At 36.2% G+C, this 117851-nt stretch overlaps 1 protein-coding gene across 5 annotated transcripts; it reads right to left on the bottom strand.

Moving 5' to 3' along the window:
• Positions 1–41536: 41536 nt before the first annotated feature.
• LOC145668055 (uncharacterized) lies at positions 41537–101044 on the bottom strand. Of its 5 annotated transcripts, none has more exons than XM_081735543.1 (5): positions 100769–101041; positions 85840–85970; positions 71403–71540; positions 62560–63170; positions 41537–52538 (listed from the first exon to the last, which is right to left on the bottom strand). In XM_081735543.1, exons 4-5 carry the CDS (start codon positions 63099–63101, stop codon positions 51527–51529), a joined length of 1554 nt encoding a protein of 517 aa, XP_081591669.1. In that variant the 5' UTR covers positions 63102–63170; positions 71403–71540; positions 85840–85970; positions 100769–101041; the 3' UTR covers positions 41537–51526. The 5 variants fall into 5 exon arrangements, with proteins under 5 accessions (XP_081591669.1, XP_081591670.1, XP_081591672.1 ...); XM_081735544.1 differs by lacking the exon at positions 71403–71540 and adding an exon at positions 66948–67027; XM_081735546.1 differs by lacking the exon at positions 71403–71540 and having other exon boundaries at positions 41537–47467; positions 100769–101044.
• Between the last annotated feature and the right edge of the window lie 16807 nt (positions 101045–117851).

The following is a 117851-nucleotide window of genomic DNA, read 5'->3' as shown; positions in this document are numbered from 1 at the left end:
ATTCGTGGTGACAGCAGATAAGCAAGTAAAGAACAATTTTAAATTTCTTTCATTGTGTGCAATGTAACTATCAGATGTGGATCAACGAAATCAGGTATTGAAATTTGTATGAAAACCCTCAGGTCTAAGAAGGCACTGTGCAAAATTACTCCAGTTGAAGATACAGCACCTCATGAATGAGCTATGATTGTGCCAATAAATTATTGTAAACAGTTTGAACGACAGCTGCTGCACTTCTGGTCGAAACACCATATGAAACTACCTTTCAGTTGTATTGAAAGCGAGGAAACTCCTTAATAGAGATGCAAGGGCTCGGAAAAAACCGGCTTTTTTGGAAAAAAAAAACTCGGTTTTTTCTGCTTCGCTTTTTTGCTTGGGAAATTTTGATCTTTTTTCAAAATTCTGCTTTAAATTGATAAAGCATACTTTGTTTCGCTTCTCTATAACACAAAAAGTCATTTAATTAGTGGTTGATGCCGATAATAATATAAAACCTCGAAAATAAACCATGAATTTCGGAAAGATATTTTAAACAATTTTACTTCAACATTTTTACATTATGAATTCCAAAGGATTAACCAATGTATATAATAAAAAAAAAAATAACCTCCTATATACAAAAGTAAGCAGAGTCAGGCACGTAGCCAGGATTTCGTGAAGGGGGGGGGATCCGTGACATGAAATACTGTGGTCATCATACCAGGGGCTCGACCATTCTAAACTATTTTACTGGAACATATATTGGTTCGTTTAACCAGGAATTCCTAACGAGGGGGGGGGGGGGCGTGACATGAAATTCTAAAGACTCAGGAGCTCGATCAATCTAAGCTACTTTACTATCGACATATGTTGGTTTGTTAGGACAATAATATGAGGATATGTTGGTAAGCATTTTAATAAAATATGAAGAAATCTCGAGTAAAATAATAAAAAACGTATTGAAAAAGATTTTACAATATTTACGTCCTTCCACTGTTCATTCAAATATAACAATTATTCTTTCATTATGACCTCAATATTATAAAAAGTACGTATTCACTATTACAAAAAAAAAAAAAAAAAAAAAAAAATCAATAATGTCTTGTAAAATATTTTACAATATCTGCGTTTCTTTCTCTGTCGAATCAAATGCTAATAGAACTTTCTTACCACATATTTTTTTATTATTATTATTATTCCGTCTCCCGTCTGTTCCAAATGACAGGTTAAAGGAGTAGTAGAAAATTGTTTTTGAAATAACATGTTGGATACTGCAATTATGCGATAACGAAAAATTATGATAAAAAACATCTAGCTCTTACACAACGGCACTATGCTTTCCGAAGTTTGAAATTTCCCTGACTAGTAGCAGAAATTCAGAGAATTCCGTAACTTTTCTAGAAATTTCAAATTCCCTGACTCTTCCAGGATTCTCGCTCACCTCGCCACCATGTATTGCAAGTAATACAAATCTCCTCGTAAGAAAGAGTAATCAAAAGCTTCCTGTAGTTTCTTTTTTTTATTTTAACGCTGATCCTTATTTTTCTCATTTCGTTTCATCCTTCCTTTTTTTTTTCATTTCTGGTCTCGAAGGGGAGGGGGTCCGCCCCCCCTTCCCCTTGGCTACGTGCCTGGCAGAGTTGGCAAGAACCATGGTTGTTTCTAAAATTGCCAAAAACCCGTTTTTTGGCGGCAATTTAAACCAGGCTTTTTTGGGGTTTAAACCAGGTTTTTTGATTTAGATATTTTGCTTTATGTATTTATATTACATATTCACAAAAATAAGTTTGTTTCGCCTTGGTGTTATTATGCAACAACGGGGTTATGCTGGAAGAGGTCCCATAAGCTTAAAGAAGTCCGGTCAGTAAATTTCTTAAGTTGAGAAACTCCCGCCCTAGCCATCGGGAAAATCCCGTCATTATTTTAAATGTAAAATAATAACAGGAAAATCCTGTTATTGCTCTCCATGTAAAATTTAAAGGTCAACGTATTATAATCAGTACGCAAAAACTGAGGTATTAAATTACAAATTTAGTATGTAGATATCATTGAAAGTCCAATCCAAGCTAATGTTGGAAGCTACGTAGGCAATCGATAAATTTTACCAATTTCAATCAATATATTTAAGCAACCTTGGCTTCTTTATAAAACAATAGGCATGCAGAAATATATAATTTGGTTTCGTTTCGTATGTTTAGCTTAACATCCTTACGTAATACCGAGGTTATCAAGAAGACATCCGAACCGCTACTTGGTTTACACCTGAGAGAAGGGTTGTGGTTCGACCGAGAATTGAACATGGAACACCTTGATTAAAAGGTGAAAAGGAAATAAGACTAATGCAGATGGTTTGACATGTGGAAACGTCACCATGAAGTTCACACGATTCGCATTTTTGTTCTTTATATATATATATATATATATATATATATATATATATATATATATATATATATATATATATTTGTTTAAACAAGTTATTAAAAAAAAAACAGCTGGTGTAAACGAGCCAACCCTAAAAGCAAAAACTTCTTTTAAAAAAATATACAAATAACTAGCAAAATTGTATGTAGTAATTTTACTTCAAAATATTCCATACCTCTTTTTGAAACACAATAAAATAAAACATAAGAGAAATACTTAGATTTATATGACACAATGGAACTTTTGGTTCTGTATATTCTTGAAATTCTACAGTTGTTTTTATAACCACCATCAAGGGCGTCCATCAGGGGGGCAAGGGGGCACTCGCCCCTCCTAGAGGAAAATGTACTTCAGAATATCGAAAATCCAATAGAATTTTTACATTAGTTACAGCAAAGTTTGAAACTATTTTTGAAACGTTGCTTATACTTGTCCCCCCCCCCTTGGAAACCACAACATGGGCGTCCTTGACCACCATCATGGTTTACCCAGTCCTCAAGTTTTCTGAATTTTTAACAAGAGGGATTCAACATATCATTACGGAACTCCTCCCCCCCCCCAAAAAAAGGACTACGGAATATATTTAAGTTAAGCTAAATACAACTGCACAACAGACATGACTAAGTGGTTGGCTTTTGCGCTTCTATCGGGAGGTCCGGGATTCAACCCAGCATTCGACCATTCTGACAAAGCTTTCCTTCATTCCATCCGTGAATGTAGAAATAGTGCGTGTACTGGCCGACTATGAGTGTAGGAGTTGGCCGACTTCCTTTCTTATTGTTTTTAAATCGTTATTATTACTAATTACCAGCAGTGACGGTTTTGCGAAGGTTAGGGGGTCGGTCTTTCGGACTGAAGCCTGTTCCCCAAAGTTGCGGAATGTCTAAAACGAACGAAATATCTATTAGTTATGGATTTACTCATAAACTTTAAGCTCCCGTCAAATAAAAATTACGAATGTTTAGAAAAACTAAACATTAGTAGTAAGAAAACCCCTCCCAAAATACTTTTCTAAATTCGCCACTGATTCTCAGTATAAAATGATCTTCAAGGTTGTATCCGGAAGATTATTGCTAAACATATAAACGAAACGAAATATTAGTTATGCCTGTACTCATAAACTTCAAGCACCTCCCAAATAAAATTAGGACTTTTTAGAAAACGAAACAATCAGAGAAACCCCTCTCAAAGTACTTTTCTAAATCCGCTACTGATTATTTGTATAAATTGATATTCAAGGTTGTATCTGGAAAATTATTGCTAAATCATTGCACAACTACAGTACAACAGAAATGTGAAAGTACGGTTTGATGCACATATTGAAAAAACGTACGCTTTGACGGATATATAGAAAAACGTAAGTTTAACTTTTGTGCTAGAAGCTAGAGTACTAAGCTTTTAGAAATGAAATACGGATGACAAACTAAAATGATCTAGAAGAAACAAAATGTCGATAACTCAAAAGTTAAAATAAAGTTAAATAGCGTCTAAAATTGACCTCAAATTATACATTCTTCATATTAGCTTTACTTCGTAAAACATGTGCTCCATTCATTTTGATGGTGAATTTCAGAGCGAAATATGGCATTTAGGTCATGGAATTCTTATCTAACTATAGAATATACTATAAGAAAGCTATTTAGATAGAAAAATCATGAAAATAAAAAAGCCAAAATTCTCGTTTCTTTCCCTAAAAAACGTTTTTATGTGAAAAAACCATCGATTAAAAAAAGCCGGCTTTTTTGCATCTCTAGATGTCAGAAATCAGATTCGGTCCCAAGCATTTGGGTTGTGATGTAAACTTTGCTGTGGTTCAATCTCAGTATTTTATTACGCGAGATGAAACCATCCATACAGCTATAAATGCGCAACCAGGTATTGATATTGAGCCAATTCGGAACCTCATTTCTGGCCCTTTGAGGCCAGGAACCGATTTCGGACATTACGCTGTCCTCAAACGCCTAGGATCTTTCCAATGTTACCATCCGCGTCCAACAACCCCATGTTTAAAAGGGGAATAGAGGGGACCCGTGTCTAAAACTTCCGGACCCAGTTTCTTGAGGTTCAAGGCTAAGGATCGATTTCTGACATCACAATTGTGCTCAACGAATCAAAACCTTTCCAATGCCGCCAACGCCGTCCAACAACATCATCTTTAATAGGTGAAAAAAATGACCCAATCCATAACGTCAGAACCCGATTCCGTGAGCTTCGTGGCCTGGGCCAGACTTCTGACATTACTACTGAACTGACGGGACCCCGACCTTTCCAACGCTACCACTCGCGTCGAGCAACTCCATGCCTAACATGGCCGTCCTGACGTACGAGAATCGACTCCATGCTTTTTTCATAATTATTCTCCAAATGGATTTGTATACAAGGTAGTTTGGCAAGTTTAGCAGCAGGTCTAAAATAAGCCTCTTGAGAGCGGCTCTTATTTGTTAAAGAATACATAACGATCGCTTTGGCTGTTGCAATGGTCTGCCCAAGCGGCTTGGTAAAAAAAAAAAAAAAAAAAATCAGCGTAGCATAACAACAAAAAGGTGTTTCTCTTATATGTTAAAAATAGAAGCACAGAAAGGAAAAGTCAAAGTTTGGTAAGGTGAGTGTCGGGGGACGCCGAGTTTTAATTCGCCCCGGGACGAATTTTCTAGCTAAGGTTCTGAGCTCCAACACTTATCGGTCTTTCAGAGTCTCATCCCTTACCTACAACAACGTAGTTTGATTAACCTGTTATACCAAAACGTTTGAAAAGAACCTGTGAGTGTGACTTATTGATAGCTGTGCAATATGTTGACAGAGTGCTAGTCTTCAGTTTAGCAACGAAGGTGCCCTCAAGCGAAATACCACGTTGCTCTCTGCTTTTGTCTGTGCCTTGTAAATCGTAACATTGTGTTTAAAGGCAAACAGAAACAACGTGTTATTTAGTAGTTCTTTGTAGAACAACTGATAAGGCATTTGTGTCTTTTAAACAAATACTTTTTGCCAGATTGCTGTTTGAAGCCTTTTTGCATTATACACTATAAAACAACGTATCGAGATTCAGAGAAGCCCAAAGAAATTTTAAAGAAGGGTGAAAAATATTATTCAGATGCTTTATTATTATTATTATTATTATTATTATTATTATTTTCTTGAGTACAGAGATACAAAGAACAAGAACTCCGTCACCATTAACATGGAAGCGAAAATGACTTCGAATTGGAAATAATAGATCAATGCTTTTAATTTCGGGGAGAGGCTATAGGGCAGGGACAGATCCAGGGAGCGATCGGGGCAATCGCCCCCCTCCCACGGAAGAAGCTTTCTTATTGTATATATAAATGAAACCCATCCCAGAATTTGGAACTCTTAAAACTACCTAGTAGCAGTATTACAATCCACGCCCTCCCAGAAGTCCGTTCTGGATCCGCCCCTGCTACAGGGGTACTTTAGGGTTCACTGCTTTTCCTTGCAATCCACGTTCATTGTTGGATAAGTATTATATTTTATTATATTATTTGTCAAATTGAGCGAAATAGTTTTACCACAGCGGCAAATTCAACAATTAGGTTTAGGAAAAACAACGCACTGGTTCAAACACACACAGAAAGAGAAAGTCCATTTGTTCGGGATGTTTTTTGAGGTTCGCGGCGTCTCCCAAGAAGAAATCTTGCTAAAACATATGTTGGTTTTAACAAGGAACGTAAATGGGCATCCGGTATATCAGTACTTCAAATGAAAAGCAAAAACAAAAGAGAGACAATGATGAGTGTATTCTCCTATACTGTATTTTCGGCATTGAAGAGTACCGTTACTGTTTTACTGATCTACTGTACGCACTTCTGCGTTTTACTAACCAATCCCCAATCATGCTATATATACCATATATCGGCTAGGTCCAATCTGCTGCCAATGCGCCTTTTCTTCAAGGAACTTTTTTTTTTATTACTACACGCTCAGAAACAAGGATAATGACCCGAAACCTTAGAAGATTTGGAGAATGACCCAGTAACAATAAACTGACAAAGGGAAGGAAAGACAAAAGTGGAAAACTATTGTAATCCAAAGTCGAGGCATTTTTTGCAATAACCGACCCTTCAAGTCGGGGGAAGTTTCTTGAAATAATAGTATTATTTTGATCTCCTCCGGGGGGCACTCTCAGAGCTCCGGGGGGCAGTGCCCCCCAAAAACATATCTGGAAGAAATACTGTTCCTGACACCAAGATAAGACAAAATGTAATAACCAACCTGGGTGCACAAATGCTTAATTTCGGAGTTATAGGCTGCCAAAAACATGAAGAAATGAACTTTAAACGTCCATAGCTTCAAAACTAGGCGACCTACCGTAGTAGGGTCAAGAATTTATTTAGAAACTAGTACGTGCGCTATCCAAATATCCATATTTCAGAATTCTGCCATACTTCTGCAACAATTTTTATACAGGTATTTGGTGAGTACTTCAAATTATATGCACAAAGCCAAAGTTTCTCTCTAAAAATTGTCGGGTATGTACTTTAGATTCTGAAACATTGTATTTTTGGATACCGCACATATTAGTTTCTAAGCGAAGTCTTAACCCGACTACGATAGGTAGGGATGCGCACGAGACAAGATTTGAGGCCGTCTCGTTTCGAAAATGTGCTGTAAAAGTGATGCCTCGACTCGAAAAATGTATTCTTTTCTATTGGAAGAGCTGTGTTTCGACTCGAAACTTGTCAGGAAAATTCTGTCTCGATTCGTCTCGAGCGCATCCCTAACGATAGGTCCCATAGTTTTACAGCTATGGACCCTTAAAGCCGCGGATCCAGGATATGATCAAGGGAGCGACTAAATCACGGTTTGCCGCTTTATCCAATGTAAAGCAGGATTCAAGCGTATTTTATCCAGTGTATACCTGAGTGCCAAGAGGGCTGTAGCTCCTCTTGGATCCGCTCCTGTATAATTATATATATATATATATATATATATATATATATATAACTGTTTCTGAGTGATTAGTTTCTTCAAAATTATTTTTAAAAATATGTGAAGAGTTTTGAGACATCAGAGTTTTGAGTCGAATCAAGATTTTTACGAGCAGTCTCGATTCGACTCGAATTTTACAAATTGTGTCTCGAATCGTGCGCATCCCTACTTCTCGGTTCGGTTTAATATTGAATAAACTGTGAGCCAAGCCGCACAAGTCGTTGACAACCGTAGACCTAGGCAGAACAGTTTTAAACATGTTTGGCTGGCACGCTATAACTTTTAACAAATTTTGGCCCAAGCACGAATACTTGCTCCTCCGGAACTCAAACCCAGGACCTAGTGAACGATGTCCTTATGTCCTAGATTTCGCGACTACCGAAATCGGCAGTCAACTAGTTTTAGTATTCAGACTCATACCGCCTATCTTTCAAGTTTAATTACAGAATTTAATAATAATAATAATAATAATAATAATAACAATAAGTTGTAGTGGAAGTAGCAACATTGAAAATAATTATATTGCTTATGTACAATAAGTGAAAAGGGAACTTGAAACTACACACAAGATTTGCTCGATTTGGCTCGACTCGACTCGAAACTTGATCCAAATTCGAGTCTAGTTTCGAGTCGAGTTGGAAGAAATTTTTCGAGTCGAGCTAAAAAATGTCGGTTTCGAGTCGAATCGAGATTCAAAAAAATCTCGCTCGAACTTGTTCGTCCCCATACCTAACCACTGCCCCTGAGTGCAGTAGTAATGTCAGAAATCAGGTCCAGGCAACGAAGCTAAAGGAATGGAGTCCTGACGTTATGGATTCGGGTCCCTTCTATTCACCTATTAAACATGAAGTTGTTTGACGGCGTTGGCGACATTTGAAAGGTTTTGATTCGTTGAGCACAATTGTGATGTCAGAAATCGATCCTTAGCCTTGAACCTCAAGAAACTGGGTCCGGAAGTTTTAGACATGGGTCTCCTCTATTCCCCTTTTAAACATGGGGTTGTTGGACGCGGATGGTAACATTGGAAAGATCCTAGTCGTTCGAGGACAGCGTAATGTCCGAAATCGGTTTCTGGCCTCAAAGCGCCCGAAATGAGGTTCCGAATTGGCTCAACATCAATACCTGGTTGCGCAAGATAGAACAACATTTATAGCTGTATGGTTGGTTTTATCTCGCGTAATAAAATACTGAGATTGAACCACAGCAAAGGTTTACATCACAACCCAAATGCTTGGGAACGAATCTGATTTCTGACATCACCCCAATGCTCAAGGGACCAAGACCTCTCCAACGATTAAAGCAAGTCAATGATGATAGAAGAGTTGGTTGAATGAAATGTGGGAGGAAGCGGGAGTACCCTGGGGAAACCCGCGGATACGACAATGTCCACCACAACCTTACTAGGCCGGGAATCGAAATAATAAGGTCCCCATGCATCAGAGAAAGGGCTCAACCACGGAGCTACCGCGCCCAACGATTACAGCGTTAATGATAATAGAGAAATTGGTGGAATGAAAAGTGGGAAGAAGCGGGAGTACCCTAAGAAAAACCACGAAGACGATCTTGTTCACAACAAACTTACTTGATCGAGATTCGAAACAATAAGGACCCCACGCACCAGAGGAAGCGCTGTACCACTGAGCCACCGCTCACAATGATTAAAGCAAGTAAATGATAATAGAGGAATTGATGGAATGGAAAGTGGGAAGAAGCAGAACCCTGAGAAAATCCACGGATACAATCTTGTCCACCACAAACTTACCTGATCCACCAGAGGAAGCGCGCTACCACTGAGCCACCGCTACCAATGATTAAAGCAAGTAAATGATAATAGAGGAATTGGTGGCGTGAAAAGTGGGAAGAAGCGGGAGTACCCTGAGAAAACCCACGAATACAATCTTGTCCACAACAAACGTACTTCACCGGGGATCAAAACAATAAGGACCCCACACAAGAGGAAGCGCTCTACCACAGAGCCACCCCGCCCGATGATTAAGGTAGGTCAATGATAATAGAGGAATTGGTGGAATGAAAAGTGGGAAGAATTTGGAGTAACATGACAAAACTCACGGATACGATCTTGACCATTACAAACATACTTGGTACACCAGACGAAACGCTCTACCACTGAGCCACAGCGTCCAATGATTAAAGTAAGTCAATGATAATAGAAGAATTGGTGCAATGAAATGTGGGAGGAAGCAAGAGTACCCTGACAAAACCCACGGATACTATCTTGTAAACCACAAACTTACTTGGCCCATCAGAGGAAGCGCTCTACCACTGAGCCACCGCGCCCAATTATTAAACCAAGTCAATGATAATAGAGGAATTGGTGGAATGAAAAGTGAGAAGAAACGGGAGTACCCTGAGTAAACCCACGGATACGATCCTGTCCACTACATACTTGGCCCACCAGAGGAAGCGCTCTACCACTGAAGCACTGCGCCAAGTCAATGATAATAGAAGAATCGATGGAATGAAATATGGGAGGAAGCGTGAGTACTCTGAAAAAACCCACGGATAAGATCTTGTCCACCACAAATTTACTAGCCCGGGGATCGAAACAGTAAGGACCCCACGCACCACATGAAGCGTTCTACCACTGAGCCACCGCGCCCAATGATTGAAGCAAGTCAATGATAATAGAGGAATTGGTGGAACGAAAAGTGGGAAGAAGCGGGAGTACCGTAAGCAAACCCACGGATGCGATCTTGTCCACCACAAACTTACTTGGCCCACCAGAGGAAGCACTCTACCGCTGAGCCACTGAACCAAATGATTGAAGAGAGTCAACGATAATAAAAGAATAGGTGGAATAAAATGCGGGAGGAAGCGGGAGTACTCTGAAAAAACCCAAGGGTAGGATCTTTTACACTTCAAACTTACTTCGTCCATCAGAGGAAGCGCTCTACCACTAAGCCACCGCGCCCAATGATTAAGGTAGGTCAATGATAATAGAGGAATTGGTGGAATGAAAAGTGGGAAAAATCTGGAGTAATGATGACAAAACTCACGGATACGATCTTGTCCATTACAAACATACTTGGTACACCAGACGAAGCGCTCTACCACGGAGCCACCGCGCCCAATGATTAAACCAAGTCAATAATAATAGAGTAATTGGAGGAATGAAAAGTGGAAAAAAACGGGAGTACCCTGAGTAAACCCACGGATACGTTCCTGTCCACTACAAACTTACTTGGCCCACCAGAGGAAGCGCTCTACCACTGAACTACTGCGCCCAGTGATTGAACCAAGTCAATGATATTAGAAGAATTGGTGGAATGAAATGTGGGAGGAAGCGGGAGTACCGTAAGCAAACCCACGGATGCGATCTTGTCCACCACAAACTTACTTGGCCCACCAGAGGAAACGCTCTACCGCTGAGCCACTGAACCAAATGATTGAAGAGAGTCAACGATAATAAAAGAATAGGTGGAATAAAATTCGGGAGGAAGCGGGAGTACTCTGAAAAAACCCAAGGGTAGGATCTTTTACACTTCAAACTTACTTCGTCCACCAAAGGAAGCGCTCTACCACTGAGCCACCGCGCCCAATGATTAAAGTAATCAATGATAATAGATGAATTGGTAGAATGAAAAGTGGGAAGAAGCGGGAGTACCCTGACAAAACCCATGGGTACGATCTTGTCCATTTCAAACTTACTTGGGCCACCAGAGGAAACGCTCTACCACTGAGCCACTGCGCCCAATGATTCAAGCAAGTCAATGGTAATAGAATAATTAATGGAATGAAAATGTGGGAGAAAGCGGGAGTACCCTGAGAAAATCCACGGATAAGATCTTGTCAACCACAAACGTAGTTGGCCCACCAGAGGAAGCGCTCTACCACAGACTCACCCCGCCCAATGATTAAGGTAGGTCAATGATAATAGAGGAATTGGTGGAATGAAAAGTGGGAAGAATCTGGAGTAACATGACAAAACTCACGGATACGATCTTGTCCATTACAAACATACTTGGTACACCAGACGAAGCGCTCTACCACTGAGCCACCGCGCCCAATAATTAAACCAAGTCAATGATAATAGAGGAATTGGTGGAATGAAAAGTGAGAAGAAACGGGAGTACCCTGAGTAAACCCACGGATACGTTCCTGTCCACTACAAACTTACTTGGCCCAACATAGGAAGCGCTCTACCACTGAACCACTGCGCCCAGTGATTGAACCAAGTCAATGATATTAGAAGAATTGGTGGAATGAAATATGGGAGGCTGCGGGAGTACTCTGAAAAAACCCACGGATAAGATCTTGTCTACCACAAATTTACTAGTCCGGGGATCGAAACAGTAAGGACCCCACGCAATAGATGAAGCGTTCTACCACTGAGCCACCGCGCCCAATGATTGAAGGAAGTCAATGATAATAGAGGAATTGGTGGAACGAAAAGTGGGAAAAAGCGGGAGTACCGTAAGCAAACCTACGGATACGATCTTGTCCTCCACAAACTTTCTTGGCCAACCAGAGAAAGCGCTCTACCACTGAGCCATTGCGCCCAATGATTGAAGCAAGTCAATGAGTATAGATGAATTGGTGGAATGAAATGTGGTAGGAAGCATGAGTATCCTGACAAAAACCATGGATACGATCTTGTCCACCACAAAGTTACTTGGCCCACCAGAGGAAGCGCTCTACCACTGAGCCACCGCGCGCAACGATTAGAGTCAGTCAATAATAAAGGAATTTGTGGAATGAAAAGTGGGAAGAAGCGGAAGTACCATGAGAAAGACCACGGATATGATCTTGTCCACTACAAATTTCCTTGGGTGGGGTCGAAACAATAAGGACCACACGCAAAGAGGAAGGGCTCTACCACTGAGCTGAAGCGCCGAATGATTAAAGCAAATCAATGATAAAAGAGTAATTGGTGGAATGAAAAGTGGCAAGAAGGGGGAGTACCCTGAGAGAAGCTATGGATACAATCTTGCCCACCGCAAACTTACTTGGCCGGGGATCGACCCCACGCGCCAAAGTAAGCGGTCTACCATTGAGCCACCGCGCTTAAAAAGAACAAGAAAATTGGAAGTTACTAGGAAACATTTTAAGAAGCAATATCTTTCAATGGTAAAGACCACTGCCCGATAATCGTCTTTTAATAACTCCATGATAAAAAAAGACTGATACGTCCCTCTCCTATATTGTCTTTTTTCAAACCACATACGTCATCCGGATATTAAACTTTATTCGTCATCTGGATGTAATCAGTTATCCGAATGTTCTATTATCCAGATATTATCCGGTATCTTAATTTTACAAATTATCCCCATAAGTCCATTATCCGACATCCGGATATTATTCCTCATCCGGATATAATCCGTTATCCGGATCTTATCCGTCATCCGTTATCCATCATGCGGATAGTATCCGTTATCTGGATATCCGTCATTCGTTATCCGGATATTATCCGTCATCCGTTTTGTTATCCGTTAACCGGATATTGCGAATCCGGATAAGTTTCTATCCCATTTCAGTATAAAAAATTATCCAGATGTGGCAATCCCTAATCAGCATATACGAGCTAAATATCTTCAGTCTGCTACACAAGATCGGGGGCAGATCCAGGGGACGATCATGGTGATTGCCCCGCAGAAAAGGGATATTTCTTTTTTATATATAAATAAAACCCATTCTAGAGTTAGGAGCTCTTAAAAGTAGCTCGAAATAGGATTATTACCAACCACCGAGCCCCCAGAAGTCCATCGTAGATCCGTCTCTGGACAAGAGAATGCGAAACACTTATTATTCACATTCAGTTTGCACATCTCTACAAATAAACAATATTTTCGTCCACTTCTGCATTCTACTGAACTGTAAAGACTTTTTATGTTTAAAAATAATTATTCATTTTTCAATAATTGTAAATGTTTATAAGTTCAGTAATTCACCATGAATAGAGTCAACTAGAAGTGTTTTTGTAACGAAGAAATAACAACATGAACTGTGAAATATCTTCTCACAAACTGTCGGGAGTTGAGAGTCGAAAAAATTTGCTCTTTCGTTTACCGATTACCTCGAAACCGCGGTAGCCAGAATTAGCCCAGGATAGGGGACTTATATCAAGAAAATGAAAATCTCAGGAAAATGCAGAAGTCTTTTAGTCTGAGAGAAAAAAAGGAATGAAATATCTAATTTCTAGTTCTGTTAGTCTTGTAGCTCTTAGTCCGTACCAAAGTGCTGATAGAAATATGGCCAATGAATTATGACTATTTTGTAGAACATTCCACTTTAATATCACAGGAAATTCATCTTCCGGCTTGCTTGGTTGTGAAAAGTTATAGAGTGCTTTGGTATACTATGTAAAGTATATGTACTGTTGCTGATTTGTGATAACAATCAGAAACAGAAGTAAAAGATAAATTACAGTAATTGTTTTCTGTTAATTTTTGTATTCAAGGGGAGACGGAAAACCTACTTTTATCTTAACATTTATTTTTCTTAAAATTTCTATTCGGGTTCACACCCTTCCTCCTCAACATTGAATACGGAAATGGAGAACTTATTTAGAATTTGATTGTTGATTCCAGTATATTTCAAGCATCACTTCTTGGACCTGGGCCTGTGATATGTCAATACATTGCTATCGTCGTTATCTATATTATCATATATCAACATTCGATATCGCGAATATATGGACATGAATATATCATTCTAAATTTTCGATATCGATATTCGGGGAGCGACGAGGTATAAGGGGCCCCTAAGACTTGCGATGGATGAAGAAATTAAACTTACTTTTTACAATATTGTTTTCTAATCATCATATCTTTATTACCACAAATTGCAATGTAAATACATCCACTTGCAAATTTGCATATTATATGGTATAATTTCTTAGGCGCTAGAACTTTTCTGTTCCCTGAAAAAAGAAACAAAAAATCATGTGCAAAAGCAAGTGTTTCGAACTTTGAAATAGAATTTACCATAAAAAACTTTTTATTTCTCTCTCTTGGAGATTTCCACCCGTTTTGGCCTTTGGGACCGCTCATTGACAAAACGTGCACACATGATCGCTATATGCATTCATGCTCTTAGGCAGAGTCAGAGATTTGAAGAAGGAAACGACTTTTTGATAATAATAATAATAATAACTAACTAACTAACTAACTCTATGGCCTATGGAACCCGGAGGTTCAGTGCCGCGTTCACAAAAGCTCTCCACTGACTTCTATCCTTAGCTAATTGGATCCAGTTTCTACTTTGTATTCCTATCTCTGCGAGATCCATCTTAATATTATCCTCCCATCTGCGCCTAGGTCTTCCTAATGGTCGTTTTCCTATGGGTCTACCAGTCAAGACTTTGAAAGCGTTTCTACTTTCTTCCATTCTAGCTACATGACCTGCCCACCTAAGCCTCCTAGACTTGACGACCCTAACAATGTTGGTTAAACCGTATAAACTATGTAGTTCCTCGTTATGAAGCTTCCGCCATTCCCCATTCTCGTTCCTCTTGGGTCCGAATATTCTTCTCAGGATCCTGTTCTCAAATACTTTCAGTCTATGTTCTTCCCTCAGAGTGAGCGACCATGTTTCGCAACCATACAGAACAACAGGCATGATTATCGTTTTATATATTTTAAGCTTCAAATTCCTCGACAGAATTCGCGACGACAAGAGATTTTGAACCGAATAGTAACACGAATTCCCTGCTTTTAGTCGACATTTAATTTCTTCGTGAATATGATTTTCGTCTGTTAATATTGATCCTAAATATTTGAAAGTATCCACTTTATCAAAAGTATTATTTAATATTTTAACGCCTCCACAATTTGCCGTATTACGGTCCCGACGCACTTCCATGTATTTAGTTTTCTCTGCATTTACTTCTAAACCCATGTCCCTGCAAGCGTTTAATAAGATCTCTGCATTTATTTCTACTGTTCTCCTATCATCCCCTATTAAATTTACATCATCAGCACATGCCATAACCTGGTGAATGCCGTTCAACTCTAGGCCCTGGTTGCTATCTTTGATTTTCCTTATGGCGTATTCCAGCACAAAGTTAAATAATAATGGCGACAACGCATCTCCTTGTTTGAGGCCATTTTCGACGTGGAAGCTCGTGGACAAAAATTTTCCTACCCGGACTTTACTTTGGGATTCACTTAAACATATCTTAATTAATCTAATTAGCTTTCTCGGTATTCCAAGCTCTGTAAGAACGTTGTATAATGTTTCTCTCCTAACCGAGTCGTAAGCCTTTCTGAAATCAATAAATAGTTGATGTACCGGGGTATTGTATTCCCACTTCTTTTCGAGTATTTGGCGAATGGTAAATATTTGGTCGATAGTTGATCGATTTCGTCTAAATCCGCACTGATAATCTCCAATAATTTCATCTGCGTATGGGGTCAATCTTGCTAACAGAATATTTGAAAGGATTTTATAGGATGTTGACAGAAGAGAAATGCATCGATAATTATTACAGTCAGTTTTGTCGCCTTTCTTGTGAATTGGATCAATGATTGACTCTTTCCACTCTTGTGGCAATTCTTCCTTGTTCCAGATAAGGAGAATGAGTTTGTGTATCTTGTTCCACAATTTTTCGCCTCCAGCTAAAATTAATGCAGCCGGAATTTCATCAACACCCGGAGATTTGTGTTTCTTTAATTTCTTTATAGCGGCTTCCACTTCTATTCGATTGGGTTCTGGAATATACGGTTCTGCGGTGTGTATCTCCTTTTCTCCACGCACATTAGTTTTTGGCTGCGTGTTCAGCAAATCGTTAAAGAAATCTTTCCATCTATTTAAGAGACTATCCGTATCAGTGAGAACTGTTCCGTCAGATTTCTTTAATATATAAGCACGAGGTTGATAGCCTTTCTTAAATTCGCTGATTCCCTTATACATGTCCCGAATATTTTTATTTTTACTATTATCTTCAAGTTCCTTAATTTTAGCTTTCAAAAAATCCCGTTTCTTTGTTCTAAAAGTTTTGGAAGTTTCCCGCCTGATATCTGCGAAATTTTGTGTAGTTATTTCATTCGGATTTTGTAGCCACCGTAATTTTGCCTGTTTTCTCTTCTCTGCTAGTTTAATGCATTCTTGGTCGAACCATGGTTTGTTCCTACGTATTTCCGCGTGTCCCAATTTTTCTATTGCTGAACTTTTAATGTTATCTCTAATTTCAATCCAAGTATCCTCAACACTAGTGCACTCCGAGTCTTCTAAAACCGAGAATCTATTCGAAACTTCAATCTGGTATTCCTCTCTTACCTGGCTCTCTTCTAATTTCTTTAAATTAAATCTCTCCGTTTTCGGACATTGAGTATTACCTTTATTCAACGATAATCTCTCCCGTATTATCGCTGCTACCAGGTAGTGATCAGTGTTACAATCAGCCCCTCTAAACGACCGGACGTCAATTATGCTAGATTGTCTTCTTCTATCTACTAAAACGTGATCAATCTGATTATGTGTTTTTCCGTCTGGTGATGTCCAAGTGTATTTATGAACGTCGCGATGTGGGAATTTTGTACTCTTCACGATTAGGTTTTTGGATGTTGCAAAGTTCACGAGTCTAACACCGTTGTCATTACTTTCCTTATGCAAACTTTCGTTCCCTATAATCGGTTTGAAAATATCCTCTCGTCCTACCTTCGCATTGAAATCCCCTGATAGAATCTTCATATGGTATCGCGGGAGTTGGTCAAATATCCGTTCCACTTCTTCGTAAAAACTGTCTTTTATATCGTCATCCTTATCTTCAGTTGGAGCATGTACATTTAAAACAATAATATCACACCACCGTCCCTTAAGAGTAATAAAAGAAAGTCTGTCAGTAACAAATTCAACCCGTTTAATTGCTGGTAATATTCGTTTGTGAACGAAAAACCCTGTTCCTAACTGGTGATTTTTATTTCCTTCCCCGTAAAAGAACGTAAAATTTCCGGAATTCCCAGATCCATTTCCTTCCCACCTAACTTCCTGAACTCCTACTAAGTCCATCCTGTATTTCTCTAACTCACTCGTTACAGATTTTAACGCGCCTGCCCTATAAAGACTTCTAATATTCCATGTTCCAAATCTCATGTCCATTTTCTTTTGCTGATGTCGTGCCAAGTTATCAGTCCTTGTCCGAGGCTTTTGTGAATGTTTCTGAACAAGTACCTTTTTTTACAGGATGAGGGTGTTAGCCTTACCCAAACCCCCAAGCTGGAGGACCACTCCTAGTCGTCTGTCCGCGACTGCTTATTCAGTATATTCGCAGCTAACCTCTATATCTAGAGGCCTTCTCCTCGATCCGCAACCTGAGGACGCGCCATGCCGTGGTGACAGGAACCCACGTTACACGGAAATAATAATAATAATAATAATAATAATAATAATAATAATAATAATAATAATAATAATAATTATTATTATTATTATTATTATTATTATTATTATTATTATTATTATTATAAAAATGGGGTTTAAAACTAGGGTCCCATTTCTTTATCTTGCATGGGAGGGCCGCAAGTCTGCTACGCCCCTGGTGTCCCCTATTCTGTGTTTGTCTCTTTTTCGTTTCGTTTATCTATTTGTTTTTGTGCTGTTAGGCTTTTATATGAAACCTTTATAATACGTAACTTTTTCTTTTTATGAGTTTCTTTTTTTTTTTTTTGTGGAATGGGGGAAGATAGAAACGCTTTCTTCTTATATCTGTTTCTTACCATTCATCTTGTTTGAACTGCTTAAGTAAGTCATTTTGTAACTTTTGATGTCATCCAACTCCGTCATAATAATAAAATTTTCATTCTTAACAATTTGTTTTATTCTCTTATTTGAAGTTTGCCACACTAATATATTTGTGACAAAATTGAGGTTTAGTCCAACGCCTTTCAAATTTGCAACAAACCTAACCGCCAAGCTTTTTGGATTGCCTGCTATTGCAGGAAAAGGAGAATTGCAGGTGGTAATGCACTTTTGGAGTTGTGTATACATTAAGTGCTAATATTTTTCAAAGAACGTCCTGACATCATTGATTTCCCACGCTTTACTTTAAATATTTCTAAAATTTTAATTCTGCACACCTATATCAGTTACAATTTTAATAACGGTTACCTTTAATATATTTTTAGTAGTAAGAAACAATCGTGACTTATTTCAGACCGAAAGCTCTTACAACAGTCTCCACAAACCGTGTCTCCTTAGTGTTCCAAATAATGAAGCATAGGTAAATACACAAAGTACTAACCTCTTTTTCCCGACAAGTATACCCATATGCATCATGGAATGATGATGATAGCATGTACTTCCTTAATTTTTTTCTTCTTTCGAATATCTTCTTTCTTGCTACCGGTGTCGCATGATCTTTTTCTTCCTTGTGTAAAGGATTAAGTTTATTTTTGCAAATGCTATCCATGCTAATACACTTTATGAACAATTTATAAATCCTGCCCATTGATGATAAGTTTTGTGTGTATTTTCAATATTTTATGCAGAACTATTTATACAAATTTAGGAATAGCCTTAGGGAAGTAATCCTCTTTTCCTTTTATGGAATTATGTCATGTATTCTAAATAAGTATGGTACATGAAAGAAAAAAATTCTCTCCCTCCCTCCTGCATATATAACTATTATGCGTTTATCTATGAAAAAAGGTTCAATTCGGGATAAAGGTACACTTCTCCAAAATATAATTGCATGCCCGAATTTTTCTAAGTCCCTTAAAAGTGTAGGTTTGGCAACATCGCAGTCGACATAATGGTAAAGGAAGTGAAAAGAAAAAATAAGAGACTTCCCAACACAGCTCACAGTTTGCTGTTTGAAATACTCGGTTATCTTTTTATAACCTAACGTAATGATACATTTAGAACATCATAGTACTTTGTAAATGCAGAAAACTTGGTTGTAAAGCACACACGTTTTTCGACCACAATATTCGTTTAAAAAAAGGGAGGGGAGTTGTTAAGAAATTCGTTCTCTATTCATAAAATAGGAATGGAACTTCATAGTTGTTTCGATAGCCATGCGAGCTAAGTTGTTGCTTTCTGTGCGGATTTCGTACTTTTGAACCTGGTTCGAGTCCCACTCGATGCTCTTACTTTTTTCCATTTTGTAATTTTTCATTTATTTTTGCCGTACACTTTTATAGTATATGTATTACACGCAGGTGATGGACATCTTTCTAATTTATCCAAAAATAAGAAGGTGTACAAGTGTAAAACCTTTTCTATATATCCCATTGTGATTCCTTCTTAGTGCAAATTACTTCTTGCATCGATCCGTAAGATTTTCGTAAACCTCAAAATAAATCCGGAGTTCTAGTGTCCAGAAGATCACTATCAGCCCTAATACCTCCTTCATCACTACCAGAACGCAGTTCATATTATTATTATTATTATTATTATTATTATTATTATTATTATTATTATTATTATTATTATTATTATTATTATTATTATTATACGCTTCTTTAACGTGGGAAACCCAGATCGATTCCCGGCGGGAGCTCATATGGTTCGGGGCTTACGTTAAGCTGTAGGTTCACTTCTCATATAGCCTCGCTGCTGAAAGGGGCGCTAAAATCAAATATATTATTATTATTATTATTATTATTATTATTATTATTTGGCCTATTATTATTATAAGTAAAAAATAGAAAAAAGGTTTTAGGGTACTTAAATTTGGTGAGACATTTTATTTCCTCCCAGTTTGTTGTCACACCCTGGGTCATAACTTGTGGGTTGGCATCGGGCAACTGCCCCTTCCAGAGAAGCTCCCCGCCGTTCGATGGGGGCCTATGTTAAAAAAAAAAAAATTACTCCATATACGATACGAAGATGAAATTATAAATGAAGCATCAAACAGATTCACTACATTATATAAACAGCAAACAAAAGGAAATAAAACAAAAATGAGTCTGGGGCTCATTTCAGTAAAAGATGTCTACTATTAGATGCCCTAGAAATAATATGTATTAGTATGGCTTTGAGATTTGTCAATATTGTCCCCTTAATTAATTTGTCATGTATGAAACGGGCTCAGGGGCGCAACTAATGGAACCGTAGACCTTGCCGTGCGGGAGGGCCCACAGGCTACGGGGTCCATAAAGAGTAAGGGAAAGATGGAAAGAGGGGGCCCAAGAATTAGAAAAACAACTTTTCTATGTGACCTAATACGCGTGTTAATGCTTGTGCCCCCCTCCAGAAAAAAATCTTAAGTTACGGAGCTCGTTACACCTATAGACTGTATGTTGTTATCTTGGCGTATCAGAACCATAGGTTTTCACGACGATCTCACATTTTTTACTTAAACGTCTTAATAGCTCTTAATAATATCACCGTTTCCTAGAGTCTATCTCACAAGAATGCCCTCAGTTTCATGAAACATTGGTCATCATCTTACCCTGAACAATCTCTCATGAGTATTTTGCGAGTTGAGATGAGGTGTTTTCTATATTGCTTTCAAATCAGTAGTAGTGTTCCAAGTAGTAGTGTTGTCAACGGCAGCTCGGCTCCCGGCTCAGTCACCACCGAGCCAACAGCTAATCCAACCGTGCCGGCTCGAGCCGTTGGTTCATTCCAACTGAGAAGGCTCGAGCCAATGGCTTACCTGAGCTGAGCCGAACCAAGCTGATGGCTCACACCAACCGAGCAGGCTCGAGCCGGTAGCTCATCTCAACCGACCCGGTTCTAGCCAATGACTCATCTGAGACGAGCCGAACTGAGCTAATGGCTCATTCCAATCTTCCCGACTCGAGCTGTTGGCTCAGTTGAATCGAACCGGAGTTCAAGCTGCACCGGTGGCTCAGGGCTCGAGCCGAGCCGGTTGACATTACTATTTCCAACTCGATAAAGTTTTTGCAAAGCTATCGTAAAGAATTAATTGATTTAAGCAGTGTTTAGTAGTTTTCATCGATTCAGGTGAGTAGGGCTATTGTTTTCATACCTCTTCTTTGGTTATGACCCGAGTACTTTAAATCATATCTTTAACAGTTTTCTGAGCATACAGAAAACCAACTGAGAAAGGTGATAAATTTTCTTCTATCGCTTGTTGAAATCGAGAAAAGCAAGATCGCCTAGAGTAGATCCGAGAGGCACACGTAGAAGGCAAGTATACAGTATATTCACCATTTGTCAACATTATTTTAGTATGAGCAGTGATCGGAAGGTTATTTTTCAAAAGTAGCTGCTCTACAGCTATATGATAAAAATTATAGCTCGCTTCAACTATTAGCCAGTTTTCCAGAAACGTATTCGCTAGTTAAGCTCTTGTCGCAAATACAGTTTACTTGGCATAATGCATTATAATATATGTCATGGCATCTACATGCGTGACTGAACTTAAAAGTTTGTTAAAATATTACATAAAAGCTTTGTCTGTCAATTTGCATTTCACAGTAAAGTATGCAGTTTGTCTCTGCTCTTTTTAAAGTGTATATATGAATCTTCACGCTTACGCTGTGGAGCATGAGAGAACATCAGCGTATCGTTGTTGCCCAAATTGATACTCATTGATATCTCCAACAGAACATCAGAGTGCATAAACAGTAACGAAAATGTGAGCTAATTGTCACTTGAATATCTTTTCTTCAATGAAAATCCTGCGATGCAAAACATGGTGTTGTAAACAAAACCTGTGAAGTTTTATTTTCAATAATAAAAAAAAACATCGTTCTTTTTAGTGTTTGTTTTTCAAATGTCCAATAAAAACTATGGACCAACTCACCTAAATTGACAAAAGCTACTGAACACTGTGTAAATCCTTTAATTCTTCAAGATAGCTATACAAGAAATTTATCGAATAGGAAATTTACACCCGACTTTACAGAACTTTGTTTTGTAACAATTCTCTTCACAGACGAACCAAAGATTTCTTTAAGGAGAGATCAGATACAGGAAGGCTCACTAAGCCGGACATACAGTCACTTCCATAAAAGCGACAACCAATCTAACCTCTAGCGACGAAACTCGGTCCATTTGAATGCGTTGAATGAAACGTGCCGACTCTAATTATGCAATTGGTTTAAATTGGTCGGCTCGCGGCTTGTTCACCACAGAGCCGAGCTCAGAAACACCGCTCATATATCACGTCTACCGAGATGTGGCGGACCTCAACCGAGCCGAATCGAGAGGATGGTTCATCTGAGCCGAGTCGAACAGAGCGGATACCTCATCGCAACCTAACCGGCTCTGTGGTGCGCATTACCAAGCTTTAAATTGGTACCTCTACTCGAAGGATATGACCCCAAAAGTCCAACTAGACATGTGTCAATTGTTGAGGAGCCGTGCAACTTGTAATGCTACTGTGAGAATTTGCGTTCCAGTTTTCTAAAAGGTCAAATGTATTTTTTAATTAACTTCGCTACAGTGCATCTTCAATAATACTGACCCAGAAAACATTGATGTTACCCATGACAGTATTGCAAAATCAAAACTTTTAGAAATTGTAGGCATTTTTTATCAGAACTTACAACATCCTCTGATGAAGTCTTGAAGATACAAATGTGGCAGAGCATGAGGAAAATATTGACGAGGAAGGTTCCCAAATCTGAATGCTAAACACAGTTCGCAGCGAGTTCAGTGTTTTTTCTAGGTGTACGTTCTCCCTCGAAGTTGAAACATGGCCCTGGGCAGGATCTAAGATACACTAAATAGTGTCCCACTATGGCCTCAACTCACTTTCATTTCTCTCCAGCACTAGCGGATCCAGAAGTATCGTTTGGAGGGGGCGGTTCGCTTCCTGGAAGATTAGCGTAGCCTCAAGGTGACCAGAATTTTACTTTACAAAATTCCGGGACACACATGAATCCGGGGCTGGAGGGGGGGGTTGTAAACCTGATTACCAGAGTATATTTTGTGACACGAATTATTATTATTATTATTATTATTATTATTATTATTATTATTATTATTATTATTATTATTATTATTATTATTATTATTATTAAGTATGTTCTTTCTCTAGATTTAAATTAAATACGTAATTCCGTTTCGGAGGCCTGGTGGTGTCATGATTCACTTCACACTTAGTCACCGCGATTTTATATCAGATTCGCTGTCTTGCACAGTACTTGCACAAAAGAAAGTACTATATTGACAATTGTATTTATCTATCATCTGTTGTCTGCCACGAAGCCTCTTCCATTTCTCCTCTGTATGTATAAATACAGTGGGTCAAAAAAGTTTCCGTACAGATGTTTTCAGGTTATGTATTGTAATATACCTTACAAAGTACAGAAAGAAAACGACAATTTCTACAAGCTTTCTTTAAAGTACTCCATAACAAACATATTCATAAGAAAATAAAACATTTGAAGTATATAATTCAGATGAAAATCAAATACACACGAAATATTGACCATATTACGAACAGAAAAATTTTCCGTACACATAAAGAAATACACATAAATATGAGCACCACGTTGCGTTTCGACCGCAGTTAGTGATCAGTTGGTCCTCCTTTGGCCTTAAGTACTTCTCGCATTCGTTTCTGCATTATAGTGACCAATTTTGATGTAGTTGCAGAAGAGATGTTCCTCCATTCTTCACATCATGCATTTTTCAATTGGTCCTTGTTTGTAATATTGTGTTTCCTAATGCTTCTCCCTAATTAATTCCACAGATGCAGAATAGGATTACAGTCAGGAGATTGTGTAGGAGTATGAAGTTGTTTGGACACATTATACGACAACCAATCTTTCACTTTTCGTGCAGTATGTTTAGGGTCGTTATCTTGCTGGCATATAAAGGAGGCTCCCATATTCAGTTTCTTTGCACTGCCGTAGAGATTTTGTTTCAGAATGTTCAGGTAAACATGTTGGTCCATTGTACCTTCGATAAAATGCCAGTTTCCTACTCCAGATACACTCATGCACCCCTAAACGAGTACGCAACTCCTCTATCCTTCACAGTAAGACACAGATGCTTCGGTTCCATATGCGCATTTGAGTTCCTCCGCACAATAACTCTTCCATTGGATCCATGAATGTTGAACTTGCTCTCATCACTAAATAAAACAGAGTTCCACAAGCTTATTGACTTCTGTACGTGAGCTTTTGCGAACTCTACATGTTTCTTGTATTTACTTTACTGACATATAGTTTCTTTCTGCCTACGCGAACGTTGTAGCTCGCTTTTCTGATGACAGTACGAACTGTTTTAGAAACCACTTGTACACCATTGTCAATTTGCAGCATACTAGCTAGTTTTGGAGCATTTGTTTTGGGTTAATTTCGGATAGTTCATAAAATAACACGTATATGATTATCCTTCAGCTTTGTTGGATGGCTACTACGCGGTCGAACTTCACAACGATTTGTTTCAATATGCCTATTCAGAATGTATTGTGCTGTAGAATGTGATTTATTTACTGTCTCTGCTATGTTTCTAAGAGGCTTGCCTTCTTGTCTTAATTTTACTATTAGGTCACGTATTGGAATTGGCATTTCCGTTTTGACGCGTCGTTTTACTACCTCTATAGATCTCTCTTGCACAAAATTAACTGCAGTAGTACCTTATCACTAGTAGAGCACGCTACTGCCATTTGTAACCACTACAAATGCTGTTTAATGTGTTTTGCTTCTTTCATTTGTATATTTGTGCCGTGTACGGAAACTTTTTTGACCTCAATTTTCAGCAACTTAACTTAAATCATCAGTTATAGTATATGTATAATCAATACCATCACTATAATGTATGCACATTACAAGTAGATACGAACAAATTCAACTAATGTAATTGCGTTTTATTATTTATTTATTTTAAGATATTATAACATTTTGAAATTACTAATCTCTTGTGTACGGAAACTTATTTGGCCCACTGTATAGCTTCCCTTTGTTTCAATAAAGTGATAGCAAGAAAACATGAATCTTGACCTAAATCTATCAATTTCATTATGCAATAGAATGCGAGGGTATATTGCGATCGTCGACCCCTATCCATGACATTTTTTAGTCTCTCTCTGAGAGCGACATTATCTTTGATCTCTGGCGCTATGCGAAGAACATTTCCTGAGGGCAAGATGTTGGATTTCCGTTACGTTTCGTTTTGCAAAACTCAATATTTCACCATGATTTCAGTTTCTTAACATTGTTGACATTTTCTTAAGTGCGCGTTAAGATTGCGGCTACATAAATCGTACGAAAATCTTCTGATGTATCAAAGGTGAAGAAAAAATTTCTATGATTGGTATAGAACCTAGGATTCACGAGGAGTTGGGGAGTCACTGATAAACCTTGACGTTAAGTGTCCATGGAATTGTTTATTTCTCAAGAAAAGCCCCCAACTGTACTCAATTGATGCATTTAAAGATGAATGTGTAAGGAATTCGGTTTCTGGGATTTTCAGGAATTTTTCACTTAAACAGGAGAGAACAAAAAGATAAACATAGGACACTATTACAAAAGTGTAGACCTCTATACACAGGTTCTTTTGATTTGTTGCTTGAGCTTAATGTTCCACGGTAATGACATGACCGCTTAAGGAGACGTACACTTATTGATTATAGTGGAATCGGAACCACCTTTTTCGTTCAAACGTGCCTTCACCAGGAATCGAACCTGGGACCATGAGCACCGTATAGGTTATTTTGTCCTGATATTCCACTTTTGCAGTGGTATAATTGAGTATGTAAAGAAAAAATGCATTAGATCAGATTAGGAACAGGGGGTTGGAAATTGGCTCTATTAGGTAATTTCTTAAAAGCAGCATTTAGAAACATGTATAATTATAGTTATGCTTACAACAACAATAAAATTATATTATAGTAGCCTTCGCCTAGGTGGGATTTCGCTCCCAGACCCAAAATTTGTTCGGAATACGGCTTCGCAGAATATAGCAAATGCTTCTAAGTGCTACTGTGGCACAATATTTCGCGTTCTCCCTTCTGTGTCTTTCATATAGAACTGGATTGAGCTAAAACGCTGTCACGAAATTCAAACGCCTCGCAAGGCATTTTAGTGAACCTTCCACCTCTTGTTTTGCCCTTCTACGTAAAGTGGCAAAAAATGGTCAAATGCATGTTTCATAGTTTTAAATGAATAATCAAACTAGCAACTTTCATGTTTCTAGCCGTAAGGGATCCCGAGATATTGGCATCTTATAATAATAATAATAATAATAATAATAATAATAATAATAATAATAATAATAATAATAATAATAATAATAATAATAATAATAATACAAAAACGCTTTTATATATCATGTTTCTAACCTTCAAAGATTCTTAGATAATTTATTATAATGATTGCAATCTCCGCCCTCTTTTCTTTCCACCTCTTTTCCCCATTTTACTAAAGTATAAAAAAATGTTGAAACGCGTGTCAAATTATTTTAAATGAGAAATCCAAATCCAAATTTCAAGTCTCTAATCTTAAGGGATTGGAGAGATGACCATCTTATTAAAATAATTTTCACCCTATTCCCCGTTCCTTTCTTTGAATTTCCCCAAAAATCCTTCCTTAGTGATACCCTAGATCACAAATCTTACCTACTTTCCGAATTTCAAGTTTCTAGCTTAAGCGGTTTCACCTGTGCCAAGATCAGGACGACTTCTTTTATATATGATTACAATAACAGCTTGTATTATTTCCCAAGAAAAGATGAAATGCCATTAAAAGTCACAATGAAAGTTTCCGTGTTGAACCCCAAAAGTCACAGTTCTTTGTTGATGTATTAGCTAGCGAACGTACCTTTGACTTTTGATGCATGACGTTCTGTGGTTTGATACCCAGTGAGTGAACATCGAACGCACTACAGTGGTTCAGATCCAACTTTAAACTCTAGTTCTCGTTCTGTAAAGCACGGCTTTTGACAAACGACGTAAATACATACCAATCAATAAACCAACCGAAAAGTCTCATCTCAGATTCAGAGACCTTTACGGTAAGGAGCGCTGAATATTCTATATTTCTCTTTATTCAAGGTAAAGGTAATTGAGCTTCAGGTTTTGAACTCCATCCCCACATCTTTTTCTTTTTCTAGGACACAATTTTAAAATATACATTTTTTGTTCAAAAAGTGAGCCGTATTTACTTCTTCCTACAGCTGTTCGTTCAACGAACGAATCATTCTTGCTCGTTTGCGGCTTATGGTGACCGTCTCAAGGAACTAGGGACAGAAGTATTCACATGATTCGACTCTGCTAGTCTTGTCACACTGATTGCATTGACCGGGAAAAGACAATATTTGTATTTCTGAACGATAAAAGCTGGAATGAAAAGACCTTTGGAGGGTGCGGTCGCCCCCTCCGCCCCCCACGTGGATCCGCCAGTGCTCTCCAGACAAGCTTTTCTATGTGAAAGATGTCTCACTTTTGAGCACATCATTTATCTTTAAAAAGAGGATACAACCAGTTTTTTTAAATATCATAATTCAATGTATGGCTTACATCCACTACTTTGAACTTGAGACAAAACCGATTTGAAAGCAGTAGAGAACACACCTCTTCTCCTTGCGTAAAATACTAAGTGAGAATGTTCGGAGTAAGGTGATGACCAAGGTATTATGTAACTGAGTGCATTCTTGTGAGATGCAATTGACTCTAGCAAGCGGTGATACTATTGAGAGCTATGAAGACTTATAAGTAAAAAAATTTTAGATCGTGAAAATCTATCTAAAATGTTTCTGATACACCAAGACAACATTAAAGGCCATACTGGGAAGAAATAAAATGTATCACCAAATTTAATACCCAAAAATCGTTTTTTCATATTTTTACGTTTACTAATAAATTAATACAGAATTTCATAAACATTCAATAAGTATACATTTACATGGGTCAATTCATATACGAAATTGCATAATAGTAATGTACTAGTACAGTGTTGGGTAAGTTACTTGTAAAAATGTAACGCGTTACAAGTTACTTTACTTTCTCTTAAAATGTAACGCGTTAGTAACGCGTTACTTGCCCCCCAAAAGTAACTGTTACTTTACTTCGAAAGTAACGCGTTACTACCGCGTTACTTTTAGGTCCGAAACTTTAAAAATGTGAAAAAATTATGACTTCAATTTTCCGTACTACTACTATTACTACCGCTATTATTATTATTATTATTATTATTATTATTATTATTATTATTATTATTATTATTATTATTATTATTATTATTATTATTATTATTATTATTGCACGTTCTGAATTGCTTTATGTAAATGCAAATTTTCACTTGATATATGAACATTTCCATGTAATGTAACATTGATAAAACGCCATACTGCGTTACTCGTAGGGATGGACCCGAGCGAGTTCGAGTGAGTTTTCTTTGACACTCGATTCGATTAGAATCAGACATCTTTGAGCTCGACCCGAGCATTCGACTCGAAAAATTTCCTCCAACTCGACTCGAATTGGGCTCGAGTTCCGAATCGACTCGAGCCAAATCTGGTGTGTAGTTTCGAGTGTATTTTTCAAGTACATTACATAGACAGTATAATTATTATCAATGACACTACTACTACTACAACTTTTATTATTATTATTATTATTATTATTAATTATAACAACACTGTATATAAAAAGAAAGATAGGCGGTTTGTATTTGAACACTAAAAAACTAGTTGATTGCCAACCTCGGTAGTCGTGAAGTCTAGGAGTCAAGGACATTGTTCACGAGCTTCTGAATTTGGGTTGAGAGTCTAGGTTGAGTATTCGGGCTCGAGCCAAACACTGTTAAAAGTTATAGGGCACTGGCCAAATATCTTCAAAACTGCTCGGCCCGGGTTTAGAATTGTCAACGACTCGAGCAGCTCGACTCGTGCATTCACTATCGACCCGAACCGAGAAGTGCGCCGAGCCAACAGCTCACCCAACCGACTCGGCTAGAGCTCTCGGCTCAGTTGAGCCGAACCGAGCAAATGGCTCATCCCTACCAAGCCAGCTCCAGCCGATGGTTCACCCCAAGTGAGCCGGCTCGAGCCATCTTCTCAGTTGAACCAAGCCGAGCTGAGCCTTCTATAAAAATCTCTTGTGGTCTCGTTATCGAGACGAGACGAGATGCGAGCAGTGTCCCCTCTCGTGAGCAACACTAAAAGTATTCCATGGCTTTCGTTTTCCAGTATAATCAGGCCATGAAAACGAACGAGCAATTTATCAAACTCGACTGGACTCTAAACTCGACGCGAAAAACTGAATAGGCTCGGAACTCGACTCGAGGATATTACCCTTGACTTGACTTGAAACTCGACTTGAATTCGAGTCGAGTCGAGTTTTAGCTTGACTCGTGTTCATCCCTATGCGTTAGAAAAAATGGTTGCTTATTATTATTCTGCTAAACTAATTATATAATAATAACAATGTTGTTATCTAAAATTAAAAATAAAGAATATAGAGAAACATTACACTACTCTATAATCAACGGAACTCTAGGATAAGCAAACTGATCTGAAAGAACTCCAATATTACGTACCATCAGCAAACTATTTTCTAGTAATAAAGTAGGCCTGCTCATCAAAACACAGTTTATTCATATTAACACCTTACTGTAAATCGTTAATTATGGCACCCTAGTTGTTGATAAATATTTTCTGCCGGGGCACTTCAGACACTTTACTTTTAAATTCTGTCCACCATCATCCTAAGCTCTTAAAAAAAAGTATTCTTTCAAATGTTCGAAAGGTAAAATATTTTCGTTCTCCATCTTTATAAAAACAACACCAATCAAAGTAAAATAGACTACCGGTATCATTGCACTCATAGTTCACTCACTGAATGTATTGATTTGGAGCTGTCAAAATCTACGACACAATCTTCCAGGTGCTTGCAATCAGTACACGTGATTTCCCTAAGGGTGTCCTCATCTTCAAAAAAACAGCAAGTGGCACTACGAACTTATCTGTTTCTCTGTGTGTCTGTGACTGTCGGTCACTGACATACGTAGTTCATGCTCGATTGTTTCATTCTGAGAAATTCATTTACAGGAAGGAAACATTTGTTTCTGAAAAACAAAAATATACATATATTATAGTTACTCATCCGAAAAGTAACGCGAAAAAAGTAACGCAAACTAGGTATGTTACTTAAAAATTTGTAACGCGTTACCGTTACAGTTACTTTGGAAAAAATGTAACGCGTTACTAGGAAACGTTACTTAAAAAGTAACGCGTTACAAGTAACGCGTTACTTGCGTTACGTTACTTCCCAACACTGTACTAGTATATACACCTATATTTCTACACCGTTTTTTTCTATTTCCTACTTATAATAATAATAATAATAATAATAATAATAATAATAATAATAATAATACGAATTGCGTTCTGGTAATGATGAAGGATGTATTAGATCTGATACTAATTTCCTGAACACTAGATCTCCGGATTTATTTACAGGTTTACGAAAATCTTATGGATCCATGCAAGAAGTGATTTACACTAGGGGGGACTCACATTGGGATATATAGAAAATGTTCTTCGCTTGTACACCTTATTTTTGGATAAATTAGAAAGTTGTCCATCACCTCCATGTAATACATATACTATAAAATGTACGGTGAGAATGACTGAAAAATTACAAAATAAATATAATAAATGCATCGAGTGGGATTCGAACCAGGTTAAAAAGTATTGCATGCATACAAAAATAGACTGCTTAACACGCATGGCTATCGGAACAACTAGAGAACGCATCTTCAGTTGCATTAATAGATAACGAACTCCTTAACTACCCTTGTTTTTATGACGATCCTTGTTTTTCATTGAGAAGTGTGTGTTTTCTTTTTTAAAAAAGAAAAAAGTTTGCTGTATTAATGCTAAGGCACTGTTTTGTACTAGAAGTAACAAAAGAAGAATTGAGAATTTCAAATAGTAAACTGTGAGCTGTGTTCATAATTCTTGTTTCTTTCTTCATTCCTTCCCCTCCTCTCAGTTAGAATGCGTTGTTGCCAAACTCAGAATTTTAAGAGACTTAGAAAAACTCGGGCATGCAATTATATTTTGGAGAAGTGTACATATAAAATGAAATATTCCGTTTTCTCTTCAAATGTAATTAAAACATATACTTTTATTCATATTCTAATGACCTTGGTAGAGTCAATAATGGACCGAGATTTTATCCCCTTCGCCAATTTATTGAAATTTGATAAATACAAAACGTCTTTGATTTACAAAGAGCAAAATAGTGTATGTCCAAGTAAGAGGAGAATAGGTGTTTTGCACGGCGCCTTTTCTGTCAAGGCAGCTTCGCGATGCTTGGTTGTAGAAAGGACCCCTAGTCCAGTGCGACCTCGAAAATGGATAGGTGTACCCCTAGTCCAGTGCGACTTCAGGGCGGTGTAGGTTATTTGATCAGTTGGACGACTGATGCCAGGTCCCTCGGTGGTCCTCCTTTCATTCGTCCTCTTCGGGTCCTTCCGTGAGGTCCGTCTTCTTTCGGCGTTCCTCGGTGTCTTTCGTGTCGGCTTCTTGTCTGCTAGGTTGTTTATAATCAATAGCACGTGATGAATTGATACATGCGTCTGTCGTGGTGTAGGGATCCTTACACCCCCCACTTCCAGATTATTTTGAGAAAATACACAATTGTTATGAGAGATATTTGTCGGCACTACAACATTGACACCTGTGGGGATATCGTATACACTAGAAAAACTATAAACACTATGATACACCAAAATCACTATAAAAACACTTGTGAATTATACACATAATGGTAATAACACTGTAGTTCCGTCCCAACTAAGCAGGATCAAAAATAGTTTATCATTTCCCTCAAAGTGGGCAGAAGTGTCATCACTGTTATTAATAAATTTATCAGTTTATTAAGAATCGGTCACATCCGGTATGAGTAGTCTATATCGGTGTATTCTCTTTCGTTGTATTAGTAGGCGCCAGTGAATTGAGTTTTCCTAATGGTAAAGATATTTTAGCCAATTGGTTAAGTTTTGTTTTGTAACGGGACTTATGAAGGATGAGGCACAATTTAATTGTTATGAGAACGAATGAAAGGAGAAGAATCGGTTTTGGAATTGGTAAACTTTTCTTTTTTAGAAAAAAGAAAAAATAGAAAATGTGAATTTCTGGTCACTGTATAATGTTATCAAGAGTCTGATTTTATGAACATGCTGTATAAGGAGAAAAAAATGACGTATTAAGCATTCATGTATTCATATTAAAGAGACGATGCTAGAAACAAGAAAGCATTGTATTTTGACCTTGCAAGGATTAATGACTTTTGAGACTGAAAAGAAAGAGAAAAAATGTTCATCTTGCATTTTGCGAGAACGGAAACACAAATGTAACGAAGTTGAATAATAGAATGAGATACAGCTTATAATTGATATAAAGAAGTGCAGATTTCTGTCGGCACATCTTTTTTCGTTCATTTGTTGTTGGTTCCTCTTCTTTTCCTGGTAAGTACTAGGAATTTCGTTAAATTCTTCTTGGATTTGTATCTTTCTCCTTAATTTTGTCTTCCCTTTGTTGGTCCTTGTAAAACGGTTTTAAGCGGTCGATCGCAATTTCTTGAATTCTGTCCTTGAATTTAGATGGTGACTCTACTCGATATAAATTTGAATTAATCTTCTCCAGGACGCGTGCCGGACCGTCGTAGTGAACTGTGAAGTGTTCGGGTAAACCTACTTTCCTTGTAAGATAATATACCAAAACAAGGTCCCCTGGATTATAAGTTGTCTGTCTATGGCTCTTATCGTAAAACTGCTTGTCTGTTACACGCATGTTCCAGGTTGTTTCGTACTTTCTTCCTTATGGCCGCTAGTTTATCTCTGTCAATTTGTATGTGTTGTTTTGATTCGAGTGTACATTCTGGCGGAGTGCTGGGTTGGTAACCAAATAATAAAAAGCTTGCAGAATATTTGGTCCTCCTTGTACATACGTATTGATGCCAAAAATAACATGCGGTAATCATCTTTCCCAGTCCGTACTGTGTTCTTATACGAAAAACTTAAGACAATTCTGTATGATTTTATTAGTTTGTTCTACTAACCCTATAGAAGCATGATTATATGCGGGTGAGTACTTATAGACGAAATCGTACTTCTGCGCCAAATTTTGTAAACGAGTTCCTCCATGTACTGGATGTCGGTCCCAATATAATGTTGTAAAAGCTCCAAATTCGAGGATAATATCGTGTTCCAAGAGTTTCTCTATATTTTCCGCGTTTATGGCGTCTACTGTCTTTGCAATCACATATCGTGTGGCTAGTTCCGTGGCTACTAGTATGTACGTATTTCTTCCTTCTCTGCTTGGGAACGGCCCTAGCTCGTCATATATCCATGTTGTTGCTATCTCTCCCACCGGGTGATGCAATAGTTCGACTTGTTTCTTTTGTGGTAGTTTCTTTAGTCGTTGGCAATTTCCACACGTGCGTATCTTGTGAGCAAGATAGTTTTTCAGATATGGCATACAAAATTTCTTGCTAGTGGTTTTGTATGATTTTGTAAACCCAAAATGTTGACTGGCCGCCTGGCGGTGGAAGGTTGTAAACCACAAATTGGCTAGGGACTTTGGTATGCATAAGAGATGTAGTAATCCATAATTAGGCTGGTGTTGTTTTCGATATGATGCCGTTTATAAGACAAAAAATCTTGATCTGATTGTGGAGATCTTGTCCAGCTTCCTTCCCTCTAAAACGGAAATGATGTCTTTGTAATTGTCATCCTTGCGCTGTTCCCTTCCGATATTCAGTAAAAGCTCGTTATCTCCTGCTTCTACAGTATTAACTTGAAGGCTATTTGATTTAAAAGCATTGTAGTCTTCCCCCTTTTCTTCATTTTCTTTTTTCCCTTTTTTTCTTAATATCTTGGGTTTTTTCGAGCCTACTAATTATATCTGCTGGATGTTTGGATCCAGGCAAATACTGTATATCAAAATCATAATCAGCTAAAAATAGTTTATATCTTGTATACTTTCCGAATTTGTCCGGCTTTGTGTTCATCGTCGCTATACACTTTGCGTCTACGTACAGATTAATTTTTCTATTTAGTAGAAAGTAGCGAAATTCGCGCAACGTGTATATGAGAGCGTAGAACTTTGTTTGCCATATGCTAGCTTTCTCTTCAGTTTTGTGTCTTCGAGAACAATAAGCCACAACCTTTTCAGTGTCGGTTTTTGGGTCATAGCAGGCCAATATTCCAGCCACTTGCATAAAACTACTATCGCTATAGACGCGGATTTCTAGCGAGTCGTCAAAATGTGCGAGTGATGGAGCGTTTAGTATGTCTTCTTTCAATTGGTCAAAGAGAACATCGTGATTCTCTGTCCATTTAAATTTAGATGTTACTAATTGCTGGAAAGGCTCAATTTTAATCGTAAAGTCTTTGATGTGGGCTCTAAGGTATGAACATAGGCCGATAAAGCTTTTGAGAATCCGCTTTGTAGTAGGTCTCTTAAAATTTCATATCTTCTTAGCTATTTTTGGAGATATTTTAATGGACTCCACACTAACAAGGTGTCCTTATACGTTAAGTTCCTGGTAGCCTATGTGTGTCTTCGGTGATGCCCGAAAATCGTTTCCTAAGCTTCTGAAATAATAATTCTAAATCCTGCAAGTGCTGTGGAAAATTATATGAACTGGTGACAAGGTCATCAGCAAAATTTGTAATTCTGTCTGATAGTCCTTCCATAATCATCCTCGTGGCCACTCGAAGACTTTGGAATCTTGTTTTATGGCCCATTGTGCATCTTAAAAATTCATATGATTTTCTGGTATGATTGAGCTCGAAAGTCATGTATTTACGGCTCTTAGGATGCAAGAAAATTTGGAAGTTGGAATTCGAAAGATCGACAGTTATGAAAGTTTTCCCCTTTATATGGTTTAGAACGTCCTCTGTTGATTGAAATGGCACTGATAAATACTTGGTGTAACTGTTATACTTCTGCAGATTGAGAGCTATTCGGAATTCTTGTGTGTTGGGCTACTTGAGCACCAGACGTGGAGAGGCGAATTCGTTATTCTTTGTGGGCCTGATTATGTTTGCCTTGATAGTCTTGAATCTCTTTATCTACCTGACTTCTGATATTTAATGGAATAGGTGTGGAGCGGTCGTGGAATACGGCAGACTTAGAAATTCTAATTTTATGAACGTATCCCCTAAAATAACCGATGTCATCAGGAGCATACGTAAAAACGTCTTTACATTTAAATAAGTCATAAACTGCTTACTTTTGCTTTCTGTCCAGGTCGCGGTTAACGTCAAAAAGGTCTTTATTGAAAAGTGTTTTTGTGTTTTTAGAAGTTCTTCCGTTTCCTCTTTTGTCTTAAATTGATATGCTTTTTTAAAAAAGCTGGCTCTTCTAGGGCGTTAAGAGATTTCGTGCCCTTCCTCAAGAGCCGCCACTGGCGTATTCCTTTTTAGTTACGCTTTTGCCATTTGGATTTGAAATTAAAATTATCATTTTGTTTGTTTCTATCTTTTGATCGAGGGCATTTAACCTATACTTCTCGCGTAATCCAGGAAGCAGTGATGCATATAAATATTCTGTCAGCTATTTTTTTCTTTCCTGCTACTTGTATAAATGTATGAGAATGAGGAGGTAAAGTTATTTGCTTCGTCACGTATAAACAATTCTTGTCTGTCTGCGATACTGAGTCGTAAAAGCTGACAATGTATTTTCTCTGCTTTGCGCTGGTAGCTGTAGCTTCCTCGGGCGTTTAAAGAATGAGATTGTATTGTTATTTAAGTAGATGGTGGAATGTGAATGTTGAGAAAATCAATTTCTATAATTATTGGCATAATCTTGTGGATTCCTCTAAAGTAATGAGTGAATGTTGTCTGGCCTATTTTAAATTTTATTAATGCTATTTGCTTTAAATGAATGTTATTGCCTGAAATTCTTTATTATTGTCTGAAATGGAATTAGACTTGTCCCAGGTGGAACGGCCTCAGCTGGCCAGAGGGAAACCGTACTCCCTGTCAATTATCGCATTCTGAAGGCCTAATTTGGTTTAAATTGTTAAATGCGATCTGTTATTTTCGTCTTCTAATGCAATGTTTTCCCGTCTTTCTGCCAATTGTCCTGATTGTTCTTTTATTACAGGAATTTCGTAATTTTTGCGTTTCTCTTAGGTCTCCTCGTTCCGTGTGATGGTGACTGTCGGCCCCCTTGTCAAGGGGCTGCCTTATGCGTTTTTCTGACGCTTGTAGCAAACAGATGTACCATGCCCCCGCTTCCGGCATATTGCACACATCAAAATTTGATCTTCCGTCGGAGAAGCTTTTTGATTGTTCTTCCCGTTACTCTTGTTATTTCTCCTTCTGTTTCCCTGGTTCCTATTCCTCGGATGACTTTTGTAATTCGTCTGGGCTATCACCAGCGACAATCCCGCCATTTTATTGGCCAAAGTAGAGAGGTAACTTTGTGGAGGATTTTGTTCTTGGTGGGGAAGGTTTTAGGTTCTTGACTTGGGGTTTGAAATTCTTGATGGTTTGGTTGAGACATCGCCATAGGAGGATTTTGTTGTTGATATGAAGGTAGATAGGTGTTCATTGATTGTATAACAGGTTGCGTTTGTGCAGGATAGGTAAACACGGCGCACAACTCTGCACTTCAGTGACGTAATGCTGTTCGCGATTTGACTCCCATCTGACCGTGATTTAGGAGGCAGAAAAGTGAACTTATCAGCGTTCCCAACTGAAATAAATATTCGCCATGAATCTAGAAATGCTATTATTCATAATTCATAATTCATAAATGGTATTATTCATAATTCGTACGTTGTACCTTTTCATCTATGTATATCATTACTATTAATAATAGACGTTGCATTCCACAAATAAAAATGAAAAGTCAAATATTTTTTATCTATGTGTATGCGTACATAAAGGAAACATTCACCTACATTTCTTCTATTCCGGATAAGTCACCCTCAGTATCCTCTTCTGAATCACTGTTGCTATCACTATCGACACCACCGAGACTGATAACGACCCTCTGAGTAATTTCATCTATAATTCCTTCTGCTTCCCAATACTGAGTTTTAATTTGCTTCACGTGATTACAAACAGATATCCATTCGTTCCTCCCGATTTGCCCGAACCTAATTTCAGTTTTTGAACATAATTAATTTTGAAAGTTGTGTTTCATGACGCAACCCATCCTTGGGATCTTTTTGTGCTTTACTTTGGGGTTTATAACATTCATAGTCACGTTAATTCACTACAACACACAGCGAGACACCTACAAACTATTACACTAGCCTATCCACATTACACTGGACCGGAATGTGATAATAATACCCTCGTAACAACAAACATCTTATTTTCAATCTACCAGCACACTACACGAAATCCAGCCAAAGAACAAACCTCGATAACCAATGGAAATATCTGATTTCGAGGGGTGAGTGAGTCATGTATCTTGTTTTAGACCCTAAACGATTGACTAACAGATGTGTGGGAGGCTTCCTTTTTCTTTCCTTTTTTTTTTTTTTTTTTTTTTTTGTAACCCAAAGGTCAAAATAAGAAGGGTGAAAGAATGTTTTTTTCCACTCAGTATTACTTAGCATTGTGTTATAGTGGAGTATAAAAATCTGAATTTTTGTGTTTTGTAGAACTAAAATACTGTGTATCTATTCTTTTGTGTGTTAATATCTGGGATTGTGTTGATATATTTGTGCGAGTTCTTTGCCCTTTTTTTAATGCGGGCACGTTCAGGTGTTTGATACATTCAGTTAATCTTAATTTTAATAATTGATTTCAAATTCTCTTATACTTTGGTTAATTAACGCTATGATATGGAAGATAAAAGTTGTTTTTTTTTTTTTAATTCGGGAGCAGCACTACGATCAGAAGTCTAAGTAGGGAAATGATATATAATGTCAGAGCTTGCTTTAAGAAAGAAAGAGCAAACTATGGTCTATCATTAACAATTGTACCAATTGCAAAAATAGTGGAGAGGATGTGTGATGTCTTGCAAAGAGGCAAACATTCAGTAGTAAACAAACTAGTTTTTTTTTTTTTTTTTTTTTTTTTTAAATAAACGATTTAGGATCTACTACTGAGAAGTTTGGATAATCGCGGTTGGCAACATATCTTGCGCATGCGTAGTATCAACCATTTCCTCTCATTTTCATGTCACTCGTTCGGGAAGTAACGGTTTCAAAGTGCAAAGTTAGCTTGCGCTGTGTCTATGATGATAGAACTTTTGTCCAGGATATATTGACTTTGGCTCGGTTGGTAAACCATAGGATATATTCTGCGGGTTAGGTATATTATTCTGGCAGTATAACATATGTAATTTTTGATAGCTCTGCGTGTTCTCTTTTCCTCAAAAGGTCATTAGCGGCTTCCCGAGTGTTTAATTTAGTCTGTAGGGCGTCTACCGTGGCAGACCTTTCCAATGCTATTTTATGAAGGAAATCCTTCTGCAAACCCAAAGATAAATGGTGGATCTTTTGTTCTTCATTCGCTCCCGGCAATAACTGCCTTATTGCTCGAAGTTTACGTAAAAAGTATGAGTCTATTAGCTCGTCCATTCCCTGTTGTACCTCGAACAATTCCTGTTCTGCTTTATACGATGATACCTTTGGTCTACATAAAGCTACTAACTTAGATTTTAGATTGTCATAGATTATCGTATCAAATTGATTTTGATTTTTAAGCTGTAATACGAGATTTAGTGCCGTGTCTTATAAATATAATTGCAGAATTTCCTTTTTCTTAGCCGATGACCATGCCTGCATTGCTGCCATATGGTCGAATAGCATGAAAAACCTGTCCGGGTCCTCGTGCACGTGTCCCGCATACTTCGATAAGTTTGGCATATTAAAGGATAAATTAGATGCACCTTCTGTCATATTCGTGTTATTCTCTCCTGATCTATGTGTCTGTTTACCCGATGTAGTTTCCGGCACAAATCACACATAAGGAAAGTAAGAGAGAGAAAAAAGTAGAGGGAAAGAATTTATATATTTTAGCTGAATTTTGATAAAATAGATTCTGATACTGACCTTGGGTCTGTTAAAAAGTTAATAAAAAGAGCGTCCCGTACAAAACTCTGGTGCCTATCATCATGTAATGACTTTGGTAGAGTCAATAATGGACCGAGATTTTATCCCCTCCGCCAATTTATTAAAATTTGATAAACACAAAACGTCTTTGATTTACAAAGAGCAAAATAGTGTTTCTCTTGTTAGTGTCCAAGTAAGAGAAGAATAGGTGTTTTGCACGGTGCCCCTTCTCTCAAGGTAGTCTCCAAAGCACCTGCCGGTTCCGGTGAGTCTTGAAGGATAGCCCCCTCAGCTCAAGGCAGCTTCGCGAGGCTTGGTTGTAGAAAGGACCCCTAGTCCAGTGCGACCTCAGGGCGGTGTAGGTGATTTGATCAGTTGGACGACTGAAGCTGGGTCCCTCAGTGATCCTCCTTTTATTTGTCCTCTTCGGGTCCTTCCGTGAGGTCCGTCTTCTTTCCGCGTTCCTCGGTGTCTTTCGTATCGGCTTCTTGTCTGCTAGGTTGTTTATAATCAATAGCACGTGTTGAATTGACACGTGCGTCTGTCGTGATGTGGGGATCCTTACAATATTGTTCTTATTTCAATGTAATTTTATCCTATGTAAGTTTAATCTTGGGTATGTACGCATTTCTTATCTAAACTACCCGTATCTTAATTCTACATTGGATTTGTATTTGAAGTGAATGGTACATTCTTAAATATTGTCCCATTTCTTACGTGAACTTCCATTTTCTAAATTAACAATTGGATTCCTGCGTAGTCTGTGAATCCCCATGGAACGTTTTCCGTATCTGAATTTAATATTCTTATATGTTACCTTGATCTTTATGAAAATCCTCCATATGTACTATGACATTCCCTATGCAGTGTCTTTCGTATTTATAGTAATTCTTGTTTTTTTTATTGTTATATTAATCTATTAAACGTTTTACGTATGTGAAGTTAATGGTAGATTCTCAAATCTTGTCTCATTTCTTATGTAAGCTTCTCGTGCCTTAATTTACCATTGGATTTCTATTTCAGGTTAATGGCAGATCCTCAAGTGTTGTCCCATTTCGAATTTAATCTTCTCGTATTTTAATTGAAAATGCTGATGAATAAGTACCTTATATTGAAAGAAAATAGAAGAATGCTGAACCTTAAAAACATATTGCTGTATGCTTTGCTCAGTGCCAAACTTGTCTTTATTATGTTATTTGATTTCTACTTAAATCCTTCTACAAAAAATTCGCTAAGCAGGTACATCATCGTTTAAGGACTACAAATCGACATACTTCACACTACGCGAAAGAAATTGCGTTGAGGCTATAAAATAAAAGTATATTCCCTTGTAAACTGCACGGTTTTAAGTTTAATTTGCAATTCACTAAGTGTATAGCCTATGAAAACCTCAGATTTAATGCAGTGTTCACACAAACTGTTCACTTACTTTTGTTCTTAGCTCAGTGAATGCACTTCTACTTTGTATTCCTATTTCTGCGAGATTCTACCATCTCAGCCAAAGTCTTCCTATTGCTTTTTTTCTTTCATTAATAGTGGCACAAACTTTAATTTTCCTATCATACGTACGCTGCATGATTTCCCATTACTTATGTGTATTCTCTTTATGAAGATTTAGTACTCTTATGATCTTTAAATGTTATTCAAAGTACTCTATCTTCCAATAGTGAATTTACTAGTATAAATTCTCGATTAGAAATCTACAATGTGCTCTAATACTATTATTATAAATCAATGTTCTAACTGAATAAAATAATAAGAAAAAGAACACTTTTATATTAATCTACTCAACAGTACGTGCCCCTTTTTTGCAAGAAGCAAGTTCAATTATAACGGAAGTGTATTCGTAATTTCAATATAAAATACTTTTGACCCATATAGAGGTCATACACTCTTTAAAAAGAAGGCTTTTAAAATAAAAACGATTTCTAACTTACCTCATAGCTCAATGGTACAGCATCCGCCTCTTGTTTCGCTGGTCTGAATTGAATTCCGTAAGTGATGTGTGGCTGTGTTTCCTAAGGGACTTATTATATTCTTTATTCATTCTCGTCTCCTTTATGCAAGTAAATGTAACTACGAGACGTAAAAGTCAAAGATTTTATTTTACTATTATTTTGCTCACATGATTTCTGAAGTCATTTACTATCTCTTCGTGAAGTCTGAGATGACAAGTAAATTTGTCAGGTAGACATTTTAATATACAAACGCTATGCAGATTTTTAAAATAGTTTTCCCGTTTATTATACATCAAAGTTTCAGAAGAAGATTTTTTCTTAAAGTACACTCAACTATACTAAGGAAGGTATTTTTAAATGAAACATGACATTACATTTAACAAATATTTATTTACAATATTTACATAAAATTATACCTAGGTATATACAAAAGTAACTGTTCCAACACTAATTCCCTCTCTCAATTCCCAACACTTTTTCCTTACATACCATTACCTTTCCTTCTTTTTTAGAACATTTCTTCCTCGATCAATCGCTTTTATACCTTACTTTCCTCATTAGCTCTATTAGTTCCCATCACACCACATATCTTCAAAATTGTTCATCATTACACATAGTTCGTTTCCATACATATCATCCCACAATACATCTTCAGCATTATTACTTTTTACTATTGTATGTTCTTCTTTATTTCATCTATTTATGAGGTACATCACACTCGACACTCCGCACCCTACACGTCCTTTCTCTTTTTTCGTGACCATATGATTTTCATTCGCCACTAGATACCAGTATTAAAATGTGCCGACTTACTCTCTTACTATCCTTTTCCTAAGTATAGTGTTTAAAAATAAGTGTTCTAGTAAACCTGTGCCTATCATTCGTATAGTCTTGCTTTTCCTATCTATTTTGATACAGTACAAGTCATGTTTATTCTGGTATGCTGTTACGTAAAGAAATTGAAATATTTCACATAATTATTAAATATACACGTAATTATACATATCATTCAGAAAGTGAACGTATGAATTGGACACGTCAGAAACATTGTATGTGTATAGCATTATAATTTAATATCTGTTATAGTATATTGTAAATTTTGTGGCTGTAAACATTCGAAAACAAACAATACAACTACAAACAATTTTCATAATACAGTGTCAAACAATTCAGTCAAAAAAAAAAAAAAAAAAAAAAAAGTGAAAATTTAATTGAACTTAAAAATTTTATTATTTCTATGTAGTTATTTCAAAATAGGGCAAAGACTGTAATAATATTAAGAGTTGAGCATTAATATTTGTATATTTTTACTGTAATAAATTATATATATAGTATATAAAATATTAATAATATTCATGTCATTGGCACTTACGCTTGCATTACTTTATAGTCACCGTTTACACGTATGTAAACTCAGGAGCATGTTTTGTTTGTATCGTTCTTATGGAAGAATGTAGATATTGTACTTTCGTACACAGTCTTCCTAGCTTCGAGAAGTTTCTTAAAGTAGAATTTAATACGGGCGCAGGCAATAATAATAATAATTGTAAGAAATGAATTTGTATGGTTTATTGAAACAACGGTAATATTGTTTTTGTCACACTAACTGTTAATATTAGTTCAACAGTAGGGGCTTCATCACAGCTTTCTCCCATTCTTGCTGCTCAGTGTACAAAGTGTTACTTGATTACATTAGTTATGTCATTCCACAGAAACAGGAACTGTCGTACGGCTACCTACGTTTGGGAAGTTTGTCCTGGGGATTGTAACTTTCATAATTCAAGTCAGAATTGTTGTATGTAAGCCGGTATGTAAGAAGTCATTTTCTTATGTAACTTCTGTTGCGTATACAATTGGGCTCCATATAATTTATCTGCCCGAGTTAAAGTGAAAATTATCCAATAAATGCTTATCATTGGCACGTTGCCAAATATTTCAGTGCTACGTTTTATAAAAGTCATAAGTGTTTACTAAATTAATGCATTTCAATTTCTTCGGAGTGAGTGATTACATTTAGAACTGAAACCTTCGACAGTAACTACATTATCTATTCTATTCTGCGCTATTAGAATCTGGAACGCTCAATTAAATTGTTTACAATCAAGCTAAATTATGTTTAATCACCTACATTGTTTTCAAGATAATCAGTCACATTTGTATAACTTCAGAAAATTATACAATATCAGGCAGGCTCATAGTGGTCTAGCAGGGTGTCTACTGAGTTTCATTTTCAAAATTCCAGTATATTTCCAGTACATTCAGTATAACTATCTCCAAATTCCTGTACCTAATACAATGATTTTTTAAAGTTTTTTTTAGGAATTGTCACACACTTGATGATTTCAGGTTTGTAATTGTTTTACCATCAAAAGAATATTTTATTTTTAATAAATTTAGTTAACCTTGATTTTTTAAATGCAATGATTTTTTAATATTTTTTAAAGGACCTATCAACTCTCCCTCTCAGCCCTCCACTCCAACCATTGTTTTAAATATCTAATTACAAAATGTACACAACTCTTGTTTTGGAAAAATTTACAATCTCAATGGATACAAAATTGTTTCTAAGACTATTAAAACAATTACAAAAAAGTATTGTTGACAAATTACCAGTTTCATGATTTTTCCAGTATGTGGATCAAAATTCCAGTATATTTCCAGTATTAAAATTAAATTCCAGTATAATTCAAGTATTTCCACTATTTCCAGTATCAGTAGACACCCTGTCTCTTGTAAATAGTTGAAAAGTGACCAAAAGCACACGAAAAAGTGACCAAAATCTCATCATGACCTTTTTTTCCTTTGTCAATTTCTCCATTGCCTCTCCCTTTGTTTGTTGTTTTTTTTCATCTTTTCTTCTTTACTTCTTGTTTTTGAGCTTCCTTCTTTCTTGTTTTCTAAGTATGCTTTGTAGTTACGGTAAGCAGACTTAGCATGTAAGAAGCTTCTTAGTAAGTGGAACCAGTTCTGGCCTATTTCCGAATTTCTTCATCCAAGACATTATAGCATTGACCTATAACTTAGCATTGAGAGTTCTCAAAGTCATGAAATATTCAAATTCATCTACTCTTAAGAACATACAAGAAGCACAACACAAAACCAACATGATGAACCACACAAACACAACGTTGAGCGGAGCGTTAACTATTACGAGAGAAAACTAAAAGACTATTATGATAGAAGAAAGAATAGACACAGAAGGGTTCTCAACCCCATCTTGAGAACTTAAGCATCGACCAACCATCTACTGTACTTTAGAAGGAATAAAAGCTGAAGTGAGAATAAAGCTGACTGTATCATATGTGGCAGCAAGTACTAAAGCTTTCAGAAGAGTAATGAGTAACAGGTTTCTGCCTTTTTCCATTTATTTTTATATTTTTCTTAGAAAACTGCCAATGCAAAAGACAAATCACACAAAAAAAGTAACTTTACCTCCCAAAAACGTAACTTTTACTGACAATTTTTTTTTTAAATTAACTTTTAGTGACCAACTTGAAAAAAGTAACTTTTAATTACCAACTTGAAAAAAGTAACTTTTAGTTTAAAAACTGATCCGCTATGAGCCCTATACAATATGCGTTTAATATGTATGCTCTATGCACTTAATAGAAGAGTAAAGATAAGATGGCCACTACACTAGAAATGTTAATGTGCTTTCATAATTTTGTGTTAGGATTGAACTAAGCAATATTGTAGATGATGTAATGTTATGTACGTACATCTACATATAAGCAGAGGCAATATTATGTAATCTCTTAAAAATATTTCTCTTATTTAATAAAATTATCCGATTTAAAGTAATTAATACGTGAACTTGGTTAAGTAGTAAGTACGTTATCATTCGGCAAGTGAGCTGTGACTAAATTTTTGGAAAGAACTTTGAAAATATTCTTTAAAAAGTTATTTTCTTTCTTATTTTCCCTTTCTTGCGTTCTTCATTCATTCATTCCCCTCCAAACTCTTCCGTGACCAAGTTGGGATAATTCATTTTTCCCTTTGCAGTTTATTGCAATCTAAACCATACTGACGGGATATTTATTGGTTATTTAATACCAAAAATTTACCTCTGGTGCGTGAAGTCCCTGGTTCAATCCCCGGCCAAGTAAGTTTGTTGTGGACAACATCATGTCCGTAGATTTTCTTGCGATATGCCTGTTTCCTCCCACAATTTCATTCTACCATTTCTTCCATCCTCACTCACTTGCCTTAATCACCCGTCTCCCTCGTGGGGGAGTTAAAGTGAGATATCATTTCAATTGGAAACCTCAGTAGTTATTGTTCTTTTATCATACCAATCGTCCACGTTCTTTCAAGCTCGGCCATTTCTTTGATAAGGTGTCTACTAAAATTTGAAAATGAATTTTCGTGACATTTTCTTTCCCAAATCATAAAATTTAGTAACATTCTCAAGAGCGAATTTGGGTGCAAATTGGGCCGAATCTTCATTCGTGCGACAGAAGCGTGCTTTGCTTGCGATTTATAGCGTCTAAAGCTGACCATAGATATTTTTGGTGGTGAATTTTGTCGTTTTGTATTACAAAATTTTACTTATTATACTTATATTTGTACAGATAAAAAAATCGTGACCCAAAAGCTAACTTCCGTGACTTTTTCTTGACTTTCATGATTGTTTTCTGATTTCGTGACTTTTTCATGACTTCTGTGACCGATAGACACCCTGTCTGAGAATTAAGAGTAGGCAGTTACAAAGTACGCAACAAAAGTTTCACACTTTAATTTATTATCGATAGTTTTTCCGTCGTTAAACTCAAAGGATTGATTGATTCCTATTCAAGTTTGATCATCAACTGGTATCTACATAGCTCTAGAATTTCTTGGGTTCTTTAATGATGCTCCCTTCTATCTTATAATTATAATTTTGTAAAGGCAGTTCAATACTACACGTATTCCTAATATCAATACAACTCATATAATTCAAGTAACGATTAGATTTTTTAAAACTTACATCTAAATAGTCGTTTTCCCAGATCCTTTTACTAGCTGTACGCTAAAGATTAAAATTCTACTTAATTAAAAGTTAGAATTGTTTGAACTTTTTTTTTAAAACATAGTTTAAGCACCTACTAATTTGCGCTTACACGAATATTAATGCTCAAGTCTAACTATGGTTACAGCCTGTTAATGATAGTATGCTTCGTATGTGTTGGCGATAAAGATTGTTAATTATTGCACCATCCTAAAGATAAACGGTAACAACTTTCTGTAGTTAATATTCTGTTTTCATATTGCTCACTTACTAAATTACATTGTACCTGACATGGAATGCATATTGTGTATTTTATAAAAGTAATTAAAATTTTCTTTACACTCAATAGGCTTTTGTTTTAACAATAAGCAGCAAACGAAGTTAATATTCAGCATCAACACTATTTGCAAATAAAGCCGTCAGATACAACCTGCCCACATAGCGGAGCAGCGATTGTTAATAATTAGGAATTAAAGAGTTACTCACTCACTGGGATGTTTCTATATTATTAGTAGATACGATCTTACTTCTTCAAATTTTGATTATGTTAACACGGAACAAAAGCATATATGAATGTTTACTTATCAGTTTCTTCGGTATATTCATCAACTACCTTATATAATTCACAATAAAAGAAATTAACAACTTCATCAACATAATTAATTATGTATATTTTCTTAACCTTCAAAAGCTGATATAAATTGAGAAAATTATTATTAACACTATACACTGTCACCAACTTCATTATAGATTTCACAATGTTTTGGAAACTCAATACTAATATTCAAACCCACGAGTGGTGTCTACGTAGCTGGGCAAAGAAAATTGCCATTACTGAATATTTACGTGATATAATGAATTCTTTTTTCTGTGTTTTATATTCCGAAATCCACATCTGTGCGGCTTATCTATGATTCCATGGACATAATTATATAAAACAGTATTTCATGTGACCTTACCAACGGTTACCGACCTTGGTACCTTGGCCTCGCCAAAGATTACTTTGTTAAAATATGTTTGGCACAAGATGTCTATCATGTGTCGCTTAGCCTTCATACACGAACATATTTTGGAATCAAATGTATATATATTTTTTCGCTTCACTAGATTACTTATGGGCTGGTCCCTTAGGTCTCTTACCATTAGACATCGGATTTTTATGCAAACATATTTTGTATGCTTACATGCAACTCTGTTGAATTTGGTAGGGGTTTCTAACACAGGGTTCCTTCTGACCTGGAGAAATCTATTTCCCTGACGTCTCCCTGACCTTTGGCAGGAAATTCCCTTACTTTCATGACAGGTGTCGGATGTCTGACATAAAATAAGGAATAAATAATGGTGAATATTTATATATGAGAACATTTACTCTATAGAGACAAATAATAATCAATTGCTCATACGTACATTCTACTTACCATCAATAAAAATCTGAGCAACGTTCCATACTGTGATCATTAATAGTTGGCTAAGCTGAAACTGGTGTGCAATTAATGTTACAGAAGGCTGTTTCATCCTTCTGGTAGCAATTTGCAGTCGCCACCAGAGGCGCTAGTTTCGCATCAGCAACGTGACACACGCAGTACGAAGTAGCCAGACATTTGTGTACAAGCCGTGCAGAGAAGAGACGTGTGTGAGCAGAATGTCGCCGAAAATCGACCCTTTTTGAGAGGGCTACATCGTAGCACTGTCTGATATAAGCTACAACTATAGCCGAATAAGAACACAGTGCAAGAAGAAAGGTTTCACAGTGTCTGATAAGGGAATTAATGCAGCCATCCATCGCAATGCAAACCCAGAGCAAACCATTGCCATGTGTCGTCAAAAGGGGCAAAATAAGCAACCGGCTCCACAACGCAGTCAAGACGTCATTGCCAAGGTCCGCCGGTTTGTGGCCCAGGAGAATCCACCCACTCAACGTGACATAGCGAGGCGTATTGGACGGTCAACTGCAACTGTACACCGAATCATACGCGACAATTTGGGACTCAGAAGAGCACACAAGCGGCGGGTCCATGTTCTGAAGCCAACGCACATCGCAGAACGGCGGGCGGCATGCAAAAGACTGTATGAAGGTTACCTGGCAGGTAACAAATGGCGTTATGTGATCACTTTAGATGAAGTATGGGTCTCTTTGACAGGATCCCAGCAGATGCGTGCAATTTACTACCACCTCAGTGATGGAACCGTTCATGCAAAGTGGGTTCGCTCCTGCAAGGAGAGTTTTCCAAAGAAATTTATGGTAGTGACGGGTTTCTGTGCAAAAGGAAAGCTTCCGATACACCGGGTGTTATCAAATGTCAAGGTGAATGCAGCATATTATATCGACATGTACTGGAACCCATCTATCGCCAACATGCCCGGCTTTGTATGGCAATGACACTGACAGAGTGTTCATCCACCAGGACAAGGCCAGCAGCCATACTGCCAAACGAACGGTGGCCTACATGACACGTATAGAACAGGAGACAGGTGTAAAGGCTATCCCATTTCGAGACATCCCCGTCAAGTCATTAGGTGCATCTCCTATGGACTTCTGTGCTTTCAACCTCAAACGGAATATCAATAAGCGTCGTCCGACCACACTTGGTGGCCTTTGGAAAGTGTGCGAGAAGTGGACGAAATTGGATCAGGCAGTGATCAATAGAGGTCTCCTTCAGTGGAAACTAAGATGTCATGCAATCGTTCACCAACGGGGCTCTCACATCGAGCATGATCACTGGTGGAAACGGGGTTTTACGTCCTAGGGCACGGGTCTAATTCACTACCATAAGGCTGAAACAGCCTTCTGTAGAAAATGTTTTATAAAATTACCCTGGTTTTCCCTGATTTCCAGTCTTTTTCCCTGACAACCACCATTTTCCCTGTGTTTTCTCCTGACTTCCCTGACCAGTAGGAACCTTGTAACAACAATAATACAGTTCGAATTCCAAGTTTTATTGTGCATATAAATGCATATTTCGAAGGTTAGAGCATATATTAGTGCAAGAGCACATTCGACATATTCTATAAGTTTTTATTTGAGATGTATGCTTATAGCATGGAATACATCCAGTTTTAGTTTGTATTTTTGAATGCATTCACATGACTACGCAACAGAATGATTTTTTGCATGGGAGGATGGAAGAGTTTCTAGTTTATGGAGGATCAATAATATTAGCAACCGATCGGTAGAGTAAAGACGCTTACAATTACCAAGACGTTAACAGAAATTTGATAATAAAGACATTGTAATATCGTGTCCACATCAATTCAGAAACAAAAGACACAATGAATGCTGCTCAGTGAATGCTTAGCTCTAGCTGCTGAAGTTCGGCACGAGTTCCAGTCAGTTCCTGGTAAATTCGGACGCTCTGCGGAAAAGAAAATGACGGATGTTATTGCCAGGAACTGACTACAAAACAATTCAAGCCATGGAAATATCTTTAGAGGTTACATTTCAACTTGCCAGAAAACTACGCTTGCTCCTCTCTATAAATATTATCCAGTAACATCTATTGATGTAAACAGGTTATTTTCTAGCTACGAATGTCACAAACTGACACCAAAAAAATGAAGTAAAGAGAGGCATCTTGTGATATACTATAAGGTTAATTACGGGAAGAAGTAAATCCTTAAAAACTTTTATATATTATTATTTTGTACAGTGGAAACGTGTAGAAAACCTTGAGATGGTGTTCTCATATCACTGTGTTTATTTTAATCTCATAATTTATGTATATTTTAAAAAGTTAGAAATATATAAACTGTAACTGTCATAAAAATAAATTCTGAAGAGAAGTCCCTGGAAGATAAAGTACAATTTCGATGTTTTATTTCATATACAAAATTTTGTCACAACTTTGCTGCATGTTTGAAAATACTCTTTTATTGCATTGTTAGTGCATATTTTAACACATTTAACAGCATAGTTGCAAAGCGCATAAAATCTGATGTTTACTTATATAACGTTTTCTGCTCCAAGAACTCAGTGTGCATGTAGCACATTTAGTGAGTTATCTAGTTGATTACTCATCAGTGACTTCCCTGAGACCTTCTGTCAGGCGTAGATATTCTTAGCCATACTACTTGGGCTATTAATGTAGAAAAAATATTCCCACGCCTACTACGGCTCTTACATTACCTTGGTATACAGGCCAACCCTGCCAACAATTCTCTTAATATTGATTCCAGGTATTTGGACATCATTCGTTCCTGCCCTCGGCACCTTCTGTTCAAATCTCGCAAAGCGCAGCAGGTCCTGGCCGACTGAGTTGAGTTTAACGTCCCTTTCAGCAGCGAGTCTATATGAGACGTGGACCGATTGATTAACATAAAGTCCGAAACACATGAGCTTCCGCCGGGAACCGAACCCGAGTCTCTCACGCCAGAGGCCTGGCCGGATACATTGTTTGAGACACTCCGGTGACCACTCTCTATTATCCTCTAGGCTATGGCTTGCTGTTTTGCATACCAAGATGTTCTTTTTGTCTTACACTCAATTTATAATCTTCATTATGCACCAAGGCCTATTTGGTCTACTATAGAAACTGTACAATGTTATAATAATGCCACTAGAATAATACTAATAAGACTTCTATGGCTGTGGCCGTAACAGAATTTTTGGCAGCTGTGTTTGCGATTATCTTATATCATCCTGAATTGTACACGTATTCTCCAATAATCAGGCTGTTCTTTATTGCTTTAATAAGAGAATATAACGTGTTTATTACGTGTTACTTGCTGCATATACACTTATACGGTGTCATATGTATCAACCTCTGACAATAAAGGTGATGGACCCTTACGAGCGATGCGCTCGATCCTGCAGCTTGTATTTAAGATTTGAAGCCTAAAACACACTGACAGTTGTTCATGAATTTTTCTGTTTCAGTAGAATGCTCGTAGCAGAAACTGACAGCAAACATGCTTTAGAAGATCGATATGATTCAGAAAACGAGATAAAGGTAAGTTTACGTTGATCACGACGTACTTTACACTAAAAAGACATCTGAACATGAATTCTTACATGCTTCACAATGGTAACTTATTTAACAATGTTAGAAACATATAGGAACACAAAACGTTTAAAACTCCCCATGACAATTGCCTGATAATACTGAGTTTATAACAAATTTTTGTGGCACTAAAACACTTAAATGGTTTACTCAGAAAGTATTCCAAATGTCAGATGAGACCAAATTTTTGAAGTTTTATTATAGATTTGGCAATCTAGTAAAGTCTCTCGGCCATGTGAGAGATATTCGCTATACTTTGCATTTATACTTAATACGCCTGTGGTTAAGATGAAATTGCTTCCCACATACTGAAGATAATTCTTTAGTAACAGCGTGGTTCTAATGCAAGATGAGCTTATATATCTAACTAAAAGTTTTAAACAAACTGTTCACTATATAAAGTCTCGGGGGCATGAGTTTTTTCATGTTGAGTCAGTTTTAGCATTGTCACATACGGTTTTCCACATAATTTGCACATATATTTACTACGACCATGGTTAAAGCTATGGTAATATAAGTGTCTGTTTAAATTGTATTTATAAGCAAACTGTTTCCCACATACTGAACATAAAAGTTCTTTAGTAACAGCGTGATTCTCTGAATGCAAGATGAGTTTAGATCTCGAGTTAAAGGTTTTATTACAGACTGTGCATTCAACTAAAGTCTCTGAGGCATGAGATTTTACATCTTCAGCCAGTTCTGGCATTGTCAGATACAGTTTTTCACATATTTGGCATTGAGCTTTGCCAAGTACATGGTTAATGCCATGGTGTTGTAAGTGTTTGCTGAACGAATGTTTATGTTTATTTAAGTGGTCGTTGAAATTAACTTGGTAAGCAAACTCTCTTTCACATATTGAACATAAAAATTCTTTAGTAGTAGCGTGATCTTCTTGATGTCTTCTCAAACCATTACTATTCCGGAATGTTTTAGAACATAATCGACATGAGAATGTTAGCTGCTTCACTTTTTTCTTAGAAAAACTCATTGTCTTCCCATGAGTAAGTAAGTGTTTCCTTAGTTCTATTTCTTTACCAAACGCAATGTTGCAATCTTTACAGCTGTAAATCTTAATACTTTGATGAAACTTTACATGTAATTTAAACAACGAGTTAGAGGAAAATGTCCTGTTACAATCACTACACGAGTACATGGTTGAAGGACTTCCTGTGGGTGCACAGTTCTCACTTACACTTTCCAAATTACACTTATTTAGTTTTGATAATTCTGATACATTTGTTAAATCACTTTCACTAGTGCCATATAATGTATCATCTTCTGATGGTGTATTGTCTATTATGAATTCATATTCCTCTTTATTTATAGCATCTTCGTTGTAAAGTATGTCTTGTTTTGAAATGATTTCATTGGTTTTGTCTCTTGTAAGTCTGAAAAGAAAATAGTATTGAAATCAATTAACACCCACTACAAATTATACTTTCTTTCATAGGAATTTCAATAACTGCAAAATCTATCATATTCAAAAACCATAAATACTGACCGACAATTATTTATATTGTAAGGATCCCCACATTTCAGGGTGTATTATTTCTTTGAGCACATGTTACTAGTGATGTGAGTGCGGGAAAAAACGCGTTTGTTTCGAGAAAAAACAGTGAAATTTGAGATGGGAAAATTGGACAAAATGGGAATAAAAAACTTAATCAAATTATTGAATCGAGTGACAGGAAATAACGGGTTATAGTGTTTAATTTTATTGAAACCTTATAAAAACTCAATTAATTGCTTTATATAATGTAGATAGTTGATTATTTGAGTGTACCTCTAATAAATTCGTGAAATTTGGCAAACTCAATTCAAGAGCCCTTCCTATCCCTACGTGTGGGAAAGTCCAAATTCCACGTAAAATGTCACTGGGCATCTACGCTGTACCTGTGCTGTGTTTTAGTTGTGTGAGAACAATTGACAAGTCAACGAGATGCTGGATTTGCTGGTGCCTGTAATATTGCGATTGCGAGTACTGATAAAGTGTTGCTCGTTCCCATGTCCTGTTTGTTTCTTCTTTGGTTGTTGAGTAGTCTAGTAACACCTTATAAACAGATATTAAATGTGCACCTAGGTACGAGAGTGTTTTAATGGCAAATGGAATGATACAAAAACAAAAAACAAAAAAGGGTCACACTCACTGAAGCTACGACAGTCAGTGCCTTTTATGTTACAATCAAAGTTTGAATCCCTACATCTTGCTTAAGAATGTTATGATCTTCAAAACTTTGGTGCATTAATTAAAACACGCCTGTGACATTCTAGGAAACGTAAACCTCAATACCGAAAGTTCACTGCTTAAACAACTATTGTGCCCAGGTACAGAATTTCTGATCGAAATCGGTTGAGGTTACGCCCTCTTTTAGTGATTACATTAAAAGTCCTCATAACTACGATTAATATAATCCGATGTGAAAAAGAGTACTCCACCCAATGCATTGTTGACTCCCTACTTTCTTGACCGGTGAGTACCAGGGTCGATATGAATATGTGGAAAGCCGGTACGCTCTGTAGATCACGCAGGGGCGGATCCACGGTGGGGGGCGATTGTCCCCCAGAAGAGGAAACTTTCTTTTATATATATATATATATATATATATATATATATATATAACCCATCCCAGAGTTTGGAGCTCTTAAAAGTATCTCTGAGTAGCAATATTACAACCCCCGCCCAGAAGTCCCTCCTGAATCCGCCCCTGGTCACGAATACGTTGGTTTCAATGTCGCAAAGTGAGGTGTGTTCGAACAATATTCGAAAAACCGATCAACCGTCCCGACAGTGTTGTTGTCGCTTTGCACCATTGGAGAAGCTTCCGGTGGAGATCTTTTGGTCTATCTTCATCTCCTGACTACGCCGCGTAATTCTATGCTGCACACTACCCGTGACTATAACCGGCCCAAAAGCACGGGTTTACTTGTGGGGGACACGTATCTCCGCTGACAGAGGGGCTCCTCGGGCATCGTGGGTATGGGGAGATCGGTAAGACACGTTAGTCTCTAAATATGGAAAACCCGGTGTCACATTTGAAGCTGTTCCGATGCCGGAGCTCAAAACGGCCAGACATTGCTGATCGCTCTCGACTATTTCGACCCATGTGTCAGCTGAGCTGTTTTAGTATAAATAGTAAAAGTAGTAAAAATAAAATAAAATAAAAGCTGCAAAAGTAAAATAAATCAAATTGTAATATTAGAAATGAACAAAGCATTGCTATTACTTATATCGTGTTAGTGTGATTGAAATATTCGACTAACGTTTACAAAAAATAACGAAAAATACAATTCTTAGTAACCCAAGACCACTTCTGCCATCGCTCAACGTACGATTCCATGATATAAGAAGTCTAGAGTCTGCGATGCGGAGAATTTTTTAACAGTTTTGCTGCCAGTCATTAGGAAAGCTCCTCCCTCCAAAGTGATCGAGACGCCGGAAGGGGTAGTAGTCGAAGGAAGAAGCGCACGAAGATATGGCGGGTACGAAAGGGTTTCATGCTCGAAATCGTGGATATCTACATCGTTGTTTGAGCCATTTATGGGGATTCATTGTAGCGTAACATTATGATACCATGTCTGTTGCCCATTGCTGGACGCTTACGGACAAGTTTGCAATACATTTCATGGAGTTCAGCACAGGAACGACCTCCAGTGATGATTTGCTTCAATGCAGAAAGATAATATTTCATACTTAATATATCTGCAACAATACCTTCTGGTGGACAGAGTGGCTCAGTGGTAGAGTGCTCAACTCTTGTGCGTGCGGTTCCTGGTTCGAACCGAGCCCACGTCAAGTGGCCTTTGTAGTGGACACATATCGTCTGTGTGAGTTTTCTCGGGGTTCTTCGGTTTTCTCCCACTCTTCTATTTTACCGTTTTCGTTCATTATCAACATTACGTCTCCCTTACCTCGGTACATAAGCACGAATCTTAAACTGTTAAACTACACAACATTTTCAGCGAGTGAAGGGGGACCCTGCATGCTGGTCAAGATCTAACCGCTCTCCGATTGTATATGATCTAATCACAAATGGCAATCATTTTCCGGTTATTCCGTTCACTCAGAGAAAAAAAACTTCATGCCTCCAGACGGCGATCCTTCTTGGCACGCACCTGATATCTACGAATCCACCTTACGACTTTACGGATCCTCCTAATGATAGCGGTACGGTGTATGCCTAACTCGTATGCGACTGCACGAACATTTTCTCCAAGATTCACATCCACAGTGTTTCTGAGGAACAACTCAACATGCTGTTGCTTCCTAGCCAAGGAGCTCATTTCTCAATGTTACGTTACTGGCATGAAATTTCACAATTCAAAGGCGCATGGTGTGTGTGTTAATTCATCCCCTTGTTTTCCGCAGCTATATCTGCAGAATGTCCCAGTTTTAACTTGTCAACGAAAATCTCTTGCAACTGTTTTTCATGGTGTACTTTTACAAGACCCTGTTCCAGAACACATTGTTTCCTGATACAAGAAGTTTATGGCTACATAGTGTGACTTCGTTTCATTGATTGCATTACAGAAGAGTGGTTTCCCATCAGACATAAAATTGGAAATTTCAATTGCACCACCCGTGGAAATTTGAGTCTCAAAAACATGTAATCTCTTCTGGATTACTTTAACATTGGTATTTCAGTGTTATTCTAGGACACTCTCCTCTCTTACCCTGAATAATCCCTTGAGAGTAGAACGGGATTCCCCAAAGGAGGGACGCTGATGATAAAGCAAGTCTTGATACTTCCCATTTCAACCCTCCGTAAAATTGTTGGCTATGTGCCCTCAACAGAATTGGCATTATAAAGGACCTTACCATTGGGATGTGGTTCAAAATCTCCTTGTTAAGCTCTTTGGTATAAACAATTCTTTACATCTGGAATCGCCACAAAATATCAGGAAATAACAACCTACTTTACAAACACGACGGCAAATTGTTTGATGCCAACGTTGTCTGCTTCATACAATTTAATTGTGAATCCTGCTTACACTCAGGCCAGTTATTTTCACTGTTTCCCTAGCTTTGATTAGTCTTACCACATAAGTGTTAAGATAATTTCAATACACAATTTGGCAAAAAAAAATCATTTATCATTTTATTCCTTATTGAAAGGATAATCCAATGTGACTCGAAGGCGTTCAATTTTTTAAAAAAAAATTGAAATAACTTTTAAAATTTGTGAAACAATACCTAACTTAATGAAAATTATATATTTGTATGCTAAATTCGAGCATTAATGATCTCACTTAACGGCTAACCTTTTATTATTTTCCCTCTCTTCTTCTTAAGAAGAGGCCTCTCATCAATGGTAAAACTAAAGAAAAGAACCTCATCAACAAGAAGAATGGAAAGCCATCGAGCAGCATATTCAATTATCAAAAAGCTGTCGTAAGTTGGAGTATTGAGTTTAAATATCTGGTTTATATAAAGCGAATCGTGTTAAGTATTATTCAAGTTTTTATTTAGAAATCTCTCTCCATATTAGAAATTAGAGTTATGTGTTGAGTATGAAACATTTATGTAAAATATTTGTCCTCTTCTTTAATATATGATCAAATGAATTAGAAAATACTGACTTACTATATGCTTTGCAAAATATTACTATCTGTACATATATCTACATTGTCCTTGATCGACCTCTTAAATACCCTAATTCTTGAGGTCTACTTATTCTCATGCTGCCCTCTCGAAGAATGAAGGAAATACCAGCACTACAATAGAAGGAAATACCAGCACTATAATAAATTGAGCTGAATAGAACCACTGGTTAATACGACCAGTCACAGTTAAATTTTATGACAATTAATCCGCGCGGAGTTTCGACTTTTTCTTCTCCTAATTGTGTTACGGATAAACTAATCATTTAGGGGGTACGTAACTGAGAACTTCATTTAAAAGACCAAATGAACTCACTTTATTCGGACTAATAAGTCCTCACAGTCACAGGGAGAAAGATGTGCAGCACATAAGATGCTGATAATGAGGCCAGTCGATTACTAGAACCAAAATTTATAGTCCTATAAAGACGAATGCACTTTAGTTTTTTTTCGTTTACGTTTTATATAGCACAAGTGAAGCAAACCTTTTATGACGAATAGTAAGTTTGATGTATGTTTTCCTTTAACATCAGATTTCTATGGTTCATCCCTATAACTCATTTAGACGAATTCGCCCTTCCAAGTAGAGCTCCCTCGTAAGTATACAGTATGTGTGCGCGTCGTGAGCGCGGGAAACTCGGGTTCTATTCCTGGCGGGAGCTCATCATGTTCGAATTCTATGTATATCTACGTCTCATATATAGTCATGCTGATTTAAGGGCCACTAAACTCCAAATTAAATCAAAATCACTCTTCGAAGTGCTCAGTGATCATCATTTATACGGATGCAATTATAAAAAATGCGTATTAGTGTCTCGGTGGGTGAGATTTTAATATAAATAATTTTGGTGCAGCAAACATCTGTTTAAAATTAACTGATGGATTGATTAATTTTAAGTTAAACGCCCCTTTTAACACCTAGGCTATAGAAGACGTGGACCTCCACCTTAAAGTGAGATCCGAACCACATGAGTTCCTATCGGGAATAGAACGCGGGGTCCCGCGTCAAAGGTGCATACGGTAACCATATATCCACGAAAAAGTTCTGTGTGTACGCGTGAGTTTAATGTGTATTATATATGATAATAATATAAATAGTACTGACTCTAGTATCAAATATTGCATTTAAAAAACAATTAGAAACAACAATTACAAACAAATATAGTTCTCATTTGTTCCTTTTCTTTTTTAAAAAACTGGATTTCCTGAAGATTTCATGTACAATTGTTAATATGATTTTGCTGTTAACACTATTCAATGTTTTTTAAATAAGCTCTCTCAAGAAGTACTTTTGCAAGATAGATCTTCAAGTAGCTTACTTTTAACATCCTGTTCAAGAATTGTCCATTTCACCAACGTTAATTATTTTATAAATGTCCTAATGGAACCACTTATTAGTTTTAAAATTTTACAGAACTGTGTAAAATGTTTTGTTGTTTAAACACTTTTTAAGAATATTATACGGCTGATACATTCTCGGCCCGACCCCCATCCGAATGTACTACCCTGATGTAATTGAGGTCATGTGAAATGTTTATCTTTTATGTGTTTAAGTACCAAATTTCACGATTCAACCATGAATTTTTTTTATTTTTCAGGTAATTGAATGAACCATGGCGGAGCCAGATGTCAAATTCACCAAAGAGGAGTTGCGAGGTGTAATGAAGTTGTTCTTCTTGCAACAGAAGTCGCCCAAGGAAATCCATGGTTGCATGCTAGACACATTGGGTGGACAGTACCCTTCATTCTCCACTGTGAAGAAATGGTCTGCGAACTTCAAGCGTGGTGAATTTTCAACAGAAGATGGTGACAGGTGTGGCAGGCCAGTGTCAGTGTCAACTCCGGAAAAAGTGGACCAAATTCATGACCTGATTTTGAGCAACAGACGGATTTCGCTTCAGGAGATAGCTGACCAAGTGCACATATCCAAAGAACGTGTTGGGTCAATAATCCATGATCAGTTGGACATGCGCAAACTTTCTGCGAAATGGATTCCGAAATGTTTGAACGCGGATCAGAAACGCGAACGTGTGAGATCATCGCAGCTGATTTTACGGCATTTTGCGAACTCCAAGGACGATTTTTTGAATCGGTTTCTTACCCAGGATGAAACGTGGTTGCATTACTTTGATCCGGAAACCAAACAGCAGTCATGCGAGTGGCGCCACTCAGGATCTCCAAGGCCCAAAAAATTCAAAGCACAAAAGTCCACAGGGAATGTGCTTGCCTCAATATTTTGGGATAAGGATGGTGTTTTCCTCTCAGACTACCTTCCAAAGGGCCAAACCATAACTACAGGGTATTACTGCAGTCTGCTGGCAAAGGTAAAGGACGCTATTAAAGAAAAGCGCCGGGGAAAGTTGACACGAGGTGTCTTGTTCTTGCAGAACAATGCTCCCGTCCACAAGGCTGGCAGAACAATGGATTTTCTGAGGGACCTAGGGTTTCAATGCATTGACCCCCCACCTTACTCGCCAGATCTTGCCCCTTCTGATTATTATCTGTTTTCAAGACTCAAAACAGCACTGAAAGGACAGAAATTTCACAGTGATGAAGAGGTGATAACAGCTGCGGAACAGGTTTTTGCAGACCTTGAGATTTTTTTTTTTTTTTTTTTTTTGAGGGGTTGGAGAAGTTGCAGCATCGAAGTGCCAAGTGTGTTGACCTTCGAGGGGACTATGTTGAATAGCCTCACACTTTCATGCCTGCAGCTCAAGTCCTTCTGGGTCGGGCCGAGAACTTATCAGCTTACCCTCGTATAATGGTTGACGAAAACGGTAGTGTTTCTGGAAATGTCAAAACTACTTATAATAATGAGAAAGGTAGGAGATATTTTAAAAAGAAACTTAGCACTCACCAACGAACAGAACTGACCAGAAATAGCGCACTACTCTTTCAATTTGAACAGCCAAAATGTAGCACTGCTATATTATCCTACGCAGAAATCTAAACTTGGAAAACTTTTTGGTTGTATATTAAATTTTACAAACCTATACTGGAAATTTGAATTAAGCTGAAGTGTAAAAAATTTCTGAAACTTGTTTCATGTAATAGCATAAACGGAAATCATATAAGCAATAGTTCGTTAGAAAAAACACTGTTTATTATTAATTAGTGTTTACTGTCCATTATTAGTACCAAAGCTATGTGAGATGAAACGCATTGTTTAAATTGGGATCCGAACAATTACTCAAATATGTGCCCTGAAAACTAGCAACACTAGCAATCCAACCCAAGATCCTGATACAGTATTCCAACAACTCATGTTCACGGAATTAGCTTTCAGTTACAGTCAAATTAGTTTGTTACGAATTTTACAATTATTTAGTTTTAATTCTCAAGCTTTATGGGGAACTGAAAATGCCGTTCATCTTACATTCCCTTCATTAGCACCACGAATTTATTTATCAAAATAAGTTCAGATGTACAAAGGTGATTATACTAATTTGTGTATATACGTAATATAAAGAGGTAATTACTCCTGCAAAAAGTTTAAATTATTGTAGACAATGAAAAACAAAGAAATACAGAAAGTAACCAACAGATTTCTGAATTCTCCTTATTTTCTTCTTCACCAAGAATTGTCCACAAACTTAGTGTCAAAATTTAAATGGTACGTCACAATTTTTCAAGAAACACCTGGCTGAAGTGCAGAAAGTAATCAACAGATTTTCTGGAACTCTGGTGTTATCTGTGACAATAACTAAATTTTCCGAATTCTTTTACAAAAGTTTTACAGGAAAAAAAATTAAAAGTAAAAACATGCAGAAATAATTAAATAACCACTAACCATAAAGTAAGAATATTACGTTTAATGTGTATCCATCCATACCCATAACCAAATTATTGACTGCTGATTGAGGTTTTTTACTCCGACGACATAAACTTTCAATTGTACGTTTGATCTGAGTTAGTACACGAGATCTGAAAGCAGAGTAGATGCATATGCACGAAATCTTTTCTCTTGTTAAAAGAGTTCAAGAATACCGAAAACAAAAAATGACAATGAAGTTAAGCTCCGATATAGGATATTCTCCAACTGTGTCAATAGATATAGTTCTGGATTTGATTAGGTACTATCAACATATATTTTCCAACATCTTTACATTAATTGATCGATATCTAATATGACGTTCCTTTTCAGCACTGCGGTTATATGAGATGTGGACTTGCAGCTAACATGGGATACGAATTACATTGAAATAGAACCTGTGTCTTCTGCCCTGAAAGCGAATACGTAAACTATATAGCCGTAAAAGAGCTCAATACTGTATTTTTGTTATTTCCTACAATAAGAACGTAGTATAGAAACAATGATAAGATTGACGTACCTGATTCATATTTTCTGTGAAAATGCAAGCAAACTTTTATATTTTCCATGGAAAATATACAATGAAGATATTGTTGCAATATATATATTAGGGTGGTCCAAAAACATATGAAAAAACTAAAGTTTTAAATTCACTAATGGGTCACTTGTTATTTTATTTCTACCAGTCACATGCATTCATGAGGAAAAAATCACCAATGTAGGACTATATTTAGAGGTCGCTCAATCTTGCACAATATTTAACCGCTTAACTTAAAACCACGAATATATTCGTGCAAGGGAAAAAGATCTAAATGTGATTATAAATTGAAACGACGATTCCTTACGTTGCGCTCCATGCATCTGAATACATGGGTGTCCGCTAGGTGTGGGTAACGTTCATTTAGCTAGTTTTGGCTAGTATTTTGTGTTGGAGGCCATTACTGATTAACAAAGTGATGCTTTTTCTCTGTGAAATAATGGTATTTTTTGCAAAAAAGAATACAATAATTCGCAATTGATTGAATGAAATATTTACTTATAATGTAAATTTGTGGTCTCGAAGGGGGGGTCCGGACCCCCCTCCCCCTTGGCTACGTGCCTGATCATAACGAAAAATTTATGAATGCAGCATTTATGGCGATGAAAAGGCATTTATGGTATCTGTCTGAATTCCTAATTCCTCTTTCACTTGTTGATCCCTGCGTGTCAGATTCAACAAAACAAGCGATAGCCAACAATATGGTAGTTAAACCTGAAAAGAAGAAAGATATGAGAAGAGCAGATGGGAACAATTTCACGACGGCAGCTCATCTGGAATCCTATGCTACAAGGCGCAATGTACTTCTGAACGATGGTGAAGAACAGGCAAAATCTTTCCTTCAAAAAAATCCTTCGTCTTAGATAACAAATGAAGTATACCAAAAAATGAATACAAGTGTTGGAAACCTGGCTGTTGTAAATGATTGTGCTCAAAGAGCTGTTGCTTTTATTCAAGCTCACAACAGTTCTATAACGAAAGATGAGGCCCAGAAACAATATTTGGTTCGTGTTGTTGCTCTACACCGTAAGAAAATCAAAGACTTTAAGAAGGCTACACTAAAAAACTATTAAATTATAAACAAACATTTTTATATGTGATTTAATAACGAACAGATGCAGTATGAAAGTGAATATGGAATATGATATAATTTTATTACGTTGTAACGAATATTACCTAGGTACATTAAAAACTGTCAACTTTGAGCGAGTACTTAAACATATTTTAGAGCCTTAATATTTTGCAGTTTTGTTTGTTGGCGTCATAGGAATAAAGGAAGGAATGACCCGGATTAAAATTCGTAAGTTGATTTTTTTGGACCACCCTAATATATATACACGCTATTACTGTTATATACCTAGTCAAATAATAATAATAATACTTAAAATTCTTAACTTATTTTATGAATATAATTGTCTATACTACTTTCACAATAAAATAAGAGAAGCTTAACGCAGTTTACCTCATTTCTTCTAACGGAGGTTTCACTGTCGATTCCTCAATCGTAATGCCTAACGCTGCAGTAATATCGGTCAGATCGTCACCAGAGCAGCTTTCTTCTGAGTTCTCAAATTTCGTTAATGATTCATGGCTAGAATCATATGCTACACGTACAGATTTATCATCTTGGAAAGTAGCTAATTGAGTCTTTTTATTTGTTAATAAATCACCCCCATTACAGGTCTCGTTAATTATACGTTCCACAGGAGATGACGAAGACTTCACCTTCACATCAAGTGACAAAGGCGATAAATTAGATGTTTCTTGTTTAAAAATATTTGTCTTCAACATTAATGTTGGATCCTCAGTCTTGATTTCCAGTGTTGGAAACTCAGAATCACTGTCACTGTTTTGGTCATTGTTCACGTTTTTAATTACATGTATTGTGTTTTCAACATACTCGTTTTTAACTGGAAACTTTTCAAGGCTATCTTTCAGTAAAATAAATGGTTGCACTTCGTCAACATCATTATTGACATCCACAAACTCGAACTTAACACTCATATCCAATACAATGTGGCGAACAACTTCGTGAAATTATCAATGTCCAGCGTCACAAGTTGTATTGTCTTACTGAAAAGTGAGAAGAAAATGAATTAAAATTCAATCAGTATTTTAATTTATAGTAGTCAGCTAAAGTGGATACTAACTTATCCATTCTTATCTGCAAATCTGGGATAGTTCTGATCCGAATATAGTTTATTGTACCTTAGAACGATTTTTACCTTTCTTTTAATAATAATAATAATAATAATAATAAAGATAGGAAAACATGTTCATTTCAAAATAATGGGTAATACAAAAAAGTTACGTATCCACTTTTGAAGCATTTTATACAAGGGAAAGTTTTAGAACTGAGCTAAAGCTGTAACACACCTTAACTTACTTTAAAAATTAATATAACACATAAATGGCATTGTACGAGATTATATGAAGAATCTTTTTAACAGCATGTATTTCTGAACTATTTTTAGCACTGCACTGCAACTTCTGACACCAATTATATGTATCATGAGTGGGCTTATGAGACGAATTATTACTAGGTAAACCAGTACTTGGGCTATAGCTTTTTTTTTTTTATGTGTGTGTGTGTGTGTGTGTGTGTGTGTGTGTGTGTGTGTGTGAAGTTCACTACACAGATTCAGAAATTGATATAGGTAAAGAACAAAGTGTACGTAGGTAAAAATTTGCCTCTGTAAAAAGTGCCACGGAAATACTGTTGATGATCCAGAGATATTTGACGAATAATTCCTAGATTGCATCGAAGTAGTTTGCATGACATACCTGTATCAAAGCATACATGAAAAACACTGGAATCTCGCCAAAATAAATCAGCTTTGTGATTTTTTCAATTAGTTCATGGAAAACTCCGGAAAATTCCTACAAGACATTTAGGTATATGGCACACTGCCACCAAATTTTCCCCCAGGCACTTAACGACTGTCCAAAAGCAGGAACGTTTCGACCGTGCAATGAATTTCCAGTCATGGTCCCAGTGGAAAGTTCCTTGTGCAAGATCAATATCGAAAATGAAAGCACTGACCAAATGTCAAGACAAAGTGGGATGGAAAGGACTTTTTCATACTATTAAGAATGTACCTAAAAAATATAAACGATGCTCAAAAACTTTTCTAAAAGTAGTTTTGAAAACACATCCAATGGTCAGGATGGCGACAAAACTTACGGGAAAGAATTCCCTAGCTTTACCTCGTTTTCCAAATTTAATCTTAATTTTCCCTGGTATGTAATTAATACAGTCCGGATTTATGTGCAAAATGCCTGTTTATAGTAACATGCAGAAATGTATGGAAAGTGTTTTCTTCTTTCCAACGGACTTGCAAGGATTCGTTTGAGATACATGTTGGTGCATATAAGTGCATATTTTGAGTGAATTTCGATGTGCACGCATATTTCGTAAACTTTGCAGGATACTGCATATTTCCGAATTTTATTGCTGCATACTAGCATATTTGAGAGTATATCACAAGAAAGTAGGTTATATTTAAAGTGAACTGACTCACTTTGTAAACGCAGATGTAAAGTGTTGTATAGAATAAAGTGTTGTATCCTATCCTAAGTTAGTTCACCTAACTTGTCTTGCACACGGTCTTCATTGCGTAGCAGAAACAGATGCTAATATCCAGCAGTAGAGCGCTTGTATCAAATGTAAAGAAAGTATTTGTGAAAGGACCATCGCAAGTACGTATCTTTCGCGAAGCTGCGAAAAATTTTCCAGTACCTTCTCAACCAGTGGAGCTCGTCGCTAGAAGCTAACCGTATTATGCAGATAACTTAAATCAAGTGAAGACAGTTGTAGACTCAGTAAGTCCGGATGATGCAGCCGCTATTTTGTGTCTCAAAAATGTTTCTCTACAAGTGACATTGAGAACAAAATTAAGTACATACACTCGAGAATACCTGAAATTATCAGGCAATTGGAATCCCGTAAGAATGCTTTGCAGCATTCACTCTCCTTGTTGGGCGAATTATCGCAGACTTTATCCAGTGAAACAACTCACGGTCTTGCGAAAATAGCGTCAGATAAACTATGCAAAGTATTAGGCAAAAATCCCGGATACAAAACACTCTGTGCCGTTGCAAATGTACTTAATGGTGAAAACATGGAATTGAAAGAGAACGTAACACAGGAAGAAGCTTTTCGACCTACAAAACGGTTCTTACTGATAAACGCAGAGGGTTGACAGAAGGAAACCTAAGGAAGATGTTAATAGTTCATTGCAATGGAGATCATTAAGATAAGATATTTTTGTAAGAAACTGACATTTTCTCAGTGTATATTTCAGTGCATATGTTAAATTTTTTAATGTATGTTTTAGTGCATATTTTTAATATTTTTCGTGCATATTTTGGGGTTGGTTTGTGCATGGAAATCCGGGCTCTAGTAATTAGTTACACAGACTTTCTTATGCTGATAGGAAAATAAGATTATGAAAACATGACAACGATTATACATCAGTAACATATTTTTCTCTAAGCAACTAAAATGAATAATTTAAAAACAAATACAACATATTTTATTGTGAAATTACAAAACAATTATACAATAAAAATTAGTAAATGAAATGAAATGAAATCTTTCAGTTTTACGTCCCGCGGTTATGCCGGTTAGGCTAAAGGAGACGGTGGTGAGAAATGAATAAAATGGTGGAATGAAGAAAGTGGTAGGAAACGGGAGAACCCCGAGAAAACCCACGAGCACGGTGTTTGTTCACCACAAAGTCCACATGGTGCGAGCTGGTATCGAACCAGGGACTCCAAGCACCGAAGGTGAAATAAAAATTTAAACATCTTCCTAAAATTTGAGTATGTAACTTCAGTCACATGATGAATGTTTCGTGATGTATAAAAAGAAAAATGCCCCACAGTGAGACACTCATCGAGGAACGATGGATACATAAAACTGGTTGCGATATATCAACATAACCTTTAGAAAAATATTGTATTATGTAATTCATTTTACTTCACCCAACGCTTTATTTCCTCATCAATATGGGTCTAGGTCAAAACCCCCACAGCCGAAACCCCCACACTCAAGAAATGTCAAAACGCCCACACGATCGGTCATAACTCCCACACAAATGGACAAATCTCCCAAACGCACGAACGGTCAAAACCCCCACAGCCAAAACTCCCACACTCAAGAAATGTCAAAACACCCACACAATCGGTCATAACTCCCCCACAAATAGACAAAACAGCCACACATAGCAACGGTCATAATCCGCACATAAATGGACAAAACTCCCACATGCAGAAATTGTCACAATTACCTCCAAATGGACAAAAAACCCACACAATCGGACAAATCCCCCACACTCTGAAATGATCGTGATTGCACGTCTTTGTTGCGGCTCTTTATGACGCCCACTTTAGTGTTTCTGTCATTAGAAAACAGTGCAAGAAGAATAGTTGCAACATCAGTTTAAGTGGAATAAAAAATGTTATTGAAAAGTACAAGGGCAAGACATGCAACCAGGATCATTTCAGAGTGTGGGAGATTTGTCCGATTGTGTGGGGTTTTTGTCCATTAATGTGGGGATTGTGACCGTTGCTATGTGTGAGAGTTATGACCGTTGGAGGTTATGACCGATTACCAGTGTGGGGGTTTTGGCTGTGGGAGTTATGACCGATTGTGTGGGCGTTTTGACAATTCTTGAGTGTGGGAGTTTTGGCTGTGGGGGTTATGACCGATCGTGTATTTGGGAGATTTGTCCATTTGTGTGGGGGTTATGACCGTTTGTGTGGACGTTTTGACATTTCTTGAGTGTGGGGGTTTTGACCTGTTCCCATCAATATTGCATGTATCTTTCATTATTTTAGTCTTCTTACCTCCACGCTCGTTCAGAATGATCTTTATTTTCGTGTCTTCAGCTTCTTTACCTTTTCTTCTTGTCGTTGATTTGCTGTTTCTGCAAAATAAGCACAAGAATTTGTGCATAATGAATCCTGAATTTCCTTATGAATAGTTTCTCAAAGCCACCTGAAGAATCTACTGAATCCTACAAATTCCTGTATATAGTTTCTGTAATTTCAGCAAAAGTCCAAAATGTCCAATTCCGTTACTGGCTGACATTTCTTAAAGTGTGTATGTGTGTGTGTAGCAAAACCAATGATCATGTCTTTCACAGGAAGATGATTTCGTCATTTCCTACATCAATTCGCATACATGAACTAGATGAACTGGTTTTACGAACTTGTTTTGAATCGCATATTTTATCACGTCTGATAAATTGTTGTAAACAAATAGACTGAGAGGAGAGTCGGTCAGAAGTTCAGTAAGGAAAGACTACTTCTGAATTAAGTAGTGGTACTGGGAGTATCTCATCTTAATCGGCGCTGATTGGCTGACATACCACGTGACCGGACCACGTGGTATGATGCCACAGGCGTCAATACACACTTGATTTTGGCAGGGATAACTTGACTGACTTCCTAAATTTTGGGAGGACTGCACAGGACCACACTCTATTAAATACTGAAAACTGACAAATTTAAAAATTTGGTATGCGAATATATGACCGGGGTAAGTACGTAAGTTTGGCTGGTCCATCTAGTTTTCTTTCATGGATAAAAAATGGCCAAAAATTTACATTTTCGAGGTTTTTGATAAAAATTTATCATCTTTGATGAGGCATCATCATATTATATGGTTGAGTACAGGGGCCTATTCTTCTTTATAAGACATGGGTACATTGATGCTCCCTTCTCAAAATTTGGGAGCAGTGTGTCGGCACACCGCTTAAATTTGATAATTGTCAACAAAATCTGGCAAATGTTCTCTACGACTCGAACATACGTTTTACCACAGAACTGCCAGAAAAAGGTATTCCCTCCCAGGAAGTGGCTCACACACTGGAGAAAAGTCGGAGAGATACTGGGATTGAGAAAGGGTTTCATACTGCATCTCACGGAAAGTCCCATCGTCTTTTGTGGACACCATGTCTGTTGACCATTACTGTATGCTTGTGGGCAAGTTTGCGTTACATTTCATAGAATTCAGAACTGTAGTAGTTCAAATTGATGGTTTCACCTTGGCTGAGAAAGATATGGTGGATAAGGCCCACCACACACCAACAAGCCAGTAACAACACATTCTGTGGGTGAAAAGGTTCCTGGACGTTGATTATAATCCAACCATTGTCCTGACCATTTACGACTGTCAAGACAATCGTGAAGAATGGTCTCTCCTTAGTTTCACTCTGTCCCTCAAGTTTCCTTGAAAAAAATTGCATAACCATTCTGCATAACCTTGCAAGCTCTTGAAAGGTTCTATAATAGACATACTTTTTCTTTGGTCTACCTTTTTTTTTTTTTTTTTTTTTTTTTTTTTTGAGATAGCTAGTTTTGAACAAATCTTCGACTCATCACCTATGCCGATATCTCAGCTTAGCGCTGTCCTCTATGGATGCTTCTCAAACATGTTAAATGCGGTTGCATACTAATCTTATTCCTATATTGATTTCATTCGTAAAATCTCTCTGTTTCTCTAAGTCATCAATGACCCCCTTATATTTGCTGCCCTTTTTGAACAACTTCCTAAAACTTTAGGGCCAAAATAACAGTACCTCTAGATAGGGCTTGACGAGTACTTACTATTACACCTATTGATCAACGTCTATCTTCTGGGATTCTTGGCAATGGAACTGTGAATAAATCTCTGACCAATCAACGATGAATCCGTCATTCCTGGTCTAAATGTACTACTTGCTGTGAGAATATCTTAAGTTTCAGTTCGCAAAAAGAATAACTCACAATTGTGTGTTCTTGATGGTACATTTTAATGACATTGCTCAACAACACACTACCTTCCGACTAGGTACCCCAACCTGTTTGCCTAACTGTACTCGGTTTGTCACTTTATACACATGACTTTAGCCCATCCTTGTGTTGGGTTGTTGAGGTTAAGTTTCCCATCAGCTGTCGACAGACATTGCATTTGCACAAACATATTAACAGAAGATGGAACATTTTAAAAATAAACGACACCAATACGATATATATATATATATATATATATATATATATATATATATATATATATATATATATATATATATATATATATATACAGTAAACCCTCGTTAACACGAATTCCAAGGGACTGAAAAATCAGGAGTTCGTGTTAAAAGAATTCGTGTTAACCGGGGACCCAGATTTTATTATTCGAATACAATTTCTCCATACATACAATTTCTCCATACTACAGTATACAGACTATACATACCACTATAGTATATTATGTATGTCATAGAAAACACTAAAGATGGTATCGAGACGAGACTGAGTAGTCTCGGTCTTGTCTCGGTTCCAAATTCGAGACGAGACCAAGACTATTCTCCGTCTTGATACCATCCGCAGAATTGTATCGAGACGAGACTGAGAGTTTCGGTCTCGTCTCGAATTCTAAAAGCACTCCTCGGTCTCAAATTCGAATTAAGATCGAGATCGAGACTAGTTGCGATCCTCTGAAAAGTGAAAATACTTCAGTAAGTTTATTATCCTATCTTCGAAGATTAAAAAAAAAAGTTTCCACGCAGAAAATCCAGGTCAAGTTATAAAATTGATAACTCCGCTAGCAGGGTGAGTACTGTCATAAAGGTATTTATGACTGCTGTCACCAATTTGAAGTTACAGGGGAGAGATGTTTTGTGTCGAGCTGTCACCAGCTCGTCTAGCAAGCACCTGCATGTTCAGCGCTTGACGGAGGACAGAATCAACACCTCATAAGAGAGGAAAGATACCTGTTTCTGGTTTTCCTCTTATTACAAGGCAATTTTCGTCTGTATAAATACTGTATGTCAAAACTGATCTGGAGTGAAATCTGAAATAAGAAAAATGATCCAAAAGAAACCAAACGATGGAAAGTTCGTGTTAAATCAAAACCTTTACTGACTCAAGGGACTAAAAATTAGTTCGTAATTCGTGCTAACCGATAAAACTTCCTATAAGATAACGTACAGCGATGCCGGGACCGAAATTTTGTTCGTCCTAACCGAGTGTTCGGTTTAAGCGAGTTCGTGTTAACGAGGTTATACTGTATATATATATATCTTGTAAGTCATAAAACGGATGTTTGCAGATTCATTTTCAACATTGACACACAAGTTCATGCTACATGGGTATTCTGTGTTACGTAGGGGGAAGGCAAACTACACTCTACTTGCATTTAAAATAAAATACTGCAAAATATTTTTATATATAACTTTCCGGGAAAAAAAATCAAGAAGTTGCAACTGTTTTAAGTAAATTCTAAAAAAATGTAAGAATTTTCCAAGTAATTATTAGTGCAATACTGATTAATAATCCTCTGTAATTCTCTCAAATGCCGAAAGCATTGCATATAGCAGTGAATTTATTACATTACTCTTGCGTAAATGTATCTCAAATTGATTTTTTTTCGATATATCATTTCTAAAAATATAAATGCAATGTCAAACAAAGGGAATTTCATAAACAACTGCGTTCCCGTTGGATAGTTTATTGGCGCACTTCGTACAACCTGTGATTCTATCTTCACACATTGTCATGGCGCATGTTTTAATAAAGATTTATTTGTTTAGCTCATTCATTATTAAGCTGAAGCTATTCTTCATATGATATCTAGTTTCTGACGATAAGTTCATTAAGAACTTTCAGGAATCTCACGGAATGAAATGAACTGGACATTTTAAGTTAAAGTTCTCTCATGTTATTTAACCAGCTTGTACCAATAACTACTTATATACCGATCTATCTTGTTTTCGCGTAGTGCAGCACGCATGGAAATATGTTGAGAAATGGAACAAAATTTAACAGCCAGAGTGGTGTCAAGAGATTTCTAACTAAATGGAGTCTGACAATGATTTTACCAAATATTTTGTCGGCATTTCAAATTAAGTATCTTTGAAGTTTCAAAGGAAAACTAAGAAAAGCCAGGAAAATAAGAAATCTCTGGAAATATTCTCTATTCCACCATTGTTTTCATTAATGAAATCTTTAAGTCTTACGTCTCATGGATATGCCTTTTAGGCTAAAGGAGACTGATGATGTTGATTAAATAATTGGTGGATTGAGAACGCGGAAAAAACGGAGGACCATAGACACGATGTTCTCCACCATAAACTCACTTGATCCGGGATCGAACCTGTGACTTCTAATACCAGAGACGAGCAGTGCAACCTCGCTATTGTTTTGTATCTATAGATAGTCAAAATCAAAATAACTTAAATTTTAGTTGTTAACATTTATTCATATACACATGCAACCAAGTTAATTCGATTCTCTGCCAATTGAACAATAACACACCTTTTTTCTTTTTTTCAATTCATTGCTTCCTTCTAATGTCCAGAGATTAAAATCGGTAGGTCTTATGAAAAATTAAGTATTTCCAGATAGGATGGATTGTCCAACTCTGAGGTATCAAGTATTTTGGTCCTTTTTATCCTTAAATAAGAACAAATTAGTTAGCATATTCTTTACACATTACTTAATTAATTTTAATATCGAAATTTAATTCCACTTTATGAAAAATTTTTCTTTCAAATTAAACTATATTATGTGTGGTTGCATAACTTTTGAAAATAATATTGGTTGTTACATGAAAGGGAAAAGTAATAATAGTAATTTCCGATTATTAACGGATAAATGAAATGAGTTTTAAACAGCATCTATATGAATATAGTCATTTATAGTTAATTAGTACTTAAAAGTGTCTCCCCATAAACCATCATCGTCTTATACCATTCGTTTCGCCTTTAGTGGAAGATTCTAAAACAATGGTATTTAGGTAGGGCGTATACTAGTTTCTGTGTAATTCCTTGACCTGCTTACGATATATCCTATAAGTCGAGTTATGGAGCTTTAAAGTTTATTATCCGACTTATCCGTAGCTTAATAACTTTGCAAGGAAGCATTGCGCCTTATGTGTAGTATACATTTTTATTGCTTCTTTGGAGGTCTCCTACAAAATGGCTATCCCAATTATCACAATTATTTCAGCACCCTGTATATATATTCTTGGAGGAATAAGGAAGGAGTCCAAAAATATTGGAATATTTTGAAATCACCATCTTTATATCTGTAAAAAAAAGTACGGAGTTTAGTCGTCTTTGCTACTTTCTTCACTAACTTCTTGAACTGATACGCTAGACTCACTATGTATCTTTTAATTTTATGATTGTCCCGGAAGGAGATAATGACAATACTTTGAAAATGCAGAGAAAAAAATACGAATGACATTGAATTATGAAGCACTAGCATACGTATTCTGTAAAAATTTAATATAATGATTTTTATACTAAATTAGTAATGAAGCACCCCAACGCGCACAAACACTGAACACAAAGAAAATTGTCACTCTGTTCAGAGACTACTGAAATCATCTAAAAACAGAGTTTGCTTTTTTGACGGATACAAGGTTGGTAATTTAAATTTATAAATATGTATCCCATAGCGACCATCAGTAAGTACTTCAATATTTGTTGACGTGCTGCGTATATTTAACATGTTTATATCCCATTACTGCAAGACATGCTCTTCAGAGTCTATTTTAATGGTCAAAGTCTATTTTAACGGACTAAGACTATTTTAATGGTCAAAGTTTGTTTTAGTGGTCCAAGTCTATCTTAATGGCCAAAGTCTATTTTAATGGTACAAGTCTATTTTAATGGTACAAGTCTATTTCAGTGACTAAAGAATATCTTAATCACCAGTCTATTTTAATGGTCCAAGTCTATTTGAATGACAAAAGAATATTTTAATGGTCCAAGTCTATTTGAATGACAAAAGAATATTTTAATGGTCAGTCTATTTTAATGGCCGAAGTCTATTTTAATGGAGAAAGACTATTTTAATGGTCAAAGTCTATTTCAATTATTTTAATGGTCAAAGTCTATTTCAATAGTAGAAGTCTTTATTTAATGTCTTATTTTAATAATCAAAATCTATTTTCAATTTCTATTGTAACGATCAAAGCTATTTTCAAGTTTTTTTTCTTTCTTTCGATTTTGTTATATTTTGTTTGCTATTTTCTCCTTGGACAACTATTCCGTTTACCACTTCGCCCTGCCCTTGTACGGGTTAGATGCAATTCTTGGTTTAATGGCCACTCAGCACAGGTTGTTTGGTGCTTTCTTTCTGTCATTCGCACTGTCCTATTTTAGGGATATACACAACTTTCTTGCTTCTGCATTTCATTCACCACGAAATTGACTACAATTGCCTTATAAATTGTATCTTAGGAAATAGTTGAATTTATGGATGTAGATTCAATTTAGGACTTCAGCGATGTAGGAATAAATTCAATGCGCGGACATATATTCCATAACATCATGGAGTAACGCGCGGACAATTTATTCATCATGGATGACCGGAACGCAGTAGTCGGCGAAAGTAAACAAGCGAATGTAACTGGGAATTTCGGCCTAGGAGAAAGGAATGAGTGAGGCGCACGACTAGTTGAGTTCTGCAAAAGCCATAATCTTACTGCAACATTCTCTTCGAACAACCATTAAGAAAAAAATACACATGGACAAGACCAGTAGACAAAGAAAAATACCAAATAGATTTTATACTGGTCCGACAAGTATTTAGAAATCAAGTGAAGAACAGTAAGAGTTATCCAGGTGCAGACGTTGACTCAGACCATAATTTAGTTTTGATGAGCGAACTGTGACTAAAGAAGAAGAGTAGTAGCACCAAACAAAAGATGGAACTCAATCAAGCAAACAAGAGATGAAAACACAAAAAGGGAATTTGCAACTGCGACAGACTGAGACGTCTAAGCTAGCTTTAGCGGGTGATGACAACTCAAAATGGGAAGCCATGAAAGCAGGGATTACAAAAGCAGCCGACGAATAGATAGAAAGAGAAACGAGAACCCAATATAAACCCTGGATAACAGCAGAAATATTGGAAATGATGGAGAAAAGACAGTTCAAGATAAGAAACAAAGGAGAGGATTACAGAAGGTGCAGAAATCACACCGACAGGGAAGTAAAGAAGGCCGAAAAACAACTTGTGCAAGGAAACTGAGGAAAATATAGTCAAAGGCAATAGAGAAATGGCATATAGAAAAGTTAGAGAACAGTTCGGTGAGAGAGAGAGAGAAAAAAAAGAAACACACAGACATTGTCATAAAGAAGGACGGAACACCGCTAATAGAAAAGGAGCAGGTAACAAGAAAATGGAAGGAATACTTGAAGGACTCTACAAAGGAGACAGAGTGAACGAAAAAGAAATAGAGAAGGAAGAAGACGTCGATGAAAAAGAATAAGGACCATCAATTCTACAGTGTGAATTTGACAATGCTTTGGAGAAAATGCAACATGGTAAAGCTCCAGGAATAAACCAAATATCAGCGGAAGTGATTAACGATCTCGGAATAGCAACAAAGAAGAAACTATTTAATCTTATTAATGAAATGTACATCTCGGGAAAAATACCAAGAGATTTCGAGAAAAGCATATTGGTATTAAAATAGACTTTGGCTATATCGAAAAACACAGAACGTTAAGTTTGGTCTCCCACGGATCAAAAATACTGTGCAAAACTATCGCACAATGAATAGAAGTGAAAATGCGTGTGAAAATAAAATGAGAAGCAGAGACATATTCATTAGTAAATCAAAGCAAAAAACTCTTCAGGTCTCCAATCATGCTTTGGAAACAAAGGGCGGTAATGCATCAGCAAAGGCAACTGCGATTGTGATATCGAAAGTGTAGAAGCATGTTTAAGTCTTCTAACAGAAGATATACAGGAACTGAAATCTGAGTTAAATGCACTGAAAAAATGAAAACATAGAACTTACTACAAAACTGCTGCAAATCACAAACGTCAGCCTAATGCCAGTGCAAGGGAAAAAAAAGTAAAAACAATCCACAATATAGACAAGAATTGTATAGCGATGCTGTGAAAAATAACACAGTAAATCAATAGGGGTGGGACAAAACTAGTAATTGGACAACTGTAAAGAAAAAGGACAGCATAAATCGTACAAAAATGCAACAAGCATTAGCTACAGATATTGGGGTAATAAATAGGTTTCAGATTCTGACAAGGGATGGTCGCGCAGTGGCTCCGCTGAGATCCGAACGAGATAATTGTTGAGTTGAGTTGATTTTAGTTTAGCGTCCCTTTCAGCAGCGAGGCTATATGAGACGTGGACCTACTGATTAAAACGTGGAATCCGAACCACATGAGCTCCCGCCGGGAATCGAACCCGGGCCTCCCACGCCAAAGGCGCCGAACGAGATAATTGTGTTTGCATTTGATATGTTATAACTAGATGAATCCCAAAGTTATACGTGCCACCGGGCAGAATATCGTGAGTCACAACATATTTTGTAATGTAAGAACTGCAAAATATTACCTGGCAGAATAGTTTGAACCGAGTCATTTGTTCGGAAACGGCTGGGTAAGTGGAAAACTCAGCCAACACGTATCCCATCATTTTCAACGACAAACTTTTTGGGGTAAAATAACTTTGCCCCAGGGTCCCAGACGGAGTCCAACCCAAAATTTTCAAATGGCAAGAAAGGGTTAAATAGCACATCATTTGAAAGCTGTTGTAAAATAAAAGAAAATGCAGCAAGTCTCGACTCTCTGCAACAAACTTGTGGAGAATTGCGACGGGTCAAAACGTAAACAAAAACTTAATTGAAAAGTTTATGGTCACCCCTATAAATCGGAAACGGTGAGACAAATATGAAAATAACAAAGGAAGTGTGGCATTATTTTCAAAGTATAACGATTTAAGTTAAAACCTCTTGTCCCACGTGGGTTCCAACTAAAAAGTTTCAAATGGCAAGAGGGATAGCACATCGTATGAAAGCTCTTGTTAAGTGAAAAGATGGAACACGTCTCGACTTTCTACGACAACCCTGTCCAAAAATTGCGGCGGGTCAAAATGTAAACGAAAGCTTAATTGAAAATCTATGGCCACCTTGAATCCAAGATGGTCGCTTAAAACCTGTATCGAAAGGATAGGCATACCAAACTGCTGAAGCTAGGAAAACCAAATTTGGCAATAATGTTGATTAGTAGTAGGCAATAGTGTTGATTAACTCGTGAACTTTGCAACATCCAAAAATCTAATCGTGAAGAGTACAAAATTCCCACATCGCGACGTTCATAAATACACTTGGACATCACCGGACGGAAAAACACATAATCAAATTGATCACGTTTTAGTAGATAGAAGAAGGCAATCTAGCATAATTGATGTCCGGTCGTTTAGAGGGGCTGATTGTGACACTGATCACTACCTGGTAGCAGAGATAATAAAAGAGAGATTATCGTTGAATAAAGGTAATATTCATTGTCCGAAAACGAAGAGATTCAATTTAAAGAAATTAGAAGAAAGCCAGGTAAGAGAGGAATACCAGATTGAAGTTTCGAATAGATTCTCGACTTTAGAAGATTCGGAGTGCACTAGTGTTGAGGTTACCTAGACTGAAATTAGAGATAGCATTAAAATTTTAGCAAAAGAAAAATTGGGACACGCGGAAATACGTAGGAACAAACCATGGTTCGACCAGGAATGCATAAAACTAGCAGAGAAGCGAAAACAATCAAAATTACGCTGGCTACAAAATCCGAATGAAATGACTACACAAAATTTCGCAGATATCAGGCGGAAAACTTCCAAAAATTTTAGAACAAAGAAACGCGTTTTTCTGAAAGCTAAAATTAAGGAACTTGAAGATAATAGTAAAAATAAAAACATACGGGACATGTATAAGGGAATCAACGAATTTAAGAAAGGCTATCAACCTCGTGCTTATATACTAAAGAAATCGGACAGTACAGTTCTTACTGATACGGACGGCATCTTAAATAGATGGAGAGATTTCTTTGACGATTTGCTTAACAAGCAACCAAAAACTAGTGTGCATGGAGAAAAGGAAATACACACCGCAGAAAGGCATATTCCAGAACCCAACCGAACAGAAGTAGAAACCGCTATAAAGCAATTAAAGGAACACAAATCTCCGGGTGTTGATGAAATTCCGGCTGAGTTAATTTTAGCTGGAGGTGAAAAATTGTGGAACAAGATACACAAACTCATCCTCCTTATCTGGAACAAGGAAGAATTGGCACAAGAGTGAAAAAATCAATCATTGTTCCAATTCACAAGAAAGGCGACAAAACTGACTGTAATAATTATCGATGCATTTCTCTTTTGCCAACATCCTATAAAATCCTTTCAAATATTCTATTATTAAGACTGACCCCATACGCAGATGAAATTATTGGAGATCATCAGTGCGGATTTAGACGAAATCGATCAGCTATCGACCAAATATTTACCATTCGCCAAATACTCGAAAAAAGTGGGAATACAGTAGCCCGGTACATCAACTATTTATTGATTTTAAAAAGGCGTACGACTCGGTTACGAGAGAAACATTATACAACGTTCTTACAGAACTTGGAATACCGAGAAAGCTAATTAGATTAATTAAGATATGTTTAAATGAATCCCAAAGTAAGGTCCAGATAGGAAAAAATTTTCCCACGAGCTTTCACGTCGAAAATAGCCTGAAACAAGGAGATGCGTTGTCGCCATTATTATTTAACTTTATTTTGGAATACGCTATAAGTAAAATCAAAGATAGCAACCAGGGTCTACAGTTGAACGGTATTCACCAGGTTATGGCATATGCTGATGATGTAAATTTAATAGGGGATGATAGGAGAATAATAGAAAGAAATGCAGAGATCTTATTAAACGCTTGCAGGGACATGGGTTTAGAAGTAAATGCAGAGAAAATAAATACATGGAAGTGCGTCGGGACCGTAATACAGCAACTTATAGATGTGTTAAAATATTACATAATACTTTTGATAAAGTGGATAGTTTCAAATATTTAGGATCAATATAAACGGAGGAAAATCATATCCACGAAGAAATTAAATGTCGGCTAAAGAAGGGAATTCGTGTTACTATTCGGTTCAAAGTCTCTTGTCGCGGATTCTGTCGAGAAATTTGAAGCTTAAAATATATAAATCGATAATCATGCCTGTTGTTCTATATGGATGGGAAAAATGTGGTCGCTTACACTGAGGGAAGAACATAGGCTGAAAGTATTTGAGAACAAAATCCTGAGACGAATATTCGGACCCAAGAGGAACGGGAATGAGGAATGGCGGAAACTTCATAACGAGGAACTGCATAATTTATACGGTTTACCCAACATTGTTAGGGTCATCAAGTCTAGGAGGTTTAGGTGGGCAGGTCATGTAGCTAGAATAGAAGAAAGTAAAAACGCTTTCAAAGTCTTGACTGGAAGAGCAATCGGAAAACGACCATTAGGAAGACCTAGGCGCAGATGGGAGGACAATATTAAGATGAATCTCGCAGAATAGAAATACAAAGTAGAAACTGGATGCAGTTAGCTAAAGATAGAAGTCAGTGGAGAGCTTTTGTGAACGCGGCGTTGAACCTCCGGGTTCCATAGGCCATAGAGTTTGTTAGTTGATTAGTAGGTGACGAAAATATGCGAAATGTTGAAAAACGCGACATCTTGAGTTCAAAATGCGGCACTATGTATCGAATGCATATCCAGCTCAAACCACTGGTACTGGAGAAACGAAATGTGGCATTTACGTTTATGGTTAATATTAGATATCCACAAAATATCAAAGAGTATCATGTGTAATCCAATATGGCTGCCAGCGTGAAAAATGAGTTTGTATATAAATATGTTACTTCTTGAAATACTGTGACCAAACCAACAAAATTTGACGCAGCTCGATGTACTGAAATGAGTTACAATTGGTTTCGTACTACTCGCCAATCTTGCAAATGAATGTTTTTTTGTATATTCCGTATTGCTTGAAATATTGCGATCAAACCAACGAATGACATACAAATGTAACCATCACGAATACTTTACAATAGAGCCCCCAATCTGACTGGTGCAGCAAGTCTTTTGTGCATGAGAGCTCCTTCGTGGCTAAGCGGTTAGCGTACGCGCCTTTGGCACGGGAGACCCGGGTTCGATTCCAGGCGGGAGCTCATGTGGTTCGGATTTTACGTTAATCAGTAGGTCCACGTCTCATATAGCTTCGCTGCTGAACGGGACGTAAAACTCAAAATCAATCAATCTTTTCTGCATGAACTACGTATGACAAAATTAGAAAAATACCCGAAGGTATTCAACCTTTGTTTAGCAGTATGAGTAGGAAGTCAGAGTTGTGTGTTCATCGCATATTCGTTATATTAAAGTAAATGATGTTGAGAGAACCGTCACGAACGTGCATTAAGAACAAAATATATATGTGTTGTTACCGAATGAAATAATAGTTGAAGTGAATCGAAATTCAATTGTTCTTTAGTCTTCCTATTGTTTCTAAATAAATAATAGAGAAAAATAGAGATTTAGATTTGTACTGTTATGAATGACATAGGTTTTAAGCGGCCATCTTGGATCCAAGGTGGCCATAGATTTCCAATTAAGCTTTTGTTTACATTTTGACTCGCCGCAATTTTGGACAGGGCTGTCGTAGAAAGTCGAGACGTGCTCCATCTTCTTTCAATTAACAAGAGCTTTAAAACGATTAGCTACTTAACCCCTCTTGCCATTTGAAACTTTTTAGTTGTATCCCGCCTTGGACCCTGTGGGGACCCTGGGACAAGACGTTTTATATTAAATTGTTGTACTTTGAAAATAATGCCACACTTCCTTTGCTATTTTCACATTTGTCTCACCGTTTCCGATTTATAGGGGTGACCATGGAGTTTTGAATTAAGATTTTGTTCACATTTTGACCCGCCGCCATTTTGCACAGGGTTGTCGTAGAGAGTCGAGACTTGCCCCATTTTCTTTCATTTTACAACAGCTTTCAAATGATGTGCTATTTAACCCTTTCTTGCCATTTGAAAATTTTGAGTTGGAACCTGTCTGCGACCCTGCGGGGGAGCTTGGGCAAACTTTTTTATCCAAAAAAGTGTGTCCTTGAAAATGATGGAATATGTGTTGGCCGAGTTTTCCACTTACCCAACCATTTCCGAAAAAATGACTCGGTTCAAACTATTCTGCCAGGTAATTTTTTGTAGTTCTTACATTACAAAATATGTTGTAACTCACGACATTCCGCCTGGTGGCACGTATAACTTTGGGATTCGTCTAGTTATAACACATCAAATGCAAACACAATTGTCTCGTTCGGATCTCAGCGGAGCAATTGCGTGACCCTCCCTTGTGAGTGCTACTACTGAGTTAACATCAGGACAAAATATTATGGTGCGCGAGTCAAGAAATGTGATAAACGGTATGCTAGTGCAAAGTAAATTAAAACCAGTCTTGACAGTAAAGGAAGTTAAAGACTGTGATTCAAAAGTGAAGACCTCAAATATTCATGTGCAAGGGAATATTCTACTTCTCGGAGATAGTTATGGAACAGGCATTGCTGAAAGTATAAAACATATTAGTGCAAATATGTCAACTGTAGGGATTGTAGAACCAGGTACAAAGCTTACTGAAATAACTAAACCAGTAACAAAGTTATGACAAAAAACGATAGTGTCCTCGTGATAGGTGGTGCTAATGACGTTGCAAAAAAATTACTCTCGGAGTGTAGTTGAAGTATTAAGATAAACCTTACCCAACCTAACAAATGTCATAGTCAACAGTCCACGGGAATATCACACCAAACATGGGTTACATTTCAACGGGATAAAAAAGCAGAAAAACTGTGTAATGTAGTCAAACAGCAGCTAAAGAGGGATCCTATACCACTAACATGGCACATATCAGTAGAAAATAAGTATTTGACAGTAGAAATATCGCAAACAAGAGCCTTGATATTCAATATAATGTACATGCACACTATATTGGTGTAGGGTTAGATTATGTGGATAGTATTAGTTTAGTATCTCTCTCCCTCTCCCCCCCCCCCCCACACACACACAGATCGAGTAGACGATGTAACTACAGAAAATTACCTAAACGTACAACGACGTAAGAAAATGCGAAAAGTGTTATTATGTGATTTTTTTTAAAGTAGCGGATACTGGCGCCACTAAATGTTCAAACACTCGTGAAACGCTAACTAATTCAAAACCAATACTTACGCATGACAGGAAAAACTTAAGCTAGAAACAAAACACTCCACATGTATCAGTAGGTGGCATTAATATTTTTCATCAAAATGTTCGAGGTCTCAATAAGGTAAAAATTAACATGCTAGAAGTACTACTTTCCACTTAATTAGATAATATACATGCAATCTGTTTAACGGAACATTGGCTAAATTAGATGAAATAGAATATAAAATCCATAGCTATAAATTGGTAAAAAGCTACTGTAGATCGGGAACCCAAAGGGGGAAGGGGGTGCAATCTACATCAAAACAGGATTACAAACAAATACATGTTAAAATTTTACTTATCTCAACACCGAAAAAGACTGAGTCCTGTATAATGGAGTTATCAAAGCAAAAACTATTTATCATTTGTATTTACAGAACCCCGAATAGCAATATTAAGTACTAGCACACAATTTAGATGTGGTACTGAAATGAATGAAATGAAGTTTTACGTCCCGCGGTTATGCCGGTTAGGCTAAAGGAGACGGTGATGATGAGGAATGAATGAAATCGTGGAATGAAGAGTGGGAGGAAACTGGAGAACCCCGAGAAAACCCACGCACACGGTGTTTGTCCACCACAAAGTTCACTTGGCTAGATGTGATACTGAAAAAAATAACTACTCCAAGTAATAAAGTAGTGGTAATGGGTCACCTGAATATTAATTTTTTGTCAAACGAAATCGATAATAACGTACAGGTTCTTATTGATTCATACAACTTAACGCCAGTAGTTAGGAAACCCACCAAATTAACATGGACAACAAAGAGCGCAATAGACCAAATGCTGCTAAACAAAGATGTTTCAGAATATTCCGTGAAAGTGTTTAATACTGGATTTTCCGACCATGAAGCCGAAATTTTTACTATTCTAAACATAACCATTAGCAATACTAATAGAATATCGAAAATTATTACTAAAAGAAATTTTAGCGAAGACAATGTGAATTACTTTAACTATCTCTTAAGCAGTGAAACATGGGAGGATATCTATAAGCAAACTACAGTACATAAAGCCTGGAAATATATATAGCTATTACTATAATGCAGCATTCCCAACTACCTCATAAAATTTACACACATAAGACAAAGTCGTGGATAACTTCAGGAATAAAGGAATCCAGCAAAACAATCAGAGAGTCGACACAAAGAGTTAAACAAGAGTTATCAAACCCGGAACTTAATAGATATTACGCGAATTACAAGTGCATATATACAAGTCTAATAAAAACGGCAAAAAGAATGGAATATGACAAACGAATTGGTCATTCTAAAAATAAATCAAAAACACTTTGGAAAATAGTAAAAGAGTGAAACAAAGAGTAACGCCTCTTCTAGGGAGATAGGAAACAATGAATTGAATAATGGAGACACTAAAATATCTGACCCAACTGGTTTTTCCTCATTAAAAAAAAAAAAGAAAAAAACTGGTTTCAACCAAAAAAGTTCTTAAAAATGTAGGTGCTCGTAAAATCCTGATAAACATACATTTGTGGGTTATCACGTTTCACTCCCGTACATTATTCGTATTATATTCAGCCTAAATTCCCCATTCATTACTCAAAGAGCTTATAGTACAAAATCAACTTTTGTTTTTTATAAGTTTATGAATGTTTCTTTTCTGATTTTTTTTTAGTTTGTTTTTGTTATTATTATGGAATTGTTTTAGTTTGTTTTTGTTATGGAATTGCAATCAAAGAAATTCTAAATATCGTTTCGTTTTAATAATGCAGGCTTTCCAATGCTAATGGAAAAAAAATATAGGAAACTACGACGAAAAAATATAGGAGGTTTCGTGAAGCTGTGAAAAAGGAACATTTCAATTACCCAATAGGTAGAAATAAATAAAATCATATGGAAATTACACCAATTGTTATATGAACATATATTCCACTCTAAATATAACTAAATGGGTAATTATCTCGTTACAAAATTTTGTAAGAGTTTCTTCGAGTTTTTGTACGTACCTCACTAGTACTCAGCAACGACCATAAGTAGGGTTGTTAGACGTCCCGATTTTCAATGAAAGAATTAACTGTCCCGAAGAAGGCTTTCGGGACGCCTTTTTGTCCCGGTTTTCGTTCTTCAGATTGGACACCTGAAAGAGCTAGTGTGTCTCACTTAAAAACGGAAGGTTTTCAGAAGATTTGTGTAGCCAATTAAATTTACTATACAAACCACTTTAAGTTTGAAAATCACATCCATTCTTTCGTTCTATTGGTTGTTTAGCTTCCAGAAGGTCAAAAGAAAATTAAAAATATTTAAGAGGGGACATTTGTTATGGCAATAATTTCTTGAATATCACTTTCATTAGAAAAGAACGTTTTCTCCCGGATGACTAACTACTAGTTATTTTATACTTCAATCAGCAACGTAGGACTGCTTCAGTGTTGAAATTTTAATCAACAATGGTGGTACTGCTTTCAGTCGCTGCATGTTAACCGCATTTAAACTATTTCATCGTGTCTGCCGTTTTCGGACGAACAATTTTGCAATCAAGCGTTTTATCCAGTCCAGTGGGTGTAGAGTGAAGTTTTCTTTGTTGGTCTACAGTGAAATCAAATTTTCAGTAATTTTCGGCTTAAAATTCCGTAACAACTTAGTCCAGCACAAGTAGTAGCAGTTAAAAATATAATGGTATGTCTCTTGTTTAATTTTGATACTGGATTTCTTTCTGCCAAACTTTTGGACAGCCTGCGTAAATCTTCAACAAAGATATTTCCTTGTGTTTATCGTTCTAAATTTAGTGTAAATGTTTTTTTTTTTTTTCTTTCTTGCTAAATTTGTGTTTCTTTTAGAATAGTGTTTCTGACTCAGATGATGATACAACAAAGAAAAAAGTATGTCTTCAATCATAAGTGGGAGAGTGTGTCGTGATTCGCACAATATTTAGGATCTGTTAAACAGAAGAAATTGGGACGTCAGACATAATGTGTGCATTTTCACATTCTTTATACATCCCTTGTAGGGCTTCATTTGTGTTAACTATGTGTAGAATGAACTGGAAAATTGTGATTGGTAACCTGTCACAGGTAATTAACTGAAAGACAGGTAATTAACTGATTATGACCAAATGCGTAGGAACCTTTACCTTATACAGAGTGATTCAAAACAACACCGACAACGTTTGGAGATGATTCCTGACACCAAAATAAGACAAAAAGTAACTTGCGTGCACAAATACTTACTTTCGGAGTTATTGGCTGCCGAAAACATGAAAAACTGAACTTTAAAGGTTCATAGCTCCAAAACTGTGGGACCTACCGTAATCGGGACAAGATTTCACTTAGGAACTAGTACGTGCCCGATCCAAATATTCAAGTTTCAGAATCTAGCGGTACTTTTGCAACAATTTTTATAGAGATAGTTGGTGAGTACTTCAAATTATATGCGCGTAGCCAAACTCCCTCTATAAAATTGTTGCGTGAGTACCTTAGGATTCTGAAACATGTATTTTTGGATAGCACACATATTAGTTCCTAAGTGAGGTCTTGACTCGACTATGGTAGGTCCGATAGTTTTGGTGTTATGAACTTTTTAAGTTTTTTTTTTTTTTCTTTCTTTCTTTCTTCATGTTTTCGGCAACCTATAACTCGGAGAGGAAGCATTTGTGCATTCAGGTTGGTCTATACTTTTTTCTTATCTTGGTGTCAGGAATCAGCTCCCAAAGGTGGTTGTAATGTTTTTCTCAAACACCATGTATATAGCTTGAGATTAGTGTCTCGGTTTTTCGTTTACTAAATCTGGCAACCCTCACCATAAGGAAAGTGTATAAAGGATCTGCATCAGAAAAATCAGTGTAAGTAATACATCTCCAAGATGTGAATAATTTCATCACTGGCAAGATCCTATCATTTCTATGTTAACAATTTATTTTTTGTAAAATAATATACGTAAGTTGTAAAAATCAATACACAATTCATTCATTAAAAAAATCGCAAAGCACATGATACAAAGAGTTGGTTTGTTAAGTATCTAAATACACAACTGCACACAGAATCTAAGGAAATATATCTTACAGTAAAAGTATTAGTTATACTTTCATTTTTTCAGTGCCTGAATATGCTTATTTGCCATCTTCCGATTCTATTTGTTCTGCTCATCTTGAATTTTCCGCAGTTCATTCATCTTCAAGGATGTCGTCTGGATCATTCCCTGGGCACGTCAGCCGTGTCCTTTTTTGACAGCGCAGAAGATAATCTTGTCTGAGCATCTATCATCAGTCTAGTAGCTACTTCCATTTGCTTCTGTACTGTTTCATCCATTTCATTTAATTTCTTCAGAGACGATTCATTCTCAAACTTCCTTTGATAATGCTTCTTGCTTCGTATTTCATAACGCACTTTCTTCTTTGGAAATCTTTGCCACTGCGGCCTCTTTGAATCTGTACTCTTCTCAGTAATTAGAGGTCTGCGCGGATATAAAACATCGCATCCGCAGCATCTCTATCCGCACCCGCTTCCGAATCCGAAGATAATGAGATAGCAAATATATACAACTTACATATTCTATAATACATGTAGTTTTCTGAATCAAACGAAACAATATATTATATCAGTTTCCTCGTGATCAAATACCAACTACGATAAATAAAATGCAATATAAACCGTGCAGATACAAATTAGAAATTAATGAACGATTTATGTACTTACCCAAGATCTTCAAATGCAGATATCGGACCAAAATAATGCCACGTAGGTAATATCCTCACAATCGACTAATTTTAGAGCACGTCACTAAGTTTTTAAACTTCTTCATTACTCATAAAAAAGGGGCATTTGTTCTAGAAACAAAGGCGAAATAAAAACAATCGTTATTAAGAAATAAAAATTAATCACAGGAACGCAAATACATCCACATATCCCGAACTGACACTAGCACCAGTAATTGCACTAAATTTAAAAAATAAGTGACGAAACTAACAACGCAATACAATGCATGCTTTCACGACCAAGCTCATTCGTGGCTAAGCGGTTAGTGTACGCGCCTTTGGCGTGGGAGACCCGGGTTCAATTCCCGGCGGGAGCTCATGTGGTGCGGATTCCACATTGATCAGTAGGTCCACATCTCATATAGCCTCGCTGTTGAACAGGACGTTAAACTCAAAATCAACTCAAGCTTTCACGACCACGCTTTTACTGAAACTAGAAGTGAAAATAACTTCGAATACAAATAGGAGGTCTATACTGTTAATTTTGGAAGAGGCAATAGAGGAAGTTTAGAATTTACTGCTTTTCTTTGCAGCCCCCACTCATTGTTGGACACATTTAGGGTAGGAGAAACAACGCATTGGTTCTTTCTTTCTTTACTAGAGGCCCTGAACATACATACATATACACATACACACAAGAAGAGAGAGAGAGAGAGAAACAATTGCTGTTATAAACCTCCAATCCCTCGGAATGTTCATTGAGGTCCGTGGCACCTCTCCGAAGAGAGAAATCTGTTGGGTCGCAAATGTGCATTCAGTATCTGCTGTACTTCAAAGGAAACAGTGAAGATGATTTTTTTTTTTTTTTTTTTTTTTTTTTTTTTTTTTTTTTTTAAAGAGGGAGAAAGAAAGATGAGCGTATGATGTGATTTGTTTACTATTTCGGTGACCTATGCGCTTCTCCAGTTTGTCATAAAAGGCAAAGATAATTCTGCTGACCAGTTTTCAGTTTATGGAAGGGGGTGCGGTGTTTTAAATTAGGCTTTTGGTTCCTGACCTCTTAGGCTAGAAAAACTTTATTTGAAGATATTTCTTCCTCTTCAAGGCGAATGGTCTGAAAATTTTCAGCTTTATCAGAGGGGCTTTGGCGGCAATTATTTTTCTTTTTTACAGCAAATAGCGGTACTTGAGGAGTAGCGATGGGGCCTGTCGTTTCTTTCTGTGTAGGTCAGAGATGTCATTCACCTACAAAACGGCTGCTAAAAATATTGAAAACAGCAATAAAAAGGACAACTCTCTCATGTCATTTATTGTCCTTTTGCTGTCACTGAGTCACAAGCTTCAAACACACTTGTATTTTGATTTTAGTATTTTTCAACTGGTTTTAAAACCTTTAACTCAAAACGAACGTTTCTAGTGCTATTTCCACCATTATCAGAAAATTCACAGCATTTTTTTAGGTAGAAAACATGTAGGAAACATTATCCTCAACTTTATCCGCTATCCGCACAGAAAAGAGATATATATCCGCAAATACCCGTTTTGATGCGGATATCCGCATCCGCGCAGACCTCTATCAGTAATCTTTATACTTTCTCCAGGTGTTCTGCATAGCATCTATTCACTGCTTTGTAACAGGTATGTTTTCTACTTTTCCTCCATACATTCTAATGCTGTCCTTTACAGTCCTCAAGAGTCTTTATACAAGATGGGATCGATCACTTCCTAAAATGGGTCTGTTCTTTGAGAAACCATGTTCCATATCAGCACTATCATGAAATACTGAGAGGTAAGCTTTGACCACTTTAGACATCACTGGATATTTAATGGCAGTGTGCACCAACGAAATTCAACTGTTGAACGAGTGTCATAACCAAGTTCGCTGAAAATGACTGTTGCACCAACAACGTTCAAGGTTAAGTCTCGGTCAAATGGTGGATGAATTTGGTTTTAGCTTGAACGGCCGAATTTGGGGATTTAATCTTCGTTGATCCAAATCAATATATTTACATTCAATAATGTCTTTGTATTTTTCAACTAATGAAATTACAATACATTTCTCGTGTTCAGAAAACTTTTTTGCTCGTGGTTTCATTATTTTTTCCTAGATACAATGTATGACATGTCAATAAAATGAAATAAATGTTCTGAAGTTCGTTCTTGAAATACAAAAGCAAAATAATAATAATAATAATAATAATAATAATAATAATAATAATAATAATAATAATAATAAAATAAACGGTGTAGATTAGGAATACTGTTCTTTCTTAATTTTCAGGTAAAGTCTGTTAACTCGGAAAAAGAAATAAGGAGGATATGTAGGTAGAAAACCTGCGAGGCTGTAGCTTTACAATAAAGAACCCACTTAAAAATAAAGTACTGTGCATTTCTTTTCTTTTTTCTTTTTACAAAATCAGCTCATAGCATTTCCGACAATGTATTTTTTAAACAATTTTTCACTAAAGGTTAATCTTAGGAGGGCATAAAAGTTATGTCTATAAATACAGTATTTTCTTGTCAAAATTCCATGCAAACAGCGTAAAACTTATTATCCAGTTATTCCTAGAGTGTTATCAAGCAATTGAGTACAATTGTATAAGACACATAGAAACTTGCTACATATAATGAAAGCCACATGTTTCGAAACCAGGCACCAAACTTTGCAAGCTGCTTATTACAAGCTATTTTTGAACCTCTTACGGTTTACGCCAAGGTGAAGCTGGTGGACTATAGTCGAGGTTGATATTTTCCACACTGGTCTTTCCTTATGTATACACCACCATCGCTAATGTGCCTGCTTTCGCGGACAAAATCACGAGCGATCCCTCAAATTGTGCCCTGCTCCGAATCGGGATACAAAAAATACAAACTTTGGTTGTGTTGGCCATTTAGCACCGATTCGTGCGTGGTTTTTGCACTTATTGTATTTATAACATATAAGTTTGCAAGCATATTATAAATGTGTGCGTAGCTGGTGGACAGGTAAGAAACTTAAAATGCAGAAGTCGTTAGATCATATGTAGAAAGAATAAATGGTAGCGCTCCTCGGCTTTACCTATATTAATTGGGAATTGTAGGCAAACGCCAACAGGGAAAAAGATGTAAAAGATATTAGAATAACACCTGCACGATGAAATATGTATAACTGTTGAATCAGTGTTCCCCATCAGTAGATTCCAGAAGTTCTTTCGTTATTTTTTATTTTCTAGTGGTGGTGAATTTCAATATACTAAGGATGAAATGTATTAGTAACGAAAATACTAGGAATATACATTGAGCATGACAGGATATATGGTCCCGAGGGAATGTCATGCTTCTCGCGGAGAAGTTCCCCCCGGCCAATTCCTGAAATCACCATTGGTCCACATAGATCCACATTATATTTGCTCTTTGTTATAAGTTTAGTGTAATCTTTATGGTGCAGTTTTACTATACGGATCCACAGATTGTAAAATATACGGGAAAAATGGATACGTCTTTAATGTGTCCATTTTATGTCGAGAACAACGTGTGGTTTTACTATACGTATCCATAGTATAAGTAGTAGTAGGGACGAGTCAGAAGCCCCGCAGGGGTTAGTTGGACTCTGTTCTCGACATAAAATGGGAAAATTAAAGACCTGCTCATATTTCTCTATACATTTTGCAATCTGTGTATCCGTATAGTAAAACTGCACCGAGAACAGAACCCAAAAAACCCCTGCGGGACCTCTAACCCTTTCCTACTTCAACTAGTGCTACTACTTATACTATGGATCCGTATAGTAAAACTACAGGCTACAATCTAATGTAAAATCTACTACCAATATTGCAACACCAAGTATTAATCGCTAATTTTATTTCAGGTAGAATTTATTAGTCCATTCTTTGATGATGTATTCAGTCAAGATGCACACAATGTCGAAGGTCGAAAACCTCGGCACGCGATATGATTTCTTCATTTGTTACTTTGTTAAACAAAGGTTAGAGACAAAAGACGACAACCAATTAGAGTTGATTTCACAAATTGACCGAAGTTTACTTAAACTTCGACTTTCAATGGTGCAACAAAAGTCCGGGAACCACGTTTAATCTTGAAAGTTTAATTTTGAACGCGTTTAAGTGAACGCTCGTTTAAACTTCGTTGGTGCAGACGGCTATAATTGTTCCATACGAATTTTTTCTATCACATACTCTTGCCCAGTATTGATCCACGGACAAGTATCTGACATCAACACACTCAGGATTTTCCGTAAACCAAGAATCTTCGATAATTGGATCCACAGAATAGTTTCCACTCGTCCATGAAAACACTGATGTTTTTATGATTTGCAAATACAATGCTTCATTTTTTTTATTATTATTTATTTATTTATTTTATTTTTTGCCAAATTCCGTGCAAATAATATCATTCCTCAATAGTGGATGTAGACACTGCAGGTACTTCAACAATTGTTTCGATATTGGTAATTTCTTAAGCAGTTTTGAAACCACACAAATGTAGAATCGCCTCACATATTCCATGAATTCCCTCTTTTGTAGCTCTGAGCAGTTAGCTATTACAGTTTGCGCTTTCACTCCAACTTTAGATTGCCACAGATAGTTCTTGAAGTCAATTGCAGATAAATCAGTACCCTCCTTCTGCCCCAACACACCGCTTCACAAACCTCAATAGCATCATTCTGACTAGCTCTGAGCCGTAAATGAATTAGCGGATCTTTGCGTTGAAAGGAAAGTACCGAAAAAATATCAAAAAATAATTGGTGTACAAATGATGAAATGCAGTTTTTAGCTTCAAACAACTTGTCTTTCAGAAATTGTTTAATCCTTCTGTAGCGATTATTTTCATGACATGCTTTATCTTGTGCTGGCAGATACTCCAGAAAGTACTTACGCAGCCCTGGAAGTTGTTCCGTAATGCGTTTGCACTAGAGATACAAGGGCTCGCAAAAAAACGGCTTTCTTGGAAAAAAAAAAACTCGTTTTTTTCTGCTTCGCTTTTTTGCTTGGGAAATTTTGGGCTTTTTTCAAAATTTTGCTTTAAATTGATAAAGCAGACTTTGTTTCGCTTCTCTACAGCACAAGAACTCATTTGATTAGTGGTTGATGTGAAAATAATATAAAACCTTAAAATAAACCATGAATTTCAAAAAAAAAAAAAAAAAAAAAAAAAAAAAAAATTAACCCTTAACATATTTACATTATGAATTCCAAAGGATTAACCAATATATATATATATACAATTTTTTAACTTCTTATACACAAAAATAAGTACTTTTTTTAAAAAGAAGATAAACAAATAACTAGCAAAATTGTATGTAGTATTTTTACTTCAAAATATCACACACCATCTTTTTGAAACAAAAAATAAAACATGAGAGAAATACATTTATATGATAATCTTAAAAGCTGCACATCAAGAGCTTGGTTTCGGGTGGTTCTGTACATTCTAGAAATTTTTAAGTTTTAACTTTCATATACATTATATGAATATTCGAACAAATTTTTCATTCATTGATCACATACGTAATAATGTTACCACCTATCAGGTGCTTGGAATCTGCAAAATCGGTAAAATTCCGAATTGTATAATCCACTGACTGTTCCTTAAGCTTGTTCAGAATCGGGAAAGTACCAAATTTTCTGTAAATGGATCATATGCGTAATAGACTGTTCACCTGATCGTGCGGTTTCCTAGATTATAACCACCATCACGGTTTACCCAGCCCTGAAGGTTTCTGAATTCTTAACGACAGGAATTTAACATATCATTACGAAACTTTTTCTTTTTCTTTTTTAATAAACAGAGAAAAACTATGGAATACATTTAAGAAGAGTGGAAAGAATCAATCACTGTTTCAATTCACAAGAAAGGCGACAAAGTTGAATGTAATAATTATTGAGGCATTTCTCTTAAGAAGACTGATTCAATACGCAGATGAAATTATTGGAGATTATCAGTGTGGATTTAGGGAAATCGATCAACTATCGACCAGATATTTACTATTCTATAAATACTCGAAAAGAAATGGGAATATATTACCCAGTACATCAGCTGTTTATTTAAAAAGGCTTACGACTCGCATAGGAGGGAAGCTTTGTACGACGTTCTTACAGAATTCGGAATACCGAAAAAACTAGTTAGATTACTTAAAATGTGTTTAAATGAATCCCAAAGTAAAGTCCGAGCAGAAAAATTCTTGTCTATGAGCTTCCACGTCGAGAATGGCCTGAAACAAGGAGATGGGTTATCGCCATTATTGTTCAGCTTTGTTCCGGAGTACGCTATAAGGAAAATTATAGATAGCAACCAGGCCCTAGAGCTGAATTATATCACCAGGTTACGGCGTATGCTGATGATGTAAATTTAACAGAGGATGATAGGAGAACAATAGAAAGAAATGCAGAGTCCTTATTATACGCTTGCAGCGACATTGGTTTAGAAGTAAACGCAGAGAAAACTAAATACATGGACGTTCACCGGGATCGTAATATGGCAAATTATGGATGCGTTAAAATATCTAATAATACTTTCGACAAAGTGGATACTTTCAAATGTCTGGGATCAATATCACCAGATTAAAATCATATCCACTAAGAAATTAAATGTCAACTGAAATAAGGAAATTCGTGTTATTATTCAGTTCGAAATATTTTGTCGTCGCGAATTCTGTCGATGAATTTAAAACTTGAAATATATAAAACAATAATCATGCCTGTTGTGTTTTATGGTTGTGAAACATGGTCGCTTGAGGGAAGAACGCAGACTGAAAGTATTTGAAAATAAAATCCTGAGACGAATTTTCGGACCCAAGAGGAACAGGAATGAGGGAAACTTCATAACGCAGAACTGCATAAATTTATACGGTTTACCAAACATCTTTACGGTCTTCAAATCTAGGAGGCTCAGGTGGGCAGGTCATACAGCCAGAATGGAAGAAAGTAGGAACGCTTTCAAAGCTTTAACTGGAAATCAAATCGGAAAACGTCCATTAGGAAGACAGACGCAAATGGGAAAACAATATTAAAATGGATATCGCAGAAATAGGAATACAAAGTAAGAACTGAATCCAGTTGGCGTTAGTGGATAGCTTTTGTGAACGCGGCATTGAACCTTCGGATTCCATAGGCCATAGAGAGAGAGAGAGAGAGAGAATATATTTAAGCTAAGCACAACTGCACAACCACCATGAGTGAATGGTGAGCTTTTGCGCTTCTATCGGGAAGTCCGGGATTCAACCCCGCATTCGACCATTTTGACAAAAGTTTTACTTAATTGTAACTGTGAATGTAGAGATAATGCGTGTACTGTGAGTTCTGGCCGACTTCCTTTCTTATAGTTTTTAAATCGTTGTTATTACTAATTACCAGAAGTGACGGATTTGCGAAGGGAGTTAGGGTGGGGATGTTTTACGGGTGAAGCTTATACCCGGAATTACAGAATTTCTAAAACAAACGAAATATTTGTTATGCCTTTACTCAAACTTTAAGCTCTTCTCAAATAAAAATTAGGCATTTTTAGAAAAACTAACAATAATAAAAAAAAAAAACCCTCCCAAAATACTTTTCTAAAACCGCCACTGATTATCAGTATAAAATGGTCTTCAAGGTTGTGTCCGGAAGGTTACTGCTGAATATACAAACAAAACGAAATATTAACTTAGTTATGGTTGTACTCAAACTCCCAAATAAAAATTAGGAAATTAAAAAAAAAAAAAATAAATAAAATAAAATATAAAAAAATAAAAAAATAAGCAGAGAAACACCTCTCAAAATACTTTTCTGAATCCCCTAGTGATTATTTGTATAAAATGGTATTCAAGTTTGTATCCGGAAGATTATTGCTAAATCATTGCACAGCTAGAGTATAACAAGAATATGGAAGTACGCTTTGAAAGATATACTGACAGACGTACGCTCTGACGGATATACTGAAAAACGTAAGTTTAACTTATGTGCTAGAAGCTAGAGTAGGCCTACTAATCTCTAGGAAATGAAACACGGACGACTAAAAAGAAATGACGTAGAGAAGAAAAAAAATGTCGATAACTCAGAAGTTAAAATAAAGTTAAATATCTTCTACAGTTGCCCTCAAATACTACGTACTTTATGTTTAATTCATAAAAGATGTGTTTCATCCATCATGATGGTGAATTCCAGGGCGAAATATAGCATTTAGGTCATGAAATCTTATTTAACTTTAGAGTATACTATAAGAAAGCTATTTAAGTAGAAAAATCATGAAAATGAAAAGAAAAAAAAAAGCCAAAATTTCCAAAATTCTCGTTTTTTCCCCAAATAAGCCGGATTTTTTGCATCTCTAGTTTGCACACAGAGGACAAAGTTAACCATCGGCTTCGAACATGACGCAGACAGCAGTGGCCTTCTAAATCCAATACTGACTGGACAAGGCTCGGTAACTGTATATTGTTTGGTGTAATCATCTTTAGACAACAAGCACAAAAGAACGAAATACAGAAGTGTCTCCATTTACAACGATAACGTTGTTATGTTGTTGTATATAGTATTGGCAATCTGTGCCAGCTTATAAAAAGGCGATCAGAGGCGAATTAGTGGAACAGTATTATGTGAAAAGAAAAGAAAGATACATAGAGATATCAAGAGATTATTCTTTTGTAATCGTAAATTAGAAAAAAAAAAAAAAAGAGTTGTTGCTATGGATACATAATAAATAGGTGTGTGTAAAGATAGACATCTTGTTATGTACGCTTCTCATGAGTAGATATTAAAATCAGTTAAGATAGAGACAAAATGTATACGAGTTATCTTATTTATGAAGTTTATTCTTCTAAAATTGGTGCCTTATGCCCGGAAAATAAGTTTGTCGTTTTGAAGTACAGTAAAAACGGCCAACATTATAAGTGACCTTAGTGTGACCACTCTAAGAAGCGGAAAAGTGATACGCCGAAATATTATCATGAGTGTCACGGATAGAAATACAACTGGAGAACGGAGTACTCATCTAGAGATTAATCCCAACGTAAATCTTACTGACATTTTAAAAGATATAGCTCAACAAATTAGGAATCTTCACGAAAGAGAAGCTCGAAAAAGTGAAGAAATCGCACAACAAAATAGGAATCTTGACGAAAAAGAAGCTCGAAAAAGTGAAGAAATAGCACAACAAATTAGGAATCTTGACGAAAAAGAAGCTCGAAAAAATGAAGAAATAGCACAACAAATTAGAAATCTTGAGAACAAAATATTTTAATCCAAAATTGCATAGGAGTATTACGGAATTTTGTAGTATCTACATATAATGAGTTGAGATCACTAAATCCAAATCATCCGGAATCTCGTATTATAGCTTCCATTAGAATCTTATTGCCATTCCGATTACAACAACTGTTAATGTCGGCACAATGCATCAACTTTAACCATTTAACTATGCTTATTCAAAGTTATGAAAGTCAGTCAGCAATACAGAATAATAGAATACAAGATAGAGGTTAGGGTAATTCTGGACGTAATCAGCCACAATATGCTTCTGTTCGTAATGTAAATGTACAACCTGAAAATAATTCCAATGTGCCTAGTTTTAATAAAAGAATGAATACTTATAATCGTACCGGTAATCAAACACAACCGAATCACAGAAATGGTGTTAGGAATTTTAGAAACAGCAACAGAAATTTCAATAGGAATAATAAATTATCGCCGATTTTCACAAAATCAATTTGCAGATGGCAGTAATTCTGTAAGTAGGAATCAAAATATGGTATCATCCTATGAAAGACAAGAATGTACACAAGATTATGCTATACAATGTAGCTTAATTGAACCCTTCGAACGTATAACTTGAACTATCAAAAAGGCGTCCGATGGATTTGTATTAAATTGACCTTTGCTTACGTCTATGGTTAATATATTCTTCAGTCGATTTATTATTAAAATGTACGTTGAAAGCATATGTAATTATGAAATATCTTGTTAAATATGTAAAAAGCAAATCATTTACGGAATATTGACGAAGTTAATTTATGGCAGTCAACTAAAAATGTTATTGAATTTGTTCCTTATAGTTTTGTTGCAATTTCCTTTTATAGTATTAACTGAGGAAATGTTAGTTTGTGTTTCATGCTAGGAAATTATCTAAAAGCTTTATTGTAAGACGCTACTCTTGTTTTCGTGTTTTTATTCTACTCGAATTTCATGCGAATATTATAAATATATAAGAATAAAAGATCATAATTTTAATGTAAACGCATCAAGGTAATGACAGATATATAAAACAGATGCAACTTATGGAAAGAATATGAATAATGAATATCGAATCTCTTAATTTTTCATATGTTTATATGTTCTAATGCTTTCTGATCCTACTAATATTTAATATTTTAAAGATCTTTATTTCTGATTAATGTTGTTTGAACATGAAGGAAACTATTAGTTAGATTTAAATTTTGAATAGGCCCATTGATGATAATTGTAAATCGACATATTAATAAATATAAAAAATGTAATGTTATAATATATTATATATTTGAAGAGTAAAATATTTGTATTAAAAATAATATTGAGTATATACGAGGGCTATTCAGAAGGTAGGTGTTTCATGAACTTTAACCCAGGGTTCTTTCCTTCATAGTGAAACTATTACAGAAGTCCCGTTCGGACGACATTCTACAACGATAACGTTGTTATGTTGTTGTATATAGTATTGGCAATCTGTGCCAACTTATAAAAAGGCGATCAGTATTATGTGAAAAGAAAAGAAAGATACATAGAGACATCAAGAGATTATTCTTTTGTAATCGTAAATTAGAAAAAAAAAATAGTTGTTGCTATGGATACATAATAAATAGGTGTGTGTAGAGATAGACATCTTGTTAGGTACGCTTGTTAGGAGTGGATATTAAAATCAGTTAAGATAGTGACAAAACGTATATGAGTTATATTATTTATGAAGTTTATTCTTCTACATTCAGCCACTCTACTGTGAAAACAAAGGGCCCTCCAACCACTCACACCTTATTTTCTTGTTATTTTCACAAGTAGAACTAGCAATGCCACAAAAATATAGGTGGTTTCGTTAAAATATAGGAAATATAGGAGTTTATAGGAAAAGATGCAAATATATAGGAAAAATAGGAAATATAGGAGCATTGGAAAGCCTGAATAATGTTTACTATTGGTAAAATACATCAAAATCCCGTACTTTTTGGGGAGGGAGGTCATAGAAATTCCACGAGAGGCATTTATTGAGATCAGAAGTATCTTTTGTATCTATTTATGTATAAATCAGTCAGAGCCAAAGTAGAATCACATAATTACTATCTTTATTCACTTTTCTTACTGATATGCAAATTAAGTCGTCGTATTTCTTTAACTTGGACCAATAAAAGTCGTAGTGAATTAACTTGGACCAAATTAGTTCTGTACTCTGCAGTATTTTGAAATTGTCCATATGTAATTCTGTATAATGGTTTCACTTGCGCAACTGCTTATCTTTTTGTCCTTCCTTTGTGTCTTGACAATTATATTAAGAAGTATGAAAGGACTAGTACAACGTGTTTTTATCGCAAGTTCTTCGTGAGTGAGCCGGAAGACATACCGTATTTGTGGTCAATTAGTCCCGGTTTCGAGTTCAAATGGTGAACAATTTCTCTTTGATGTAAGTCGAGAAGCAAATTATTTAAACCAAAAGAGTTGAGTTGAGTTGATTTTAGTTTAGCCTCCCTTTCAGCAGCGAGGCTATATGAGACGTGGACCTACTGATTAACGTGGAATCCGAACTACATGAGCTCCCGCCGGGAATCGAACCCGGGTCTCCCACGCCAAAGGCGCGTACGCTAACCGCTTAGCCACGAGGGAGCTCTTTAAACCAAAACAAAAACCTGGATCAAACCAAAAAGAAAAAAAAACAGGTTTTTTGGTTTTTTCAATAAAAACCATGGGTTTTGACAACCCTGTTATGAACAACTATTTTACTGAAATCGGAAATAAAAATGTAACGGGTAGTAACTTCGCAATAAAATCTACTGAAGATAGGATACAAAAAACAATCTTCATTCAGCTAGTAATGCCAAACGAAGAGTCTTAAATAATTTCAAAACAAAAAGAAATGGTCTGTAGGTTTTGATGACATTCCAATGGTAATACTGAAGAAAAGTTTCGCTCATATAGAGGAACCGCTGACATATCTTATAAATCTTTCCTTTTCATCAGGGCAGTTCCCTCAAAAATTAAATGAAATGAAAAATGAAATCTGTGAGTTTTACGTCCCACGGTTATGCCGGTTAGGCTAAAGGAGACGGTGATGATGAGAGATGAATGAAATGGTGGAATGAAGAAAGTGGGAGGAAACGGGAGAACCCCGAGAAAACCCACGCACGCGGTGTTTGTCCACCACAAAGTTCACTTGACGGGAGCAGGGTTTGAACCCGAGACCCCAAGCACCAGAGGTGAACGCTCTACCACTGAGCCACCGCGGCCCCCTCAAAAATTAAAGTTAGCAGGAATTAAACCAATTTATAAAAAAGATGATAGGCATAAGTTAGAAAACTACAGACCTCTAACCTTACTTTCGCCTTTCGCAAAAATCATTAAATCAACCATGCAAAAACGTATAAGATTCCTAGGAAAATATAATATAATAGGCATTGCTCAAAATGGTTTCCAACGCAAAAAGTCAACTGAAAGGACAATATTCAATTATCTCGATTATATCCGTGACGCATTAGACGCCAGGAAAAGATGTACTGGCATTTTTCTAGACTTCAACAATATCGGTGTAAGAGGTGTCGTAAACAAATGGTTCCAAAGCTATTCAGAAGGTAGAAAGCAAGCTGTAATAATCGATCACACTGATCAGCGGGGTGCAAGTTTCAAATATACCTCTGACATTGAACCAATTAAATGCGGGATGCCAGAAGGCTCGATTCTAGGGTCTACTCTCTTTGTAATTTTCATCAATGATCTTCCAGCTTACATAAAAAGAGCCAAACCAACAATGTTTGCTGATTATACAAGTCTAGCCATTACTGAATATACCGAGAGTAAAATGCAAGTTAGTATCAAACAAACAATAGAAGAATTAAACTCATGGCTTGAAAATAACAAATTAAAATTAAATACTGATAAAACTACAATAATAAACTTACATCACTCTCGAAATACAAATGTAAATTATCCAATCATATCTATTAAAAATAAATGTATAGATAACGTTAAAGCAACGAAATTTCTAGGACTCTGGGTAAGTGATACACTAACGTGGAATAGGCAAGTATCTACACTCGGAAAGAAACTGTAAGGTGCACTCTACCTTGAAAAGGGTGAAAGCTTCACTTAACTTATCAACATTAAAAGTAATTTATCATAGTCAGTTTGACAGTCTACTTACGTATGGAACAGTACACTGGAGAAACGCAGCAGTAAGTAAGACAATTTTTAAAATTCAAGAAAGAGTACTGAGAACGACGAAAGGTACAAAATCAAGAGTATCATTCAAGAAAATATTTCGAGAGCTTAAAATTCTCCCCTATCCTTTATTTATATACTGCGAACGGCAATCTTTATAAGAAAATACCTCAAACCGTCTTTTAAAATGCAACAGTGATATCCACACATACAATACTAAAAACAAAAGTGATCTTTCAATTCCCATTCATAATACAGCACTTTAGCAAAAAGGTCCAAAATATACAGACTAACCCATCAACATAAGGAACTCAAAATCTGATCACTATTTTAAACAAAGACTAACAAAATACCTACAAGAACACTGCTTTTATACTTCTCAGAATTTTATGAACATATTGAAGCTAGAAACTTGTATGAATCAATGGGAAGGATTTATTTTATTATTACATGAGTAGCTATCCTTATTTGTATATTATTATAATCAAATATCTTCAATACATGTGTGCTAAATACTAAACGAAGATGGCATAATGTATACAAAAACAGATTCTTGGACTACAAATAAAATCAGGTAGATGAATGGATAGTGTGTGGTATATCTATGTATTAATATGTATCACGTACTAAGACTAATATGATGTATACGAAACTATTGTAGTAGTTTGTTATTTAGAGCTCAATATGATTTGACATGTTCTATACAGCATATACGAATGTACAATACTCTGGTCTCTAGAACGCAAAATAAATAAATAATGAAGGACAACAGATCATGAAGATAATAAATAAAAAAAGAAAGAGCACGCTTGGCAATCTTATTCGGCACTCCGACTGGATTACCGTGCTGATAGAGGAAAAGGTAGAAGGAAAACCAAGAAAGGGAAGACCTAGGATATAATATCTAAACGCAGTTAGAAAGAAGAGACTTTACCAAAGTGTAAAATGACTCTCCCAAGAATTTTTTTTTAAGTTTCCATGTTGCCCACCAACCCTTGGTTGAGGTGGGCAAGAGTTTCATGTGTACTCACCATCCCTAACGCGCCTCTTCCGTACGGACGCACACTGTATCTGCTCCTGCCTTGACTCAGCTACATATCATTCGTACTTTTGTGTCCATCTAGGACAAATTCCAAAGTTTTTTTTTTTTTTTTTCGTGTTTTCTGCTGTATTTACATTCCGCCCTCGTTAAGTCAATCTGCAGTCATTAATGCAACCCCTCTCCTAACACTTCCTAATACCGAAAGGCTGCATTTGCTGCTAAGAATTTATATTTCATGAATATAATTATGCCCTCATAAAATGGAATACCACGCCACTCTTGTGCTGAGTGGGCACACCCTTCTAAACAAACGTTGTATTGATGCGCTTTTCAAGTGAAACTCTCAGACTAATACTATACCTCCCATAAGAAGTAACTGATAAAGTAGTAAGAGCTGACTTCCCGATGAAAACTATACAAATCATGAATTAATGTATGGACTCATAACACAAAAGCCCATCAACCTTGCATCTGTGAATAGTTAATTCCTATATACTATCTTAATCCACCTAAAAGCTAATTACCTTTCATATTAAATCTTCCCTGATGATACGTTGTGTCTATCTCAACATTGTGTTTAAGCCCTCTTCAAGTGAAACTCTCAGACGAATACAATACCTCCCACAAGACGTAACTGATAAGGCAGCAACAGCTGACTTCCTGCTGAAGAAAACTAATACAAATCATTATTTAATGTATGGGCTTATAAAACAAGAGCCCTTGCATCCAGGGTTGCCAGCCGTCCCGATTCTCTCGGGACAGTCCTGATTTCTGACATTTGTCCTGCGTCCCGACTAGTAATGGGAAGCGGGAATTATCCCGGTGGAAAGGAATTTTAAAAATGGGAATATTCCCGGGTTTTTTCCCCTGGCCTACAAATTCCCGGGAAGGAATTTATTTCCATTTCTTTACTTTATCTTCCATGACTAATTACTTTATTTTAATATATTATGATTTACTTCTAGGTTTTAAAGAATATAAGGTTAAAAAATTTAAAATTCTTTGTCTACTTTATATAACTAATAATATGATTTTTTAAGTTCCGTTTCATTTGCACTAAAAAGTAGGGTAATTGTTTAGTATTGGGGGCCAAAACTAGCAAAAAATTGGATGATTTACGAAAGAAATGAGTTGATAATGGTGTTCAAATAGTCAAGAAAGTATCGAACGCATTTTTTTTAAGGGCAGTAGGGAATTTGTACAAACCGTAAAGGTAAGTGGAAGTGATTTATGTGAGAAAAGGAAGTGAATTATTGGTAACGAAGATAGAAAACAACTTGCCCTGCGGGGCTCTAACCCGCCTTCACTTGCTTACCCTCGTTCGGCAATGCTGTCTGAATTTAATGTTGGTAACGTAATTTAACGTATGAAATCATAAAACAACCGCATGGAAATAGAATATCGAAAAAAAAAAGTGAAAATCTGCCCCCTGCCCCCCCAAAGCTAAACAATAGCCAAAAGTAGCAAAGTACTAATTTACAAATGATGAAAAGGATGCATTTTGTAAAGTAATGTAGAATTATGTAGAAATAGAGATGAACTACTATTAATAAACCCTGAACCACCGTCGGTCTGTCTCCTCTCTCTGACTCGAATTTCTGAAGAGGTATTCGGACTTCTTTTACATGTGAATTAACGCTTGAAATTTCGAGATATGAACATACATATTTATGCGCAAATGTTGACAAAATGGTGGGACATGTGTCTTCTGTCAGTTACCCAACCTAATTTGTTTATAACATTTAAAAATGTAATATGTTTATCAGGGGCGGATCCAGGAAGGGGCGATTGCCCCCCCCCCAGAATTGAATAATTTCTTATTTTATATATATAAATAAAACCAATCCCAGAGTTTGGAGCCCTTAAAAGTAGCAGTATGACAACCCATCGCTTCCCCGCCTCAAAAGTCGGTCCTGGATCCGCCCCTGATGGTTATAATATCAGTAGTAGAAGTTTAGAAAATCCACTAACATGTAAATGTAAACTGTGGACTTACTATACCATTTTTGAAACCAGGGGCGGACTGGCCACCATAGGGCCCACCCTGCTAAACTGAAATGAGGGCCCACTGTATAAAAATGTAAAAAATGTACTTGGCATTCTTCATATGTATTACATATAAAAGTCCATCTTTAAACCCATAAAATTTGGCAAGAAGAAAATGTTGTAACCCACATACACAAACTCGTCTAAATATTGCTGCATAATCTCGAGGAAGTACGCCCCGCTCGTAGCAGATAACTCCCCCCTCTCAAGCGTGTAAGGTGAGACAACAGACATGGCGTCAGTTTTGGAAACTTGAAAAAGCTGTAGCTTTGTGGCTTCAATGCAACACAAAGAATGCGATTGGAGGTAAATTAGCGATAGATTTCGAAACGCAAGATTTTCCTTGATATAAGTAAGTCATAATATCATATCTTCATGTCGCAGAAAGATTAGATATCGTCTATCGTCTAGTGTAGTCCGCCCATTTCGCGACTGGCCCCAAGTTCTCTTTCCATATGAATACCTACTTTGCACATCACAAATAATTTTTACATTTTACTACACTTTTATTTTAAATTAACTTTAAATAACTAAAGGGAAGTTAACATTTACACGATATACACACTGATTTGACTGACAGCATAAGTGTTCAGCACTTTTAGAAGTTATACCAACGCTTACTGAGCCCAGTGCCGGCAGGCAGTGCTCTCAAACGGGTGAGGTCAGTCTTCATCGGGTCAGGGCTCGAGTCGAACCTCCTTGGGTCACAGGTCGGGTCATGGCTGCTCTAGCCACGGGTCGGCTCGGGTCAACTTTCTTATACGTCGTTTCGGCTAAAACCTATTCGGATCATGAGTCGGGTCGGGTCGACGTTCAACTCGACCCGACCCTCTCAACCCGAGAAGGATTTGGCCGAAGAGGCGCATAAGAAAGTTGACCCGAGCCGACCTGTGGCTACAGCAGCCCTGACCCTAGCGTAGGTGACCCGACCCGTGTCTCAAGCAGGCTTGACTCGACTCCTGATCCATGAAAGCCAGATCTGACCCGTTTGAAAGCACTACGTGGCAGCAAACAGTTCAGTTAATTTCGTATTCGCCTGTTAAAGTTGTGTAATTTCAAGTAAAAATAGCCATAAAAGATAAGCTACAATTGACTGAAATCATACAAGGACGTGGTGTAGACATTATAATTTATAAACACCTTAGAAAGAAATATTTAAAAAATACCTGACAACTGTCCTGCAGTACTCGAATGAATCACATCACGCTCATTTGTTTCTTGGGGCTTCACAGATTCAAATAGCCTACGTTGTTTTGGGTCAGATGCAGCTTTTTGTAAATCACATCTTCGTTTGTGTTCTCGCTTTTTAGCACCACTTTTATATTTTTCTTTACAGTAATCTTAGAATCACTTCTTTCATCCACACTGACACAACCACATCTGTGTTCCACGACAAACGATACGTAACTGGTGTTCTAATAATTGAATTGCTGCTATCGGATTTGCTCTTCGATGTAATATACAAATGAAACACGAGCCGAGGGCAGCAACTTTATAGTAATTGATTGAGTTTGTATAAAACAATCGTTGATAGTGGCGATTAATTTCTTTTCGCTTCATCGCACTGAAAAAAAAACAACGAAGCCTGATCCGATTTCTTTCTTCGAAGCTTGGTCTGAGGACAATGCAGTTCAAAAGCCTTCCGGCTCCACCTCCACTTTCCACAATAACAATATCTACGAAACTATTGTTTCTTTAAAACATCGCCACTCGCCGGCTTGTAAAAGGACCGGAGTAGGCAATGGTATCCAAACCCAATAACAGCCTGAAATCTACTGTGTTTCTTATATTTAAAGAAGTAGTAGTTAACGTGCTCGTTTTTAACAGCTGCTGTATCACAAACCCCGCAATGTTTTAGGGCCTGATTGTGTCATAGATGGAACCTTTCCAAGTCGATAAACGTGAAGAAGAATAAGGTCTGTTCATGAAAGTGTAACTTTACGTCTTTTTTATGCAAAACACAAGTTTGCGGGAGTTACCCTGCCATAGTTTTGATGCTGGTAGGTTTAATTGAGCACATCTTATTAAAATTGGTGGAGGGGCCCACCTGTTTGGGGGGCCCACCCTGCATTTGCAGGGTAGCAGGGTGGGCCAGTCCGCCCCTGTTTGAAACATATTTACTTTCATAGAATATATTGTAAATAAATACCCATTTATGCGTACTCTCTAAATATAATAAAATATTAACTGAGAAGATAAACCAGTTAGACATGTATTTCTCACGTCTATCATCAATATCTACTCATTCTGCCTTTTACTTACTAAGAACATCAGTAGTAGAAAAACCTGCGTTCTGCGCCACTGACCCTCTACCCACTTTCTCAGTCCCGCCTGAAGCAGACAACGAATTTCTCAGTGCCGCCTGACACACTATGCCGGGGGACATATGGGGGATACGAGAAATCGAGCATCGTGAACCGTCAACCCACGGTCTTTTACGACCTCCATTTTAGGGGTGAATTTGTTCCCTTTTATGAGCACTTTTTAGGGGGTGTACTCGTTCCCTTTTATGACCTCCATTTTAGGGGTGAACTCGTTCCCTTTTATGAGCATATTTCTCAACCCCTATTTTAACATAGCAGAGACTACGTATTTGAACATACCAGATAACACATATAAGAGCATAACATAGCAGGGTGAACTCGTTTCCAACCCCTATTTTAACCTAACAGAAATAGCAAAGATTCGTTCTGTTTTATGATCACTTTTTTCAACCCTTATTTGAACATAGCAGACGGTCTTTTACGACTTCCATTTTAGGGGTGTTCCAACCCCTATTTTAACATAGCACAGAACACACAGCAGAGGAGAGAATACATAAGATTCATTCCACCCCTATTTGAACATAGCACAGCTAATAAAAGAGCATGGCTCATTTTTCAACCCTTATTTTACCATGACAGAAGACTACGAAGGGGGTGGACTCGTTTCCAACCCCTATTCGAACTTAGCACATAAAACTACTCCAACCCCTATTTTTCCACCCTATTTGAACATAGTCCATTTTAAGGGTGGACTCGTTCCCTTTTATGAGCCTTTTTTTTTCAACATAGCAGACAATGAGCAGTTGGCTTATTTTTCCATGTTGGGACTAGCGCTGTTGGTAATTATAAATCAGCCCAACAGATGGCAGTAAAATAAAGACAGAAAATAATGGTTGATAGTTTTTGCTAATAGATGGCATTGCCGGCATATAGGAGAAAAGAATGATTGATTATTCAGAGATTTTTATTCAGCGATTTTTTTGTCTTCCCAATTGTGGCGCAATTGGTAAAGGCAGCAATCTAAAGAACAGAAATTCGGTCGATAATGTAGATTCGAATCCTGTTCGGAGCCGTAATAATTTATAACTTTGGCCGGGTTATAAAGGATTACATCTCCATAGATTGTTGAATAAAAAAAACTCTATCTCTCATTTGGGAGATGAAGAGCTCCAATGCCGTGCCATGGCAGGGGGTTTCAGTGCCATAGTTGCAACCTGGCCCCCAGGCAATCATCTCCCAGTTATGAGAGATAGCGTTTCTCCGAGAGGAGTTTTGCAAAAATTTACAATATTTTTTTAATTAGGAAAAAAGACATTTTATTATAGTATAGTTACAAAAATAATAAGGGACAGAGAGAGCGGCTTTGATTCATTAGAAATGCGATAAACAGTGAACGTTAAGAATAATAACTTATTAAAAAAATCACTACTTGGCGTTCTATAGTTGGAAGTCCCAATTTGATTCATTAGAAATGCTATAAACATTGCTTTCAATATATCGTTGTAAAAAACAGTGAACGTTAAGAATAATAGCTTATTAGAAAAAAACACTACTTGGCGTTCTATAGTTGGAAGCCCCAATTAAGATAATAATAAAAAAACAGTAAACACTATTTGGTATTCTATAGTTGGAAGAGTTAACATTAACGATAAAATATGGATTCAAAGCAACAATGTGGTATGTGTAACAATTGGATTACAAAGAAACATTATGGCAGACATATGAAACGTATTCATTCATTATCATCATCAAGTAATATTGTGAAAAAACAAAAAAAAAAAACAAATCAGGGGGTAAAGACTGCATTCGAGCGTACCCTTAAAACTTATATTTTACCCGATGAAAATACTAAATACTATTTATGTGACACACCAACGTTTTTAAAGCGTATTAAGCCGCAATGTGAATCAATTATAAAAGAAGCTTTGAGTATTGATCATTTAGTTAAAGTCAATTGCAGTTTAACCACAAGATTTATACAACCTTCATCAAGTTCTCCTGTTGTATCCGGATATCAAGTAATCCAACCGGTTGATGATATCAGCAAAAAACTGGATGAAATATTCCAGGACTTATGTCACTTTCAAGAGGAAAGATGTATTCAGAAATCAGGCTGGAGTCTATGTTCTGAGCCGGAAGATAAATTAAAAATTGATGTTGATAAATATATTCCATTGAGAGCATCAAGTTATATAGATTTGCCAGATTGGATTAAAGCTAAAAAATGCGTACTTAATATAAAAATAATGATAATCATTGTTTTGTATGGTGTGTATTGGCAGCGTTACATCCAATTTCACGACAAAATCATCCTTATCGTGTGTCTTGCTACGTTCAATATCAAAATGAACTCAAAGATATATTTAAAGGTATTGAGTTTCCTATTGCATTAAAAGATATTGATAAGTTCGAGAAACAATATTATGAGCATACTCAAAAGACTATTTCGGTAAACGTATATGGATGTGACAATAATATTTATCCATTACGTGTAAGTGATGTTAGCGAACAATGTGATTTACATGTTGATCTGTTATACTTGACTCACGAAGATGGTCGAAAACATTATTGTTTAATTCGAGATATTTCACGTTCAGTTCATAGTCAATTAACGAGAGATAATTATAAACCATATATCTGTCGACGATGTTTTCAATTCTTCAATACACAAATTAAATTAGATAATCATTTGGAGCTATGTACAAAGCATAAAGTATCACGAATCGAAATGCCTAATTTTGGTGAAATACTTAAATTTAATAAACTTGTGAGCACTTTAAAATTGGATGCAATAATTATAGCAGATTTTGAAAGCATTTTGAAACCAATTAGCGGTTCTGATAATAATCCTGATATATCGTATAGCCGTCCTATTCAGCATCATGAGCCTTGCAGTTTTGCGTACAAAGTGTGCTGGAGTGATAATACACCAACGAAACCTGTACTTTATAGACGAAAAAAAGACGATGATCGATCTGCATCTGATGAATTTTTGTTTCGCATAGAAAATGAATTATATAATATTATTCAACGGATTCACGACAAAAAAGAAATGGATGTATTGACATTTGAAGAAGAGGAAATGTATAAGAAAACCACTGAATGTCCTCTATGTTGTAAGAAATTTACATATGAAAATTACAAAGTTAAACACTACAGCCACCTGACAGGTAAATATATTAGTCCTTTATGTAATAATTGTAACTTACAAGTAAAACGACAACATAATTTCGTGCCTATATTCTTTCACAATTTATCAGGATATGACAGTCATTTGTTTGTAAAAAAAAAATTAGGGTGTATGCCTGGAAAGATCAATGTAATACCACAAACTGAAGAACGATATATATCATTTTCAAAATATTTCACTTTTGGCAATCAAATTGTAGAGCTTCGCTTTTTAGACATGTATCGATTTCTGCCGTATAGTCTGGAGGCTCTGTCATCAAAATTGGTAGCAGATCAAATGAAATTTACTACATCTTTCTTTGGGGTTGATAAAATTGATTTAATCACTCGTAAGGGGTTATTTCCTTACGAATATATTACATCAATTAATAAATTTGAAGAAGAGGACTTACCCCCGAAGGAAGCGTTTCATAATACTTTAACTGGTGCAATAAGTAATGAAGATTATTCGTACGCTCTCGCAGTATGGTATAGATTTGATTGCAAAACACTGGGTGATTACCATGACCACTATTTATTAAGAGATGTATTACTTACTGCTGATATTTTCAATAATTTTCGAGATGAGTGTATGCTAACGTATCAGATCGATCCAGCACACATGTTTACAACACCTGGATTAGCATGGAATGCTATGTTAAAATTTACTAATATTGAACTTGAATTGCTTTCAGACATAGATATGTATATGTTTTTAGATTTGAATATTCGTGGGGGAATCACACAGTGTTGCCAAAGATGTGCAAATAGTATTGAAAATGATTGTGGGATTGCGTATTTTGACGCAAATAATTTGTATGGATTTGCAATGGCGGATTATTTACTATATGGAGGATTTCATTGGGATACGTATCCTGAACAATATACTGTAGGAGATATCTTAAGTTGGTGTATAGATAAGGAAGAAGGGTGTTTTCTTGAAGTAGATTTGATATATCCAAAACATTTACATGAGATACATAGTGATTTTCCGATGGCGCCCGAAAAGAAAAATAAAAAGTTAATGTTAACCCTAGATAATAAATCCCATTATGTGGTTCACTACCGACTTTTACAATTTTACATTTTACAAGGTCTTAAACTTACAAAAATTCATAAAATTTTATGGTTTAAACAGGCTCAATGGTTAAAATCATATATTGAACATAACACAAAATTACGAGCACAAGCCACTACATCTTTTGGTAAAGATTTTTATAAACTTATGAATAACTCACCCTACGGTAAAACAATGGAAAATGTAAGAAATAGGGTTGACATTCAATTGGTATCCGATCGACTGAAAGCTCAAAAACTTCTAGCATCACCTCGTTTAAAATCTAGAGTTATTTATAACGAGGATTTGGTAATGTTTAACATGGAGCGTTCCAAAATTAAGTTAAACAAACCTATTTATATTGGTGTTGCAATTTTAGAATTATCCAAACTTGCAATGTATAACTTTCATTACAATGTAATGAAAGCAAAATATGGTAATAACATCAAAATTATGTACACAGATACAGACAGTTTCATTTACCAGATATTTACAGATAATTTATACAATGATATGAAAGAAATGTCTGATTATTTTGATACTTCTAATTATCCGGAAAATCATGTTTTATATAGCACAAAAAATAAGCAAGTTTTAGGTAAAATGAAAGATGAAGTAGGGGGACTCCCCATTATAGAATATGTTGGGTTACGTGCTAAAGAATATGCAATTCGCACTAAATCTGATAAAGAAATAAAAAAATTAAGGGTATAAGAAAAAATGTAACACGTATGATTTCTATCGAAGATTTTAAGGATTGCTTAAACAATAATCGAACTATTAGAAAGAAACAAGCACAGTTTCAATCTAAAGAACATGAAATATTTACAGTATCTGTTAATAAAATTGCTTTAGATCCTCATGATGACAAGCGATGTATTCTTAATTGTAACATTCATACATTGCCATGGGGACATTATCAGTTACCATTGAAATATTGTGATAAGTGTAAAATGTAAAATAATTTTATTTAAAGAAAGTTTTTCAATCGAAACAGAATAATGATAATCAATGTAAAATATGTAAATAATATATTAGGAGAAATATATAGAAATGATGTCTTATCAGGATGAAAGAAAAAATATTGTAAATGAATTACATAAATCTGCTAGAAAACACTATGCTAGAATTCCTGTTATTACCAAAGGTATTCACGATTTATGCCAGGCAGATCTTGTAGAAATGAATAGTGGGAAATTAAAAGGTCTAGCAAAAATTAATAAAAATTACAAATATTTATTAACTGTCATAGATACATTTAGTGAAAAAGCATGGGTGGTGCCTGTGAAACAAAAAACTGGTGAACATGTTGCCAAAGGTTTTGACTTCAGACGGATAGAGGGAAAGAATTCTACAACACATACTTTACTCAATTAATGAAAAAATATAATATTAAGCATTATTCTACATATACTGAAATAAAAGCTAGTATTGTCGAAAGATTTAACAAAACATTGCGCAATTTAATGTGAAAACGCTTTACTTTACAAGGTAATTATAAATGGCTCGATATATTACCAGAATTACTAAAACAATATAATCATATTAAACATAGCACTATCAAAATGAGACCTGCAGATGTAACCAAAAAACATGAACAGGTTTTATTATCAACCGTGTATTGTAAAAAATTTGCTTCCTTTAAAGGAAAACCAAAATTTAGAGTGAATGATTATGTTAGAATAAGTAAGGCGAACAAGCAATTTCAAAGAGGATTTACTCGTAATTGGACGACTGAAATCTTTCAAATAGCTGAAGTATTCCTGACAAATCCACCGACCTACCACTTAAAAGATAACAAGCAACAACCTATACAGGGACGTTTTTATGAACAGGAATTAATGAAAACCAAATATCCTCATACGTATTTGATTGAAAAAGTTTTTCGGAAGAAAAATAATAAAGCCTATGTGAAATGGTTAGGTCTGCCAAAAAGTGAAAATTCTTGGATTGATTTAAAACATACTATATTGTAAAAAAAGAAAAGACAAGAATTTATAGGTGAAGCATGTCGTCACAAGTATTTTAAATTCTAGCAACACTGTAAATTTTCGTTCTTCCACAAACGCTGTTTTTTTATGTAAAAATATTTAAAAAAACGCTATTTAAAATAAACGTAATATATCTGTAATAAAGATGGAATGGAAAATTCCTTTTACATGTATGGTAGCAGGTCCTACAGGCTGTGGAAAATCATATTTTGTTAAAACATTTCTTGACCATTATAGTGTTATTTAAAAATATTGTATGGTGTTATGGTGAATGGCAACCATTGTATGATACTTTTTCAAACTGTACGTTTAAAGAAGGTTTACCTCAAAATAATGAATTTCAAGCACACGAAGGTCCACATCTTGTCATTATTGATGATTTAATGCGTGAGTGTGACCATCGGATTGTAGATATTTTTACTAAGGGTAGCCACCATAGAAATATAAGTGTAATATTTATAACAGAATATTTTCCATCAACAAAAAGGAATGCGGGATATTTCGTTAAATTGTCATTATATTGTTTGTTTTAAAAATCCTAGAGACCAAGCTCAAATTAATTATCTCGCACGACAATTGTATCCAGGTAATACAAAATTTATTCAAGAAGCATATCAAGATGCAACTCGAATTGCACATGGTCATTTACTTTTTGATTTAAAACAAAATACTCCTGATGAGCAGCGAGTTCGAACAAATATCTTTCCAACAGATTCTTTTAATTATGTTTATGTGCCTGTAAAAAATTAATTGTAATATGGTTTATATTCTAACAACTATTTGTGCTTTAATAGCCGTAAAAAATGATTAGCAAGGAAAATGCACATTTGTTAAAACTTTTAGCAAAGTCAAAACCGAAAGCACGTAAGGCAATTTTACAAAATGCAGATCCTGATTTAATTCGCTCTATTTGTGAATGTTCCTATAACGTATTACAGGGAAATGTTCCATTAAATAAAACAGAGATAGATAAGCTAAAAAAATTAAAAAGGAACTGAGATATTTGGTGAAAAAAGGTCCATCATTAAAACAAAAGAAAAAACGAATAATTATACAAAAAGGTGGTTTTCTTACTGCATTGCTTGCACCTATTTTAGGAGGTATACTATCTAGTTTAATTAAATAATTATGCAAAACGCACAAAAACTTATTTTAATCTCACCAGAAAAATTACATCATTATCAAACGATATCTAATCTTGATGATGAAATGAAAGAAATTTTAAATAATAAAAGTTTAAATGCAGAAGAAAAATGGACAAGATATAGAGAAGTTTTACAAAAATATTTAAATATAATTCAAAAACCGACAGCAGTTACAACAACAGCAACTACTACTACTACTACTACTACTACTACTGAGGAAGAAGAAGAAGAGGATGAGGAGGAGGAGGATGATGATGAAATAATATCTACTCTCCCTGAAATTTGTAAACGTAAAGCAAGACCTTTATTACGTAAATTGAAACAAAATCCAAATATTCAATCGGACGATAATGGAAATGTGAATATTAATAATAAATTAATTCCAGGATATAGTGGATTTGATATCCGATTTTGTTAGATGTCGTAAGAAAAATATTTCAGTTGCCGGCTGGAAAAAGATCCAAAGATATTTTTGTTTGATTGATTATGGAGCAAAGTGATAGTTTTTATCTCACACTTCCTAGCAATAGTTCTATGAAATATTTTCCTCAAAATACTCTTGCTTGTTATACTACTAAATTATATCATCCTATTGTACTGGAGAAGGGAGTGTGGGAAACAGCTGTTGTTGAAGTACATTATACAAGTTCATTTCAGAATGTTTCCAAATATACAAATAATATTTATTACCGTCTCATGAATACAAAAAACTGGAACATAACTAAAATCTTACCAGGACACTATTATAATGTTGATGATATTCTATCTGAAATTAATCATAAAAGTGATATATTAAATTTACAATTAAAAATTAAAGCATCTGTAAAACGAATCGAAGTCAGTAGAGTAATAAAAAATCAAGAGAAGCATATAGAAGTACGTCTATCTCCTGAACTAGCCAGAATACTAGGCTTTGATCACATACAACAAGAAGATATTGCAGTTGTGCATCATGCTCGTTATCCACCTGATTTACAAAAATCGCTACCTACACTTATGTATATTTACAGTGATATTGTAGAACCACAAATGGTGGGTGACACCATAGCTCCATTGTTACGTATTATAAATACAAATATTACAGAGTATGGTATTAATAATGTAAATATTTTTGATAATCCTCATTATGTGCCCGTGCAACGTAAACAATTTGATCAAATTATTATTGATTTAAGAGATAGTACAGGTAATCCACTTCCTTTCCAACATGGCAGTGTATGTGTAAAATTACATTTTCGTAGACGTAATACGGTATTATAAATTTTACCATGTGTGAATATTAATAGTAAGAAAAATGCAGTGTGAGTGTATGAAATCAGAATTAGATTTATTTGCTGGTTTACCCACTCAAACCAGTATTATAGATAATAAAATAGTTCCATATAAGCCTGTGGCTTCGATAGCTGATAATGCACCAATAGAATTTGTAGTCCCCGGTCATGGGGATGACTATATTGACTTACCGCACACAATGTTATATGTTAAAGGTAAAATTACTAAATCAGATGGTTCTAATTTAACTTCTGCCGATAAGAAAATCGGCCCTGTAAATGATTTTCTCAATGCAATGTTCTGTGAAGTGCAATTATATTTAAATAATCAACATATTTCCTACTCTTCACATACATATCCATATCGATCGTATATTGAAAAACTACTAAATTATAATGCTGAAGCTAATGCAACGCATCTTCAAACATCAACGTGGTTTAAAGATACTGCAGGGCATATGGACAGTTTGACCGATAGTAATGTAGGATTTAAACAACGTTTTCTTCTCACTACTTTAAGTCAGTCATTTGAATTATTGGGTTATATTCATGCTGATATTTTCAATCAGGAGAAATTTTTACTGAATGGTGTACAATTGCGTATTAAACTAATTCCAGCTAAACCTACATTTTGTCTAATGGGTGACGCAGATGCTGATGGAAAAGTTGTAATTACAGATGCAACATTGCTTGTGAAAAAGGTTGATGTATCACCAGCAGTTAAAATAGCACAAAATAAAGTATTACAAAATCCTAAATTTAGAATAAAATATCCTATAACAAAAGTGCAGGTGAAGACAGAAACTCTGCCACAAGGAATTATGGATAGTACACTTCCAGATCTGTTTTCAGGCATAGTGCCTAAACGTATTATTATTGGTTTTGTTACTAATACTGCTTTCAATGGTACTTATCAAACAAATCCATTCAATTTTCAACATTTTAGTATGACGTTTTTTACACTGTATGTTGATGGAACTCCAGTCCCCTTCAAACCATTACAAACGGATTTTGATAATAATCTATATGTACAAGCATATTCTACGTTATTTACAGGTTCAGGTATTTATTATTCTAATCAAGGTAATAATATTTCACTCGCCGAATATCCTAATGGTTATACTCTACTGGTGTTTGATTTAACTCCTGATTCAAGCGCAAGTGCTGCATTTCATACTAGTCCACAACGGCAAGGAAGTGTACGTTTAGGGGTTCATTTTAAAGAAGCACTGCCATCTCTTGTAACAACAATTATTTATGGTGAATTCTCTTCAGAATTAGAAATTGATTTCCAGAGAAAAATATATATTAATTTAAAAAAATGTTAAATACAATTGAACTTTATGAAGCATTACAACAAAATTTACCTAAAGATCATTTTATTGGTGTGTATGCTGCTGATGAGTTACCTTCGTTTATTCATACATTTCCAGCCGCTATAATTATAAATACTGATTCTAGTGATAAGCCTGGTGAACATTGGGTTGCTGTTTATATATCTAATATGTGTGTGGGAGAGTATTTCGATAGCTATGGTATACCTCCCTATATACAACATCATATAAGGTTTTTAAAACGAAATTGTCTGTATTATACATGGAATAATAGACGTATTCAAGGTGATTTATCTCAATTTTGTGGACATTACTGTTTTCTATATCTAGCATGTCGTGCATCTGGTTATTCACTGCACGATTTTTTAATCAAATTCTCACTCACTACTATTGATGCTAATGATATTATGCTTTATTCATTTATGAGAGTATGATGATGTTATTTTTTTTAAAACTCCGCCATTGCCGGTCCCAAGCCCTGGATGAGAAAGGAGGAGGGTTGGGGGTGTTGCTACCCCCGTAAAAGAACATACTGTTTTATTAGTTCTGCTATGTTTAAATAGGGGTTGAAAAAAGAACGAGTTCACCCCTGTTATTCTCTGCTATGTTCATTATGTTAAAATAGGGGTTGAAACGAGTTCACCCCTAAAAGGTAACGAAGTTCAAATAGGGGTGGAACGAATCTTATGTATTATATGCTCTAATGTGTGTTCGTAGTCCCAGTTTAATTTCTGCTATGTTAAAATAAGGGTTAGAAAATATGCTCATAAAAGAGAATGAATACACCCCCTAAAATGGAGGTCGTAAAAGACCGTCTTCTATGTGTAATTTCTGCTATGGTAAAATAGCCCTGAATGAAAAAGGAGGAGGGTTGGGGGTTGCTAACCCGTAAAAGAACATACTGTTTTATTAGTTCTGCTATGTTTAAATAGGGGTGGAATGAATTTTATGTAATCTATGCTATGTTGAATTAGAGGTGGAACGCTCTGCTACGTTCGTTATGTTAAAAATATGCTCATAAAAGAGAACGAGTCCACCCTTAAAATGGACTATGTTCAAATAGGGTGGAAAAATAGGGGTTGGAGTAGTTTTATGTGCTAAGTTCGAATAGGGGTTGGAAACGAGTCCACCCCCTTTGTAGTCTTCTGTTATGGTAAAATAAGGGTTGAAAAATCAGCTATGCTCTTTTATTAGCTGTGAGTAGTAAGGGCCTGACCTGAGGACACTTTTTGGCCTTTGGGTCCCTGCCTCAGGACCCATGGTCCCTGGCCCGGGGTCAATGACCTAGGGGTACTTAGAACCACCCCCTCTAAATTTTGGCAGGGGTAACATGGCCCACCCTCTAAATTTTGGCAGGGGTACATAGGACCACCCCCCTTAAATTTTGGAAATTGCCAAATCTAAAAATTTGATGTGGTAGCCTAGGACCATAGTATGTACCTCTATCAGTATTGGGTGTCTATGTCGTTCCCTTTCATGGGTAAAAAATTGCCAAAAATTCAAAATTCGGGGTTTTTTGACCTAATTTATCCCCTTTGATGAGGTATTATTACCCTATATAGTTATATGGGCGTATACAGGGGCCCATTACCTTTCATAACATATGGGTATGTTAATGCACCCCTTGAAAAATTTGGGAGGGGTACCTTGGCCCACCCCTTAAATTTTGGAAATTGACCAATTTAAACATTGGGTATTATAGTACAGGACCCTAATATGTATCATGATAAATTTGGGCGGTCCACCTCGTTTCCTTCTAGGGGTACAAAATTGCCAAAATATAAACGTAAGCAATACGTTATACCACGTGTTTGGTTTTTGGTCGATTTTATCCCCTTTGATGAGGTGTTATTATCCTATATAGTTATATGGTTATGTATAGGGGTCCATTACCTTTCATAAGATATGGGTATATTTGTGCACTCCTTTAAAAATTTGGGAGGGGTACTTTGGCCCACTCCTTAAATTTTGGAAATTGCCCAATTTAAACATTTGGTATTATAGTACCGGACCTTAACATGTATTATGATAAATTTGGGTGGTCCACCTCGTTCCCTTTTAGGGGTACAAAATTGTCAAAATATAAACGTAAGCAATACGTTGTACCACGTGTTTGGTCTTTTGGCCCAATTTATCCTCTTGGATGAGGTTCTATTACCTTATATGGTTATATGGTTATGTATAGGGGTTTATTCCCTGTCATAAGACATAGGTACATTTGTGCACTCCTTTAAAAATTTGGGAGGGGTACTTTGGCCCACCCCTTAAATTTTAGAAATTGCTCATTTTATATATTTGGTATTATAGTACTGGACCCTAACATGTATTATTATGATAAATTTGAGTGGTTCACCTCGTTCCCTTTTAGGGGTACGAAATTGCCAAATTTTAGTACAACCACGTGTTTGGTTTTGACCTAAGTTATCCCCTTGGATGAGGTCCTATTACCTTATATGGTTATATGGTTATGTATAGGGGTTTATTCCCTGTCATAAGACATAGGTACATTTGTGCACTCCTTTTAAAATTTGTGAGGGGTACCTTGGCCCACACCTTAAATTTTAGAAATTGCTCATTTTATATATTTGGTATTATAGTACTGGACCCTAACATGTATTATGATAAATTTGGGTGGTTCACCTCGTTCTCTTTTTGGGGTACGAAATTGCCAAATTTTAGTACAACCACGTGTTTGTTTTGGCTCAATTTATCCCCTTGGATGAGGTCCTATTACCTTATATGATTATATGGTTATGTATATTGGTCCATTCCCTATTATAAGACATGGGTATATTGATGCACCCTTTAAAAATTTGGGAGGGGTACCTTGGCCCAGCTCTTTATTTTGGAAATTGCCCAATTTAAACATTTTGTATAATAGTATAAGACCCTAATATATATATATATGTTACTATAAATTTGGGTGGTCCATCGCGTTCCCTTTCATGGGTACGAAATTGCCAAATTTTAGTACAACCACGTGTTTCGTTTTTGACCTAATTTATTCCCTTGGATGATGTCCTATTACCTAATATGATTATATGGTCTTGTATAGGGTCCATTTTCTATCATAAGACATAGGTACATTGATGCACCCCGGAAGGGGTACCATAGCCAATTCCTTAAATTTTGGAAATTTTTCAATTTAAGCATTCGCTATCATAGTACATGACCTCAATATGTATCATGATAAATTTGGGTGGTCCACCTTGTTCCCTTTCATGAGTAAAAAAAATGCCAAATTTTAATACATTCATGTGTTTGGTTTTTATCCCAATTTATCCCGTTTGATGCGGTCTTATTACCGTACATGTTTATATGGTCATGTATA

This window comes from Thermobia domestica, chromosome 13, assembly GCF_964235325.1.
Source record: "Thermobia domestica chromosome 13, izTheDome1.hap1.1, whole genome shotgun sequence".
In the NCBI taxonomy this organism is placed as follows: domain Eukaryota; kingdom Metazoa; phylum Arthropoda; class Insecta; order Zygentoma; family Lepismatidae; genus Thermobia; species Thermobia domestica.
The sequence above is the reverse complement of the archived record's forward strand: the minus strand, read 5'-3'. Positions and strand labels throughout refer to the sequence as shown.

What these genes read in the sequence shown, in the direction of transcription:
- LOC145668055 (XM_081735543.1), bottom strand. Translation starts at nt 63,101, where the DNA reads ATGAGTGTTAAGTTCGAGTTTGTGGATGTCAATAATGATGTTGACGAA. An exon ending in CCTCCGTTAGAAGAAATGAG is followed by an intron (nt 52,539 to 62,559) that starts GTAAACTGCGTT and finishes TTTTCTTTTCAG; the next exon opens with ACTTACAAGAGACAAAACCA.